This window comes from Haliotis rufescens, unplaced genomic scaffold, assembly GCF_023055435.1.
Source record: "Haliotis rufescens isolate VD_foot unplaced genomic scaffold, xgHalRufe1.0.p SCAF_16, whole genome shotgun sequence".
Taxonomy (NCBI): Eukaryota; Metazoa; Mollusca; class Gastropoda; order Lepetellida; family Haliotidae; genus Haliotis; species Haliotis rufescens.
In genome coordinates this window covers 737,397-847,076 of record NW_025963846.1, presented here as the reverse complement: position 1 = coordinate 847,076, position 109,680 = coordinate 737,397, and the positions used below count along the sequence as shown (strand labels likewise).

At 40.1% G+C, this 109,680-nt stretch overlaps 3 protein-coding genes across 6 annotated transcripts; 2 read left to right on the top strand and 1 right to left on the bottom strand.

The window, feature by feature from the left end:
• Nucleotides 1-4,077: 4,077 nt before the first annotated feature.
• On the top strand, nucleotides 4,078-35,703 carry LOC124146148 (pre-rRNA-processing protein TSR1 homolog). 2 transcript variants are annotated; one of them, XM_046516287.2, is made up of 20 exons: nucleotides 4,078-4,233; nucleotides 4,484-4,554; nucleotides 5,286-5,372; nucleotides 6,368-6,480; nucleotides 7,814-8,009; nucleotides 8,483-8,553; nucleotides 9,949-10,105; nucleotides 11,624-11,794; nucleotides 14,188-14,338; nucleotides 15,794-15,885; nucleotides 16,380-16,505; nucleotides 17,210-17,277; nucleotides 18,089-18,181; nucleotides 19,745-19,889; nucleotides 20,815-20,866; nucleotides 27,557-27,762; nucleotides 30,489-30,591; nucleotides 31,301-31,441; nucleotides 32,432-32,506; nucleotides 34,724-35,703. In XM_046516287.2, exons 1-20 carry the CDS (start codon nucleotides 4,122-4,124, stop codon nucleotides 34,927-34,929), a joined length of 2,436 nt encoding a protein of 811 aa, XP_046372243.2. In that variant the 5' UTR covers nucleotides 4,078-4,121; the 3' UTR covers nucleotides 34,930-35,703. The 2 variants fall into 2 exon arrangements, with proteins under 2 accessions (XP_046372243.2, XP_048252726.1); XM_048396769.1 differs by lacking the exons at nucleotides 27,557-27,762; nucleotides 30,489-30,591; nucleotides 31,301-31,441; nucleotides 32,432-32,506; nucleotides 34,724-35,703 and adding an exon at nucleotides 27,047-27,309.
• A 4,193-nt stretch (nucleotides 35,704-39,896) lies between these two features.
• On the bottom strand, nucleotides 39,897-48,012 carry LOC124146110 (protein lin-37 homolog). The gene is made up of 8 exons (XM_046516198.2): nucleotides 47,867-48,012; nucleotides 46,783-46,852; nucleotides 46,345-46,395; nucleotides 45,750-45,850; nucleotides 43,784-43,965; nucleotides 42,932-43,057; nucleotides 42,074-42,147; nucleotides 39,897-40,156 (listed from the first exon to the last, which is right to left on the bottom strand). Exons 1-8 carry the CDS (start codon nucleotides 47,883-47,885, stop codon nucleotides 40,063-40,065), a joined length of 717 nt encoding a protein of 238 aa, XP_046372154.1. The 5' UTR covers nucleotides 47,886-48,012; the 3' UTR covers nucleotides 39,897-40,062.
• A 38-nt stretch (nucleotides 48,013-48,050) lies between these two features.
• On the top strand, nucleotides 48,051-76,770 carry LOC124146147 (histone deacetylase 11-like). 3 transcript variants are annotated; one of them, XM_046516286.2, is made up of 12 exons: nucleotides 48,051-48,185; nucleotides 52,354-52,655; nucleotides 56,918-57,018; nucleotides 57,977-58,006; nucleotides 65,194-65,310; nucleotides 67,118-67,300; nucleotides 67,494-67,590; nucleotides 68,578-68,647; nucleotides 71,145-71,253; nucleotides 71,834-72,020; nucleotides 74,491-74,544; nucleotides 76,502-76,638. In XM_046516286.2, exons 1-11 carry the CDS (start codon nucleotides 48,157-48,159, stop codon nucleotides 74,523-74,525), a joined length of 1,260 nt encoding a protein of 419 aa, XP_046372242.2. In that variant the 5' UTR covers nucleotides 48,051-48,156; the 3' UTR covers nucleotides 74,526-74,544; nucleotides 76,502-76,638. The 3 variants fall into 3 exon arrangements, with proteins under 3 accessions (XP_046372242.2, XP_046372239.2, XP_046372240.2); XM_046516283.2 differs by lacking the exon at nucleotides 74,491-74,544 and having other exon boundaries at nucleotides 76,502-76,770; XM_046516284.2 differs by lacking the exons at nucleotides 57,977-58,006; nucleotides 74,491-74,544 and having other exon boundaries at nucleotides 76,502-76,770.
• Nucleotides 76,771-109,680: the final 32,910 nt, after the last annotated feature.

Genomic DNA, 109,680 nt, shown 5'->3' with positions numbered 1-109,680 from the left:
GGGGGTTAAGATCATCTTAGCGCTAAGATCGCTTTGTGCAAGTGGGTCCGGGAGCGTCCAGACAATGCCAGGGAGCGTCCGGGAGACTCATACTAAATAATAAAGTGTATTCTATATATTTGTGTTCTTGTATTAATTATACAAAATAACATATAGCTGGGAAAAAATTACATACACCCCTATTCTTCTTAAATGGTGAATCTGCGAAGCAAATACGATTTGATTTTATTCGAACTGGCGAGATATTTGTAACGTAGGCTTTGAAGGATACAATGTAAATTTGCTTATGGAACAAAAATAATGTTCTTTTATAGTGTCATATTCTTTATACTATTCCATAACTAATACTGAAACACAGACGTTTTCAAAAGTTCGTGCGTGTCCCCAGAATGGTTCACTGAGTGTAAAACGTCCGGTACTATAGCGTCCGGGCAACGTCGGGGAGCATCTGGTGGGAGCGTCCGGGAGGTTTCATCAGACGTCTGGAAACGTCCGGGAGGTTTCATCAGACCTCCGGGAGTTTAAAAATACAGTGCAGTCAATAAAACATGTCTTTCGCAGTTTGGTAAGATCGTGAGAATATCAACTGGCCTACGTGTTTGCCACGTGCAGCGGCCAGAGATTTCCGGGTACTGGTACTTCCATTTTCTGGCGTTTTTAACGCCGCTTTTAACAGTATTCCATTTATATCGCGGCGTCTCAGCTTAATCTGGGAGGAAAGCCCGAAATGATGCAGGTCTCAGACGTTTACCACTTCGGTGAAACCCATGAGAACGGGTATAGTGGTGACAAACCTAGAAACATAATTGGGGCGAACCGGGATTCGAACCCACAATCATAGGTTTCTGGCGTGCCAAAGGGAAGCTTAGTCTTTGAAGGATACAATGTAAATTTGCTTATGGAACAAAAATAATGTACATTTATAGTGGCATATTCTGTATACTATACTGAACAACAAAAGTTCCTTTGACATTGAATAAGATTTAATGCAGTTATTTTTTTTCCCAAATCTGAAACAATTTCGGTTTGCAACAGATAAAAGACTCCTGTAAGTGTTCAAATGGTTTAATTTGCCATACTGACTTCAGAAAATGCGTGATTTCATAAAAAACAACAACATGAACTTGCCAAAATGTCTATTTACAAATCAATAGCGTGTGTGTGATGCAAGCAACACATCTTCATCTCATGGAATTGACCAGGCGTCGCACAAAGTCCTGTGGGATATCTGTCCATATCTGCTGGAGCATGTTTCAAAGTTCCTGGAGTGTCTGTGGAACACGTGGTTGACGTCGAAGGCGCCGATCCATCTCATCCCACATGTGCTCGATTGGTGAGAGATCAGGGGAGCGAGCCGACCATGGCATGACATTCACATTGTTTTTGTTGAAGAGAATCCTGAACAAATCGAGCAATATGAGGCCGGGCGTTGTCATGTTGAAAGGTATTGCCTGACGACGCACAAACGGTAGAACAACAGGGCCGATGATCTCGTCGCGGTACCGCTGTCCATTGAGATTTCCCTCTACCACTATCAAATGGATCCTCTGTCTTGCTGTAATCCCACCCCATACCATAACTCTGCCGCCCCCGAACCGATCTTCTTCCATGACACAATGATGTAACGTTCACCTCGACGTCGGTACACTCGAATCCGTCCATCGCTGTGGCTGAGGTGAAAACGAGACTCGTCAGTGAATAGAACTTGTCCCCACTGCATGGCCGTCCAGCGTAGACGCTGTCTGCACCACTGTGGACATGCTTGACGGTGGTTTCCTGTCAAAATGGGACGTCTGGCGGGTCTTCTGGCGACAATCCCTGCACATCTGAGGCGACGACGCACGGTTTGTGAAGATATTCGTCGAAGGCCAGGGATGCTTCTTGCAGTCACTGTTGCTGGCTGGAATCGATTTCGTAGGTGTGTTGTTCGAATCCAGTTGTCTTGTCAATTATTGGTCTCTGACTGCGTTCGTCTGTTGCCAACGTTGCCATAAACACCAAATGGTGTTTCTGTGGACGTTAAATTGTCTTGCAACATCACGTTGACTCGATCCTGCTTCAAGCATACCAATGGCTCGCAGACTCTCATTTTCGGACAGGCGTAATGTTGAATAATTGCGTAGTTTTGTTGTTTTTCTGAGTGGTTGTTGTCAGCATGATGCTAAACAATGCATATGGAATCCTGTTAACGCACATGTTTTTATACCCATTCTTGGGTAGTGAAATGCATGGGGCTTGCATGGAATGCATGCTTTTATGTAGCAGTTGCGTTTTTGTGGGTTTTTTACAATATTGAAAACCAAACTTTACTTGTTTGAAAAATACACTAAAATATTGATGTCACAGGAACTTTTGTTGTTGAGTATATTTCATAAGTAATATTGAAAAACAGACGTTCATGCATGGCCCCAGATGGTTCACTGAGTGTAAAACGTCCGGTACTATAGTGTCCAGGCAACGGATACTAAATAATAAAGTGTATTCTATATAATTGTGTTCTTGTTTTAATTATAAAAAAATAACATATAGCTTGAAAAGAAATTACATACACCACTATTCTTTTTAAATGGTGAATCTGCTTATAACCTTGAAACACAGACACCTGAGCCCCCGTTCGCACAGCGATCATAGCGCAACAGACCCCTGAAGATCCGGGGTAGAATAGGTCTTCAGCAACACATGCTTGACATAGATGGCAACTATGCTTGTAAGGGGCGACTAACAAAATCGGGTGCAAACTTGGTTGATGCATGTCATCGTATCCCAATTGCGTGGATCGATGCTCATGATGTCAATCACTGGATTGTCTGGTCCAAATTTGATTATTTACAGACCGCCGCCATATAGCTGGAATATTGCTGAGTGCAAAATGTCACTGCACAAGGGTAAAATATGGCACCACCATTCACAAAAGTTCACATGTCTCTGGTCCTACATGAATTCACTGGCTATATCCTTAATTTCCCGTTTTACAGTACTTGTTACAAGTGCTGCTCAATAAAAAGTGATGTGAAATATGTAGTTGTTGGTTTTCAGCATATGTCTATGTTGGAATGTTTGCTATCCAAAATGTCTTATTGTTGATATAAATGCAATGTTTAAAAATGCGAGCAAAGACCACTCACATTTTTCGCACTTATTTCACACTCGCGTTACTTTCAAAATTTACAGTACTATTGATCGGAAACTGATTTAACAATTGATTTATTGATTTTAAGTGCTTACCAATAGCAATATGTATCGATATTTCGATTTATCGTGACACCCCTAATGATCAGTAACTCGCAGCAGCTGATGGTGTGCACAAGATGACTGTGGGGAAGAACTTGACTCTCCTCTCAGTAGAATGGGGCCCTGCCATTAATCTACAACACTTAAAAAGAACGTTAAGCCATGACTAAGTTTATTTTGTTTGTTTGTTCGTTGTTTTACGCCGCACTTGGCAATATTCCAGCTATATGACGGCGGTCTGTAAATAATCGAGTCTGGACCAGACAATCCAGTGATTGACATCATGAGCATCGATCCACACAATTGGGATTGATGACATGCATCAACCAAGTCAGCGAGCCTGACCACCTGATCCCGTTAGTCGCCTTTTACGGCAAGCATGGGTTGCTGAAGACCTATTCTACCCTAGATCTTCACGGGTCCCATGACTAAGATGTTTGTGGTAAAATACAAAGTAGAGAAAGAAATAATACATGCAAAATTGTGACATGTTGGAGTTGTGCATAATTACGGCGTGTGTCAAATGGAGGGTCGACTCATAACAGTTTCACCTGTGTTTCACCTGTGTCCTTATTATAATAATATAGGATAATATAAAATGACATTAATAAGAATGAATAATATTTCATAGAAAACCTTTGCATCTACAGCCATAGAATAAATTATGAACTACAATCTTACAACATTTAGTGAATGCTTTGCTGGGAAGAGCACAAGAACACAAGAACGGCTAATCAACGACGTAGCTTTTGTAACTGGGAGTTACCGTTCTTGATTATTCTCCTGTGAAAAAAGACATGTTTTTATAGTACATTCTCGAATGAGTTTCGTCCTGTTTCAGCATTGTATTCTAAAACCGGTTTCTCGGCCATTGCACGTGGTATTGCAACATGGCGGTCGAACCACAGAAGTCACACAGGCCTGGGCCTTTAAAACAGCAAAACAAAGCACACAAACATGGAAAACATAAAAGCAAAGGGCAGCTGGAAAGAGAAACTAAAGGTTATACCCTACGTTGTTCTTAATAATATTTGAATCAAGATTCATTGAAAAACTTTGTTCTACCCGAGATTTCACGTATCAGTGTTGATGTACCAATATTGTTGTATGTTCGACAAGTGTTATCGTCACACTAATGGTATGCTTTTGTAATTAGATGATGTAATTTTATTAATGATGTCTTGATTGTTTGGATACAAGTAATGATTAGAGAAATGACATCTAATTAATTATGACATATTCTACGTTTTAGGTCGAGTAAATGTCAAAGTTCTTTCTAAACGGAGCCGTCAGTCAATGAAGAAAGCAGAAAGAAGAAATCAGGTACATTATTTGTCATGTTTGTGGTAACTTTTTGGGAGTAGTGCACTTTACCGGGTACACTTTTTCAGATCCAATTAGAGCTGTCGGTGCTCGAATGCACTTAGCTTGCTTAGCTAATTAATGCGTGAATTATGTGACGCTCCACCACTGGACCACGAGCGCTATCACATGTTATCAGTGCTTGTTTAATGGGTCATAATGCCGTCATTAGCACCCCCTTAAAGTACATGCGTAATTAAGTAAACAATAAATTGCAAATGCGTGTGACGTCACGCTCCGCCCTCCCATTAATCTTTACTTGAAGCCACACCCACCATTGTTTGTATCAACATGACAAACTAATTGAGCAATAATAAAATATATAATAAAAAAATAGGCATCATAATATATACGTCAGGGGTAGAAACTAACATATTTAGTCCACTAGTCCTTATAATGATAACATAAAGCAAAACCCTTAAACATTGCACATTTCTACTGGTCCTTCTGATACCTTTACTATTGGGCAGTTTGGCAAGGACTACAGGACTAGTGCCAATTTGTAAAGCTGTACATTAAAATAGCAAAACTGGGTTCAGTGGATCACATGTGAATAATACTACATGCTACATACAATCTATTTTCTGAAATCTGTAATTACACATGAGCATTTAAGCAGCTATACAATCTGAGCTGTTGTGAATCCTTTCAAGGAGTGTTAAGTATCTTTTAATGCTTGTTTCTGCTTGAAGGCACTGCAAATGAGAAAACAGAAGAGGGATGAAGTTTTGGAAAAGAAGAGAAACAGAGGTGGAACAAATACGCCGCCACACTTTGTGGTAAGATCATATTGATAATCAGTTCAGGATGGGCATATGTGTGTTTTTCCATGGGTAATGGAATGTTGCAGCACAGTGGTGATGAGGTCATTAAGAGAGGGTCGACCTGAGCTGAGAAATGACAAATGTACCAGTTTTACATCAAGGTGTACCATAAGAAGGTGGATCAATGTTCACATTATCGACCACTTTTTTATGTACAAAAGATCAACAGCAAGTTGGGTTGTGTGGAAATGACATCCCTTGTCCTGACTGACAGTTCTGTCAAAACAGCTAAAAACAGATAATTGAGTTTCTCTTTTGAACCAATCCTTGAAAGATTTGTTCAGAAACAATGGCACTTTATGATACACCTATGTTACAAGAGCACTTGAAATGGTCTACGTTATGAGATATAGAGAGGCACTTATTGAAAACAAGGAGAGTAGGGGTAGACATGTTCTGGGTTCAATCCCCACATGGGTACGTGTGAAGCCCATTCTTATTATCTTTCATAGGGATTGAAAAATGGTAAAATAAGTGTAAACCACACTATAGTAACTCACTCTTAAATGAGTGAATTGGGGTTAACGCCACTTTTAACAGTATTCCAGTTATATCCCGGCGTGTCAGCCTAATGTGGGAGGAAAGCCAGAAGTGATGCAGGTCTCAGACGTTTACCATTTCGGTGAAACCCACGAGCACGGCTATGAAGCTGACAAACCTAGAAACATATTTGGGGCAAACCGGGATTCGAACCCACAATCATAGGTTTCTGGCGTGCCCAAGGGATGCAACTCTGCACAGCGAATCACAGCGCCTTAGATGACTGGGCCACCTGTGCCCCCCTTAAGTCAGTTTGCCAAGAAAAATCTTTAGACTTTTAGAGTTTAGATTTTTTCTGTGAACATGTTAAGATGGATTGGCATTGCATCCAGAAAATGTTTGAGTAGACGTGGTTGGTCCTCATATGATTTTAGACTAAATACAGCTCTAATATCCATTTTCTAAATTAGGTTGTTGTATCTCTGGATCGGAATATAGACACCAAGGTACTTCTGGATCTGCTGAAGATTGCTGATGATTCTGCAGTAGTCAAGCAGAATGAACAAGGAATATTGCATCTGAGGTAGGTGAACATGGGAATAACTGCACCTTTAGTGTGTCCAGAGAGGTAAACAAAGATTTCTGGCGTGCCCAAGGGACGTAACTCTGCACAGTGAACCTCGGCGCCTTAGACAACTGGGCCACCCGTGCCCCCGTACCTTTAGTGAGTCCAGAGAGGTAAACATGGAGTGTAAAGTGGCATATTACTCAGTCTTGAAATGAGTAGAACTCTGTCACCGTTCGTGATGAAACAGTACATATCAGTATTTTTGCATTCATTCAACTAGTTTACATTCCACAACTGTGATATTTAAAACAGTGTCTCGTACTCTAAGCAAATGGGATGATTGACACAATCTATTGTGTAATAAATTAAAAGATACTTTGATCTCACCTCATACAATGTCTATTTCTCCACAAATGCGACCAAATTCTACATTTGGCTCCATGAACTATCACAGTGCCTAGAAACAACATGATGTTAAAAGCCCTTGATGGCTACAATCATTTGAGATCAAAGTTTCTACACTTTGGAGATTATTTTGTATACAATAACATGCCTCAGTCGTATGCAGATGAGTGAGACCTGATCTGAAACCTGATCTTGACTCCCTGTTAATTTGTGTTGGTTCCCAAGCAATTGCTTTGGCTACCAGGAAAGTAACGCTTGGAACCAGGTGGCTTTGGAGAGAGAAAGGCACCTGAGTCTGTCCAGCTAGACTTGTAAACAGAACATGGGGGCCACAGGTGGCCAAGTCATCTAAGGTGCCACAATTTGCTGTTCAGAGTTGCGTCCTCTAGGTGTGCCAGAAACCCATGATTGTGGGTTCGTACCGCAGATTAACCTGATTATGTTTGTGTGTTTGTTACCACCATACCTTTGCTTGTGTGTTTCAACAAGGTGCTATCGTCTAAAACCTGCGTTAGTTCTGATTACCAGTAAAGATCTGCACATCAAGCTGACATGCCATGAAATAAAATTCAAAGCAGCATCGAACCCAATTCTCTCACTATAACTTACACAGTATAGTGAGTGAGTGAGTGAGTGAGTTGGGTTTCACGCCACTTTTAACATTATTCCAGTTATATCACAGCGCGTCAGCTTAATGTGGGAGGAAAGCCTGAAGTGATCCAGGTCACAGACCTTACCACTTCGGTGAAACCTACGAGCACGGGTATGGTGCTGACAAACCTAGAAACATAATCGGGGCGAACTGGTATTCGAACCCACAATCATAGGTTTCTGGCGTGCCCAAGGGATGCAACTCTGCACAGCGAATTGCGGCGCCTTAGACGACTGGGCCACCCGTGCCCCCTTAAACAGGATTGTTAAGTATATAGAACTTCTGTTCCAGCATCCCTCGCTTCAAGCAGAGAGTGTCAATCTTCACACCCGAGTATGGAAACTTGTATGCACTGTTGGATGCAGCAAAGATAGCAGATACCTTGTTATGTGCAGTGTCTACTGACAACGTCATCGACAAATATGGAGAACACTGCCTTAGCTGCCTCTATGGTCAGGGCATGCCGGCAGCTGTCTTTGTCTGTAATGTAAGTAGTAATGTGTTTCAGTCCTCAATTACCCATGGGGCGGTCGGGTAGCCTAGTGGTTAAAGTGTTTGCTCGTCACGCCGAAGACCTGGGTTTGATTCCCGACATGGGTACAATGTGTGAAGCCCATTTCTGGTGTCCCCCGCTGGAATATTGCTAAAAGCGGCGTAAAACCAAACTCACTCACTCACTCACTCAATTACCCAATTACCCATGGTACCTCCATTACAATAAATACCCTGGCCCCATTCACAACTAGAGCTTCGTTTTGAATCCAGTTCCACTGATAAGTTTTAATGTGTATAGCGAGCAAGGTTTGCCTAGATGATGGATGGATGGATGGATGGATGGATGGACTCGATTTATTACAGACCGTTATCTTACAGCTGGTATATTTCTGAGTGTGGCGTTAGACAACAAACAAATATATCAGCTATTATGTCATATTCTTTCACTGGTGTTTTGTGTGACAGGGTTTTAAAAGTCTGCCCATGAAGAAACAAGCTGAAACAAGAAAATTGATGCAACGGAAAATTGAGAAAAGGTGAGTTAATGACATGACAGATGAATTATGTACAAAACAACTTTTATCTCTTGATTTCTGTTAATTTTATGACCTTTTGCTTATGATTAGTGTAGAATGATATAGATTTTTACAGTTTATTGTAAACAATCTGACTGTTCTTGTGGTACAGGATGCCATGTTATCTCTGTCGTGTTTGTGAATGTCAGTACATTGAGGTGGCCCAGTGGTGAAAGAATCCGCTTGTTATGTCGAAGATCTACGTTCGATTCCGCACGTGGGCACAATATATTAAGCCTAATGAAAACTACTGTAAAAACATACCAGTGTTCTCGCTGGCTTTTGAAACTAAAAATTTTGAAACTTAAACTTACCAGTCCCCCCCTTATTTTTGCTAGTCCCAACTTTCAACAAATAAAAAACCGTATGAAAATTATTTGGTTTTAATTCTTTCAACTTCATGTTCAGTGCAAAGATGTCATCTCTGAAGTAACTTAGTTAGATCTATACATCATTCACACAAACTCAGTCACAATTTTCTCTTCTTTTTTAATATTTCGAGACGAAGTCGCTACAACCGGATATTTAACCTAGAAATAGACAAGGGGAAACCCTGATGGTAACAGACAAGCTGACTTTGTTTGAAAAATGTACTTTAATGAATATCACCGATGTTTTGTTCAACAACAAAGATTTATAAGTTCTTTATTTGCCGGTCCACAGAGACTGGCAGTCTCATGAATTACCAGTCCAAGCTTAATTTTACCGGTAAAAAACTGGTAATTACCCGTAAACAGGAACACTGCATACTCACAAAATAAAAGTAGGAATGAACAAAAGATATATTCCAGATTCCAAACTCTCAAAACATATTCACACTGACTGTATTGATCTACAATATCTAGCACCATGTACTTCAGTGCAGTTAAGCAATATTCCTGACAGAGTTTATAATAATTGGAAGAAATACACCCTTAAGACTTATTTCCCCTAGACCAAAATCACAATATTCAGAATGTTATGGTCTAGTGGGAACGTGCCACCTGGAGAGCGGAAGGTCGGGGTTAAATCCTTGACCGTGTCATACCAAAAGATGTTAAAAGATGGTACTTGTTGTTACCCTGTCTGGCGGTTGGCATTAAGGGGCTAAAACAAGGACTGGTCGGCTCAGCGGCAGTATACTGTGTCTGAGTGGGGTATTCATGTTAAACTGTGGCATGGTATCTCAGTGTGCTAGCACTATAAATCAGCATCAGTCCAGACTAGTACAAGCAGCCACACACACACACAGGTGCATGCACGTCCACACAGAAGTGCAACAATCTTGGATGCAAAGTAAGCCCCATTTCACCTCACCAGAATTATTATGTTATTGCTGTTTCTGGGCATAATGATGTTGATAATTTCATTCTCTAGATTTCCAGCAGAGAAGTTTCATTCTTTGGACACAAGTCAGGATGCTCTGCTGGTGGTCAGGCAAATAACCAATCAAAAGTTGCGTAACATCCAATATAGGGATGTCAGGCCACATCTCATTGGAGAAGAGATCAGTTTTGAACTTGATAATACTGAGGTGAGAAAGACATGTACCTGCTAAATGTAGGCAAAGTTCTGTTGATTTGCTTTATAGTAATTTTTTTTCTCTTGGAATAAATGAGAAATGGTTCTCAGGCAGTGACTTTTGAAGAAATCATTCGCACGGGTGGGCAGCCTTTTTATCCATGATTTCATTCAATTTTGTTTACATTAATTTCGGCAAAATTGTATATGAACTGATCAACTCACTATGAACTTGCCTTGAAGGAAACATTAGTGGTTAGAGATACAATGTCTTCGGTCTTCCTATTGAAATTTCTTTTCAGTTATTATATTGGCCATATAAGGTATTTTTTAAACTAAATCACCCATAGATGGGGAGAAAATGTGTGAACAACTGATTAATATTTCTGGCTTATGTTATGAGACAAATATACATGTAATCTTTACCTCTGAAACATTCTCCCGCATACAGTACACAAACCATTGAATTTATAAATCACCAGGTCCAGTGATGTTTTACCGTAAATTTCAAGCACACAAAGCTGTGTGTTCAAGACATGGAATATTTAAAGATTTTAGTTCTGTTTGTGATGAAGCGGCAGTGCCTGAGAACCAAGCAGTGTTTTACGAGACACATCAATGTGTGTCCAGTACGCACAAATGTTGAGATTGGATGCAGAAAGAATATACTTCGTCCCATGGGACGCACAATAATATTCATTGTACCTACAGTGCATCAAGAGAAGTTATGAGTGTCATTTCATCCATCAATCATGACCACTGTCCACATGATAATTCATTCATTCCAGGGCCCCGTTCCACAAAGCGATCGTAACTACAATCAATCTTAGAGACTTACATCGATTCTAAAATTGTCTTAGCTAAAGTTTACAACCGTTCCACAAAGCGATCTTAGGGTGATTGTAACTTTACAAGTTCTTAAGTAGCCGATCTTAACAAAGATCGGAATCTTCAGCCATAAAGATACGAAATTTTCCCTTGGAGTGGCCTCCCTTGGTCATGTTTAGCAGACGACGCATTTCCTTGCACATCATAATAAAAGTCGCCAACTTTGTTGTTATGGTACAATATTTAAGATCGATTTTAGCAATCCTAAGTTGGTCCGGAGCAACTTAGCATTTTGATCTTAACTTACAACTCTCTTAGTTAAGATTGCTTTGTGGAACGGGCGGCTGATCGTAACAAAAATTTAAGATCTCATACTTAGTGAGTTACAATCAACTTAGCCCTAAGATCGCTTTGTGGAACGGGGCCCAGGACCTTAAGTTATTATCCAAACGTACAGTACACTACACCATTTTATTACTTTACAGGACCCTCATATTGTCTGAAAAGACCCTTAGCATTAATTATGAGGGTCCTCTTGACCAGTTTTGTAAGTCAAGGTAAAACCCTTACCAAGACCATTATTTTTTTAGCCTTATGTTCATGACGAGAAATTTCCAAGCAAAAAATATTTTGGTACGTGTATTGAGAAGGTAGATGAAAATGCTGGTTACCTAGGTAACCTGTTGGTTGTTGATGTTGTCAGAGCGACACCGGGACGCTGAAGGTGACAGGGTACCTGCGGGGGAAGACGCTCACCGTGAACAGACTGGTGCACATCCCGGGATGGGGGGACTTTCAGATGCTGCAGATAGACGCACCGGATGACCCCTACCCCCTCAATCTGCACCCTGGGAAACAGAACAGGAAGACTCAGGTGGGTGTGTTCTGTCTCTGCGTTTGTCTCAGGTGATTTTAACACTGTACAGATTGGTTCGGTCAAGTGCCTCATGTTTTCACTTGAAGGACCATACACATATAGTGCTAAGATTAGTTTGGCTGTGTCATCTTCCCGAGGCAAGTGAGTTAACTGACTATAAAAGTCCAGTTTCCACCCTTGCCGAACTAGGCTGGAATTCCTGGGCTCGATCGTAGCGCCACCAGTGGATATTACGAGTTATGTCCTTTCTATGCCTCTCCTATTGACCAATCAGATTCAACCTCTCGTATCACTTGCATTTGCTTCAAACAAAACGGTGGCACCCAGTCAAGACATTCTGATCGATAATCAAGATCTATATTGTGATAAAACGAGTCTTACATCGCACAGTGCATCAAATCACGTGATCACCTTGATTAAAAACAGGAAAAGATGTGGAAAATATCTGTTGACAACGAGTTAGCAGTGCACTTGCTTTGCAAATCCTGCAGTCGACCAAAATCTGCATGACACTTTACAAACCGGATTTCGATTTTGGTGCGCGATTTTGATTGGACTCGTTAGTCCAGCCAAAATGTAACTCCATAATACCAGCCTAGTTCGGCAAGGGTGGAAACTGGACTTCTATAGTCAGTTAACTCTCTTGTCTCGGAAGATGGGCAGTGTGTGAGACAAACTTCTTGTTGGTGACCACAAAGGGTTTTGTTTGTTTGTTGTTTAACGCCGCTCTCAACAATATTCCAGCTATTGTGACGTCGATCTGTAAATAATTGAGTCTGGACCAGACAATCCAGTGATTGACATCATGAGTATCAATCAATGCAACTGGGATCGATGACATGCATCAACCAAGTCAGCGAGTCTGACCACCCTTTCAAGTTAGTCGCCTCTTACGGCAAGCATAGCCGCCTTTTGCGACCAGCATGGGTTGCTGAAGACCTATTCTACCGTGGATCTTCATGGGTCATTGGGATACGATGACATGCATAAACCAAGTCATTGAGCCTGACCACCCAATCTCGTTAGTAGCCTCATATGACAAGCATAGTCGCCTTTTGCGACCAGCATGGGTTGCTGAAGACCTATTCTACCCCAGATCTTCACGGGTCGACTGTAAAGGTTGTGGTGGAAGAATGAGTCATGGTTTAAGCTGCAGTCAACATGAGGCTTGTCATACGTGCCTGGGTGTGGAGTGGGTGGGAGAATGGTGTTAATCTGCAGTCCGCAGTGTCACAGGCATTTAGTTGTAGCCTGGAACACACAGGCTAGTTGGCACAATGACCCCAATCAAGGGGCTGTGACAATCTCTTTAAAATCAGATCTTAGTTTTCGCTACCGCTAAACAAAGATCTGGGGACATCCCATTACGGGTCATGCCAGAATGACCTTTCGCGAATTTTGACCGACCAATGAAATGAGTGACAAAAAATCGTCATTAGCCAATCAGAAGGCAGCTTTCTCGAGATTTACGACACTATTTTCAAACTGGCGACTACGCTTTGAAACATATTTTGACGTATTCTCGATTAAGAAAATTAAAACTGATAAGAAGAACATTCTGGAATGGCTTTTAGATGGCCTTGATTGTATGGATATAATCATAAAACCCGTAACTGTCGTTCGGAATACCCCGTGTTAAATATTTCGTGGTTGCATGATTAGAAAACTCATTCCGACTGTCACTATCATGATCTGGTAAGCGACGCTCTGATTGGTTGGATGAAAGGTCGTTCTGACATGACCCTTAATGGGATGTCCTCAGATCTTTGTTTAGTGATAGCGAGAACTAAGATCAGATTTGAGTGAGTGACCTCTCACTTGTCCCATGAATCCCCAATGGTAAAAGGCGATCAGTGGGCCAACATGGCCGTTAACTGTGGACACCTGAAACGATATGTTGCCTATTTACTTGTTCCTGTGTAAAACCCCATTCATTCCTTTACTTTAGGTAGATGTAATTCCAAGGCAGATTAGATGGTAGGAATGTTTGGGAAGTTAAAGTATACTACTCAACTTTTGATAGGGACATTTCTGTATGTCAAGTAATAGCAGAACTTTTCCCCTCTCAAAAGTTGAGTAGCATTGGTTAATAGACACGGACATCACTCTGTTATCACTAAGAGTAGCAGGAAGATACAATATTAGTTCAGAGATCCAACTTTATCTCAAACATTGACTAGCCTGAAAAGTTATGACATCCTGAAATCCTGTTTCCCATGAGGATACTGAAACATTAGATAAACTGACTTGGGCATGACTCAAGCATGCAGGCTAGTGCGGGCTAGTGCGGGCTCGTCCCTGTTAGTTTTATACTCGTTGGATTAATGCAGTGCTGCAAGGGCACCCTCTGCATGACAACTTGAGTTTCTATTAATGTTGCGATGCTGCAGGATGTGGAGATGGAGTCGGAAGACCCCCGGTCTGAGGTGAATGTGCTGGAGCGGTGCGAGCCGGGCAAGCAGGAGAGTCTGGACAGTGAGGTGCTGCCCGACCCCATGATGGGGGAACAAACATGGCCCACGGAGGAGGAGCTGGCAGAAGGTATGAGGATGTGTGTGAATGTTGCTTGTTGCTGCAGTCAGCTGTATCTCTGCCGCCTATACATCATCAACTCTCTTTGTTTGTTGTCTTACGCCACATTCAGCAGTTCAGCTATATGATTGTGGCCTGTAAATAATCAAGTCTAGACCAGACAATCAAGTGATTGATGTCATGAGCATCGATCTACGTAATTGGTATACGGTGATATCTATCAACCAAGTCAGTGAACCTGACCACCTGATCCCATTATTCGCCTCTTATAACGAGAATGGGTTGTTGAAACTTTACAGGGGTAATGAACACTGGTTCAAGGAAACACATGGTCGACTGTTTGTGCAGCAGTGTAGCCCACAATGTCGTGAGGGGCGGTCGGGTAGCCTAGTGGTTAAAGCGTTCGCTCGTCACGCTGAAGACCCGGGTTCGATTCCCGACATGGGCACAATGTGTGAAGCCCATTTCTGGTGTCCCCCGCCGTGATGTTGCTGGAATATTGCTAAAAGCGGCGTAAAACCATACTCACTCACTCACAATGTCGTGATAATGACAAAAATGGTCAGAGGAACTGGTGGTAGGTTTTGAGATGTATGCAGGAACCGCTTTATCACAACCGCAGTCAGACAACCAATTCTGGCAGTTTGAGCAATGTGTTTTGTCAGGCGTAGAACGTGGTGATGATATACAACACAAACTGTATTGTTTCTTTATTGTCTCCTGCTTGAGCATATGGTAACAAGTACAAATCATATACCAGTATATCAAATGATAATTGTTTGTTTTACTTGGACAGCTGCAGAATAGTCCTGATAAGTGGGTTTGATCTTTCACTTTATCGATGCTTCCAGGTCATGAAATTTTCAAAGTTATAGTTATCGTGATTATTGACATATTTCAGCGATATTATGTTAAGAAGTAAGTAATGTATTGATAATACAAAGTTTGCATGAAAGGAACACCTTTCATGCATCAGTTTTCATCCCTTAACAATGGTAGTTAGTGACAGACCATTTGATATTCAGGGGCGGGATGGGGGTGTTGGGGTGTCGAGATTAGATATTTTTTGAGCTACAGCTATGAATCCAGATGCACTAATGTTTTTTTTATGGCAGGCATTTTCTTTCTTTTTTTCAACGCTCTGAAGCACAATTTTTTTTTCAAGAATTTTGGTGGACAATTATTCTTGGGGGGATAATATCCCAGCCCCAACCCCTAAATATCAAATGGTCTGTCCCTTATCATGGGATACAGTGTGTGAGCCCATTCTTAGTGACCCTGCTGTGACATGGCTGGACTGTTCCTACAAAAACTAAGATCCCTCTTGTTTGTTCTTTGTTAGACTGAGAGTTGACCAAGTTCATGGTTTGCTACAGAGATCTTTTACACATTGACCACTTGCATACTTATTGGGTTTCTATGATTGCTTTGAAATGTCAGTTTTAATCCTGTATTTTGTAACAGCTGAATCTGAGTCAAAGAGAAAAATAGTGAAGAGAGTACCAAAAGGGACATCGGACTACCAAGCTGCCTGGATCATAGATAGTGATGAAGAGGTGGGTTATCTCCCCTTGTGTGTGAATGAGGGCACATGTGGCCAAGTCAACTTAGGTGCAGCAGTTGGCTCTGTACAGTTGCTTCCCTTAGGCCAGCCAGGATCTAAAAACACTGTTAATCCCAGCACACTCACTGAGTGTGAATGAGTTCTAAAATTTAACAAGCAAACACAAGGCAAACTTTAAAAAGTGAAATGCATGAAATATTTTTAAGAGAAGTGTATTTCATTAAAAGCTTTCATGGGAACATCTGATGCTTTACTTTATCATATAGTGAATAACGTTGCCAGAAACCAATCCCTCAAATTTGGTAACACCATTCGATAAATATGCAAATGAGGTCACCTTCCTGGAACCATCTTATGTTAAGGTATGGGGGTTATGATCTCCATCAAACTAAGATCACTTTGTGAAATGGGGCAATGTTTTTTTACATAATAGTTGATGTTTTACAATATCCTGACATTGTGTTTTGAATGTAATTTTATGTTCAGGAAGGTGACGACAGTGAGGAAGAATCGGATGAAGAAATGGATGCTGACATGGAGGCTCAGGAGGAAAATGATTCTAGTGAGGAAGAAGACGTGAATGATGATGACGACAAAAGTGAATATGAGACAGTAAGTTTTGGAAATGTTTACACGTGCAGGATTGCGGGGTGGAATAGGTTACCTCGCTTGTCATAAGAGACTAGGTGGTCGGTCTCAGTGTCTTGGTTAATGCCTACCGAGCTCATTGTATCCTAGGGGGCACGGGTGACCCAGTCGTCTAAGGCGCCGCGATTCACTGTGCAGAGTTACGTCCCTTGGGCACGCCAGAAACCTATGATTGTGGGTTGGAATCCCGGTTCGCCCCGATTATGTTTCTAGGTTTGTCAGCACCATACCCGTGCTCATGGGTTTCACCAAAGCGGTAAACGTCTGAGACCTGCATCACTTGGGGCTTTCCTCCCACATTAAGCTGACACGCCGTGATATAACTTGAATAATGTTAAAAGCTGCGTTTAACCCAACTCACTCACTCACTGATCCTGACTGTGTGGGACGTAATATCCATTTCTGGTTTGTCTGGTCCAGACTTTATTATTTACAGGCCAGTGTGAAATATCCAGTATATTGCTGTATTTGGCAATCAACATCAAAGAAGTGTGTAAAAAGGGAAATATGTTAAAAAAAGTAATTACAGCTGAACCTCACTTATCTGGACACTTATGTTTTCTCAAGTTTTGTCTGGATAAACAAGTTTTCAGATATCTGAGTTACCTGCCCTACCCAAATTCTACTGAGGCATAAAATACATAACTATGTGACTGTTTTCTCCCCAGGTGACTATAGCAGAAGACGACGCCTCAAAGTATGATGCCGCTATGGACCTAGACGAAGACATGCAAATGTAACAATACTTCTTGATCTGATCATATGTATGAACTTACGGACTAGTGGCTGTGTCTTTCCTGTCTTGTAATGAAACAAATTTATTTCTCAGCTGAACTAGGTCATGCTATTAGTTTGGTAAAGTTAAGCAGTGATAACAGAAATAATAATTACAGAATTTAAGTTACAGGGTATGTTCTTTATACATCGAAAAACCATACAACCAACAAAGTTAAAGTACACCCAATTCTTTCATTTGGCATGAAAGATTAAGTTGTCTTTTGAGTTGTATGTACAGAGCTCCAGATAAGCTGCTTATCTGCGTAAAATACGAATCAGAAATGCAGAAATTTGCAGTAAAAAAAACCCCAAGCGTATCAAATATGCAACGAACATTACAGATACGCTACAAAAATAAAACTTGTGTGTAACATCAAAATATTGTGAAGTAACCCTGCGTATTTGATTAGCAAATCAGCAACTTATTTTGAAATTATAAACGGGCATTCCGTCAACCTTGCCAAACTCCACGATGACAGTTACATCATGATCATTTGCCATCACACTTTCTTGTGGAAGTATCTTGGTATTTTTGAGTCCTATAAAGCTCTCGAACCCACACGACACCAGTTTGCAGGGACTAGATGAATAGTGTTTTTAACTATTTAACTTAAATACCCACATGTGTAAAAACTAGTGGGTAACAGAAATTTGAATACCCAGATAGAATTACTGATACCCAATGATTTTAAAATGCATGGGTAAAATACCCACAACACCAAAAGCTTATCTGGAGCTCTGATGTATGACAATCTGATGGGTTTTTTCAGGCTAGCGAAGTTGAAGGAAGAGAAACAGCATGTGATGTTCCCTGACGAAGTCGACACACCAGCTAACGTCACAGCCAGAACAAGATTTGCAAGGTGAGAACTACAAACAATATAGTTGTACATAGTTGTTTGATTAGAACATGTTTTCTTAACATATTTAGCCTGAGGATGGTTAGAAATTTGTGTGTACTTGTGAGTACTTTGCTTCTAATCACTCCCAACTGTACATGATGAAAGGGGTAGGTCAAGTAAGGCCGGAACTGGTTATATTAATGATTGTGGATAGCACATGATAGTAAAAATATCATTCATAAGTCATATGGTGTGTGGCATAATCCTTAACCATTTAAAGTTTTGCTATATATAAACTTATGATGCGCCACTTTTAAATAAGTTCAGATTTAGTGTTGGATGATACAATCAAGGTCCTAACAGCGATAGCCCATTCACAGAGCTCTCTGTACTATCGCTGCCACCAGTCAAAGATCCCCACTGTGATAGGTGGCTACAACCATGCTTGGAGTTTAAGTCGCAACCGACTGACCATTATGTTTACAAACAAGTGATAACAGTTGTGACGCCGAATTCTCTTACCCCAGATAAAATATTTTCTTTTTGTGTCCTTTTGAATTTCTGTTTTATTACAACTGTCATGTAATTGGTATAGTAAGGATGTAAGGGGGAAGTTGGTTGATTTTCCGTTCATCTGCAATCTCAAACCAATCTGATCAAACAAACAAAAAAAGGTAAATTCATCTGGGAAATCTGGTCAGTTGTAAACTTTTTCAAAATTCACTAGGATGACATTCCCAAAGACATAAACAAAAGTATAAATGTTAGTACATTTGGGGTTAGAGGGCAAATTTCAGGATTGATAATGGTTGCTCCCACACTGATGGCAGCCACGTTACCAATGTGTGAAGCCCATGTCTGGGTGGTGCCATGATATGGCTGGAATATTGCTAAAAGTGGGGTAAAAACACTCACTCACTCACTCACTCACTCACTCACTCACTCACTCACTCACTCACTCACTCACTCACTCACTCACTCTGTGTAGAAATTGGGGTGGTGGGGTAGCCTATTGCTTAAAGCAATCACTCGTCACGCTGAAGACCCAGGTTCGATTCCCGACATGGGTACAATGTGTGAGCCCATTTCTGATCTCCCCCGCCGTGATATTGATGGAATATTGCTAAAAAGGGGCGTAAAACCTCACTCACTCACTCACTCGCTCACTCGCTCACTCACTCACTCACTCACTCACTCACTCACTCACTCACTCACTCGGTGACAGATCAGCGTATTGCCAGATACGGATTTGTCTGATGAGAACTGGTACATAATACTAAATGTTGCCATAAGTATTGCTGATTTTGACATACGGATCCAATTACCAGTACTCTATCACTTAACAATGCATTGCGTATCTCCAGTCTAAACCTCATGGTTGTGATTGGTCGTTCACCAGTGCTAGAGTATTATGGCTATTGCGTATTTGGAAGTAGTACTGTCTGTACTTCTGATTTGAGTTTGCCATGACATTAGGATTATTTTTTGCAAGGAACAAGTCTGTAAAATGTGATTATTTCAGGCAGTTATAAGGCTGACGAGGCATTGTAAGCTTATTGCTGTAGTGATCAATTACTGTCTCAGGTTCCGGGGATTGAAGAGCTTTAGAACTTCTCCCTGGGATCCTAAAGAAAACTTGCCATCGGACTTCGCTCGAATATTCCAGTTTGAGAACTTCAAGAGGACCAAGAAGCGGTGTATTGAGGAGGACTTGGATGAAGGAGCCATGGTAAGATGGAGGCTTGGTGTATCTCAGTGGACTTTGTTGATACCATGTTATTGTGCCAGGACTACATGTCTTACTGTCTGGGCCAGGTTTAATTCTTCACAGGTCGGCGGGGGGCACGGGTGGCCCAGTCGTCTAAGGCGCCGCGATTTGCTGTGCAGAATTGCGTCCCTTTGGCACGCCAGAAACCTATGATTGTGGGTTCGAATCCCGGTTCGCCCCGATTATGTTTCTAGGTTTGTCAGCACCATACCCGTGCTCGTTGGTTTCACCGAAGTGGTAAACGTCAGAGACCTGCATCACTTCGGGCTTTCCTCCCACATTAAGGTGACACGCCGCGATATAACTGGAATACTGTTAAAAGCGGCGTTAAACCCAACTCACTCACTCACACAGGTCGGCGTGAAATGGCTGGAATATTGCGGAATATAGCAACAAACAATAGTATACTGTGTGGAGTGGGGTATTTATGTTAAACTGCAGCATGGTATCTGAGGGGCTAGCATTATAAAACCGGTGTATGTCTGGACTTGTACAAGATGTCACACACACATTGATATGTAAGTGGAACAATCTTGAACGCAACGTTAAACCCATTTCACCTCTTGCTGGAACTGGGGCGGTCGGGTAGCCTTGTGGTTAAAGCGCTCGCTCGTCACGCCGAAGACCCGGGTTCCATTCCCGACATGGGTACAATGTGTGAAGCCCATTTCTGGTGTCCCCCGCCGTGATATTGCTGGAATATTGCTAAAAGCGGCGTAAAACCATACTCACTCACTCTTGCTGGGACCAAGCCATGGCTTGATTCGTGTTACCTGGATGTCAGAAGTATATTCTTCTGTAAACAGAAATCAAATGTTTCATTTGTTTGCTGATTATGCCTGAACACTTCAACTAGTTTGTGTACATACAATGCTATTTGTTTCAGCCTGGGTGGTACATCACGGTCCATGTTGCTAATGTACCGAAGGCCTTCATAGGTAAGTTCAGTCTCCTTCCTACATCTGTGGATGAAAACAGAATATTCTGCTGTGTGTTACACGTCATTGTAAGAGTGAATGGGAGGTTTTACCTTACCTGACGCTACACAGTGCTATAGGTGTAGCGTCAGGTAGGTATAAAAACATTGCATTTAATTATTACTTAGATATTGAGTTGAGTTTATAATGGCAATAGCAAGGGTTACGTCATCGAATGTTATGCATTACATGCACCATACCATATGATATTTTTCTATAATTTTTATTGCCCATTACGAAAGTTTAATTCAATAAGCTAACCTGTGCTATACAGATGTGACTGTTAGTCATCAGGTAATATACTCCAATGGGTGTTTATTTGTAGTTAAGTCGGCTTGGGAACCCGAGCAATTCACAATCATATTCCGTTTCTCTCACACGCCCAACTTAATCATGCCTAGCGCATGCGCAGTCAGCTGTCAGCAATTCCTTTGTTCAGCTCACAACACATGGTTCAATCAAGCGCGTTTCCTAATGGTCGGATCTTGACTGAACTTTATGCCATATTTCCGGTTTCTCAACGAAGTACCTACGTAGTAACGAAGTAACCGTCACATACAGTAACGTCTCGTAACAGTACTATGGCCCCTCGTCGAAAACGTATTTCGACTTGCGAAGCTGCCATCGATGTAAACAACCAAGATGGCCGACCGGCCGTATCAACACGACTTCGGTCTAATTCTTCTAACGTCCGCAGGAGATACCAGTCAATTAATCCAGACTCGGCGGCTACCGAACATTCTCACGACCCTTCCAACTGGTACGTTGCAGAACTCCGAGAGCGCATCGCCAGGGACATCGGTATTTTACACCTGCCAAATTCTATGTCACGAGGTCAACTCATTCAGTTCTACTCAAAGAATGTGCCAGCGAACATACGGCCACTACCTGCCTCCCGGACTTCAGCTACAAGCCAAGTCAGACAAGAGTTTCGAAACATTCCTAATTCAGTGGATATTCGCGATGTCGGAGAACCTAACGAAATTCCAAACGAAGCACCGAGAACGACTCCGCCTATGACGTCACCAAGTGTCATGGCTGCGCCCACACAGCCTGACTTGCAGAGTTTAGTCGCGACTGTTCAAGCGCTTCAACAGTCAGTGGAAACTATCACAAGAGTTTTGCTGCCTCACCATACTCAGTCGTCACCTTCCGCCACCGACACAACGACAAGTCCCTCCATTCTGCCGCAGCAATCAACCGCCAGAGAAGAAATTAGAATAAACGGGAAATTCACCCTGTCAACTGCAATTGCCAACCATGCCGCCACCGCTACGCAACCACTGGACCCCAACACACTGCCAAGACTGGAGACAGCGTCTGCACATCTCAGGCAACAGATTCACGAGGGTAGGGACATTAATTTGGCTCTGTTACTAATTCCGGATGATGTTCATTGTGGCCCACGTAGCATTCAGATAGGCGATGGTCAATTACATCTCAAAACTCCCAATGACAAGAGACTTCAGAAAGTGTTGGGTATCAGAGACTTCCTCAAAGCATTTGAAAGGTTCAAAAAGATAATGATGGAGAAATTCCCCAACAGGTCAGCAGAGTTGGACGAATATCAAGGCATTATTATTGGACTAAGTAACGAGACGGACGACAATGCGTTCTACACTTATCACAAGATGTTCTCTGCACAAGCGGCAGCTGCCATTGAACTATTAAATCGACCAGTATACTGGGGCAGACTGGACCGAGAACTCTATATAAAGATTTTTACGTCCAGGAAAGCCAATGCATGCCAGTGGTGCGGCGAATTAAGTCACACATCAGAATTCTGCCCGTTGTCACTTAATGACCAAATGAAATCATCCCTGGTACCCAGGAAGCCGCAGCAGATACGGACGAACAATTTCGACGGTACAGACGCCCATGGACGAGCCATCATCTTCCATCAGGGACAATCCATCTGCAATAATTACAATGACAGAGGATGCAGCCATCAACATTGCAGGTTCATGCACGTGTGCCTAATATGCAAGAGGACTCATCCGAAATTTCAATGTCGCACAGACAAGACGTCCAAGAAGTCGGACAAATGACTTGAAGCCAGACCATCTCCTGTTAATATTGAAACACTTAGAGCTACTTTAGCCAAGCATCCAGACCAAAACATGACAGCATATCTCATCCTCGGCTTCCAAGAAGGTTTCTACACAGGAATTAAGAACCCACCAACCGTCACACGAGTATGTCGAAACTTGCTATCAACCCGAGGACCCCTCAACGTAAATATGGTGACGAAACTGATACATGAAGAGAAGGACAAAGGTTACCTTATGGGTCCATTCCACACAAGTCCCTTTCCTCTGCAGCGAGTTAGTCCCATAGGATTGGTTGAGGGCAAATATTCAAAAAAATTACGACTTATAGTAGATATGTCAGCTCCACATGAAGACCAAGATAATCCAAGTCTCAACTCTTTGATTGATAAAGAAGAATATTCCTTGAAGTACGTTAAAGTCGATGATGCCATATCATGCATTAGACAGCTAGGTAGAGGAACATTCATGTGCAAAACGGATGTTACAGATGCCTTCAAACTTATCCCAATTCACCCCTCATTGTGGCATCTGCACGGTATCAAATGGCAAGGAGAATATTTTTACTACACACGATTGGTGTTTGGCTGCAGATCCAGTCCAAAAATCTTTGATACCCTCGCTGCAGCAGTGTGTTGGATAGCCAAACAGTGTTATCATATCGACTATATATTACACCTGCTAGATGACTTTATCTGCTTCAATAAGACTTTGGAACAAGGACAGAGAACCATGTCGTCTCTTTTGAAAATGTTTGGTGACCTAGGCATCCCTCTCTCTCAACCAAAAACAGTTGGCCCCACGACTTGCTTGGTGTACCTCGGTATCACCCTAGACTCCATCAAGATGGAAGCTAGACTGCCCATGGAGAAGATAGACAGATTGACGACCATCATCCACTCCTTACTACAACAGAGTGAAGTCACCAAACGAGACTTGCTGGTAGTACTGGGACACATGAACTTCGCAATGCAAGTGGTGAAACCAGGACGTACCTTTATCGGCTACCTTCTGCAATTGGCACATTCAGTTCCAGACCTAAAGAACAGGGTACAGTTAAATCAAGAATGTCGACTCGACTTCACCATGTGGATTTGTTTCCTCGAACAATGGAATGGAGTGTCCCTTTTCACAGCTGACAGGATCGATGCTCCAGACTTCCTGCTATACACAGACGCAGCAGGAGCCATAGGTTATGGCGCATATTATCAGCGAAAGTGGTTTGCCTCTAAGTGGCCTGGGCGTCTGTTCACACTGGTAGCAGACGACATGTCTATAGCCCTGATGGAGTTATACCCGATTGTTATGGCAGCAGAGGTCTGGGGAAAAGAATGGGCTAAGAAATCAGTTAGATTTTATTGTGATAACAAAGCCACAGTGGACATCATCAATAAGGGCAGATCCAAATCTCCGGGTATCATGAGGTTCCTGAGGAAGTTAACGCTCACCTCAGCTAAATTCAATTTCATGTGCAGCGCGAGGCATGTCCCAGGGAAACACAACCATATCAGTGATGCTTTGTCTCGATTACAGATAGCCAGATTCAGACGCCTAGCTCCTCAAGCCTGTCGCCACCCAACTGCGTGTCCTCCTATGGAAGAATTGATGTTTCCGAGAACACTACCAACTACAGCATGGCAGACAACGAGTTAGACAACCTGTGGGCATCAGCAGTCTCCCATCGTACATATGAAGTCTACCAAGCAGGGTTCAAGGCCTATGCCCTCTTCATCGCAACATGTAGCAGTATATGGAGTTCATCACTTCCTCCCATATCGGAAGAATTGCTACTCAGATTCGTGGCACACTGTCATAAACATCAAAACCTCAGGTATGCAACAATAAAGACATACCTATGCGGTGTGAGGTTTATGTATCTCAAAGCGGGAGTGCCGAACCCTTGGACTCTGGGCAACCTGACAAGGCTGCATACCATAGTAGGTGCTGTGAAGAGACAGCAAGGCTGTGCAGTATATGTTCGGTTGCCCATAACAAGCTCTATACTTACCAAGTTGTGTCACCTTTTAGACCAAGGTGTCTTCACCTCCTCACTCAATATTATGCTGAAAGCAGTGTGTTGCCTGGCCTTTTTCGCATTCCTCAGATGCGGGGAATTTACGTGTGATAGATTCAGCCCGCATGTCAATTTGTGTTTCAATTCAGTGGTGTTTGCCAGCGATTTGTCATCCCTTATACTCACCTTACAATCTTCGAAAACTGATCCATTTCGCAAAGGTGTGAACATTGTGCTGCATCGGATGAATACTGCCATCTGTCCAGTACACAATATGCTGACCTACATGTATCACAGGAAACAATCTGGAACTTCCCCTCATGACCCTTTGTTTGTGTCACCCAGTGGTAGTGCCTTATCCAGGAAGTTCTTTATTCAGTGCCTCAAAACCTTATTAAGTATGGCTGGATACGATGACAAAGCCTACAACGGACATTCATTCAGAATAGGAGCAGCAACATCAGCTGCAAGTAAAGGCGTGCCCGATCACATGATTCAGACATTGGGTAGATGGACCTCAACGTGTTACACTCGTTATATCAGGACGTCCCAAGTCTCCATACGTGAAGCTCAGATAGCGATGGCACAGAAGTGACCAGCTTCAATAGGATTAAACAAAACTGGAACTCTGTAACTTTTTATCATGTTCTCTTGTTTATGTCTTACGGCCTAATTACTTTTGGGGATTCTCATCAACTCAATTTCACAATTATCATTAATAATAATATGGGCAATCTATCCGCTCTATCAGAGGGCAATTCAGGCGGATACTATTCCCCCTGCAAGTAATTTAACATTCATCTCTTTTTTGTTTTTTCATCATTCGTCTACTCTGCCAGGTACTCCTGGCGCTCGGGAGCAAGTCTTGGGGTGCGCGACTCCTACTTGTATTACTTGGCAGAGGTACAGCCCGCCGATCGGGTATATTTCTTCACCGTCCATTGTTCGTATACACAGCCAAGTCTCAGTACGCTCAAACAGTATGGAGTGCGCTACTCCGATATTAGAGACTTGGCTGAAGTTAGTCTTCCATGTACTATGTTTATGTGTCATGTATATATGTATATACCGAGAATCCCCATATGCCAAAAATTTAATAAATGTTGTTCTTTTATATGTTGTCGTGTTGTTATTGACATTATAAATTATTACTTAGATATTGAGTTGAGTTTATAATGGCAATAGCAAGGGTTACGTCATCGAATGTTATGCATTACATGCACCATACCATATGATATTTTTCTATAATTTTTATTGCCCATTACGAAAGTTTAATTCAATAAGCTAACCTGTGCTATACAGATGTGACTGTTAGTCATCAGGTAATATACTCCAATGGGTGTTTATTTGTAGTTAAGTCGGCTTGGGAACCCGAGCAATTCACAATCATATTCCGTTTCTCTCACACGCCCAACTTAATCATGCCTAGCGCATGCGCAGTCAGCTGTCAGCAATTCCTTTGTTCAGCTCACAACACATGGTTCAATCAAGCGCGTTTCCTAATGGTCGGATCTTGACTGAACCCACCACCTCCCTCACCACCCTATCCGCTCTATCAGAGGGCAATTCAGGCGGATACTATTCCCCCTGCAAGTAATTTAACATTCATCTCTTTTTTGTTTTTTCATCATTCGTCTACTCTGCCAGGTACTCCTGGCGCTCGGGAGCAAGTCTTGGGGTGCGCGACTCCTACTTGTATTACTTGGCAGAGGTACAGCCCGCCGATCGGGTATATTTCTTCACCGTCCATTGTTCGTATACTCAGCCAAGTCTCAGTACGCTCAAACAGTATGGAGTGCGCTACTCCGATATTAGAGACTTGGCTGAAGTTAGTCTTCCATGTACTATGTTTATGTGTCATGTATATATGTATATACCGAGAATCCCCATATGCCAAAAATTTAATAAATGTTGTTCTTTTATATGTTGTCGTGTTGTTATTGACATTATAAATCAGAAATGCTTATGTTTTACCTTACCTGACTCTACACCTATAGCACTGTGAACCATGTTTCAGAGGGGTATCAACCAGGGTTGTGTTGTTTCAGAGGGGTATCAACCAGGGTTGTGTTGTTTCAGAGGGGTATCAGCCAGGGTTGTGTTGTTTCAGAGGGGTATCAACCAGGGTTGTGTTGTTTCAGAGGGGTATCAGCCAGGGTTGTGTTGTTTCAGAGGAGTATCAGCCAGGGTTGTGTTGTTTCAGAGGGGTATCAGCCAGGGTTGTGTTGTTTCAGAGGGGTATCAGCCAGGGTTGTGTTGTTTCAGAGGGGTATCAGCCAGGGTTGTGTTGTTTCAGAGGGGTATCAACCAGGGTTGTGTTGTTTTAGAGAGGTATCAACCAGAGTTGTGCTGTTTCAGAGGGGTATCAGCCAGGGTTGTGTTGTTTCAGAGGGGTATGAGCCAGGGTTGCCTGTTGTGTTGTTTCAGCGGGGTATCAGCCAGGGTTGTGTTGTTTCAGAGGGGTATCAACCAGAGTTGTGTTGTTTCAGAGGGGTATCAGCCAGGGTTGTGTTGTTTCAGAGGGGTATGAGCCAGGGTTGCCTGTTGTGTTGTTTCAGCAGGGTATCAACAAAGGTTGTGTTGTTTCAGAGGGGTATCAGCCAGGGTCGCCTGTTGTGCTGTTTGGGCTGCTGCCACATGAACATAAAGTATCTGTCGTCCATTTTGTTGTGAAGAAGTGTGCTGAAGTGGACCAGCCAATCAGGTCGAAGGACAGGCTCATCTTTCACGTGGGATACCGAAGGTTCTCAGCTAATCCCATCTTCTCTCAGCACACACTTGGCTCAAAACACAAGGTAACAAATACTACTCAATCTTTTCTAGGGATACAGAGCTGCGACATACTGTCATTAAAAGCTGAGACAACAACTTATGGAGACTTCTTGTTCCATGATCGCTATATTGCTGAAATAATGCTGATGTGATGTTAAATTTTAACTAACTCACTTCCACGAAATAACAATTACTATGTGTATGACAAATCTCATAGAAATCAGTCATATTCAGGTTACCACCAGGATACCCGGTACATTCCCATCCAATGTAAAGTGGTATATTAAACAAACTTTTTTCACTTTTAATTTCATGACTTCTATCTTGTACATGTTGAAAAAGAAAAAGGGTTTATCAGTGATATTAAAATGCATCCTGATAGTGGTAGACGGAAAATAGTGATAAATGGTGAAGACCGTCAGATAAGATTCAGGAGAAGCATAAACACTGAGATTAGGGTCCGTCAGAAGCTGTCACCCGGTGATTGTCATAAAGATGACTGCTGATCATGAACGTCCTAGTGTTAGGCATTTAGTCTAATGTGTAATCCTGAGGGGATTCCGGGTTAGAATAGATCCCCAGCAACCTATACTGGTCCACCCTGTGGGGATTCCGGGTAAGAATAGGTCCCCAGCAACCTATACTGGTCCACCCTGTGGGGATTCCGGGTTAGAATAGATCCCCAGCGACCTGTGCTGGTCCACCCTGTGGGGATTCCGGGTTAGAATAGATCCCCAGTGACCTGTGCTGGTCCACCCTGTGGGGATTCTGGGTTAGAATAGGTCCCCAGCGACCTGTGCTGGTCCACCCTGTGGGGATTCCGGGTTAGAATAGGTCCCCAGCGACCTGTGCTGGTCCACCCTGTGGGGATTCCGGGTTAGAATAGGTCCCCAGCGACCTGTGCTGGTCCACCCTGTGGGGATTCCGGGTTAGAATAGATCCCCAGCGACCTATACTGGTCCACCCTGTGGGGATTCCGGGTTAGAATAGGTCCCCAGCGACCTGTGCTGGTCCACCCTGTGGGGATTCCGGGTTAGAATAGGTCCCCAGCAACCTGTGCTGGTCCACCCTGTGGGGATTCCGGGTTAGAATAGATCCCCAGCGACCTATACTGGTCCACCCTGTGGGGATTCCGGGTTAGAATAGATCCCCAGCAACCAGTGCTGGTCCACCCTCTGGGGATTCCGGGTAAGAATAGGTCCCCAGCGACCAGTGCTGGTCCACCCTGTGGGGATTCCGGGTTAGAATAGATCCCCAGCGACCTGTGCTGGTCAACCCTCTGGGGATTCCGGGTTAGAATAGATCCCCAGCAACCTATACTGGTCCACCCTGTGTAGTGGGGATTCCGGGTTAGAATAGGTCCCCAGCAACCTGTGCTGGTCAACCCTCTGGGGATTCCGGGTTAGAATAGATCCCCAGCAACCTATACTGGTCCACCCTGTGTAGTGGGGATTCCGGGTTAGAATAGATCCCCAGCAACCTATGCTGGTTGTAAGAGGCAACCAAGTGGATGGTGATCAGGCTCGGTGATCATACCCCAACAGCTCACAATATCAGTCTCTGGATTAACTGGTCTAGGTGCAATTATTTCCTGGCCGTCGTCATAGCTGGAATATTGCTGAGTGGGGCATTAAGCAACAAACAAACAATACTGTGAACATGTATGAAAGTCCACTGTTGGAGGGGGATGGAATCTATTCTTTTTCAATATACAATTGTATTAATATGTCAGCTTAGTCTGGGAAGAAAGCCAGAGTGACACAGGTCCGAGGCATTCATGGGACATTCTAAATCAATACTTCACAGGTTTTGTGTATACTAGGTTCATAAAACACCTTTGAAGACATTCTGATTTTTTATGTAGTCGCTATTTTTAACCTACAAATCAGACAGGGCCTGGCGCAAGAGCCAAACCACTAATGAACACTCAAATCACATCACAAATAGACCCGTAAAGATCCGGGGTAGAATAGGTCTTCAGCAACCCATGCTTGCCGTAAAAGGTGACTATGCTTGTTGTAAGAGGTGACTAAAGGGATCGGGTGGCCAGGCTAGCTGACTTGGTTGATGCATGTCATTGATCCCAATTGCGTGGATTGATGCACATGATATTAATCACTGGATTGTCTGGTCCAGACTCGATTATTTACAGACCAGAGTCATATAGCTGGAATATTGCTGAGTGCGGCGTTAAACAACAAACCAAACCGAAACATCACAAATACTCCAATATTTCTTGTGCACTGTATGTCATAACCTTGCCGCCATCAGTGCCACACATTGCTTCAGTATCTCTCAATGGTAGGGTTTAAACATTGTTCATGCATGGAGCAGCTTATTGGACATTGGTACCATTAGTAACAAACAGCCTCATTTCTCAGATGGAAATAGCCACACATAGCTACCATACCCAATCTCATTAAAATCAGATCCTAGTTTTCGCTACTGCTAAACAAAGATCTGAAGACATCCCATTAGGGGTCACGTCAGAATGACCTTTCATCCGACCAATCAGTGCGACGCTTACCAGATTATGAAAGTAACTGTCGGAATGTGATTTCTAATCATGCAATCTCGAAAACTTTATCATGGGGTATTCCGAACGATGAGATTGCTACCATACCTCAAAGTGATCAGGTATGTTCCCTACCTGTGATGTACTGACAGTGCTGGGCTTTTGGTAGCTCATGTATTCAATGTTGAGATGAACAGCCGGAGTAACCAAGGTTGGTTGTTGTTTGTGTTTCAGTTTGAGAGGTTCATGCCGACGGGCACGGCAGTGGTGGCTACAGTGTATGCCCCGATCCTGTTCCCGCCGTCTCCTGTACTGGTGTTTCAGGAAGTGGCCTATGGTAAGCTGAGTGTGCTCTGTAGTCAAGGTGTTCAGGCTGAGTCACTGGGTAGCAACGCTGGGTATAGAAATCAGCCATAGAAGATAGTCTGTTTGGCCAGCCTTTTTTAAACTAAGTTTACAAAACCGGTGACTCTAAAAAATTTGAATGTGAAAGAAAGAGGAAAAAGCAGTGGGTGCCGTAAAGTAAAGTAAAGTGATATAAAAACAGCTCATTTACAGTGGGTAGAATAGATCTTCAGCAACCAATGCTTGACGTAAAAGGCGACTATGCTTGTCGTAAAAGGCGACTAACGGGATCGGGTGGTCAGGCTTGCTTACTTGGTTGATGCATGTCATCACTGGATTGTCTGGTCCAGACTCGATTATTTACAGACCACCGTCATATAGCTGGAATATTGCTGCGTGTGACACAAAACAACAAACAAACAAACATTACCCATGTACAATAGTTTTAAAGAAGCTAACTTGAGGTGTAACCTTCTCTTTTTACACAGCAATAAACACATAAACTGCATCAAGCTACCCTGATCTGACCGACAACTGGTTTTGTCTGTATCATCATACTTCCTATTGATTTTCAGTTTTTAAATTTATATGATCAGTTACTTTTTTCTTTGAGTATATAACCAAGCTTTTGTGAAAGCTTGTATGATGTATTGAAATGGGTACACACACTGTTTAACATAGCATACGTCCATGTCCTACAGGAGAGCAGAGCCTCGTGGCCACAGGCACCCTGCTGTCCGTCAACCCCGACCGGATCATAGCAAAGAGGGCCGTACTCAGTGGTTACCCATTCAAGATCAACAAGCGGTCAGCGGTCATCAGATACATGTTCTTCAACAGAGGTGAGTCCATGCAGGACCATTGCTTGGTTTTCATTAGGGGTGTAAAAGCGTGAATTGATTTTGAATTTTCAAAATAGGGTACAGCTTGTTATGCTAGGGACTGGTCATTTATTATGGAAAGATTGGTCTTGGGACTCTGTTTATCGCTGTTTGCTGAAATCTTTTGTGAAGAGAGTAGAAGCTTTTGCACATAATAGACTTGTTGCTTCTTTCAAGTCATCTTATTCAGGGGGCATGGGTGGCCCAGTCGTCCAAGGCACCACAAATTGCTGTACAGAGTTGCATCCCAGGGGCACTTAAGATTTTGGGTTCCAATCCCAGTTCGGCCCGATTATGGTTCTACGTCTGTCAGCACCGTACCGCGATATAGCGTGATTACTGTTGAGAGCAGTGCTAAAGAAAATTTCACTTCCTCATGGTTAAACCTTGATATCTTGATTGCACTTGCATGGGCTGTCTGCACTGGTGCGCATTTCTTTGTTTGTTGTTTAACGCTGCACTCATCAATATTCCAGCCATTTTATGGTGGTCTGTAAATAATCCAGTGATTGACATCATGAGCATCGATCCACACAATTGGGATACGATGACATGCATCAAGTCAGCGAGTCTGATCAATCGATTTTGTTAGTCGCCCCTTACAAGCATAGTTGCCAACTATGTCAAGCATGGTTTGCTGAAGACCTATTCTACCCTGGATCTTCACAGCATTTCTACCCAGATAGCTTGGACCATTGTTCCTACTTTAAAATATTGTTTTCCTGTTTGGGGTTTGTCCAACATTGTTATGTGATTAAGATTTCTGTCACTTCACTTTAATTAGAAGGTTAAGCCGTATTTAATTAGGGGAGAGTTTAAGTAAGAGGAGAGAACATAGGCAGTCAGTGAAATGCTAATACTTGAATAACGGAACATATAACAAAATTAATTGCCATATGGCTGATATATTGTTACATTTTAACTCACATAAAACTGTGGTTTCTATTTTAGAGGACATTATGTGGTTTAAACCCGTAGAGCTGAGAACCAAGTGGGGACGGAGGGGCCACATAAAGGAGCCATTGGGTGAGTCGTCGTTCACTTCATTGCTGAACAGATGTTCAGATGGTGTTGGCTTGTCTGATGGTGATTTAAAGGTGAAAGGTATCCGATCATTTGATGTGACTGGAATACGGTTCAAAGTTCAATAAAGTCCCAACTCATTCACTTAATAAGGAGAATACTTACAGGATCCCTATATCATCTGTTCTACGTGCCTAGAGTAAAACTCTCCAGTTATGGACAGAACTTTCTCCTTTGCTGTTGCTATTGAATTGAACAAACTACCCCCTGATCGCCATGAATGTCTTACCTACACTGTTTTTAGAACATCAATTAAGACCATTCTCTTTCGCCAAGCTTTCGACTCAACTGTCCTCTCTTGTCTGCTACCATGCCATGGTTTATTCTCCCTGCTGTGTTTTATTGTATGATAAACAACTCCCACTCATCGTGTATTTCTTATATGGGATATCAATGTCATGTACAGGATGTTGATAAAATGTGCAAGCTTTAACAATATTTACCCAAATTTAAAGAACAATGACTCCCTGAATAGAATACAACCTTGGAAATGTCAGACAAGTCCATTTTACGAACAGGTGGGTTAAGTTTGGTATTTCCTGCATATTCTTACAATCCTCACATCAGTGATCTGTACGGTTCCCCCTAGTACAGAATGTCATCTCTCACCCACTTTTGGGTGTGATCGTTCGGCCATGGTGTTATCTGCGTAGCCCAGCTACATCCATGGGCACCAACTTACTAGACACTTCCCGCTCAAAAATAACGAATATGACGTCATCAATTTGCGAGTGCATATCCGAATCTCCAAAAATGATGTCATGATAGAACAATGTTTTATCGTGAAATAAACCACGCTTCGTTCATTGTTCTTTGCGATTTATCACGTAGCTATCTTATGCAATGCAATACTCCTCTATCGTATGCTGTATCTTATACTGTACTGTACTATACTATATTATACTGTACTGTACTATCTTATACTGTACTGTACTATCTTATACTGTACTGTACTATCTTATCTTATACTGTACTATACTATATTATACTGTACTGTACTATCTTATACTGTACTGTACTATCTTATACTATACTATCTTATACTGTACTGTACTATCTTATACTATACTATCTTATACTGTACTGTACTATCTTATTCTGTACTGTACTATCTTATACTATACTATCCTATACTGTACTGTACTATACTATCTTATTCTGTACTGTACTATCTTATACTGTACTCTACTATCTTATACTATACTATCTTATACTGTACTGTACTATCTTATACTATACTATCTTATACTGTACTGTACTATCTTATTCTGTACTGTACTATCTTATACTATACTATCCTATACTGTACTGTACTATACTATCTTATTCTGTACTGTACTATCTTATACTGTAATGTAATATCTTATACTGTACTGTACTATCTTATACTGTACTGTAATATCTTATACTGTACTGTAATATCTTATACTGTACTGTACTATCTTATACTGTACTGTAATATCTTATTCTGTACTGTACTATCTTATACTGTACTGTAATATCTTATACTGTACTGTACTATCTTATACTGTACTGTAATATCTTATACTGTACTGTACTATCTTATACTGTACTATACTATCTTTAAACTGTACTGTACTATCTTATACTGTACTGTACTATCGAAATGTTATGATAAGGCTTAGAGCCGGGCTACTAAGACTTAAGGTAAACAAAGGTAGATGGGCTGATATTGATTTACGTTTACAGCTCTGCCCCGTATGTGAAACAAGTATAGAGAACAAATATCATTTTACTTTAGAATGTGAATATTACAACAATATTAGACAACTGTATTTACCAACAACTTTTTGCCATAATCCAAATATGCATAAATTTAAAACGCTGCTGTCATCTTCATGTAAACAATTACATGGAAAACAATGTAAATACCTGTATTACAGCTATGAAAGAAGACGTAATTATGAAAAGCCTGTGAATATGTAAATTTGTACCTGACATTACCTTTTTTTCATGTACCACACTATTTCAAATGTATGTATTGTATATGGGCCAGTGGCCTTAGTACAAATAAAGACTTCTTCTTCTTCTACTATCTTCTACTATACTATCTTATACTGTACTGTACTATCTTATACTGTACTATCTTATACTGTACTGTACTGTACTGTAATATACTTTACCATACTATACTTGCAGGCACCCATGGTCATATGAAGTGTGTGTTTGATGGCAAGATGAAGTCTCAGGACACAATTCTCATGAACTTGTACAAGCGCATGTACCCAAAGTGGACGTACAACCCCCACGTGACGATGCCCGTGGTGGTGAAGGAATATGGCGCTGGTGACATGGAGAGTGATGACAAGGCGGGGGAAGGAGCAGCTTACCAGATGTTTGAGTGATGTGGCTCTCCTCTCACTATTGTCCTCCCTGACCATTGCTGCGTGACCATTGCTGCGTGACCATTGCTCCGTGACCATTGCTCCGTGACCATTGCTTCGTGACCATTGCTTCGTGACCATTATTCAGGGCCCTGTATCACAAACCAATCCTTCTGTGAAGACGATCGAAACTACCGGGGTAGACATATGACAATCTTTGTTTTCACACGACTTTGTGAATCACGGACTAGAAAATCACTATGGAGTTCTTGTTACATTTTCCAGCAGGACCGGGAATTTTATTTTGTTATATTTGGACAAGCCATCTTGTAGATTTCAGAAAAAAAGATGAGGTATGGTCCAGGGGTCTGGAAAATTTAAAATCCCAATCGGACATTTGCATTTAGGCCACGCCCCTTTCAAATAGCGTATTTTAGAACGACTTTTCACACACATTACAAGTTGTTACATATACATAATATGATGAACCGGACATTTGAGATTCCCATTAGGACATGTCCGGCGCATATGACCGTTTCCGGACCCCTGGTATGGTCATTGGGTGTCATTTTGAAATATTCTGAATTTGATGCTGTTTTTGTTTTCTGAACCACAAACTGTCTATTAATTAAAGACATTGTATCTAAAATACTTCCCACAAACACTCTATAACAATGTGGGTGAACGGGTGGCCCAGTCGTCTTAGGCGCCACGATTCGCTGTTTAGAGTTGCGTCCCTTGGGCACGCCAGAAACCTATGATTGTGGGTTCGAATCCCGGTTCGCCCCAATTATGTTTCTAGGTTTGTCAGCACCATACTCGTGCTCTTTGGTTTCACCGAAGTGGTTAACGTCTGAGACCTGCATCACTTCGGGCTTTCCTCCCACATTAAGTTGACACCCCGCTTATAACTGGAATACTGTTAAAAGCGGCGTTAAACCCAACTCACTCACTCATTCACTTTAACAATGTTTAAGTCAAGGCAGGGAAAAATGACAGCCTCTTTAATTTATGAGGCCTCCATAATTGATGTACCCGTCAAAGGATAATAACAGAAGTGCAGAGAATGTCCATCTAAGATCTTACCTGCCAACAGATTATTTCAGTGTTTAATGCATCATAAACTGCATTAGTATTGGCTTACATTTGTACACTTCTGTGTTACAGTAGGAAATAACTAGTTTTCATCCTATCACTTAGGAAACAAGTGTAATTATGTCAACAATTACAACAGACAGGAACCCGTTTTCTTCAGCTGGCGTGAAACGTTTGCGTCAGTGATGTGGGATGTATCATGGTTATTTATAAGTATTTGTTGTGTACATAACTGAAATTGTACAGAATGTGAATACTAAATAAAACTTTCTTATTTTGTATGTTGTTCAGTGTCTCCTATTCAGGGTGAGTGTTTTGAATGGGTTCTTGCCACAGACTGTCATTACCCAACAACTGGCACTCCTTGGGGGACAAGACCGCCTCCATGGTCTAGTGGTAGAACGTCCGCCCGGAGAGGGGAAGGTCCGGGATTCGATCCCCAGCTGCGCCATACCAAAAGACGTTAAAATATGGTACTTGTTGTTACCCTGTCTGGCGCTCGGCATTAAGGGGCTAAAACAAGGGCTGGTCGGCTCGGAGACAGTATACTGCGTCTGAGTGGGGTATTCATGTTAAACTGCAGCATGGTATCTCAGTGAGCTAGCACTATAAATCGGCACCAGTCCTGACTAGTCAAAGCAGCCACACAAACACACACACGTACATGCACGTCGCTATATAAGTGCAATAATCTTGGATGCTATGTTAAACCCCATTTCACCTCACCTCACCTTGTGGGACACCCATCATTATCAGACACAGTGGTCTGCAGCTCATCAGGATCAGATGGTCATGGGTTCAAATCCTAGATACAAGCTATGATCCTCAGTCCAGCAGAACCGTGCTTGTGGGTTTCACCATGGTAAATGTATTCGATCTGTGTCACTTTGGACTTTCTTACTACAGATGACCCACAGAAATGTAACCGAAAGAAGTGTAAACGTGAGGAATGGAGATAAGATGGTCAAAATGGCTTCTGAGTATGAATGGTGGTCTACCAACAGGCAATAGCAAACCTTGGCTGTGTGTCCTAGTACCCGATTCTTGGGATTGTTGCGTTAAATGTTTCAGTGAAACCGCTTCCCCCTGACGTTGGAATAATGAAACAACATTCACTCAGTAAAACAACACAAGTTGCTCCATTTCAGGGGTGAGTGAGTGAATGTGTTGTTTAACCCCGCTTTTAACAGTATTGACATTATATCACGGCGTGTCAGCTTGATGTGGGAGGAAAGCCTGAAGTGATGCAAGTTTTGGACGTTTACCACTTCGGTGGTACCCACGAGCACAGGTATGTTGCTGACAAACCTAGAAACATAATCAAGACGAACCGGGATTCGAACCCATAATCATAGGTACGCAACTCTGCACAGCGAATCGCGGCGCCTCAGATGACTGGGCCACCTGTGCCCCCAATGTCAGGTGTGCCCCACTGTGATATTGCTAAAAGAGGCTTAAAACCATACTTACAAGTTGCTGATTTTGATTACCAAATCCCAACTGCTACCACTTCTAAGAAGCTTTGTGAATTTGGGATATTTTCTGCAGTTAAATCACAAGACACTGGTGAAGAAGACTGCCATCAGATTGTATAGGGGACCCCTGCGATGTGATTTTTTGGCGACAAATGGCATTTGGACATTTCCATGATTTTAGCAACTTGTGATAGTACATTCCTCCATATCAATACCATGCTTGAAAAGATCTTTTGGATGACAATCAATGTCCAAAAAATAAACCGATCTGAAACCCTGCTGTGGGGCGGGAAATAGTTACAATGGTATATAATTTTTCAATTTGAATTTTACACGATATACGGCTTTTCCATTGGACGAGAGGTTGGTCACATGACCACAAAATTGACGTTCATAAGTGTATTAACAACACAATTTGACGTTCATACGTTTTTCACGAGACCGTGTTCTTGAAATGACGCTGAGAGACTACTTCCACATTCCTGAGGAAACCCCTGGGAATTCCCTAGCACAAAAACATACATAAGCGTTCTTTCTCATCATTTAGAACCTATATTCTTGATCTCAGCGTTTCAGTATACATTGAGAAATGTCAGAGAGCCTGACTGCATGATTGTTCACGAATATCCTCGCTACGGCCTATCCTAAAGAACAAACGAGGAAAATGCACAATGTCATATAAACTGTCGTAGTATCGACTCGATTCGTGTCTAGGCTGACACTGACCGTCTCCAGCAATCTATGAATTTACCTAAGTGCCTGTTTGGCGCATCTTTATTAACCTTTCAATGATCGGCCAGTTGATCAGTGATGACTGACACATGTAACCACCACAGGTTCATTAACAACTTCGGAAATCTCTCCTGTCACGTTTATCGTCTTGACGTCTTGTACTTGATGTAAATGTATTACGATGCGCTCTCATTGTGACCGACTTACTGAGGTAGTTCTTTACAGACCTTTCTCATCTATTGAGGATATGATTTGAACACATGTGCTCATCTTTTTGAGGAACTATTTTACTCCGCGATAAAGCTGGTTGTTGTATGGCTGTCAGTGTAAACATGAGGTCACATGTACTAAATAAAATTGTGTTTAGATCTTGGCCTACGAAGTAAGAAATTGTGATAAAAAGATTAGGGCCAAACATTGTCGCTAGCTCCGACGTTCATACAGTTTGGCCCTCACTCTATGAAGGTTCATACTCCAATGAACTCACACAAAGTGAAGGTCAATTCTTAAATGAACATGACACTCGTGCATAACTGTGACTTAAACATCAGTGTGATAAACTCAAAAGATGGTAAGCTCAAGTGTATTGTTGGGCCGACAACCAAATCCAATTCTTGACCTTTGGTGTTGTTGTCAAAGACTGCCCTCAATACGGGGGGGGGGGCGGTAGGGTAGCCAAGTGGTTAAAGCTTTCGCTTGTCATGCCGAAGACCCAGGTTCGATTCCCACAATGTGTGCAATGTGTGAAGCCTATTTCTGGTGTCCCCCACCGTGATATTCTCGAATATTGCTGAAAGCTGCTTAAACCATACTCACTCACTCACTCACTCACTCAATACAGCAACATTGACACCAGCTCAATTCACCAAACAGGTCTTGAAAAGAAACTGAGTATGCCATCACAGTTGCCGGACAAAACAACGTGTGACGACGATTCCCTTCAGGTCTTTCGGGCAGAGTAAATAAAGAAGGAAAACAAACAAGTGTTTTTCTGAAGCAATATTTACAAACAGCATTCTTAAACAAATAACATTTCAGCACTGCCAGGCCTGCTCAGGAAGTTCTGAATATTGAATGAAAGCAACCAACATCTTGATATTTTGAGAGGATATCTCTCTGAACAGGGTTGTTACATAAACATGATAATGTACAGCAATATCATAATGTATCTTGTTAATCGACACTCAAAGTAAATGTACAATATTTGACAATAACATTAAAATCTTCAGACAGATCTCTCCACAAATTGTATGTGATATCTATGACAAAAACATCTGACAAAATTCAGACAGAATAAAGTAAGTTGTATGACATCTGAGTTTTGAAAACTTCAATCTCATTAAAATCAGATCTTAGTTCTCGCTACCGCTAAACAACGATCTGAGGACATCCCATTACGGGTCACGTCAGACCAACCTTGTGCGAACTTTGACCGACCAATGGAATGACCAATCAGAAGTCAGCTTTCTCGTGCTTTACGGCACTAATTTCAAATTAGCGACTATGCTTCGAAACGTATTTCGACAAATTCTCGACTACAAATTTGAAACCTGAACAAAAAGAACATTCTGGAATGGCTAATAGATGGTCTAGATTGTATGGATACAGTCGTTAAACCCGTAACTATCGTTCGGAGTTAAAGTTTTCGAGGCTGCATGATCAGAAATTACATTCCGACTGTCACTTTCATAATCTGGTAAGCGATGCTCTGATTGGTCGGATGAAAGGTCGTTCTGACGTGACCCGTAATGGGATGTCCTCAGATCTTTGTTTAGCGGTAGCGAGAACTGAGGTCTGATTCTAATGAGATTGTGAAAACTTAATGTACTAATCGCAATTTCATATATCGATTTCATCCTTCTTTGCACTGTCTTTCAAACATCTCCTTAAGAATTGTCAGACTGTCGTTGAAGCGCAATTCATTCTTGAATGCTTGTTCCTTCCACCTGAAAAAACAATTTCATGATCATTATAATTAATATTACATGTATTATCAAAAATACTTAACATGAATATCATCAGCAACTGGGAGTATTTGATATGATGAAATATAACAGAGTTGGGCAAACCCGTAAACATCATTCTGGTTATATCACAGAGTCAGCTTCATGTAGGGGGGGGGGGGGGGGCAGCGGGCACGGGTGGCCCAGTTGTCTAAGGCGTAGCGATTTGCTGTGCAGAGTTGCGTTCCTTGGGCACGCCAGAAACCTATGATTGTGGGTTTGAATCCAGGTTCACCCCGATTATGTTTCTAGGTTTGTCAGCACCATACCCGTGCTCATGGGTTTCACCGAAGTGGTAAACGTCAAAGACCTGCATCACTTCAGGCTTTCCTCCCACATCAAGCTGACACGCCGTGATATAACTGTAATACTGTTAAAAAGTGGCGCTAAACACAACTCACTCACTCACTCACTTAATGTAGAGGGAAAGACCAGGTCAAAAACATTTGACGACGTACACGGGTATGTGCCAAGGAAAATATAGACCAAGACAAAACAAGCATGAAATACTCACATCCCCCGCCAATATGATATGTCCGGTTGTGTGCAATGCATTAGCTCCTGTGAACTATGTTCACTGGACCTTTTTGTAAATGGCCTAATTGCAGCACTAAAAAAGTTATTACTGGTATTGTTTTGCCATCTGCAGTTTATGATAGAATATGTAACTGTATTTGTATTGAGTAAGGATGAGACATATGGACGAACAACTTCTTTATTACAATTAGGAGCGATGGTTTCGGTGTAGGTTCTAACACCGTAATCAAGCAAGTGAAGTACAGAGTAGGGTTGACAAGAATATATAGTGTTTATACAGTTGAGTAGGTTTAAGATCAGTTACACTGTTGTATTTGTAATGAGTTGTGTTTCTGCATGAAGTTAGTCAGTGAATGCAACAACTGTGTCCATGACACTTTTGGAGGAACATACACCCAAGCAATCCAGAACTTACCAACAAGAAAAAGAAATGTATTCAATACTGTGAGATGACATTATGTGCCAAGTTTGGTTGCCATTGAAACTCGAAAAAATTATTTTTTTTAAATCCCAAACTATCAAAAGGCACCAGTTCACCACTAGACCTATCTATGTGCCAAGTATGGTGAAGAAATATGATACGGTTTTCAAGATCTGCTCTGGAAACGAGGACTACCGCCACTTTCAGTCTAAATCAAAGTCGTTGCCATGGAAACTCAAAACATTTTTTTTTTTAAAATCCCAAACTATCAAAAGGCACCAGTTCACAACTAGACCTATCTATGTGCGGAGTTTGGTGAAGAAATATGGTACGGTTTTCAAGATCTGCTCCGGAAACGAAATGTGATGGACGGCCGGACAGCACCCATTCCTATATCCCCCTTCCACTTAGTGGCGGGGGATAATAATCATGGGGTTTGAACCTACAACCAGCAGATCCTGGTCTGGCAAAGGGATGCAACTCTGCACAGCTACATTGCTACACAGCACTGCCTTTGACTACATGATACAAATAAGGTCATAGAAGTCACCATCAGGCCCAGATAAGTGGTTGATGGTTAGAGTGAGCGAGTTGGGTTTAACGCCGCTTTTAACAGTATTCCAGTTATATCTCGGCCTGTCAGCTTAATGCTTGTCGTAAGAGGCGACTAACAGGATCGGGTGGTCAGGCTCGCTGACTTGGTTGATGCATGTCATTGATCCCAATTGCATGGATTGATGCTCATGATGTCAATCACTGGATTGTCTGGTCCAGACTCGATTATTTACAGACCGCCATCATATAGCTGGAATATTGCTGAGTGCGGCATTAAACAACAAACAAACAAACAACAAGGATGCTAATGCTTATAATGCTTATTGGGAAAATATCCCCCAACATACCTCATCCTGATGCCCTTCCATCGTGACATGTGATTCAGCAGCAAGTGCTCAGGGGGTGGAGCCTGGTCAGGGTCCTGAAACAGTTTGACAGTGAGTGAGTGAGGGAGTGAGTATGTTTTCTACTCCGTTTTTAGCAATATTCCAGCAATATCACGACAGGGGACACCAAAAATGGGCTTCACCCATTGTACCCATGTTGGGGATCGAACCCGGGTCTTCAGTGTGACGAGCGAACAGTTTGACAGTGAGGTTTGTTGCTTTAATGCACTGTTTACAGCAATAACATGATTCCTCTTTACATTCTGGTCTGGGTGCCGTTGTAACAACCTTAGCGCTACGACTGTCGTAAGTCCATGTTAAGGTATGGGAGTTACGATCACCTTAGCGCTAAGATCGTTTTGTACAACGGCACCCTGGTATGATGTTTTAACAACTCTTGAGTCTGAGAATATAATCTGGGAACATAATGTGGCAGGTTTTAGAAATATAACGCAGGGACTATTATTGCTCAGAAAAGTGAAATTTCTGTTTTCAGGAGTCAATGAGTGAGTTCGTTCAGAATAACACCGCTTTTAACAGTATTCCAGTTACATCTCGGCATGTCAGCTTGATGTGGGAGGAAATCCCGAAGTGATGCAGGTCTGAGACATTTACCACTTTGGTTAAACCCATGAGCAAGGTGGTGCTGACAAAACTAGAAACATAATTGGGGCATACCGGGATTCAAACCCACAATCAGAGATTTCTGGCGTGCCCATGGGACGCAACTCTGCACAGCAAATCACTCCGCCTTAGATGACAGGCCCCTCAGGTTTCAATGACCAGGGGTGTGATGTTTGAACCGTCTGCTACACTTACTGCGTGTATGTCCAGTGGAGCTTCCTCCACCATCAGTTGAAGGGGAATTCTAGGATCTTTAAATTCATCAGTGATTTCCTGTTTAACTGGAACAGGTAGTAAGAAGATGTCCGGGAATCTGTCGGGCTGGAAAATATACATCAATGTCCTGATAGTATTCATGACTAAACACCATTCACACATGAATCAGAGCATATATCAAGGTACATGACAGACAATATATGCCTCATAGGTTTTCTTGATTTACATTCATGACAAACGTTTTCATATCTGCTTTTTCAGATTGTAAAAAATTGAAAATGAAAACTTGGCTTCACCATATGTTTCAACACTTTTAATATGTTTTTACCACTGATATTCACTTTAAACAACAGTGATCTAAAAAAATCTTGCCAGAGTGGGGTTATGGAGAAGAATGTTTTTATTTTACAACATCCATGGATTTACATATTTTCTTTCGGCAGACATCAAAATCTGTTTAATCTGACTAAATTTCAAACATAACATATCAGCAATTTTATTCTCAGTCTTTTAGTCTTAAAGCAACCGCCATCCATTCCAGCAAGCCATTCTTTGGCAGAATAAGTTAATAAATTACAAAATATACCAACCTTTTCAAAACTGTTCTTGATCACAAAATCAATATTTTTTTAAGAAAAAATGAGACAGCTACTATCATACTGAAAAGAGGAAAAAAAACATCTGCTTCCTTCATATCACTATAGTTTATCTGTCATGGCATTAACTGTAGTAATATGAAAGAATCAGGTGGTTCTAAACTTCTTTTGAGTAGTATAATCAATGTATTGTGACCCTACAGAGTTCATTCAGTTCATAAGAAGGAATGCTCACATCATCGTCCTGGGACTGCTGGTCTGCATCTGGTTCTGGGGTGGGTGTCCGCGGTCGAGGACCTAGGTTCCGATTGTTCGGCTGGTTCTTCATCCAGGCTCGACACACAGGATACAGCGGTGTTGCCTCCTCAAACTGGGCCAGGTCCACACTCCGGTCAAACAGCTTCATGATGAAGCTCTCTGAAATACAGAGGTATTGTCATTCTTGAATGTGGAGACAGTGACACCTCGGACCTGATAACTGACTCACATAATCTACATAATACCACAGTGAGCCTAGACAGATATTCATCTAGGGCCCCGTTCCACAAAGAGATCTTAGCACTACGACTATCTTAATACGCTAACTCTCATACTTGAACATAGGCTTATGATAGTCGTAGTGCTGACATCACTTTGTGGAACAGGTCCCAGATGTAAAGGAATTTTTACAATCTCAAATTGTTTTTATTTTCAAATTTGTTGTACACAAACTCTATGCCTGTTTTCTCTGTTGAGGTACGGATAACACTGTTCGTCATTTCATTTATATTTCCAGCCCGACCTTTACCACTTCCCTTTGTATAAAGTCCATGAACTGAAATACTTGTGTATTTCAGAAGAGTGAACAAAATGTCTCTTCCTTGTTAACTCTTCTGATTCCATCACAAAAAGGCTTTAAAAAAATATTCTTGGTTCTCAGACACTGCCGTATCATCACAAAGTCCGCCTCAGTTTCGCTTTTATTTCCATTTTCAAAAAAATACAAATTCTGAAATATTCCATCAATACAACATAAAGGCCATGAACTGAAATACTTGTGTATCTCAGAAGAGTGAACAAAATGTCTTTTCCTTGTTAACTCTTCTGATTCCATCACAAAAGTAACAAAATTTACCCAAACTGCTGATTTGACTGTGGTCAGACTTTCAAGCTGACATTTATCACTACATAGTTGGGGTTATTCTTTCTTTAAGAAATTTATAAATATACTTTGTATCGTGATACAGGTCTGTTTGTATCGCATATCATACCAAAGGTATCCAAGTGCATCAGTGTTTTTCATTTCACCCTTAGTTATTTGGTTGAGTCTGAAATCGTAGGATATCAGGAGTTGATATTAAGGGAAGGGCAATTCACTGATGCATCATGGTATATCAAGTTTTAATACAACTATCATATCATATTTTGATGGATTGATATGAAATAAAGACGCTGGACCGAAAATATTTCCCTCTTTCTGTATCATGATACATATTGTATCAAGACTTTGCATATCATCCCAGTCCCATCTTCCCGAGGCAAGGGAGTTAACTGACTATAAAAGTCCAGTTTCCACCCTTGCCGAACTAGGCTGGAATTTCTGGGCTCGGTCGTAGCGCCTACAGTGGCTATTACGAGTTGTGTCCCTTCTATGTCCTTCTAATGACTAATAAGATTCCATCACTCACATCACTTGCATTTGCTTCACAAAAATTGAGTGACAAAATGGTGGCAGCCAGTTAAAACGATTTGATCGATAATCAAGATCTATATTGTAAAAAAATGGGTCTTACCCTGTGAAGTGCATCAAATCGCTTGAGCACATTGATTGAAAATATGAAAAGATTTGCAAAATATCTGTCGACACCCAGTTGACGGTACCCATGCTTTGCAAATCCTGCAGTCGATCAAAATCTGCTTGTTGAAATCCATGTTGTTTACGAACCGGATGTCTAGTTCGTTTGTTACGCGATTTCGATTGGACTATTTCATTAGTCCAGCCAAAGTGTAGCTCCGGAATCCCTGCCTAGTTCGGCAAGGGTTGAAACAGGACTTTTATAGTCAGTTAACGCCATTGCCTCGGGAAGATGTACCAGCCCTAACTGACAGTACGGTCAGCATCTTAAACACCTCCTGCCAAATGCCATCTGACCCAGTACAACAGTCTCTAACCTTTTAGTCTGAATAGGGAACATCACCAGTGATCATCTAGCATAACTTACGATGTGATGGATCCCCATCCCCTCCGTCTTCATCATCCTTCCTCTTTCTCTTCCGTGCCCGAGCCCCAAGCTTCCTTGGGGATCCAACTGGAGAGGCTGGGCTGAACAAAGGGACGAAACACACAACTTAAATATTCACTCTATTTTCATCACGTGTAAGATTTAAGTTTCACAAGTAAAGACAATTGCACCAATATCCTGTGATACTGTCCTATGTCAGCCTAGTTCAGGTGTTAGTGTTGATTTGTTTGTTTGTTTGTTGTTTAACACGGCACTCCGCAATATTCCAGTCTGTAAATAATCGAGTCTGGACCAAACAATCCAGTGATCAACATCATTAGCATCAATCAAAGCAATTGGGATACGATGACATGCATCAACCAAGTCAGTGAGCCTGACTTGATCCCGTTAGTCGCCTCATACGACAAGCATAGTCGTCTTTTACGGCAAGCATGGGATGCTGAAGACCTATTCAAACCCAGATCTTCACAGGGCTGTTAGTGTTGGTATCCAAGTGGTTCTTAATCGTGATATTGATAGTAAATTAAACATAAAAATCTTTCCTAAGTTAGCACAGTTACCCTTATTTACATACCGGACCAGAACCTCAGGCTGATTGCTTGACCCTTCTCCTTCGCTCAAAGGGCTGAAAGTACACACAACCAGTTCAAGACAATGTCCTGGTGGAATCTTCGATAAGAACTTTATAATAGATCATAAATGTACATTTCTAATGTGCCAATTCCATGCACTGGTACATGCTTATAGTGCTACATAAAACTAAACATTTATGATTAGAATTGAACTGTTAGACTCTGTGCCATGAGTAGAGACAACATAAGAATCAAACAGTTTAAAACCATCTGAAAATGACATAGCAGGGGTAATAAACATCTTTATTACAAACAGCAACATTTCAGTGTAGATTCTAACACCGTTATCAAGCAAGTGAGATATAAAAATTGTAACTGAGCACATATATCCAGGTAAAATTTAACAGTGAAATTAAATGAAATTGATTTGTCAATGTTACCTCTCATCCTTTTTGTCAACCAGATATTGCAGGGTCGCTCCAAGTTTGGATCTAAAGGATGCCACCTCAGCTATAAAAGATGAACACATTACAAAAAGTTTTCCTTGAGAATAATTGAGACTCATAAATCATGATAATCTACAAAACATTTATCAACATGATAAAGAGTAAGAATGTTAACGTAATGAACATTAAATGTGGCACCAGTAAATAAGAGCTCAACAACTATTTATCACTAAACTTATCATAAAACCTGATACTAGCAAGTATGAATGAATTCCGGGCCCTGTTTATTCTCAAAATCGGCAATCATAGTCGGTGGCCAGAAGGAAGAAGTTGAGACTCCAATTGTAAAACATGTGAGATATCGCTTGATATTTTATTTGCATTATTAACCATTTGCTGCTCATAAATAGTGTCGATGTCCTGAAGAGAGATTTTGAAGAGTTTGTTTCTGTCGCACAAAGGCAGGTTTCCGTTCCAGATATTGATGTCAGAATACTTCAAATAAATGTTTTATAAAATATGGACATGATGGTACAGTCAATTTGAAAATGTCTTTGACGATGAAGAAAATACAACCTGTTGAAGATATTATATCTACATGGCTATAAATATGTAGATCTATTGTACATCAAAGAAAATACATGCTTGAACATATTGAAGGGGACAAATTAAAAGGTGGAGCAATTATAGTTTGTGCTGTGTTTGCACTTAACTGATATTGAACCCGCAAAATATAACCAACAGTAAGGTTAGAAAAGAAATCTGCAAAAACTGCATCCTTGAATAAAACAGTAATAGTTCCAATGGGGGAATCGAGGAATCAAGTGCTGAAATTGTAGACGCAAGGGATATCAGTAAAGCAATTAGAGTGTGCCTTGTAAACTGCAATCTACACACATTGAGAGATGTGACTAAATAGCCCCAAATTTCAAGACCTCTGGGGATTTTGACGATGCTGCAACAGTCCCCAACAGTCAAGCGTCATCCGGATCATATTAATTTCAGAGGACATTACGTCCATTTCAGACCATTCTAGGCTTACAGAAAAGTGAATAACTACATCCAAATAGTTACATACCATGTTTGTTTCTTGACATCTCTTGTATTTCTTCTTGAAATATCAACGACAGCTATGGTTATCAAATTCTACGCACGAAAGGATCGGTCGTCTTATTTAACACAAGACTCCACCTGGGCCTTATTTTGCAAAAGCCGCCATTGACATTGCCGTGCACGTTAACAACGTTTCTGATTGGTTAAATAACAGAACAGGTTCCCGTTAGATAGACACATAATGATTGGATGAAAACGCGGAACTCTTCCATATTAATGCATTTAGTGATCACTATTTGCTTCTAATGGAACAACATGGAGGTGTCAAAAGATACCACAGACAGGTAACATGTTATGTATTTATATTCGAAAAATACAAGGGAATATTTCGTTTGGTATTTAACAGGTTGTCTGGAGGATATTCCGTTTTAAGTTCACATTCACAAGACGGTTGGTAATGACGTTCATTTCAGATGGAGTGGCAGTGTCACTGTCAATGAGTCAACTCCTTCTGTGGGTCCATGTTTTGTCGCGGTGAACCTACATGCGTCATGGTCATGTTATATAATTTACGTATGTAGGTGCTTCCAATCATCATCAAATCATTTCCACTGAAAGAATATGACGATCGGGATAAGAAATGTATGATTACATGAGCAACGTTTATACCAAATGTTATAGACATTTATCTGAAACCGAAAGTAGTATGTTTTAAGAACACAACTGTTCCCATAAAAGTGGTGATTTATGCTTGACCCAAAAGTGACATTTTTAACCCTGTCAGGATCATCAAAATGTTATTTTCCACACCGTTGTCATTAGGGCCGGGACGGGTAAATTGTATACTCGGGTAAGGTGGGTACTGAGTAGGACCCATGTACCCACAAGACTACCCAGACCTGTGGTTAGTCACATAATGTATTGTTTAATGACAAAAATTATCTAAAACTCTATGGTTACACTACAAGTCACTAATGTTCCCATTTCTTTCTGACGATGCACCCATTCCTTCTGACTTGTATATGTTTGAAGAAATATAAAACTTCATGCAGTAAACTTCAGTGTATGCATGACCAGATCGATTTATACGTGTAGCTACATACATTTTGCGAGGGCAAACTTTTCCCAATCGGACAGTTTGTACCTATCTCTTGAGACCTATATCGGGTACCTAGGTAGGGTCGGGTAATAACGGGGTGGGTTCCCGGGTAGTAAATTTGGACTCGTCCCAGCCCTAGTTGTCATGCACGTCAGAAAAATTGTCCTATGTTTTCTCTTGGATGTCAGTTGAATCATGCTTAATGAAACCATTATGTCCAGTTTCTATACTGTTGTTACATGACCATTGGTTGGTTGTTTTGTTGTTAAACGCTGCACTCAGCAATATTCCATATGTATGACGGCGGTCTGTAAATAATCAAGTCTGGACCAGACAATCCAGTGATTATATATCATGAGCATAGATCCACGCAATTGGGATCGATGACATGCATCAACCAAGTCAGCGAGCCTGACCACCTGATCCCATTAGTCATCTCTTATGACAAGCATAGTCACCTTTTACGGCAAGCATATGTTGCATTACCAGATCTGGAAGCGTCACCGGATTTCAAGGCGTTGAATGGTTCATAAATTTCAGTGCCACACTCAAATTACTGAGCCTTTGTCATACCGACCACTACTCTCTTGTATCATTACAATTTGCTATAGGCTTTGAACACAATTATCATTTAACACTGTGTATATCTACAAAATACCACAGAGTTTTCTTTACCACTTACAGCACATTTAGTTTACAATTCATTGCAATATGACATCAGAGAGTCCAGATAAATCGATCAAATCATTACCTCACTCATGAATCCAGTCACCGGCTACTGTATTCAATCTTTGAAGTACAATCCATATTTAATTAGAGAAGTTTCAATGCAAGAAATAACATTAGAGATGAATATAGAACACTTTCCATTTTTGCACTTTTAAAACTTATTGCATTTGACAGAGAAAATGTGTCTGAAAATTTTCTAACACTCGAAATATTGCCTTCATTTGGAAAATACACCATGGTTACCTCCCTTGCCTTGTGATTACATTGTGGTCGGTGATTTGAGTGTACCTTGTAATTTGAAGGCATACCTGAAATCTCAAGGCAAAGATACAAATAAAGAATTACGTCCCTTTGAGGAAGAGTTACTGTTGTTTTCACTCATGTCAAATAAACCTGTTAAATACCAAGTAATCTGAGTGTAGCATTGAAATTTGTGTACGCCATGAAATCTGATGTTGCGTCCAGACCTGATTACACACACTGATCCATGTACAGTCAAGATTCCATGAGGACGCGTTTCCTTTCGGTCATACTCTTGTTAGCATGGAATCTTATAATACCTGTCTTCACTTTGGTGGAGTAGCCTAGCTAGTGGTAAAAGAGTATGCTCGTCACACCAAAGTTCTGGGTTTGATTCCAACATGGGTACAATGTGTGGAGCTCGTTTCAGGTGTCCACAACCCTGACATTGCAGGGATATTGCTAAAAGTGGTGTAAAACTCAACTTACTAACCCTCTTTAGTTTCAGCTATTGTATGTAAGTCCTTGTCATGCTTATCAGGACAGTTCATCATCCATTTGAGTGAGTGAGTGAGTATGGGTTTACACCGCTTTTAGCAATATTCCAGCAATATCGAGGCGGGGAACACCAGAAATGGGATTCACACATTGTACCCATGTCGGGAATTGAACCCGGGTCTTCGGCGTGACGAGCTAACGCTTTAACCACTAGGCTACCCAACCGCCCCCATCCATTTGAGACACTTCTTCGTAGGGCTGGGACGAGTCCAAATTTACTACCCGGGTACCCGGCCCCCAATAACCCGACCCTACCCTACCCACTGCAAGTCTCAAGAGCTGGGAATAAAATGTCTGATTGTTAATTGTTTTACCGCAGCCCTGGCCAAAACTATTTAGATACATGCATCAAACGATCAGATCATGCGTGCACAGAAGTTGACTGAAGATTTATCGTTACTCAAACATATACAAGTAAAAAAGAATGAGTGCATCGTCAGTAAGAAATGGGAACATTAGCGACATGTAGTGTAACCATTGAGCTATTGTGTGTTTTTGTTTTGTGAGTTTTGAACCACGGGTCCGGGTAGTCCTGTGGGTACCCGGATCCTACTAAGGACCCACCCGACCAGAGTACCCGAGTTACCCGTCCCACCCCTACTACTTAGGACACTTTCGTTATCTGTGTTATCATGATTATATGATTAAAATATTAACAAGGTAAATACATTTGCATTAATATTTGAGAAAAAGGCCACAAAAAATGTGTTGTTTTGCATCCTGGCGTAATATGACAGCCATGTTTTTGTGTGTCATTGTCTGATAACTAATTGTCGAGATCTAATCAATAGTATCAGCTTTCAATCCATTTTCTTTCTCCAGCTTGTACTTTATCATGATTATGTCATCTAGCATATTTTTACAGAATTATAAGAAAATGGTCACATACAGTAAACTACGGTTATAATGATCTCAAAGGGACCACTAATTTTAGTTTGTTATAATCGTAGTTCATTATAAGGATATGAACAGCATATACCGTATTCGAAGTAATAAGCGCCCCGCTCTAATAAGCGCCCACAGCGATATTTGTTATTATAGCTAAAATGGATAGAATTAGCATTAAACCGCCCGCATGTGATCAAAAATGAGCGAGCCACTGTAACTTGATAATGCCCTCATATTGCTTGACGATAGGCCATTATCACGCCCGTTGTTAGGTGACGTCATAAGATAGGGATAGATGACGTCACGTTCAATAGTGACGTCATCTGGTTTGTTCTATGACGTTTCTATATTTGTAAAAGTGGGTCAGTGACATTCATGTTGATTGCAGTAAATGTTTCAAAACCGATATTGTTGTTTCTTTTTATTTGATAATAAATTCCATCCATTTTAGCTATAATAACGGTAACGCTATTTTTCAGGGTATTATCATTTGCAGAAGCCCTTGGTCTATTCAACTGCCCTCCTTCGTCGGGCAGTTAATGGAAGACCTCGTGCTTCTGCAAATGATAATACCCTGAAAAATAGCGTTACCTTTATAATATATTGGCAAGTGAACAATCCCAATTAGCACCCCTTCCGATTGATCAATGTACACAAGACTTATTTATTTCTGTATAATACGTGTGTTATATGCATTCTTTATTATGGGAAATTAAATTCTGGAAAAATATATCTGTCGTATATAAACATTTCAGGCTGTCAGCATAACCACAAAATTTAGGATCTTTCGACTCTGTTGTTTTTCACCAAAATAATATTCTAATAAGAGCCCCCTATTTCTAATTTTGAGAGCGCCCTGGGCGCTTATTATGTTGAATACGGTATATAACAAATGGTCAGGACCAAACAATATATTTGTTATACCCGTCAGTTCTTTATAAGTTGTTTGTTATAAATGTAGTTTACTGTATACTATAAAAGTGTTTTCTTTTTTTCAGAACTGAAAAACAGGATGAAAATAATGACAATGGACACAATGGAAATGATTCAGAAACTAGTTGTGATATCCAGATAAGCAATGACAGCCCATCAATTGAAAGTAAACCCATAACAAAAAAACTCTCACCTAAAGAAAGGGAAAGAAGAGCAAAAATTCAGAAATCCCAGCTGTACATACAAACTGATGACAAACAATGGCCAATAGTATATGCAGCGGAATACAATATTAGTTTCCTTGGGCTGGAAAAATTACACCCTTTTGATGCTGGGAAATGGGGAAGAATCTTTGAATTCTTGAAAGGTAAGTTAAACAATATTTTATGCAATGAAACTTTACAAATTTCTGATCACTATTTGTTTCCTCGAAAGCACACCAGAGTGCACTGTGCAGAGTTGCATCCCTTGGTCATGCAAGGAGCCACTGATCATGGGTTCTATTGCGATTTGTTCTGTTAAAGGAATCATGTTTTGTCATCACAAAAGTTGTGTTTGTGGGTTTCACATTGGTATAACTGAGCTCTTGAAATACTCAATTAGCCACAGGCATAAAAGCAGCTTATTGAAGGTGTTTGTTTCCTCATTTTTCTGTATGCCTACAACCTACAGTCAAACATAGTTGTGTCAAACATGAAGTTGTCTTGAAGTAAAAGCTCGATTCCTGCATATTCCATCTTTATTTATCACTTTGGGTTGTGTCGAAGCTCAGATAACTCAAAGTATTTACGGAGGTCCCTTCAACTTCGACACAACGATGTTTGACTGTATTCTAATATATAGTAGGGATCTGAGAACACAACTCCTGACTGGTAATAGGGGCGGTTGGGTAGCCCAGTGGTTAAAGTGTTTGCTTGTCACGCCGATGACCTGGGTTTGATTTCCAACATGGGTACAAGATGTGAAGCCCATTTCTGGTGTCCACCGCTGTAATATTGCTGTAATATTGCTAAAAGTGACGTAAAACCATACTCACTCACTCACTCACTCACTCACCGGTAATGACTCTGAAACTGTGTTTATTTTCAGGGGTAGATATTGTCAAAATAATGAAAAAATTGAATGAAAAAATAAGCATCTTTGAAAATGGTTGTAAAATTGTATTTTTCTTATTAAAACAAACAAATTATTCCCCAGATATATAAATAAAGCTATGTTATCTTGATATAGCTTAACCTTTGTTCTTTTGCACTGTTTTTGTGACTCAAAATCATATACAAATCCTGATATTTCATTTCATTTTTCACTTTTATGGAACAAGAAGAAAAATACAAATAAAATATGACAATAATATCAGCATACCATTATATCCAAATAAAGCTCCATAAAACATGCCCCATTTTGCCCAACGACTCTATTGTTTGACTCAGTGTAGGATGTGTAACACCTGTTCAAACTGTCAATTCCATTAGCAGCTATTGTATCCCATGTTGGCCATACTTGTAGGCGTATGTGTGATGCAACCCAAATAATGACCCAAGCAAGCCCAGTTGCCATCTGCCATTTATTGATATCGTTATCTTACCACAGTTTCAGGGTGTGCATATTATTTAGGGTGGGATTTGTAGGGGTGACTTTTGGTCTGGAAATCACTATTGCGATAACTATTGATATTGAAAGAAACTATTGCGATAACTATTGATATTGAAAGAAACTATTGCGATAACTATTGATATTGCAAGTAACTATTGCAAGAAATATCGATAGGTTTCAGTGTTTCCTTTGAATGTGATAACCATAACAACAAATAAAAAGTAAAGTTTGAGATATGACTAATTTGTTATTTCTTTACCCTAATAATTTAATAAAAAGAAACTTCCACATTTTACCATGATCAAAAGAAAAACAAATTTGAACAGCATTGCATGTATTTTATTGATATGGTAAATACAATCGAAACTATTGATATTCCTAACTGAAATCCATACTATTGATCGGAAACTGATTTAACAATCGATTTATTGACTTGAACATGTTGAAGTGCTTACCAATAGCAATATATCGATATTTTGATTTATCGTGACACCCTTTGTAATTTCAGTATTTGGAGTGAGATGTGACCGAGATTGGGTATGTGGGTGGGTGTTATGAGTTGAAATGCATCAAGTATTTTAGCAGAGCTTTTGAAGTAGTGTGGATCAACCCAAAGTGCGACCGCTATTGTTACATGTGCCTGAAACAAACCTGGTTCTCTTTAATAGAATATCGATGAACCTGAGTGATGAGGTCCATTATGAGCCAGTCAAAAAGACCCTCTTTTGCATGGCATATTTCAAAATTCCAAATTTGTTCTCCAAATTAAGTAAGCAGCCCTAAAAGCCCCACCTAGCTTGCCTCACCTTCTCGGACATACACTTTTCTACCAAACACTAAATGGCCTGGCGGGCCCGTGCACGAAATACGCATATGTCGGAAAGCGCGTGTTAAATTCCCAATTTAAGTAAGTAAGTAAGTAAGTAAGTAAGTAAGTAAGTAAGTAAGTAAGTAAGTAAGTAAGTAAGTAAGTAAGTAAGTAAGTAAGTAAGTAAGTAGGACTCTCATTTGTCTGACCTGCAACAGATGTTATAGTCTTTGCACATTCCATGTTTGTTACCATATTCGTCGTAATAAGCGGCTAAGCGCCCCGCTCTAATAAGCGCCCATGGCGATATTTGCTAATATATTGGCTAGTGAACAATCCCAATTAGCACCCTTTCCAATTGATCAATGTACACAAGACTTATTTATTCGTGTATAATACGCACTCGTGTGTTATATGCACCCTTAATTATGGGCAATTAAGTTCTGGAAAATATAGCTGTCGTGTATAATACACAAAGATTCTACTTTTATATCATTTCAGGCTGTCAGCATAAACCACAAAATTTACAATCTTTCAACTCTGTTTTTTTTTTCTCACCAAAATTATATTCTAATAAGAGCCCCCTATTTCTAATTTTGAGAGCGCCCTGGGCGCTCATTACGTCTAATACAGTAATTCATGAACATGTGAAATTATTTGTTGCATCAGTGTCAGTTAGTGTCTAAGGGTTTTACCTGACTTGGAAATGTGCTTCCAATATGCACAAATGTATAGAATACACACAGAAAAGATATATATTGCCTCCCAAGGGACGCACAATAAAACTCATTGTACCAAAATCTTGGCAAGAGTAATAGAGTTCCTGTAATTAAGGTATCAAATCTTACAATACAGTACACTACACCATTTCATTTCTTTACAGGACCCTCATATTCCCAGTAAGGACCCTTGAAATTAGTTCTTGGGGGTCGTCTGGACCCCTAGTTTTGTAGGTTGAGGTTAAACCCCTCTGTCTATGATCATCAATTGATTTTGTGCAATAACTGGTAACCATGGTAATGCCAGTCAGAATTGGATAGCTCAGTGAGCATTGGTGGTTTCGACAGACAAATCTGACAATGACAGGTGTCCAGGAAAAGTCTCTTGATCCAAGCTATCCTCTTGTGTATTATAACACCATTCTCTTATGTTTATTACCGTATATGACCGCAGATAAGCCGACCCTGTAGATAAGCCAAGGTATTAACTTGACCATTGAAATACGAAAGAAAATGATATGACCCAGAGATAAGCCGAACCAGGAAGTGAAAGGCAAAAAACACTGTGAAGTCGGACTGCAAGACATGTGCTGGTACTCGCAGATATTCAATAATATAAGATGAAAAACGATGTAATTATATTTAAAAAGTCGTCAAAATTCGGCTTATCTGCGGACATTTACAGTAGTAAATACTTTGGAATCGTTTCCCACCATAGCTTTATTTGGTGCCCAGGTCTAATGAAACACTAAATACACTAACATTTATCATTCAAATCTGACTTCCACAGGAGATATCGCTTAGGTGAGAAATGAAATTACACAATCCTTTCTTGACCATGATCATTAGTTACGATGACATCACAATCAAATGACATCACTGATATCTCTGCCACTGAAGCTGGTAGCTGTACTTTTTACAAACCTAGAGACATAATCGGGGGGAACCAGGATTTGAACCCACCAGAGCTCCAGATAACATTTCGAGCAATTGAGTTTTTACCCTAGGGTTTCTATTTTAATTGGGTTATTACATTTTTCATTGGGTAACCAATATTTTTTCATCTATTCATCACTCTATTGGATTTTACCCAAAATGAGTGAACATTTTAAGATATAAAAAAAAAATGAAATAATGTTTTACATGTATAAAACTATTCTTAATATATAGGCTTGACTCGGAAAGTAAATTAGCTCGTAATTGTGTTTTGGCAATTAGCTCCTTTGTACGCGTACTGAAAAAGCTTCATTGGGTATTTACGCATGCTGTTTTTATACATTTGAGTTTTTCATTTAATGCATGCATTTATGTACACAAGTTAATTGAAATTAATTGGGTTTTGAATGTTTTAGGGGGGTATTTTACGCATAAACGCTGCTTATCTGTAGCTCTGTCCACACTCATCAGTTCATTGGTTTCTTGGTATGCCGAAGGGAGGCAACTCTGTATCGTTTCAGAGGTCTGAGTGAGACTGCCTGGTGATAATGATTAAATGTATTTGTATTTCAGAATCAAAGATGGTAAGAGAAGAGACAATTGTAAAACCACTAGAGGCAACCGAAGATGACTTACTCCTTGTACACTCCAGAAATTACATAAATTCATTGAAGGTGAGATTTAGAAATAGAACATATATTTTGTATTGATAGTTCTCGGCCTTTTTGATAACCTTCATCCATATTATTCCACACTTGTGGTAATTTTGCAGATGGAAAATTCATCAGTAATTAGTATAAATTATATATTTGCATGTAGGTGACAGTTTTGTGTTATGGTGAAAGAGATTTGTCTGGGTCTGCCTTGAACTGAAAGATTTGCAAGGATAATTGAACAATATGATCATGATGATAATATTAAGCTTTGATCCAAGCATTGTAGACTACTAATGTGATATCGTATTCGACGTAATAAGCGCCCAGGGCGCTCCCAAAATTAGAAATAGGGGGCTCTTATTAGAGTATAAGTTTGGTGAGAAAAAAAGAGAGTTGACAGATCGTAAATTTCGTGGTTTATGCTGACAGCCTGGAATGATACAGAAGAAAAGTCTGTGCGTATTATATACGACAGATTATATTTTCAAGAATTTAATTGCCCATAATTAAGGGTACATATAACACATGAGTGTGTATTATACATGAATAAATAAGTCTTGTGTACAATGATCAATTGGAAGGGATGTTGATTGGGATTGCTCACTAGCCAATATATATGCAAATATCGCCGTAGGCGCTTATAAGGACGGGGTGCTTATTACTTCGAATACGGTACATTTAATTATAGTTTTCCTTATTATAAATAAAACAGTATGTTTTGTTTAGTTTTTATTTTAACTCACATTTCTAATTTTGATCAAATGTAACATTTGAAATTTGCTTTTCTCCTTCATATTTTTATCATGATTAAGAATGACATGGTATGAATATTCATTATATACAGGACCATTCCGTTTTTACTTTTGTTATTCCACTGAATCTTGCTATCTAACTGGTGCTTCTTGCTCTGTGAATTGATTGGTTGGTTACGGGATCTGTCCTTTATACATGGCTTGCATAATTCTTCTGGCTCCAGTTGACAGACATTGTGGAAGGAATCAACGAGGTATATATACCAGATATCACTCATTCAATCTTGTCGATAACAATATCTTGTCAATATGCACTTGACAGGCATTCATGTACTTGTTCTAATACAAGGGCTACATCTTATCGTTCATGTCAATTTCAGAGAAGTTTGTTATGTTTCAGTAGTGTAGACGTTCCTGATATGCTTCGTATTGTTCCAGCTTTTTGTGTTGTTATCGTAGCGTGAAATATTAGTTTGTCATGTACAGAAATGTACTCAGAGTTATTGTTCATGTTTAGTTTATTTTCGTTTTGATATTTTTCATAGTTTTGGAACTCACTGTGTCAACCGATATATGCTACCAACAAAAAATATGGGAACTGATGAAATTATGGTTTACGTGTGATAACAATTAAAGTCTGTAAAATTAATTTTGGCATGTAGATTAATATCTGGTGTGTCCATGTTGGGCGATGCATGCTTTGTTTGTTTGTTGTTTAACGCCGCATTCAGCAATATTCCAGCTATATGACGGTGATCTGTAAAATAATCAAGTCTGGACCAGACAATCCAGTGATTGACATCATCAGCATCGCAATTGAGATCAATGACATGCATCAACCAAGTCAGCAAGCTTGACCACCCGATCCCGTGAGTCGCCTCTTACGACAAACATAGTCGCCTTTTACGACAAGCATGGGTTGCTGAAGACCTATTCTACCCCGGACCTTCACGGGCCAGAGAGATATACACATGTATAACTGTATCAATGGTCACCACCTATTGTCAAAAAGGCCCCATGGATCAAGGAATGAAGTTTCCCCTGAAGTTTGTCGTGTGGAAAGTGGCATGCAGTTTATTAGCTTGCGTATGGCTGCCCTTGGTATTGCGTGCCATTCCGCCTGAAGAACTACCCCAAGGTGGGCTACGTTGACGGGTGCTGAGACTCTGGCATACACTCTCCGCCCGAGAGTCTTCTGGCGACTAGTCAGGGGACTTAGTGGGCCAGTCCAATGTCCATGTGCCTTCTCATCAGAGATAATTTGTAAAGACCTTGGCACGATGTGGTCTGGCATTGTCTTGCCGTTTAAAATATCTGCCAATAATTCTAGTGAATAGAACGGCGACAGGATGCAAAATATTGTTCACATATTGCTAGCCAGTTTGCCTGTCATGTGTGATGCCGCCCCACACCATGACACTACCTACGCCCCATACCGATTGTGGTCAAGTTTTGTTGCCCTAGAGACCTGTGAAGATTCCGGGATAGAATAGGTCTTCAGCAACCCATGCTTGTCGTAAAAGGCGACTAACAGGATTGGGTGGTCAGGGTCACTGACTTGGTTGATACATGTCATCGATCCCAATTGCGTGGATCGATGCTCATGATGTCGATCACTGGATTGTCTGGTCCAGACTTGATTATTTTACAGACCGCCGTCATATAGCTGGAATATTGCTGAGTGCGGCCTTAAACAACAAACAAACAAACAAAACAAACTGTTGCCCTAGAAAACCACTCGCTGCTGCATCGTCAACAAAATTTTCTGACATCTGTGCATTGGAGGCAAAGGCTAAACCTTGATTTGTCTGTAAACTGGTGTAACGCCATTGTCGCACAGCTATCACACCCACAATTCACCATTCATGTCTGTTCATTGAGATACTGCCTAGGAGGCATTTTAAAGCGTGTGCTTAGCTCAATTACATTAGTGATTGTGAGTTTCCCTGTAGGCGCTCTCACTTTGGATTATTGGTGACAATACATCACATGCTAATCATGCTTGATATGAAATTTCAATGTACAGTATTCGACGTAATAAGCACCCTGGGCGCTCTCAAAATTAGAAATAGGGGCTTCTTATTAGAATATAATTTTCATGAGAAAAAAAACAGAGTTGAAAGATTGTAAATTACGTGGTTTATGCTGACAGCCTGAAATGATACAAATGAAAAGTCTGTGCGTATTATACACGACAGCTATATTTTCCAGAATTTAATTGCCCATAATTAAGGGTACATATAACACACAAGTGTGTATTATACACGAATAAATAAGTCTTGTGTACACTGATCAGTCGGAAGGGGTGCTAATTGGGATTGTTCACTAGCCAATATATTAACAAATATCGCCGTGGGCACTTATTAGAGCGGGGCGCTTATTACGTCAAATACGGTAATTAGATGTTGCGTCCAGATTCAATGCCACGGTATTGTAAATAATAGCTACATTCAAATCATTAGTTCCCTTATTTTTGTCAGTAGTACAATTATTATGACTTTTAGTAGATCATATTTAATTTAAAATCTTTTACTTCATTGACACCTGTTTATGTGACTTATCTTTTCTGCTTGAAGTATGTTTCTGTTTGACACTACAGCTTTAATTGTTCCAATATTTAGAATGATTCGGTATATCAATGTTTATGCTGGCATGACTTTACATAAATATCTTAAATATAGAATATGTCAGATATAGCATGATATAGATGCATGTGTTCAGCTTTTGTTTTACTGTAACATTTTGTTAACCCTACATGTCCTTAACTTGGATATTATTATTATTATTATCATTATTATTCCATGTCAAAATGCAATATTGCAATACAATTTATTTATTTATAAAATTAATTTAAAATTTAAAGCCCAGAGCAAGTACAGAATTGCCTTATACTGTTTGTGTATTTACAGGATATTTCCATATTTAAATGTTGGTCATTATTAGATTTTAACGATGTAAAAGTCTTAATGAAGTTTATTTACCAAGTGTTAAATAAATCACTTTAGCACTGATGATTTTCAAATTTACAACAAATGCAGTATACTGTTAAATAATGACATCTTTTATAATTTCTGTAAAAACATTGTTATATTGTTAACAATTAGGAACATTTTCAGTATGGCAGTTTGAAACCTGTCGTATGGGTTCCAAGTCTTGGATTCCAGTTAGTAAACAACTCTGAAATAGCTGTATGACTACTCTGAATTGAAGTATGGAAATATTTTGAAGAGACTGTTTATGATGTTGATAGACAGTGCATGCCGTTGGTGTACGACAGTGTAGTCCCAGCTCTTCCCAAACCTGTTGAATTGTGTGTATTCCCTGCACCAGAACCGGCCATGATTATTTTCATAGTGAATAAGTATGTGATGGACGCAAATGATTTTTGATCTTCCTCAAACTCTTTTTTGTCATGTAGACACACTGGTAAGACCTTTTAAGGATAGGGGTGAAAATGCAAACATGTTCAAAACACAGTGTGACTCACCCCCAAAAATGGGTATCAGAAATTAAAAAGGGTGTTATCAATCTCAGTGAAAAAGAAGAGGACAAACTTTCCAAATTACCACATGGGGCAGTCGGGTAGCCTAGTGGTTAAAGCGTTAGTTCATCACGCCGAAGACCCGGGTTTGATTCCCGACATGGGCACAATGTGTGAGGCCCATTTCTGGTGTCCCCCGCCGTAATATTGCTGGAATATTGCTAAAAGCGGCGTAAAACCATACTCACTCACTCACTCACTCCAAATTACCACTGATTATAAACTAGCCTTGGTGAAAAGGCATTCACAGATTTTGATTGGGGATAAAAAAAATTCTACTTGTTGGCACACTTTAATTACAAATGGCACATCTAACCATCTTTAGAAGTGCCGTGGCACAGTTGAAAAAAAATGAATTTCTATCTCTGACACATGATGTGGTGATTCAAAAGGGCTTGGCTCATATGAAATGTAAATGAAGTGGTCATCATACTGTCCATCATTATGTATTTGTTCTTTGTGAATAAACTTGGCTTGACATTTGAGCATGTCAATATCCCTTGGCACATTTTTTTCAGATATGTTGGAATTCGTAACTTTCATTGTTGTAAATTGTACATGTCTAGTTTACGAGTTGATGAAAGTATTACATCTGTTAGTGTGATCAACCATAGAAGCTTGGGCTTAAATAATGCTGGTGCGACGTTAAATTTTTTACTCACTAGAAGCTTGGGCAGGTTTGACAGTTACATGTTACTTTCTTCAACAGAGAAAACTTAATTGCATAGTCAGTTAAATTATTAGCTCACCTGGTCTGAACATGCTGAAAAGCTATGTGAGTTTACCTCATAACAACTTATCTGTCGGCCACAGAGCAATATTGAAACACCTATTCATATCTTTAACTCAGCAATTTCTTTCTAAATGTAATGAAATTTGTTATGTTGTGTATTTGGTAGTGGGGCCACACATATATGTAAACTTTTTTTTACATTTTTAGATTTTGACATTGCTTTGACCATGTGTTTAAAATCTCTCAAAATGCTTTTTTGGTTCTGTAAACGTCTTCTCTGGAATTACCAGATGGGAAGCAGAACTTTGTCATGTATATTTCTCCTTCATGATTTTATATTTTGTTCAAATCATTTGGTCTACTCAGTATTCATGCAATAAATACTTGAATTTCAATGCTGACAGTTTCAAAACTGTTGACTACTTATCTAGGTTAGCTACAGTAAAATGGCACTATTTATATATGTAAATTTGGGAAATATTCCACAAAGGAAAAGTAACTTGAAACAATAAAAGTCACCAAGGAGTTGTATGAGAAGTACAGGTTTTCAATTCATCAATTATAATCATTGATTGATGGGTTGCAAACAGGGGTCCGGAAAATTTAAAATCCCAATCGGACATTTACATTTAGGCCACGCCCCCTTCAAATAGCGTATTTTAGTACAACTTTTCACACACATTACAAGTTTACGTATTCATAATATGATGAATTATGAATTGTTTCAATTTAAATTGTTTAATTCACCGGACAATTAATAACAAATAATATTATTTTAGATTTACATGGAAAACATCCGTTTGTTTCTGTTATAATAACGATCTGTTAACGTAGTGAACGGTCTAATTAATATTCATGAGTTATATTCATGAGTCTGCTCAAGTGTACGCGTTGTAACATTTGGATCGAGACTATTATCCCATATTTGGTTATCACGTGACCTCATGGGAAAAGGTTTTTTTTAAACTAAAGATTTTTCTAAAAACAAGACAGATAATTTAATCACAAATACTAAAATATCGTTGATAGCAATAGTTATTTGAATACTTTTTTCATCTGTACTTAATTATTGACCATAAAAAAATTGGATATCGATCGTCCGAGAAAGCAAAATGGCGGTCAATCAAGATTCAATATACGACTAGCTACTGAAAACAATAAAATCTGCAAGTCCTCATTGCATGTCAACCAAGTGAAAGTCGTTAGCCACGACTTACAAAATGATCGTCCAGACTTTGAGGGTTTGGCAGATCCGGTCGACTGGCTGTCGTCACGCTTTCGCTTCTTGTCTGAGGTTTCGTATCGTAGCATTGTGAGGATAATGAGGTACATCGATGATGCAAGGTATTAATGTACAGTTGTAAACACCTTTCACTCAAATTAACAAGATGTTCTCAGTAATTAATCCTCGATTAATCAGTGTCAACTCAGTTTATTGCCTATTACAGTGATTGACCGATTGGACTATCATGTAGGTACGATGTATTTACAGCAATCAAAACAAACAAAGCTTGTCAGTGTAGTTAATCTTCATTGTGTTCCAACTGCAGACAGAAACTGCTCAGTCCTAACTGTTGATCATGTCCGGTCAAAATTTAAGAATGTCCGGACAATACTTTTTAAAATGTCCGGTAAGCAATATTTTAAAACGGACATTTGAGATTCCCAATCGGACATGTCCGGCGCATATGACGGTTTCCGGACCCCTGGTTGCAAAGTATGTAATAGCTGATTGGAATTATTCATAATCGTTTGTCAGGAAAATTGTTATTAGATATTAAATATGTCTTTTAAACGTTCAACTGCTCATAAAAAAACTCATCATTAACCTAGGCATTTTCAATTAAGGCACAAAATGCTCAAATAATGTTTAAAATGTGTTCTTTCTCATGTAATTTCTTGCGAATGTAATAAGCATTGGTAACCAGTTATAATTAAGGTAGACAAGTTGCCATTCAAAATCAATGATGAAATACAAGCTTATTATGAGTACTAATGATGACACCCAAGGCTGCAAAATCACTAACTTTGGTTTGTAATCCTCTTATTTCAGGCATAAGTTAAGGAATACTTGTTACCATGGTTACTGTTATCCTCAGAACGCATATTGCAGTAATATTTTCATGTTACCATGGTTACTCATCACATATGCATGATATATATTAATGATTATCTCTGCAAGGTAACAATTATTCACAGAGTTACCAATTATTCATTCAAAGCCATTCCCATAACTAACATTCATAATCTGTAGAGTGAGTGAGTGGGTTTGGCGTAATGTCACTTTGAATGCTATTTCAGTTTCATGGTATGTCAAGTGCAAGTGCAGCTGCTTGTAGGTTAGGATAGAATGCACTGTAAGGGTAGAATGTATCTTAGGATAGAATGCACTGTAAGGGTAGAATGTATCTTAGGATAGAGTGCACTGTAAGGGTAGAATGTATCTTAGGATAGAATGTACTGTAAGGGTAGAATGTATCTCAGGATAGAATGCACTGTAAGGGTAGAATGTATCTTAGGATAGAATGCACTGTAAGGGTAGAATGTATCTTAGGATAGAATGCACTATTAGGGTAGAATGTATCCTAGGATAGAATGCACTGTAAGGGTAGAATGTATCTCAGGATAGAATGCACTATTAGGGTAGAACATACAACAATAGTTCAAATGTAGAAAACAGACATGAAAATATTGAAGAAAGTCATGAGAATGTATAAAGTAAGTCAACAGCAGATGACATCAAGGTTTGGGTTGAGTGTATCTTCAATAAGGTGAGGGGCGGTCGGGTAGCCTAGTGGTTAAAGCATTCGATCGTCACGCCAAATGCCTGGTTCAAATCCTGACATGGGTACAATGTGTGAAGCCCATTTCTGGTGTCCCCCGCCCTGATATTGCTGGAATATTGCTAAAAGTGGCATAACACCAAACACACTCACTCACTCATTCAAAAAGGTGGAGGTAAGCTGCTGTACCTTGGATTGTCTATTTTCCTCAAATTTCTGTTAATCATCTGTTCTGTTTTCATCATTAAATTTGACTGACCATTGTTGATTTATCAACTAACTTTGACAAGTAACGTGAGTTATTGTCACCAGATTGAATGAGTGGTCTCCTCCAGGATGATGGTACCATGTTCTATGTGCTGACTTGGAGTGTACATGTTTCAGTGGAGCATGAATGTGGCTGGAATTACTGAAGTGCCTCCTGTAGCCTTGTTGCCTAATTTCATCGTCCAGAGGAAGGTGCTCCGTCCATTTCGACATCAGACTGGGGGATCCATATTGGTAAGATACTCATATTATTGGCAGGGAGATAGTCAAATCTGTCAAAGAAATAAGTGCCCTATCTCTGCCAAGTGGAAAAATAGTGATATTGTCACTCCTTTGGTGCTTGTGATGGGTTACTGGTGGACTATATTACAAATTATATTCCATTTTAGGATACATCCCAAATTGTAGCCTAACATCTAGTCTCTGAAATGAACATATCGTAAATAAAAAAACAGTTGTTCAGTTATCTTAATAAAAATATAATAAAAAGGAGCCCAGTGACTCTCTTCATTTTCAGATACTGCAGTGATCTAGGCTTGCCAAACATTATAGACTTGCATGGGCTGTATTTGTTATATATTTGTATCAGGTTCTGTAAGACAGACTACCCAAATTGTAAATTATACAGGATAGGGTGGATTAGTGTCTTCTTTACAGTGGATGGTCAGCTTGGCAACTATTGTTGCCCTCCCTCAATATTTGGCAATTGTATTTGCCGGGCAGTGCAAGCTGCATAGCAACATGGGTTGCTTGGCAGTTGTAGTGGGAGGGTAGCTGTCGCTGCACTGGTTAGAAACAGTGGCTGCTTGGCAACGGTTGTTGCAGGACAACGATTGATGCTTTGGGGTTTAACTCAGATTCCGCAGACTACTTGTACCTCCACATGATGATTTTATCCAAATAACATCTCTTGTGTTAATTTCAAGTTCTACTATCACACAGCATAGTCAAACTCTGTCCATGAAATAAATCCCCTTTCCCTACTGAGTGGCCAAAAAGTGATATCAAAGTTCAAGGCCACCTGTCATGGCTCAAGGTCAACATCGCTGACGCGACACTGACACATTGTGGCTTGAAGAAACCCCTTGATAATAGACCTAGACTCTTGGCACCTGATAAATATCAGTTCCCTTGCCTGGTTGTGTGTTCTTTAACCATGTTAACATTAGGAATATGTTTTGTCTTTAGTCTGTATTAGACCCGTGAAGATCTGGGGTAGAATAGGTCTTCAGCAATCCATGCTTGCCGTAAAAGGCGACTATGCTTGTCGTAAGAGGCGACTAACGGGATCAGGTGGTCAGGCTCGCTGACTTGGTTGATGCATGTCATCATATCCCAACTGCGTGGAGCGATGCTTGTGATTTTCTGGTCCAGACTTGATTATTTACAGGCCGCCGTCATGTAGCTGGAATATTGCTGAGTGAGGCGTTAAACAACAAACAAACAAAAACAAAAAAGTCAGGATGAATTTTTGAAACAAATTTTTGCTTCTATTTTCCATTCGTCTCTTAGTTGGAACTTTCGTATGTGAACCCAGAAGGAATCCTTTCGTCCCAAATGGGTTTCGGTTTGAGCACTTAGTTTGAGATATAAAATCATGTAGACAGAATAGTTACCATCGGTTGTCAATCACCATTAAATATCTCCATATTTCAGTGAGATAGACATGTTGGTAAGATATCCATTTTGGTAAGATATCCATATTGTAAGATAGACATATCGGTAAGATGTGCATTTTGGTCAGATAGACAAGGATTTGATATGGATTTTGTCCACTTTAGTGTGACAAAGTTATTATCTTTGTAATCCAGGGATCCATTCCACAAAGCGATAATAGTGCTTAGGTAATCGTAACTCCCATACTTTAACATAGACTTACAACAGCAGTAGCACCAGGATCGCTTAGTGGAACATGGCACTGGACCTCTGCTGAGTGAGTGAGTGTGATTCAACTCCATTTTGAACAGTATTTGTGTCAGCTTAATGTGGTAGGGAAGCCACATTTACCACCTCGGTGTTGCCAACATTGCTTGTATTTCAGGCAGGCAAGCTGGCCATGGATCGTGGCTGGGCCATCAATATTGGCGGAGGATTCCACCATTGTTCTGCAGAGCGTGGGGGCGGCTTCTGTGCGTATGCCGACATCACCTTGTCCATTAAATTCCTGTTTGAGAAGGTGGAGGCTGTGTCAAAGGTCATGATTGTTGACCTTGATGCTCATCAGGTTTGTGAAAATTCATTTCAGGAAATAGTTTAATCGATATTAAAATGTTTTGTTTGGGTAATTTTGTGACATTTTGGGGGTGGCTATATTCAATGAAATTTTGAAATTGCTTTCCGTCAACAATGGAATAATAGAGAACATCTTAGAGGAAGTACGGCTTGTTGCTCCTCCACAGTTCCTGTTCTAATTGCAGGGCAATGGTCACGAGCGAGACTTCATGGACGACGATCGGGTGTACATAATGGACGTGTATAACAGAGGAATATACCCACATGACGGATTTGCCAAGAGTATGTAGTCAGAGTATTGACATTTAACATACGTATCTGTTGTTTGTGGGATACCTAAATCTTATCAGATTTTTGGGGGCTGACGCCCAATCTATTATTTATCAATGTACCTAACTATTAAACATGTAAGGTACATTTCTCATATTCCCTGCTCCGATTGCTGAAATGTTGGCATTACATTTGCAACATAAAAAACACTATATTGGTTAAATAAATAGTTTGTTCAGAAATATGCCCAAAACGAATAGTTTGTGGGCAGCGATGAAAAACGTTAATAGTTTGTTTTGTGGAAAATACCCAAACGTCGACAATTTTATGTTAAGTTGTGAAAATGAATAGATTTTTGGATGTGCTCAGTCAATAAATAGTTTGTTGTATATAGCTGGGGAAAATATAGATTGTTCTGAAAGAAATATGCTGTCAACAGAGCTCCAGATAAGCTTTTGGTGTTGTGGGTATTTGACCCATGCATTTTAAAATCATTGGGTATCAGTAATTCTATCTGGGTATTCAAATTTCTGTTACCCACTAGTTTTTACACATGTGGGTATTTAAGTTAAATATTTAAAAACACTATTCATCTAGTCCCTGCAAACTGGTTTCGTGTGGGTTCGAGAGCTTTATAGGACTAAAAAATACCACGATACTTCCACAAGAAAGTGTGATGGCAAATGATCATGATGTAACTGTCATCATGGAGTTTGGCAAGGTTGACGGAATGCCCGTTTATAATTTCAAAATAAGTTGCTGATTTTCTAATCGAATACGCAGGGTTACTTCACAATATTTTCATGATACGCACAAGTTTTATTTTTGTAGCGTATCTGTAATGTTCGTTGCGTATTTGATACGCTTGGATTTTATTTTACTGTGTATTTCTGCATTTCTGATGCGTATTTTACGCAGATACGCAGCTTATCTGGAGCTCTGTTTCAAGCAGCTAACAAGGCTTATGCTCAGGTTGTATATGGAAACTGGTATTTTCAGGGGCAATCAAGCGGAAAGTGGAGCTGAATCACCTGACTGATGATGTTGACTACCTACATGCTGTTAAATCGTAAGTGGGAACATCTAGAGGGTTCCATCCTGCTGTCAGGCTACATTATAGGCAGTGGTTCAAATGTTTGGGTAGAGTGTATTCAATAGTCAACAGGGGGCATTGGTGGCCCAGTCGTCTAAGGCGCCTCTATTCGCTGTTGCAGAGTTGCGTCCCTTGGGCATGCCAGAAACCTATGATTGTGGGTTCAAATCCCGGTTGGCGCCCCGATTATGTTTCTAAGTTTGTCAGCACAATACCTGTGCTTGTGGGTTTCACCGAAGTGGTAAACGTCTTGAGACCTGCATCACTTCGGGCTTTCCTCCCACATTAAGCTGACGCGCCGTGATATAACTGGAATACTGTTAAAAGCGGCGTTAAACCCAACTCACTCACTCACTCAATGGTCAACTCCAAAGTCCCTGACAAGCCACTAGGGTCAGCACATGACAGCTTGTATTTTTATTTCTCCAGCAACATTTTGTTCATCTGAGACCCATTCCTCATTGCTATTATAGCGCAATGATGTCACGAGTGAATGCTTAAGTACATCTTCCCAAGGCAAGGGAGTTAACTGACTATAAAAGTCCAGTTTCCACCCTTGCCGAACCAGGCTGGTATTATGGAGTTACATTTTGGCTGGACTAACAAGTCTATGCATAGTCCAATCAAAATCGCACACCAAAATCGATATCCGGATCGTAAACTTTCGTGCAGATTTCGGTCGATTGCAGGATTTGCAAAGCATGTGCACCGCCAACTCATTGTCTGCAGATATTTTCCAAATCTTTTCATGTTTTTTATCAAGGTGCTTGCGTGATTTGATGCATTTCGCGATGTAAAACCCATTTTAACACAATATAGATCTTGATAATCGATCACATCGTCTTGACTGGGCGCCACCATTTTGTGTGAAGCAAACGCAAGTGATACGACAGGTGAAATCTGATTGGTCAATAGGAGAGGCATAGAAAGGACATAACTCGTAATATCCACTGGTGGTGCTACAATCGAGCCTAGTAATTCCAGCCAAGTGCGGCAAGGGTGGAAACTGGACTTTTATAGTCATTTAACTCTCTTGCCTCGGGAAGATGGCTAAAGTATGGGAGTACAATTGTCACAGCAACAAGATTGGGATGTCAAACCTCAGTGCTATGGTTAATCAACCACTGGTTTGCCCAACGTGGTACAAAGGGATCTTAGCACTGTGGTGATTGTAACTCCCATACCTTAACATAGACTTACGATTATCATAGCGCTAAGGTTGTTTTGTACAACGGCACCCAGATTCAATCGCTTACACAAGGTTCACAAGGACTTCTTAATGTCTTAAATTTGGAAGTCTGGCCTCGGAAAGGCCTTTAAATTGAATTGCCTTGGAAAGGCCTTAAAATATGATGAAATGCCTTTAGGTATTGAACTTGGCTACTATGGTGAACTCTTCTGTTACATATATACTACTCAAAATAAATTAAGGACCACCCCATTCTTTCATATTACTATAGTAAATAAGTAATATGAAAGAATGGGGTGTTCCTTAACTTAGTTTGAGTAGTATATGTACAATGTACCAGTATATAACGTTATTTGTTCTCTCATAATGTGTGATGGTGTCATTATACTTAGGACCGCCTCCGTGGTCTAGTGGTAGAGCGGAAGGTCCGGGGTTCGATCCCCGGCCGCGTCATACCAAAAGACGTTAAAAGATGGTACTTGTTGTTACCCTGTCTGGTGCTGGGCATTAAAGGGCTAGAACAAGGACTGGTCGGCTCGGCGTCAGTATACTGTGTCTAAGTTGGGTATCATTGTTAAACTGCAGCATGGTATCTCAGTGAGCTAGCACTATAAATCCGCATCAGTCCGGACTAGTACAAGCAGCCAAACACACATACACGTGCATGCGCGTCGCTATATAAGCGCAATAATCTTGGACGTTAAACCCAATTTCACCTCACCTCACATTATACCTAGATTTGTCCATAACTTTATCACTAGATAACTTTGACACACTGGTCGATGGACGTCCATGTATTTGGATGTGCCAATTGAACCATTCTGATTCTGGCAATATGAAAGTAAGAATGTCCTTATAAGTGGGTTTCAAAACACACTTCGATCTTATTTTAAGACTTGGAGAGTGTGATCTTTGACTTTAGAAGGCCTTAAAAATGTCTTTAATCAAGGATCACGTTTTGTATGAACCATGTTACATGCAAGTCGGCCATGGTTTAGCCTCGTGGGGATTCCAGGTTAGAAAAGGTTCCTAGCAACCTACCCTTGTTGTAAGAGGCGAAAACATGGATTGAGTAGTCATGTGACTCAATTCATTGATGTCATTGTACCCCGATGGCGTCAGACATCACTCGTAATATCAATCACTTGATTGTCATATTATTTACAGGCTGCCATCCTAAAGCTGAATATTACCAAGTTCAGCATTAAACAAAAACACAGAACACTTTCCAGAGGTCTTAAAGACTTGAATGTTTGTTTAGTCTTTGAAATATTTACTTCACAGCAATTTGAATGCTTCTCTTGAGGACTTCACGCCAGATATTATTGTGTACAATGCCGGGACGGACATATTGGACGGGGACCCACTCGGAAACCTCTCTGTCACCGCCCAGGTAAGTCATGCAGTTTGTTAACTTGCCTTCTGCTGCTGATTCTTTCATCTTGGAGTGCAGATTGAGGTCTGCTACATGCAAAACATTGCCCATCGAACTGTCGTCAAGCCAGCTACACAATTACAAATTACACAATATAATCCGGTAATTAATAATTTAATAGTTGCTAACTTCTGGAATTTTCCGAAGAGTAGCAAAGTTTACTGAGCTGTTTTGGGCTCTTGAACTTTCTCCACACAAGTATTTCAGGAAATGTTCTTGGGGATGTCCCTGTGGGTTATTGTAAGAGTGAATATTATCCTACCCTATGTTTTATCCTGGGGATGAAATTCTCTAGTGTCAGGATGATTCTCCGTAGTGAATTTGAACCCCTATCAGTGTGTTTAATCCTATCCTATACTATACTCTGGAGTAAAATTTCCCCCGGGTCAATATTTAGGTAGGATATATTCCTTGCTTTCATTATTACTATTGTGACTTGTAAACTTTGTAGGTTCATTTCTGTCCCTGTGTAGGATGGTGAAACTTTTACAATGTTTGAACCCGAGAAAATGTGACTGTATACCTGTTCTTTGTTCAGGGCATCATCGACAGAGATGAGATGGTGTTTGCAATAGCCAGAAAACTGAATATCCCCATCTTCATGTTGACAAGTGGGGGATATACGAGGGGCACTGCCCGAATCATTGCTGACTCCATCCTAAATCTGCGACAAAAGAAACTCATTTCAGGTGAAGAGGCAGGGTCGCCCGTGCTCACTGAAACAGGTACGCATGAAGACAACAATGAATATCATGTACGGAACAGGTTTCCAATGATCACATTTGCGGTCATCAAATTCAATGACCACTGTTAACACAATCTCATTAATATCAGACCTCAGTTCTCGCTACTGCTAAACAAAGATCTGAGGACATCCCATTAGGGGTCACGTCAGAACGATCTTTCATCCGACCAGTGAGAGCGTCTCTTACCAGATCATGAAAGTGACAGTCGGAATGTGATTTCTAATCATACAACCTCGAAAACTTTAACACGGGGTATTCCGAACGATAGTTACGGGTTTAACAACTGAATCCATACAATCTAGACCATCTATTAGCCATTCCAGAATGTTCTTTTGTTCAGGTTTCAAATTTGTAATCGAGAATTCGTCAAAATGTGTTTCGAAGCGTAGTCGCCAATTTGAAATTAGTGCCGTAAAGCATGAAAAAGCTGCCTTCTGACTGGTCATTCCATTTGTTGGTCACAGTTCGCGGCGACTGTCACTTTAATGATCTGGTAAGCGACGCTCACATTGGTCGGATGAAAGGTCGGTCTGACATGACCCGTAATGGGATGTCCTCAGATCTTTGTTTAGCGGTAGCAAGAACTAAGATCTGATTTTAATGAGATTGACTGTCAATATGAAATTTATGCCTATTGATATGAAATTACAAAACGTTATCAGTAAGTTCCAGTAGTATTCTATCCAGTATGTATTCTGAACATGGAGAAATTACGTTGCTTTGAAATGCAGGAGAAGCTTTAGAGAATATGTGATGATGCCATGTTTCCATGACAACCAAATGACCCATTTGTTAGAATAGATGATGATGATGCCATGTTTCCATTACAACCCAACTACCCAATTGTTTGGATAGATGAGCATGTCATGTTTCCATGACAACCCAGCGACCCAGTTGTTAGAATAGATGAGCATATCATGTTTCCATGACAACCCAACGACCCAGTTGTTAGAAAAGATAAGCATGTCATGTTTCCATGACAATTCAACAACCCAGTTGTTAGAATAGATGATGATGCCATATGTTTCCATGACAACCCAACGACCCAGTTGTTAGAATAGATGAGCATTTCATGTTTCCATGACAACCCAGCGACCAAGTAGTAAGAATACATAAGCATGTCATGTTTCCATGACAACTCAAGAACCCAGTTGTTAGAATAGAGGATGATGCCATTAGTTTCCATGACAACCCAACTGCCACAGCTAACGGTCCAATGTGAGTGTGTTATTTGGGTCACGTCTAAAACCATCTTCCCGAGGCCAGAGAGTTCACTGACTTTAAAAGTCCTGTTTCCACCCTTGTCGAACAAGGCTGGAATTCCTGGGCTCGATCGAAGCGCTGCCTGTGGCTATTATGAGTTATGTCCCTTCTTTGTCTCTTCTTTGGACCAATCAGATTCCACCTCTCGTATCACTTGCATTTGCTTTAAACAAGGCAGTGCAGGTACAGCGGCGGCATCTTCTGTACATTTATGGTCTTGAGTGACAGGTGGAAAGTGCCATTTGCGTGAACTGCTCATGCACGGGGGTGTACTATTCGTATGACTCCAAGCTCTGCTCTAAGACAGATGGAGGACATGTGACAGTACATTATCAGGGGGATCAGATCCGCTGTGAGAACAGGGATGATTAAGTACCATCGCTCATCCTCAACTTATCTGTCACATTCTTATCAGATTGAATGTATGATGAATACACTATTCATGTTCAACCTTGTTCATACATTGTGTTATTGTAGTACTTTTATTGATAATCCCTGGGTAGGGATGTGAATGTTGTGGGAAATTATAGATTGTACATTCATGGTAAGTTGTGTTTGAGTTAAGGAGTAGGTATGTATTAGATGGAGGAAATCTTTTGTTTCTTGTTTTAGTTCAGTTCAGTTTTGTTTGGAGTACAAAGAAGTTGTGTTCTTTGTATAAGAAAGAGGTAGCCATTTGGAAGCTGAATGTTTTTTTTTTATGACATCAGTTTGAACAAAAGTTTGAATTCTGTGTCCCATACCTTGAAACGGCACACCATATCGGTCATCACAGTGATTTAGCTGAAACCTAAAAACAATGGGTGGAATTTTGTTGTAAGTGGAAACGGTAAATTGTCATGTGTCGAAAAATTACAGGAACAGAAGGTTTGTACATTGAAAGTTTCAAGCAATTAGCCTTCTTTGAAAAATAATTCCAAGACTTCAGGTGGGTAAATGAAAAAAGGGAAAATAAACGATTTGTTTGTATTTTGTATAGACAGGTAAATTCACTTATGATATTGACCAATTTGAATTAATTTTCATGACTGAAAATTCTTAACAAACTTGATGGAAAAGAGAAAAAGACTACCCATTGTAGTTTTATTCCATATTAGAGAAATTTTGTGTCTGAGGATCCATGAACAAAGTAATTAGGAGACAAAGGTTTTGATGCATGGTAACCTTTCTTTTATGTTGGCCACAGATTCCCCTCTTCAGCCCAACTCAGCACAGTTGTAGGGTAGAGCCGGCACATAAGGTGATCTTTGACATGTTATCTGCTTACATGTATCTGCTTGCACATATCTAAAGGACTTTTCTTCTCTAAGTTTTGGTGATGGGTAGGTGCAGTGGACAATGTTTGCTTGTCCTGCTTGCTGACAGGTTCTATTCCCATGGGTGATTTGAGTGTACTGTACATTTTGGATATGGGTGCATGGTGGTTAAGGGTGTCAGCAGATTTCCTCCTCTCCCTGTTATTAAAATAAAGTTTTTCTCAGGATGGAAGTTTTTCCATTAGAGTTATAACATGATTGTTCAGTTGTACAGGGTTAATGGTAAATAATATTAATATCATCTGAGATGCCCCGTGAAGATCCCGGGTAGAATAGGTCTTCAGCAACCCATACTTGCCGTAACAGGCGACTATGCTTGTCGTAAGAGGCCACTAAGGGGATCAGGTGGTCAGGCTCGCTGACTTGGTTGATGCATGTCATCTATCCTAGTTGAATGGATCGATGCTCATGATGTTAATCACTGGATTGTGTCTGATCCAGACTTGATTATTTACAGACCACCGTCATATAGCTGGAATATTGCAGAGTGCGGCGTTAAACAACAAACAAACAAACAAACAATTTATTGTGCAGTTTGGCATGCCTTAAACCTATGATTGTGAGTGTGAATACTGGATCCACTGATTATTTTTCTGGGTTTGTTAGCACCGCGCTCGTGTGCTTTATGGAAGTTGTAAACGTCTTAGATCTGCATCACTTTGGGCTTTCCTCCCACATCAAACTGACAGGCCGTGATATAACTGAAATACTGTTCCAAGCGGCTTAACACAAACTCACACTCTTGTCATGACACCGACATCACCATTGACGACATATTCCGACCAGGAATCCCTATGTGGGTGAATTAAGTGAGCAGCTCACCAATCTCATTAAAATCAGATCTTAGTTTTCGCTTCCGCTAAACAAAGATCTGAGGACATCCATTAGGGTCACGTCAGAACTACCTTTCGCGAATTTTGACTGACCAATGAAATGACTGACAAGAAATCGACAATAGCCAATCAGAAGGCGGCTTTCTCGAGCTTTACAACACTAGTTTCAAACTGGCGACTACACTTCAAAACATATTTTGACGTATTCTCGTTTAAAAATTTAAATCTGATAAGAAGAACATTCTGGAATGGCTTATAGATTGTATGGATATAATCATAAAACCTGTAACTGTCGTTCGGAATACCCCGATTTAAATATTTCGTGGTTGCATGATTAGAAAACACATTCCGACTGTCACTTTCATGATTGGTAAGCGGCGCTCTGATTGGTTGGATGAAAGGTCGTTCTGACGTGACCCGTAAATGGAAAGCGAGAACTAAGATCTGATTTTAATGAGATTGGCAGCTCACAGATTTGATGTTGGAAACATACCCGCATATACCCCTGGAACTAAATAGTGAAAATGTTGACATCATCAAAGAGATTTTCAGGAAGAAAAACACAGCGATCATAGACCAATGCATAAATGTTGTCAAGATTTAACACAACAGGCGTTCTTGGGCAACACACAAAGGAGGGTATTAAACTGGCACTTATGTTCTCATATCTTGTCCTGTTTTTCCTACAATGGGGATGCTGTTAATTTTCAGAATAAACATATTATGATTAAGAGCTGTTATTTATTTCCGCAAGCTTTAAACCCCACAAAAGTTGATTTTGTCGGATGGAAAACTTCCTGAACTGTTAACCCTTAACCTGCTTGTATATCATGATTTTTGGAAGTTTATTTTTTAGGGATTACATTTTTTAGAAAAAGGACAGTTATCATTGCAATAAAGGAAACATGCTGTTAGAGAACAATGTTGTATAATTTTTGAAGGATAATTCATAATATCTACTGCAAATATATTATTCTATTAATTATGATATTTGTTGTTTTTCTTTGCTGTAAACAGAAAATATGTCATCTTGTTTTCCTACTTTTAGAGCTGTTGGACGGAGTGATGTCACGCAGTCAGAGCGAAGGGAGCTTGTTCTCCAGATGTAAGAATGCCTGCGTGTCCTTCATATCTCGGTCATCAACACAGGAGTTCGATCAAGTAGGGAAAGAAGATGGACAGAGTGACAAGGGATGAATACAGACGATGGACGAGTAAATCTGGGAGTGGATGTATTGTCATCTGTACATACGTTTCATGGAATGAAAGAACTGAGTGAACTCGTACATTTGTGTAAATAAAGCCGACTTTACGTGAGATTCTTTTGCTCTTTTACAGGGTGTCACAATAATCCAGAATGACTTGATATACTATTCGACGTAATAAGCGCCCAGGGCGCTCTCAAAATTAGAAATAAGGGTCTCTTATTAGAATATTATTTTGGTGAAAAATACCAGAGTTGAAAGATAAATTTCGTGGTTTCGTGACTGCCTGAAATGTTTATATATGACACATATATTTTTCCAGAATTTAAATGCCCATAATTATGGGTGCATATAACACACAAGTGTGTATTATATGCGAATAAATAAGTCTCTTGTAAATTGACCAATCGGAAGGGGTGCTAATTGGAATTGTTCACTAGCCAATATATTAGCAAATATGAGAGTGGGGCGCTTATTATGTCGATTACAGTAACATTTTTCTGTTGTTTGGGGTGAAATTCATATTCCATGTGGCCCAACTAACAAGAGGTTGTTGTTATCAATTTGTTTATGATGAACTTTCATGAATGGTAAATGTAGGCTTGTTGCTATAGAATAATGCAGTCAAATTTAGCATTTTGTTTCATGAAGGGTTAAGATAGCGGTAGCCCAATTAGTTATCAAGCCGGGTTATTGCCAAACTTAAATATTGCCTTTTGAAGGTCAATACAGAATTCGTGTATGTTGTCATCCGTGTAAATGTGCGATGTATGGATGCATCAGTAGAACGTGACACACCTTCTCTTTAGTGTTGGGCTTCAGCTGGTACAATAATTTAATGCTCAAGGTTCCAAGGTAGAAATTAGTTTACAGCATTGTTTTTCTGTTTGAGAAAGAAATTAAATCCTCACACCTAGGTACATTTTTTCAGAGTGAGTGAGTATGATTTTACACCGTTTTAGCAATATTCCAGCAATATCACGGCAGGGACACCAGAAATGGGGCATTTTTTTCAGAAAAATTAATATATTAGCTACCCATTTTTTACTTGAGAAAGAATTTATTATTCTGATTTGATGCCACAATAGATCGCAACCGTTAAAAGTTTGAAACAATTTTGATTTCTTCAGCATGAATTTTGTTCCAGAATGAAAATTAATTGTAATGTCCCCATCGACAGATGTTAGTATCAACTTACCTGATGTAAGTGATGTTAAATTTCTGTTTCCAGTTTTATTCGACCTTTGCTGTATTTAAAAGGGAGTATTTTCTCTAAATACTAAGTAGTAGGCCTGTGGTCCATGCATTTGCCACAGTCAATGAGGACTGGGTTTGAATCCTACTGTGGTAGAATGTAGCCTGTTTTTGTTGGTGGTGTTCCCTATGATGTTGCTATTGTTTGTTATAATGTGCTACACTTTGCTCAAGATGACATGTCTGTATCTGATTTGCATATAATGTGATGATGAGACTCCACCAGATTTAACCATCATCAGCAGCCTGATGGGCCTACATCTGGATGATGTTATGAAGACATGTGACTAACATGTAACACAATTTTCTAACTACAAAAAGTCACACATATTTTCACAAAAAATTCCAAAAATTGTAAACCTTTTTATATCCTTTCATAACTTTTTTTAAAACCAGAATTGTGTCATGTATGTAGAATGTGTATTGGTGAGGTTAGGAGCAACAAGCTGGAGCTTCATTCCATATAAAGCCATCTTTGTGCTACGTACCGTATTCACTGTAATAAGTGCCCCAGGCACTTAGAAGATTGACAAGATCTGTAAGTAATCTATAAACAACCCTTATTTAAAATGAAAATTACATGACATATTTCCTTGTGTATATTAGAATTGTTTTAATATACAGAAAACAGCAGTGTATACTTACAATAGTCTATTGTAAGTACTGTATTCACTGTAATAAGTGCCCCAGGCACTTACAAATGGGTCTGCTTATTAAAATCAATTTGTTGTCAGAGATTGAGCAGCAGCGAACAAACTTATTTGAAACGTCGATGAAACTGAACCTTTTCCGATAATAGTTGCCAAGCTATTCTATACCCCTTCTACACTGCTGTTTTCTGTATATTAAAACAACTTTAATATACACAAGAAAATATATCATGTAATTTTCATTTTAAATAAGGGTTGTTTATAGATTACAGACTGTTCTAGCAGATGGTCATGGTCACTTATTTGGGCAGGGGGCTTAATACGATGATTACGGTATGTTAAGATATTGGAGTTGTCATTAGAAATGATCTTGTACTTCGAAAATGGCACACGGTCAATTGTGATATGGAGGTTTCTGAAAGCCGATCATTGATGTACATATCTCCTGGCATGTGCAGTATGAAGCTGAGGCTGTGATGGACGCTGATACTGGATGGAGCTGTGACACGTTGTGTGATTAGGAAGACTACTTAAGCCTTGAATAGTAAATTACTTGAGAGATGTTAAACACAGGCACACAGAGTGCCATTAGTATTGTTTGGGTTGTAATGTCTCATCAAAGCTCTGCTTCATCAGGACACATTGTGTTTACGAGCCAAACTTTCTCGAATGTGGGATAAGTGTAGAAGTTGCTTAATTTGTGCTGGGTGTGTGAAATAATTTATGAAAAGAAATGAAATGTCCAGAGAAGTCAATTTTGGAAGCATTGTACCAGTAACTGTTTGATTTGTCATTTTAAAAACAATTTATTTGTTTTTTAATGTATACTACTCAAAAGAAGTTAAAGAACACCCAATTTTTTTATATGACTATAGTTAATCTGTCATGGCTGGTTGGTCTTGCAACACACAGCCTTCCAATTGTGGGTGTTCCTTAACTTGTTTTGAGTAGTATATTCCCCCCCAGCAATTATCTTTAAAAATCCCCTAAAAACATGAAAACATAAAAAACATAGCTTACGGTTTGGTAATACAGAATCATAAACCAAATGATCCCAAAAGTGATGCCTAAATGTGTTACAAGTCAGTCCCCTTAATTATTGAATGTAGCTACTTAATAACAAGTGTCAAGTGTTCATATATTGATGGCAATCTTAGGGACTGGTCATTTACTGTAGAGGAGGGTCACAGTTCTTTTTCTTCAAATATATACGACTGCCTCCATAGTCTAGTGGTAGAGCGTCGGCGTTAAGGGGCTAAAACAAGGACTGGTCAGCTTGGAGTAGGGCTGGGATGGGTAACTCGGGTACTCGAGTCGGGTGGGTACTGAGTAGGACCCGGGTACCCACAGGACTACCAGGACCTGTGGTTAGTCACGTGATATCTTGGTTTCATGACAAAAATTCACTATATAACTTCATGGTTACATGACAATTTTAAGTCTCTAATGTTCGCATTTCTTCATGACTATGAAGACGTTCCTTCTGAATTATGTATGTTTGAACAAAGCTGGAACTTTAGTCTACTTCAGTGTATGCAAGACTACATCATTGTATATGTATATCTAAAAACATTTTACGGGGCTACTGTCAAACTATTACCAATCGGACATTTTGTACCTATCTCTTGACACCAACAGCGGGTACCCGGGTAGGGTCGGGTGATAGGGGTGTGGGTACCCAGGTAGTAGATTCGGACTCGTCCCAGTCCTAGGTTGGAGTCAGTATACCGAGTGGGGTATTCATGTTAAACTGCAGCATGGTTTCTCACTGGGCTAGCACTATAAACTTGGCTTTAGTCCGGACTAGTACAAGCACCCACATACACATGCATGCACGTCGCTCTATAATCTTGGACCTTGGACACAACGTTAAACCCCATTTTTCACCTCACCTCACCTCACCTCACCTCACCTCACCTCACCTCACCTCACCTCAAATATATAATGTTATAGCTTTTGAACATTATTTAGGGACTGGTTTTTAGGGGGGGGTTGCATGAAAAAGTCTTACATAACATGGTGGGAGGACCTAACCTAAGACGAGTCTCAATGGCCTTCCCGACCCCCTATCATATATGACCAGTCCTTGCCATCTCATTATCTCCTATGTCTACAAGTATCATTGCAGCCATATTATTGTCATTAGAGTCAATCCTGTTGGTCTGCTAGAGTGAAATGGTTTCTGTAACAGAGACCACTCATCTCTCTATTGTAGTGTGTGACATGTAGATATTCAATCTCAAATGTAGGCAATAATTAGAGTTGACATTCGGATGAACAGTCAGGGTGTTTATTCTGGGCAGGACAGAGAGAAATTCAGCTCGTCTACAAAAACATGACTAGTTCCTTTTAGATGAGTCGCCTTATTAGATACAGCCGCTAGTTCTGAAACTAATGAAAGTCATGTTCTATAAATGACTAGTCCAATTTTGAACTGTGGACTAGTTGTATCTGGCATATGGTGTCTCACCAGGATAGTGCAAGGTAGAGGTCACTAGCCCTCCTAGCTAGTTTAGTCCCAAAGGAAAATATGTGTCAATTCGGTAATGAAATGTGCTTATTTGTGAATCACAAACAGTATTATTCAGTACTTATCACAAACAAGAGTAGCTGACTCGCCTTCCCAATGGCCAGTAAACAATAATGTGAGGGTTATTGTAGTACAATCATGATCATAAGGCCACTAAACATTTATTATTAGATGTCATCCCTCCCACCGTTCACTACCAAACACCATGCTTGAGGGCTGCTGCAAGTCAGGAGATTGTCCCCAAGTGCCTGCAGATGAAGGAAATCGCTGTAATATATTTAATAAGTTACAGAACACCCGATTCTTTCATATTACTGTAGGGGGCACGGGTGGCCCAGTTGTCTAAGGCGCCGCGATTCGCTGTGCAGAGTTGCATCCCTTGGGCACGCCAGAAACCTATGATTGTGGGTTCGAATCCCGGTTCGCCCCGATTATGTTTCTAGGTTTGTCAGCACCATACCCGTGCTCGTGGGTTTCACCGAAGTGGTAAACGTCTGAGGCCTGCATCACTTCGGGCTTTCCTCCCACATTAAGCTGACACGCCGTGATATAACTGGAATACTGTTAAAAGCGGCGTAAAACCCAACTCACTCACTCACTCATATTACTGTAGTTTAGTTCATCTGTTATAGATTAGGGGCAGTCAGGTAGCCTAGTGGTTAAAGCGTTGGCTCGTCATGCCAAAGACCTGGGTTCGATTCCCCACATGGGTACAATGTGTGAAGCCCATTTCTGGTGTCCCCTGCCGTGATATTGCTGGAATATTGCTAAAAGCGGCATAAAACCAAACTCACTCGCCCACTCATTAGATTAACTATAGTGATATGAAAGAATTGGTTGTCTGTAACTTCTTTTGAGTAGTATACATGGTCCTACCAAACACCCCAGCTTCCATTACATCGGTAGACAGTTAAAGTACGGTCTGGAACAGTTTAAGAACAAAAATATAATGCCTCTTGCTTAGATATTTAAAAAAAAACAGGATGGAAATCTAATAATTAATGTATTGCCGCCTAATGGCTACTAATGTTTCTGATACTAGCCCACATGGCTATTATATAAATGAAACATGTTAATTTTTCAAACTGCTCATCCAGCCACTACCAACCATCTATATATATATATATATATATGTTGGTATGGTGTTTTACAATGCGTTCAGTGAGATCAGTCTAGTTGGTTTATGTAACAGTTGTTTTTGGTGGTTTAGAGTTTGTGCATCATGGACAGTGCTTTTTTAATAATTTGATTTCCAGAAGTGCTGTCCAAAAATATCAAAACATGGAATAAAATTGCAGAAAAAAAAAATGCATGGCTTGAACTATGTGTAATTAATTTGGGTAACTGATGCAATCAACAGGCTGTTTATCTTCTTTCATAAGAGAAGTGATTTTTCTCTTCTTAATTATTTCATTAATGACATAGGGTCTGTAAAGTACTGTAGAACATGGATATAACGAACTACAAGAGACTTGAGGAATCAGTTTGTAATATATGTTGTTGGTTATATAGGATTTCGCTCCGAAATGTCCGCCATCTTGGATAAAACAGAACACAATACACGTAACTGCAGCATTGATTTGTATTAGCAGTGATCACTTCATAGTATTCAATTGTCATGATAGCATGTTCAAGTGAACTGACACTTTGACACAATCTTGTGAAAAATATATGTTTAATGTTTGTTATACAGACAAGATAAGTCCAATTACATGGACAGGTAAGATTAAGATAATGCACGTTCAACAAGGTTGAATCATCACCAGTGATTGTGTTGATTTGCCGCTGCATGATTGCATATAGTCAACTGTCAGTGACACTTGCCACTGAGATTTCTCAGTCCGCTATATATACACGTCACTAATAAGTGATATTTGGGCTTGTCGGGGGATCAGTTATCAGTTTGCTATATACGTTAGTTCACTGTAGAGAGTTTGTTATGTACATCAGAGTGTTCTACTGTATGTCAACATTGAGAGTAAATTAACCCTTTTGTAATACAAGAAATGCTTTGTCGGATTATCCCATGTCTGATATTTTTTATGAAAATAGATATATTTTCTATGCTGCAAAATGCAGTTACATGTAGTAAATATTTATAACAAGACTTTCCTAATTTTACTTTCAAACCATATGCCCTACTTAAAAATATTCATTCCATTAGCTGCGTTGAATTGACAAACACGTATACAGCAGTATTTTTATCAGTCTATTCCTTGTGTTGGACATGAACATTGCTATTATCTTTCATTTTTATATATTCCCTGTATACTTGCCAAATTATTGTTAAGATTCCTAACTGTTATGTAAAAGTTATTTAACATTTTTTTGGGGTGTGTTTTGCTATTATCATTTGTTCACAGAAAGTATCACCATGTTATGGGTTTTCGGATGCTTAAGAAACTGTCATAGTTTTGTCTCTGATCACATGAACAACTGTAAAACATCTCATTCACTTATAAAAGACAAATTTCTCTTAAAAACAAGCCATCATCTGAATATTTACAATGTCTGTGTGATGCTACACTCCCCTTGATAGCATGAATAATTGCAATAACCATGGCTGTCAGAAAACATATGATGTCAGAAAACTTATGATCCGACGATATAAAAAATGGATTTGTACTTGTACAAACAAATTAAAATACAAAATTTAAAATAATTTGTGTTAGCAAGTGAAGTCATTGATGTTCCTTGTGATTATGGTCCCCAGCATATTGTGAAGCAAATGCATTCAGAATTGTCAAGTCAGCTGTTTTTCAAAACAGCTTTAAACATTGGTCAATACCGTATTCGACATAATAAGTACCCAGGGTGCTCTCAAAGTTAGCTATAGGGGGCTCTTATTAGAATATTATTTTGGTGAAAAACAACAGAGTTGAAAGATCGTAAATTTCGTGGTTTAGGATGACAGCCTGAAATGTTTATATATGACAGATCTATTTTTTCCAGAATTCAATTTCCCATAATTAAGAATGCATATAACACACGTATTGTACACGAATAAATAAGTCCTGTGTACATTGATCAAACGGAAGGGGTGCTAATTAGGATTGTTCAATTGGCAATATATTAAAAAATATCGCCGTGGGCACTAATAAGAACGGACCGCTTATTACGTCGACTACGGTAATTGAAATTAAATGTAAATGATGAAAATGTCACCATTATGTTTTGTTTGTTTTTATTAAGAATCTGCATTAAGAAGATGGGGCACATATTATCATCATCACAGAGGCTGGTTGCAATAGTTAAGACAGATTGTACTGTTTGAATTGCATATAATGTAATTTTTGTAAAGGTGCAGTGTGATGTGCTTTTTCACTGCAGTTACTGCACTTCAGAAAATCTTTGTCACTAGATTTTCATTGTTATTTTGTCATGTTATTTTTTGTTTGTCTCTGTTCCTAAGACATCTATGCAACTTTTGTTAACATGTAGTAAGAGCTGTGTGTTATGAATAAATGCCATGTACACCTTTGTCATCTGGTTTATATTCCTCAAAGAAGGGGACACTTTGTTTTATTTTTCAGTTCACAGATTTGGCCTACTGCAGCCAAAAGCAGCAATAGAATACGAATAGTTTTACTGGACAAAAGGATTACAGAAAAAGAGAGATAAAATCAATATAATCAATTCCTGAATGTCAAATGGCACCAGTGAGTGAGTGAGTGAGTATGGTTTTACGCCGCTTTTAGCAATATTCCAGCAATATCACGGCGGGGGACACCAGAAATGGGCTTCACACATTGTACCCATGTCGGGAAGCGAACCCGGGTCTTCGGCGTGACGAGCTAACGCTTTAACCACTAGGCTACCCGACCGCCCCAAATGGCACCAGTACAGCACTTGCTTGATGTGTATACAGCATCCTGAAGACATATTGAATGGCTTGTGAGTTATGCTTTGGAATCCAATTGTACCCCCATTATGCAGACCCATGTAAATGAGGGTTTATGGATATGCCTGAATTCAAACGCCAATGCCAACGCCAACGCACTTTGTTTTAAAACAGGCCTCAAGTTAAGGAACTTGAAATAACTTGCACAAAGTGTATGTTGACTTGAAAAGCTTGTTACACCTGACACAACCAGGTTGCACTGTGGGGCGGTCGGGTAGCCTAGTGGTTAAAGTGTTCGCTGGTCACGCCCAAGACCCGGGTTCGATTCCAGACATGGGTGCAATGTGTGAAGCCCATTTCTGGTGTCCCCCGCCGTGATATTGATGGAATATTGCTAAAAGTGGCGTAAAACCATACTCACTCACCCACCCAGGTCGCACTGTGGTCCCATGAACAATCTCATTAAAATCAGACCTTAGTTCTTGCTACCGCTAAACAAAGATCTGAAGACATCCAATTAGGGGTCACGTCAGAACGACCTTTCATCCCACCAATGAGAGCGTCGCTTACCAGATCATGAAAATGACAGTCGGAATGTGATTTCTAATCATACAACATCGAAAACTTTAGCACGGGGTATTCCGAACGATAGTTACAGGTTTAACGACTGAGTCCATACAATCTAGACCATCTATCAGCCATTACAGAATGTTTTTTTGTTTAGGTTTCGAATTTGTAATCGAGAATTTGTCAAAATATGTTTCGAAGCGTAGTCGCCAATTTGAAATTAGTGTCGTAAAACACCAGAAAACTGCCTTCTGATTGGTCATTCTACTGGTCGGTCAAAGTTCGCGCAAGGTCGGTCTGACGTGACCCGTAATGAGATGTCCTCAGATCTTTGTTTAGCGGTAGCGATAACTAGGGTCTGATTTTAATGAGATTGTCCCATGAATCATATCAAAGTTGAAACATGCATAGACAAGTCTAAATAAGTAAGATCTCAGATCTGTGATCAATTGTGTCATGAATTACACATAACACAGGGATTAGTGATGTAATGTGGTAAATAAAGCTTACAGGTACTGAGCGTCTTCAAGACCTGTGAAGATTCCGGGGTGGAATAGGTCTTCAGCAACCCATGCTTGCCGTAAAAAGCGTCTATGCTTGTCGTAAAAGGCGAATAACGGGATCGGGTGGTCAGACCCGCTGACTTGGTTGATGCATGTCATGGATCCCAATTACATGGATCGATGCTCATGATGTCAATCACTGGATTGTCTGGTCCAGACTCGATTATTTACAGACCGCCGTCATATAGCTGTAATATTGCTGAGTGCGGCGTTAAACAACAAACAAACCAATCAAGATCGTTGTGTGGACAACAACGGGTTAGTCAGATCAAAAGTAGAAATGTATTGACATGAACTTGGTGCATGTAGACATAAATGTTAGGTTGCAATATTCAATAACACTGGTGCATGTTTCGTTGGAGACGTTATCTACAGCAGGCAACACTTATGAATGCCACGGGCTGGTCGTCCACTTGAGACAAGACAACCACATTCGGTTGGTGCCTCTATGGAATCGATACCAAACTGCAACATTAGCAGCTCAGACAATTCCAGGGTTGAGGCTTATTAGAGGCAGAACCGTACATCGGTGAGGAACAACATCTGGCTCTGACGTCCAGTGAAATGCCAGATTTTGCTTCCCCGTCACTGTCAGGTATGTTTCGCATCTGAGGTTCAAAAGTGAGTGAGTGAGTATGGTTTTATGCCGCCTTTAGCAATATTCCAGCAATATCAGAGCAGAGACTCCAGAAATGGGCTTCACACATTGTGCCCATGTGGGGAATCGAACTTGGGTCTTCAGTGTGATGATCCAACGCTTTAACCACAAGACTACCCCACCACCCTATTTTATATGAACACTTGAAATAAAGTTTAGAAAAATTATAATATGATTTGCTTTCATCAGTTTATTTTATTATGCATTTGAAGATCTATCTTGCACAACAAACAAATCTGACAATTTAAATAAATCTCCAGTACCATAAAAGTTTATTTTCGATACAGTTATGAAAATATATGTAACTTGTAAGTGTTTTAAATTACATCAGTGATATTGAAACATGTCATAATATTTCAAGAAGTATTCAAACCAATCGTAATAAACACATCATGTCAACATGATAGAAAACTATAAACTGTTTTAGCTATTATGCATACATCATTAATATAAGTTGCTTCTTCTATAGGCTTCCCTCCAGATTGTATGACAAAAATATATATTTAAACGGTATGATATTTTTGTAATGTTTCATACTGTGCGACTAACAAAAGACACTTTTTCATTTCAGAATCTATGTACACCTCATAAACAAGATGTTCACTTTTGGGATTTGCAGAAATAGTTGAAGAATCAAAGTTATTCAATCTTGTGTTGTCGAGGTGATTCGTGAACAATTTCCATCTGATGTATGTACTGTTTTTCTCTGTGCTCACTAAAAAAAACTTTTTTCATTGAAATCTTGTTTTATGGTCTCTGACAACAATCGGCCTTTGCTGTTACTTTTTTTTGTAATACAGGGTGGCTGATGCTGGATGAGGTAGTTTTGGGCAAGGGGCAAAGGCAAGGGTAAAAGACTGAAGAAAACAGCACAAGCACTGGCTAAATGCTTTGTGGCAACTTGTTAGTGCATTGGTTGACTATTTCAAAAGCACAGTTCTCTTGTTGTCTGAAGTACTATACCTCACAAGACACACTAATATTTTATGTCTTGTAGCTCTGCATGAGAATAAACACAATTTGCACACAATGAAAATGGATCTCTACACCAGGAATTTCTTCTGACACCGGTGGGGCAGGATACTCTAACCTTTCTCAAACACCTGGGGCCACTTGCACAAAGCTATCTTAGCGCTACGACTATTGTAAGCCTATGTTAAAGTATGGGAGTTACGATCATCTTAGCGCTAAGATCGCTTTGTGCAAGTGGCCCCTGGTATCATCAGTATTTGATAGCGATTCATTAACACATGCTCATGATTTAGTCAGAATCGTACAATCGACTCTTTTTTTTACAGAGATTTCTTATGAATATGGAAAGGGTTTTGTGTTTTTTTGTGTTTTATATTTTCTTCCATATTATCATTGAGGGACCTGAAAAATAAAACAATTTTTTAAGATAAATTTGTCAAAATAATATGCACACTGACCAAGTAATTGTAAAAGCAGGTGGTAATAGTCATCAGCTGTGTAAGGGATGTCATGCTTACTTTCGGCCTCACTGGGTTAAATCACCTAAGCCCCCAGTGACTATTTCCTGTTCCGGCAAATGAAATCTGCCCTATGTGGAGGACGCTTGCAGGATGGCGAGGACATAAAGGCTGCCACAGAGGCGTGGTTAGAGGGCCAATCTGCGGATTTCTATAAAAGTAGTATTAAATGCTTGAAGGACAAATGGAATAAGTGTATTGAGGTGAATGGAGATTATATTGAAAAATAAAAGTGCAAAAGATATTCTGCGACTTGGTCTTATATTGAAGTTGCAAAACTTATGGAAAGCTCCTGGTATATACACTATACGAATCTGTACGAATTAATACACTATATAACTATGTCATCGACCCCAATTGCCTGGATCGATGCTCATGATATTAATCACTGGATTGTCTGGTCCAGACTCAATTATTTCCAGACCGCCGTCATATAGCTGGAATATTGTGCGGCGTTAAACAACCAACCAACCACCCCGAAGTGGCATAACATTTTTAAGAAATATTAATCAGAGAATAATTTGATTTCCTTTATTTCTTGCTTCTTTAAAGAAGATTTACTATATTATTTCATATACCACTGTGTCCAGAAATGGCCAAGATTGCTATTTTTAAGAGAAAAGTTTCAATATTATTTACACATATTACATCCTCAGAGATCGCATGTCGGTGAGCGTAGGAGCATGTGTATCGAAATCCGAGCGCTGGAGATATCGAGATACTACCACCTCGTGCATTTTTGACAAGTCTTCAAGAATATCTTGTAACGCGTTTATAGTTAAATAAAAAACTGTTGCCATATGCTGCTATATATTGTATATCATTCACATCATATATATTTTCTTCTTATATTTCAGGGGGCACGGGTGGCCCAGTCGTCTAAGGCGCCGCGATTCGCTGTGCAGAGTTGCGTCATTTGGGCACGCCAGAAACCTATGATTGTGGGTTCGAACCCCGGTTCGCCCCAATTATGTTTCTAGGTTTGTCAGCACCATACCCGTGCTCGTAGGTTTCACCGAAGTGGTAAACGTCCGAGACCTGCATCACTTCGGGCTTTCCTCCAACATTAAGCTGACACGCCGTGATATAACTGGAATACTGTTAAAAGCGGCGTTAAACCCAACTCACTCACTCACTCTTCTATTTCATGAGAGGGCATGTGTAGCCCAGTCGTCAAAGACGCCGCAATTCGCTGAGCAAAGTAGCGTCCCTTTGGCACGCCAGGACTCAGACTCACTTTGGTGAAACCCTCGAGTATGGAGCTGACAAACCAAGAAACATAACCGAGATTTGAACCCACGATCATAGGTGCTCATAGGTGGCGTGCCCAATGGACGCAACTCTGCACAGCGAATTGCGGCGCCTAAGATTTGTTTGTTTGTTTGTTTTTTGTTTAACGCCGCACTCAGCAATATTCCAGCTATATGACCGCGGTCTGTAAATAATCGTGTCTGGACTAGACAATCCAGTTATTGACATCATGAGCATCGATCCACGCCATTGAGATACGATGACATGCGTCAACCAAGTCAGCAAGCCTGACTGACCACCTGATCCCGTTAGTCGCCTCTTACAACAAGCATAGTCGTCTTTTACGGCAAGCATCGGTTGCTGAAGACCTATTCTACCCCGGATCTTCACGGGTCGCGGCGCCTAAGACGCCTGGGTCCCCCGTGCCCCCCGTGCCCCCCGTCGTTGTCGGATCTTGTAGAGGACAAATTTTAGGCTTTTGTCGACCTGCTCTGATGAGGACCTTAAAATATTCTAATACTTTCCCCCCGAAAACCTGGGAAAAGGGTTTTCCAAAAGTTTTAACTCCATTAGTAAATATTTCAAGGGATGTCCTATATAAACTTTGTCGTGTATAGTGTTTAGTTATCCTTTTGAAAGTAGGACATTTTATGTTTTGAAGCATTCTGAGAAAAATATCCTGTCTCTAACAAACTCAAAGAGAATTCCAATCTGATTCAAACATGGTCGTAATGACAGCCATGTTGAATTTGTGATCTGCATCAACAATCAGTCACCAAACATACCCTGTTATCTATACACCCTTACTTTAAAAATAATCACCATGCACAGATGTTGCGTCTGTGTGAACTCTTTGCAAAAACCTCTTGTGAAGACTTTCACTCCGACAACAAACAGATAAATGACGTCAACAGTATTCATACATATACATATCTGTCCACCAAAACACCCAATCATTTTTGCAATATGGCATTGCTTCCCCATAACTGTCATACACCTGAAGCTGTTTCGCCCCCTTTCACCCTACCACTCTCAACGCCCCGTGGGCTTCCGGGTTAGAAAAGGTCCCCAGGTACCTATGGTGGTCGTACAGTCGACTTAGTGGATTGGTTGGTCAGACTCGAATACTTGGTTCATTGCGTGTCATTGTACTTCGACGGCGTGATCACAACATCGATCACTGGATTGTCTGGTCGAGACTCGATTATGTACAGGCCGCCGCCATACAACTTGAATATTACTGAGTGTGGCCTTAAACGACAAACAATCAGTCAGCAATCAAAAAAAATCTCAACGGAAGGCCAACATCACCTAACAATCTATCTGTAAACGTCTTTTAGCCTTTACGTATCAATAATAGACACAAGCGACAAAACCCTTTCCATATTCAATAGAATTCTCTGCTAACAGCAGATGTACGATTCCGACTATATCATGATCATGTGTTCATGAATCATTATCAAATAGTAATGATACCAGGTGTTCGTGAAAAGGTGATAGAATCCTGCCCCACCGGTAGCACCCGTAACAAACACACGCAAAGGCAAGTTAATTGTTCACCTGGGAAACACACGGGAACGAACATCCATATGAAGCAAAACTCTAACGTGATGAACGTTTACTGCATGAAGACAGTGACTTTGATTGATCGTCCCAGCAATGGTGTCGCAGGGACGTACCGAAGCCTGTGTTATTGCGTGTCCTGGGGACTCGGTAATGAATTTTGGGGGTCCCGGGAATATATTCGGGTACCAGCTAAGGGACCACTGTACCAACAGCAAACAAACATACAAAATATGTGTGAGGCCTTTTGCTTCTTTCAGAAAGGGATTTTCTTGTTTGAAACGGAATTTAATGACTGAGTAAAGAAATCTGACATCGAATGTCCGAACATTGATACAGAAATATCATACAAATCTAACTTATAGTTTCAATTTAATCATCCCAGCATCCATATTCATGTGTGTTCAAAGGATATTATTTGCGTCCATTCGTAATTGTTATGCGTACAGGGCGCTAAATTTTGCTCCCGGTAAAACCCTGGTGTCTCAACAAATTTGGATACCAGAATTCTCATCCGATTCTGAACATCGTTGCCATGTAAACCATACAGAACATGACATTATTTACTACTACTTAATTAAGATTTTTGAGTACTTATTTTTTAATAGGCTTGGCAGTATATTTGCATATATCATTATAAAGCTGATTATTAATCCTAGCTCTTTTTCTTAACTCCAGCTTGTTTCCCCTTTTCGCCATATCTTCTGAGTGAGTTTGGTTTTACGCCGCTTTAATCAATATTCCAACAATATCACCTCGCCCGACGGCAGAAATGGGCTTCACACATTATACCCATGTGGGTTTGTTTGTTGTTTAACGCTGTACTCAGCAATATTCAGGTCGACTGACAACATTGCGTATGTCAGTTGAGTGAAGGAGTTGGTTTTAACGCCGCTTGAACAGTATTACGGTTATATCACGGCGGATCAGCTCGGTGGGGCATGAAAACCCAAAGTGGTGCAGGTCTTATACATTTAACACATTGGTAAAACCCACGAGCAGGGCGTTGAGAAACATCGAAACATAATCGGTGCGAACCGGGATTCGAACTAACGACCATAGATTTCTGGCATGCTTAAGGAACTCTGCACAGCTAATTGCGGCGCCTTAGAGATTGGGCCATTCATGCCCCTGTATGTGCACAGAGCACGTATGCACAGTGAATGCTGCGCTATACAAATGCATATATCATTATTGGTGTTATTTTATTTTATTTTTTTTAACGCCGCACTCAGCAATATTCCAGCTATATGACGGCGGTCTGTAAATTATCGAGTCTGGACCAGAGATTCCAGTGATTGACATCATGAACATCGACCTACGCAAATGGGATACGATTACATGCATCAGTCAAGTCAGCGAGCCTGAGCACCAGATCCCGTTATTTACCTCTTGCGACAATCATGGGTTGCTGAAGACCTATTCTAACCCGGCTTCCAACTATATGACGGCGGTCTATCAATAATCGAATCTGGACCAGACAATCCAGTGATTAACATCAAGAGCATCGATCCACACAATTGGTTGGTTGGTTGGAAGGTTGGTTTGTTGTTTAACGCCGAACTCAGCAATATTCCAGCCATATGGCGGCGGTCTATCAATTATCGAAATTTGACCAGACAATCCAGTGATTGACATCATGAGCATCGATCCACTCATTTGGGTTTGATGACATTCATCAACCAAGTCAGCGAACCTGAACAAACGATCGCGTTAGTCGCCTCTTACAACAAGCACAGTCGGCAAACATTAGTTGCTAAAGATCTATCCTACCCCGGATCTTCACGGGTCCACCCAATTAGGATACGATGACATGCATCAGTCAAGTCAGCAAGCCTGACCACCTGATCCCGTTTGTCGCCTCTTACGACAAGGGGGGCACGGGTGGCCAAGTCGTCTAAGGCGCCGCGATTCGCTGTGCAGAGTTGCGTCCCTTGGGCACGCCAGAAACCTATGATTGTGGGTTCGAATCCCGGTTCACCCCAATTATGTTTCTAGGTTTGTCAGCACCATACCCGTGCTCGTGGGTTTCACCGAAGTGGTAAACGTCTGAGACCTGCATCACTTCGGGCTTTCCTCCCACATTAAGCTGACACGCCGTGATATAACTGGAATACTGTTAAAAGCGGCGTTAAACCCAATTCACTCACTCACTCACTCTTACGACAAGCATAGCCGCCTTTCACGGATTGTCGAACCCGGGCATTCGGCGTGACGACGACCAAACGCTTTAACCACCACAAAGCTACCCCCTCCTCCCCCATTATATTCTCAAACATTGGATACTTGAAACTGATGTAGTGATGAACCAAACAATTTGGTCTCTTTAGAAACGGCTCACAAGGTATACATTCTAAGGGACCGACTATATTAATTTCGTTGATTGGTATCTTTGATATCTATTCTTGAAAATCAACAAATTTGCTCTTTTCGGCATGAATTAATAACATTTCGAATATGTTAAGGGTCATGTGGTTGCAAGTTCTTTTCCTACCCTTCATGGAACCAATATATTTTTACACAAAAATATCCAGCCACAGACTACTTTTCAGAAACTGTTGCAGGAATGAGTGATGGTTAAATAGACATAATCAAATTAAACAACAATTCTTTCAATAATTTTCCATTACATGAAAAGACAAACCCGGTATACTCTACTTTGACACTCAGCTAATACGTTTTTGCTCGTGTGGTACTTTATAGATTTTGTTCATAATTCTTTGATAATTTCTTTTTCATAATCATCATTATGATTAAAATGCATCAAAATGTTAAGGCGCTTGATAACTCTTGGTCGTCCATCCACTGTATTACATCTCCATTCTTTTATGATGGATACCGATAAAAAATTCCATTTATTATTACAAAATCATTTGCGAAATTTGGAACAAAGTCAAAGCCATTTTACTGAGAGGGGCGTCAAAATCGGCACTACATGGTGTACCCATGTGGTGAATTGGTGTGACGGAGTCGACGCTTTAACCTTGCTTGACAAACCCCACCGCCAAAGGCTTTGTCGGTTAAGATTATTTGTATAAACAAATGTCAAATCAGGCTAGAAGTGTTGTTCATTTCATGCAGGTGTTCACCAGAATAGTCACGTGATGCCATGGTTACGAGTTTAGCCAATCGGGAAACACTTCCGGTGCACGAGTTTTTCCTGCGCGTATTCCAGACTCAATGGATCGAAGCAGACGACGCTTACTTTATCAAATGCACCGGTGCATGTTAAATTAATTTCAACAAGCTGTCTAGAATTCATTTAAAATCGAGATTACAATGGGCTTGTGCACCTATTTCTCATGTTTATATTATTCACGCGCTACTTTGAACGCTGCGTTTAAAACTTTAGTATGTCATGTGCATTATGAAGACTTTTCACAAGAAACATTTTTCAACGTGATTTCCTGCCCAGCCGTATGTTTTCACTCTGGAGAGGACGTTGAACAAAACGACATGGTAAGTGCAGCAATATGTAGTTAAACAACTGTTGGTGAACATATAATTATGTAAACGAATACTCGCTGTGGCTGTAACGATTCTCAGATGATGTGATGTTATTATTTTCCATACGAAACAGCACCAGGGCACTATGCTGATAAGAGCGTTTCTCTGCATATTATTTAAAGTAAGAATACAGCATGTACATGAAACATATTGATTCTAAATTCTGTTTCGCAGCAAATTCTCTGTATGTATGCATATATTTTTGGCCAATGTGTGGAGGCATTGGACAAAATTCTCATTGTGAAATTTTATTGAAAACAAAAATTCGGTGTTTGTATAGTGTGCACGCGCGGGTTCGAATCCCGACATGGGTACAATGTGTGAAGTCCATTTCTGGTGTCCCCCGCCGTGATATTGCTGGAACATTGCTAAAAGCGGCGTAAAAACCATACTCATTCATTCATTCATTATCTTTAAAAAATGATAGATGATATATAACTTGTTCGTACGGGTGGAGTTTAGAAATGGCATATTAACACTGCCTAATTGTGTTGAGGAAGCCGTTATGACGACAACGAAACTGTTTTCTTTTGTTTACATGACTGGTGTTGTATGGAGAAACCATGTAAAAACGTTCGCTCCTGTGACGAAAATCCGGGTCATGTATCGAAATTGGGTAAAATGTGTGAAACCAAAACCCATGGTCTTCCCGTCGTAATGCGGTTGAAATATAATTATAATGGTGTTATTGGTTAAGTTGAAAACACCAACGACATAGGTGTAAGAACATAAATGACCGTTTTAACCATTCACTGCAGCTCTGTCTTGTCCGCTATGAAAGGTGAAGTAACATCAATACATGCTGTTTTCTTTGTGAAACCTGCAAACTGTTGGTTTAATATCAATAAAACGTAGTATTAATTGCAATAAAAACGAGTTTAGCTCCGTCGATTCAGCAGTCTTACTCCGACGAGGGTAGTTGTTTGGTCCGCTGTAAGCAACCGCAAACTTAGTACCAGTGTCTAAATAGGGAGGGGTGGGATTAGGTGTCACTTTTTCCTTCGCAATTTTTAGCAACAAATCTTCACAAAGTGAGACTTTGCTAAACCCCTGCACGCATTGACCGACATCTAGATGCATACAAAGATTAAAAACGAACGATTAACAAATTTAGATTCAATATATGTGGCGTTTGGTTTGTTTGGAATTTGTTTTGTCAAAGATTAATCTAAAGTATTTGCTGTATATTATAATGAAATTTGAAATTGCCGAGAATACTGTCGATGCATTAAATGGCCTGAAGAGTAAAGCGAGATTGTTTTTATATTTTGATGTATAGAGCTCGAACAGAAGTTAGTTACTGATCGTGATATAAAGATCAGTTGTCAAGGTCATCGGTAGTTATGCAGTTTGTACATTGATCATTGTGGTGTTTATTTGCAGTTTAGATCTGCAATGGCTCTTTGAATTCTTGAATTTATTTTGTCTAAATGGGTCGAGTTAGAAAACATTGTGCCATTTAGTAATACTTTTAGTGTGAAGGGATTTATGCCCATATTGATTTACAATTTGGAATATAAATTTTGAAATTTTGAAATTAGATGCTATTTTATATTAATGTTTTGATCCTCTTGCTAAGTTTAAGAGTTTTCGAGTTGGCGGGGGTAGAAAATAGGTCAGATAAAATAAGTAACGTGTTGAGGGATTTTACGGATTACATGTACTTAAGAATGGACTTTCACTTTGTGTGAGTTCATTGAAGTATGAAACTTCATAGAGTGTGGTCCAAACTGAATGAACGTCGGGGCATGACTGCATGGCGCCAGCAATGGCGGCGGGTATGGTGGCTGCATGGGGTATTTTCCCGTGTTGTTTCAGGTGAACAATTAACTTGCCTTAACATGTGTTTGTGACGGGTGCCACCGGTGGTGCAGGATATGCTCACCTTTTCGCGAAAACGTGGCATCATCACTCGAACGTTGTGCTGATGTTGATGCCGGGATGTTGCTGTCGCTGACGCTGATAGTACGGCCGTTTATACCATGAAATAATGTAAATGAATGAATCACACTGAGTGCGTCTTTCTAATGGTTTGGCTCCAGCTCAGATGCGTGAAACCCTATCATGACCAGTTCGTCTGGTATGTTTTAGCTTCAGTTGTGACATCCCACTTCCTATACAATAACAAGTTAGTCTTTTAATGTATTCCATTTACGACGCGCCACTTCCTATTAAAATGAGCTGTACTTTTAATGTCTTAGCTCAAGTTGAGATCTATCTAGATCTCTGAGACGATACAGACATTATCGTTTTCAATGTTATAGTTACTGAAGTGAATTGGTCTTTTAATGTGTCAGTATCAGTTGAGGCGCCCCTTGTCTTTTATTAAGATGAGTGCATCTTTTTTACCTCCAGCTAAGACGCATCACTTCTATCATAATGTTTGTTTGTTGTTTAACGCCGCACTCAGCAATATTCGAGCTATATGATGACAGTCCAGTGATTGACACCATGAGCATCGTTCCAACCAATTGGGATGCGATGACATGCATCAACCAAGTCAGCGAGCCTGACCACCCGATCGTTTTAGTGGCCTCTTACAACAAGCATTGTCGCCTTTTACGGCAAAAGTGGGTTGCTGAAGATCTATTCTATCCCGATCTTCACGAGTCTTCTATAATAATGAGCTAGATTTTTAGCCCTAAAATGATTGTAAAATTATCGTAAGGAAATCGTAGGCTATCGTTGCCTATTTTCGAAACTATCGTAGCCCTAAGATATCGTTAGATTGTCATAAATCTAAGATAGCCCCATACCTGTCGTAAGTTTATGTTATCTTCATCCAAGATGGCGGCTTACTTTGCCATAGATATCTTTCAAACAAATAATTTGCTTTACGTTCAAAGATTGACATTTCATTTTGTTAAACTGTGTGATTCAAACTGACGCTTCGAAAAAACCACGAAGAACGCATAGAACATTTCACGTCAGAAATGTTCTTAATCGCGACAGCGATCCACATAACTATGGAGTCGAATAGCTTACAATATATTTCTATCCCTTCATGCCGAAGAAGAGTGAAACAACGTACCTTTTCGATAATGTGGGAATGATTAAAACGGAAGATGTCGACAGGCTCTATAGTAATGACCGTCACCTTATTGATAACTCAGGGGCAGCTATTTAACAAGGAAATACATGCGTATAGTATATTTCTTTAAAGAGTATATTAAATGTTTTTCTAGCAAAAGTAATCGTGTTTGATTTCGTTTTCAAAACAACACCTAGGTTATCTATATTACTGAAAGACAAATATTTGACAAGTGATTAAGTATTGTCTATTGAATAATTGCATTCTTTAAAAACAGGTGATTAACGACATGGATGGATTCCATTAAATATAGCAATTTATTGATATTTTGAGAGCAAATGTTAAGCACATATTTTCGTATCGTATTTTCGAGAATGGCGATTTGAAAAATCAAGTACAAATGGGTTCCTCTGCTCATTTGGGTTTAAAATGCGGTAAAGAAGTAACATATTTTGAAATTGTCCAAAATTTACTTTCCAATATATTTTAGCAGAACATGTTTATTGAATGAAATTTACTGATCAATATAAAATAGACATTTTCACCATAAATTTTGCGTTTAATGGACCGATTTTAAAATAATGATTGAAGTTGGTCTATTTAGAATTTAAGTGTACATTTACCCGTTTTATGTCAATAAAATATAGATATTTGAGACCGTTCAAACAATAATATCATTGTAAAGGACAGGGTCACCAGACAATACTATTAATTGACCCTTAGCAAAGCTGTCAGATAAGCTAAGCGTCATCGAACTACGTTCTGGAATAGATTTTACACATTGACAATGTAGATATGTCGCTCCTCAGCCAGATTTAAATCAAATCAGAAAAATCAGTTATTAGCTCTACTTCATTTGAATGGATAGAACAGGACTACATTATATGTATGTCCACGTTAACTTGTAGCGTGTTCCAAGAGACAACATAACTTGAAATTCCTCAATTATCTCCCTTTGTTAACAAAAGTGTCACTTTAAAATTTTGATAAGGATTATGGATCTAGATAGGTTAAAAAAAAAAAATCATCCAGATACAAATAGCTTGATATTGTACTTGAGTCCTTTTTTTATTCGTGAAATATATTGGATATGTAAATAACGAAAGAAACTTACATTGTGAGTATAACTCGCTCGTGGGTGCGCTGCTTCCTGAACAGTTTTTGTTTTGAGTGTTTCCAGGTATAATGTTAGTGATTTCTCTATAAACTTGACTTTTGACATAAACACTAAAAACAAGCAGTATTGTAAAACTGACCCAGCATACATCACGTAGCATCACACCTGAACACGCATCTTAAATGCTGAACGCCTGCTGTTCGATCACAGGTCTCGTCATTGTCATTTAGAATAACGTCCCTTAATTGCTTTCGTCCTTGACTTTGTACGCGATGTGTTTACATGAAGCTCTGATCAATTCTAACAACTATAATGTGGTAACACTACACTTATTGTATATAACATTTATCAGGTTCGAAAAATGCCTTTGCATACCACAGCGTTCGCTCGTCACGCCGAAGACACGCGTTCGATTCCCGACATGGGTACAATGTGTGAAGCCCATTTCTGGTGGCCCCCTCTGTGATATTGCTGGAATATTGCTAAAAGCGGCGTAAAACAATGTTCATTCACTCACTCACTTTGCATGGCACACGAATGCTATTTGTGTTCGATTAGTCATGGTAGCATTTATCATAAGAACAAAACGTCTATATATTTGACATATGTGGCATTGAACGGACTGTCACTCAAAAAGTTGCGTGTTAAACAGTGTGTCACTTCTCCATGTTGTTATTGTCAGCAGCTTGTACATACCCGTCACATCACCGGAAAACACCCCGCTTTTTCAATCTCTTAACACAAATGAGTGCTCTCATAGGGATCGAGACTTTATACGATCTGTGACATATTTAAGATATTTTCGAAACAATCTTATCTTTGAACGTAAGTTGTTAAGACTAATCGTATCTAAGATCGCTTCGAAAATCTAGACCGTGATCTCTAATGTTTCAGCCCCTGTTGTGACGCGCCAATTCATAATATGAGTTAGTCTCTCATGTTTCAGCTCCTGTTGTGACGCCTCACTTCATATAATGAGTTCATCTTTAACGTTTCAGCTACAGGTGTGACGCGCCACTTCCTATAATGAGTTGGTCTCTGATATTTCAGCTCCAGTTGAGACATCTGTTATTATGTGATGTTCTCTCATGTTTTAGCTCAAGATGTCTCCTGTCATAATGGGCTGGTCTCTAATACCTGAGCTCCAGGTGTGTGGCACCAGTTCATATAATGGGCTGGTCTCTTATACTTTAGCTCCAGGTGTGTGGCACCAGTTCATATAATGGACTGGTCTTATATACTTTAGCTCCAGATGTGTGACACCAGTTCATATAATGGGCTGGTCTTATATACTTTAGCTCCAGATGTGTGACACCAGTTCATATAATAGGCTGGTCTCTCATACCTTAGCTCCAGATGTGTGGCACCAGTTCATATAATGGACTGGTCTCTTATACTTTAGCTCCAGATGTGTGGCACCAGTTCATATAATGGACTGGTCTCTTATACTTTAGCTCCAGGTGTGTGGCACCAGTTCATATAATGGGCTGGTCTCTAATACTTTAGCTCCAGATGTGTGACACCAGTTCATATAATGGACTGGTCTCTTATACTTTAGCTCCAGATGTGTGACACCAGTTCATATAATAGGATGGTCTCTCATACCTTAGCTCCAGATGTGTGGCACCAGTTCATATAATGGACTGGTCTCTTATACTTTAGCTCCAGATGTGTGGCACCAGTTCATATAATGGACTGGTCTCTTATACTTTAGCTCCAGGTGTGTGGCACCAGTTCATATAATGGGCTGGTCTCTAATACTTTAGCTCCAGATGTGTGACACCAGTTCATATAATGGACTGGTCTCTTATACTTTAGCTCCAGATGTGTGACACCAGTTCATATAATGGACTGGTCTCTTATACTTTAGCTCCAGGTGTGTGGCACTAGTTCATATAATGGACTGGTCTCTAATACTTTAGCTCCAGATGTGTGACACCAGTTCATATAATGGACTGGTCTCTTATACTTTAGCTCCAGTTGAGATGCGCCACTTCATAGTATAATGTGATATTCGCTAATGTTTTAGCTCCAGTTGAGAAGCGCCACTTCCTAGTTTAATGTTGTGCCCTCTAATGTTTCAGATCCAGTTGAGATGGGCCAAATCCTTATTATTATTATTATTATTATTATTATATTATGTGTTGGTCATTTAATGTTTGAGCTTGGGGTGTGTGGTAGCAGTCGCTTCAACAAGTCACAACTCGGAGCTACTCAATACGGGTATGTTGTCGCAAGGAGCAGGTGTAGATGCAACAGTAAATATTAATTACCACTAGAAACATACATCCTCGTCTCAGCATGTGTTTCGAACCTATCTGCCTCACTTTGGCCTTTGCTCAAAATATACTTGTATGGTCAGCCCTTGAAATGCAACTTTATATTTCATATTGTTTTATAAAAGCGACTTTAGAAGTGTATTTTACACTTAGGTATGTACATGCACATTCAAAGACATTCGTGATAGTATATTTCCAGTACAATTTTCCTTTTCATCCCCATCGTATCCCAATTGCGTGGATCGATGATCATGATGTTAATCACTGGATTGTCTGGTCCGACTCGATTATTTACAGACCGCCGTCATATAGTTGGAAATTACTGAGTGCGGCGTTAAACAATAAACCAAGCAAAAAACACATTTCATCCCATTCTACAAAAGGAAAAGTTTGAAATAGATAATGGTCGTTGGTGAATGAAAGAAATGGAATTGTTTACCATATATTCTTCGTATTGAACTCCGAAAATATAACAAACACAATCTTTACTATTGATGGTTTGTAGTTATTATGCCTTTCTTTTTTGTCTTTTGGCCTAGCTAAACTACAGCTTGGAGGGAACATACACAATTTAAAATTGTAAAAAAAGAACCACAAGAACGCATTCATTTTGGCTTAGGCAAGATTTTACCAATACATTTCTTACTTAGGATCCAAACCAAGTGATTATTACTAAATACTATTGCCACTGATCGAAGTATTTGATAATTTATATAAGACACGGTGAAAAAACCAAAATGAAAACTATTTCAAACATCAAAACGAAATCACAGTTAGTCTACACTGAAATCATTTTGTCAGTCAGAAATCGATTATGTTCGATTTATCTATATATTGCGTGTAGATCAAATTATATTTACTGTAGTTATAAATTGAAACATGCGAGATTCTAATATATGAGGCTAAAAAATTAAAAAGGTTGTTTAATATTGGGTCCATTTTGACAGCTTTTTCACTGTAAAACATTCCATTCCCTTACTCAACTAAATGCACATTATTGTCTTGGAATATCAACCCTTTAAACAGATATGCAAAGCACATTCGTCAACATACCACAATTAGAAAACGGCCCCAAATATTCTAACAGTGTTAGTCTAGCGATAAACGGTCTCATTCACTCGTCGGTCGCCGTGGTAATCTTCCCATTCGTGATGTACTCGTCTACTTCCTAGTTCTGTCAAAGAGAATATGTCATTATTTGGAAACTGAAACCACGTGTATCCATTACACGATCACAACATTAGATCAGCTGTTTGACGTGACGTCATCCACGTCACAACACACGAGGTCAAATCACGCGCACCTGTTTAGACGACAAAATCACATCGGCGGGAAATCACCGACCGTCTTAGCCTACACAAATAAAATTTTGATTGATAAAATTGTAACGACACTGCACGAAAAAAAAGCTTTTACTCACTGCTGACTTTTCAGATAACGTATCAAAAGAGAGTTGAAGACTTGCAATTGATTATCATACGTTCATCGACAGTACAATCTACATCAATAATTTGTAAATTTAATAGTAATTGGATCTAATATCCATGGCAGAATTTTAGAAATACGAGCAGTCGTCCTGTGATAATATACTTTATTTTCTGAGGAGATTTATAATGTGTATTTGATGATGTATATACATACATAATTGATTATCAATCAACTTGTACAATCACAGCATGTACCATGACTCACGGAAAATACTATATCAGCAAACCAATCATAGCGCCATTACAACAGGTTCAATGAAATGAAAAACAAGTCGAAATCGAACTTTACAGCACATCGTATCCATTAGAGGTTAACCCAAATGCAAAAAAAAGGTATTGCAGTCATTATTTTGGAGCCCGTGAAGATCCGGGGCAGAAAAGGTTTTCAGCAACCCATGCTTGTCGTAAAAGGGAACTTTGCTTGTCGTAAGAGGCGACTGACGGGATCGGGTGGTCAGGCTCGCCGACTGCGTTGATGCATGTCATCGTATCCCAAATGTGTGGATCGATACTCCACGTGTGGATGCTCATGATGTCAATCACTGGATTGCCTGGTCCAGGCTCGATTATTTCCAGACCGCCGTCATATAGAGGGAAAATTAAAATGATATCAAAAAGCTCTAAGCTTCAGGTTAAAATGAAGAGATACGCTGTCTCCGTTTGACCATTAATTTAGCACAATAGTCAGTGCAACGATTTGGAGTTATGGACCCCTGTGGTGTGTAGCCGTTCCGGCAAGTAACATTGTAGAGGTTTATAACGATTAACGTATCACTACCAAAGGATCATTGTGAAAACAAAATCAAGACTATATTGAAATGTACCACCTCCAGTAACCTCTAGTTACGATGACTTAGTCTTTCAATGTTTCAGATCAATTTGAGAAGCGCCACTTCCTGGTATCATGAGTAGGTCTCTTTATGTTTAAGCTCCGGTTGTGACACGCCACTTCATATATAGACTTGTTCTCATATGTTTCAGCTCCAGTTGTGATGCACCACTTCATTTAATTAGTTGGTCTCTAATGTTTCAGCTCCGGTTGTGACACGCCGCTTCATACATAGACTTGTTCTCTTATGTTTCAGCTCCGGCTGTGGTGCAACACTTCATTTGATTAATTGGTCTCAAATGTTTCAGCTCCGGTTGTGATGCAACACTTCATTTAATTAGTTGGTCTCAAATGTTTCAGCTCCGGTTGTGATGCAACACTTCATTTAATTAGTTGGTCTCTAATGTTTCAGCTCCGGTTGTGACACGCCACTTCATATATTAACTTGTTCTCTTATGTTTCAGCTCCGGTTGTGATGCAACACTTCATTTAATTAGTTGGTCTCTAATGTTTCAGCTCCAGTTGTGACACGCCACTTCATATATAGACTTGTTCTCTTATGTTTCAGCTCCAGTTGTGATGCAACACTTCATTTAATTAGTTGGTCTCTAATGTTTCAGCTCCGGTTGTGACACGCCGCTTCATATATAGACTTGTTCTCTTATGTTTCAGCTCCGGCTGTGGTGCAACACTTCATTTGATTAGTTGGTCTCAAATGTTTCAGCTCCGGTTGTGATGCAACACTTCATTTAATTAGTTGGTCTCAAATGTTTCAGCTCCGGTTGTGATGCACCACTTCATTTAATTAGTTGGTCTCAAATGTTTCAGCTCCAGTTGTGATGCACCACTTCATTTAATTAGTTGGCCTCATATGTTTCAGCTCCAGTTGTGACGTGCCACTTCCTACTAGTTTGAGCTTTGTTTTCTCTATGATTAATGTCAAGTTGAGACGCATCGCTTAGACGCAGCAGATTGTTTTTCCCCCACAGAATTTTTTTGTCAATATTGTGGTGTAATTTGGTTGCTACTATAACTCCCCGAAGTTTCTGTAGTCACAGTGACTTTGACTGAATGTAAGCATGTCCTTCTACAATTGTACGTTATACCTAGACGACCAAGGTGCCTGGACATGGGTTACACATTGCAACTGTCCGTGGTCATGTGGGCTCCATTCTGAGAAAGCCATGCTATGCTGGACTTTCTCTGTGAAGAATGTGGTCAGTAGATATAGGGGTGTATTTTGCTGGTCCGAATGTTCCGAGTAGTGGAGAAAGTATAACCTTCCGCATTCATGGTGAAGTGTAAGAATGAGTTGCGGGTGCTGTCCACACCCAATGATACCCCAGTTACCGTAGAAAGGCAGTTGTAGTGTCAGCTGAGGTCGTCTGGAAGTCTGTCTGATCTCTAGAGCACATATACTGATAGATATTAAAAAGCTCTAAGCTTCAGGTTAAAATGAAGAGATACGCTGTCTTCGTTTGACCATTAATTTAGCACAATAGTCAGTGCATGCAATGATTTGGAGTTATGGACCTCTGTGGTGTGTAGCCGTTCCGGCAAGTAACATTGTAGAGGTTTATAACGATTTGCTTATCACTACCAAAGGATCATGGTGAAAACAAAATCAAGACTCTGTGGTCTATATTGAAATGTACCACCTCTAGTAACGATGATTTAGTCTTTTAATGTTTTAGATCCAGTTCAGACGTGCAAAATCCTTTTTTAATGAGTTGGTCTTTCAATGTTTCAGATAAATTTGAGAAGCGCCACTCCCTGGTATAATGAGTAGGTCTCTTTATGTTTCAGCTCCGGCTGTGACACGCTATTTCATATATAGACTTGTTCTCTAATGTTTCAGCTCCGGTTGTGATGCACCACTTCATTCAATTAGTTGGTCTCTAATGTTTCAGCTCCAGTTATGATGCAATACTTCATTTAATTAGTTGGTCTCTAATATTTCAGCTCCAGTTGTGATGCACCACTTCATACTATGAGTTGGTCTCATCTGTTTCAGCTCCAGTTGCGAAGCACCACTTCATATTATGATTTAGTCTCATATGTTTCAGCTCCGGTTGTGATGCACCACTTCATTCAATTAGTTGGTCTCTAATGTTTCAGCTCCGGTTGTGATGCAATACTTCATTTGATTAGTTGGTCTCTAATGGTTAGCTCCAGTTGTGACATGCCACTTCATACTATGAGTTAGTCTCATCTGTTTCAGCTCCAGTTGCGATGCACCACTTCATATTATGATTCAGTCTCATATGTTTCAGCTCCAGTTGTGATGCACCACTTCATTTAATTAGTTGGTCTCTAATGTTTCAGCTCCAGTTGTGACACGCCACTTCATATATAGACTTGTTCTCATATTTTTCAGCTCCGGTTGTGATGCACCACTTCATTGAATTAGTTGTTCTCTAATGTTTCAGCTCCAGTTGTAATGCACCACTTCATTTGATTAGTTGGTCTCAAATGTTTCAGCTCCAGTTGTGACACGCAACTTCATATATTAACTTGTTCTCATATGTTTCAGCTCCAGTTGTAATGCAACACTTCATTTAATTAGTTGGCCTCTATTGTTTCAGCTCCAGTTGTGATGCACCACTTCATTTAATTATTTGGTCTCTAATGTTTCAGCTCCAGTTGTAATGCACCACTTCATTTGATTAGTTGGTCTCAAATGTTTCAGCTCCAGTTGTGACACGCCACTTCATATATTAACTTGTTCTCATATGTTTCAGCTCCAGTTGTGATGCAACACTTCATTTAATTAGTTGGCCTCTAATGTTTCAGCTCCAGTTGTGATGCACCACTTCATTTAAATATTTGGCCTCTAATGTTTCAGCTCCAGTTGTGATGCACCACTTCATTTAAATAGTTGGCCTCATATGTTTCAGCTCCAGTTGTGACGTGCCACTTCCTACTAGTATGAGCTTTGTTTTCTCTATGATTAATGTCAAGTTGAGACGCATCGCTTAGACGCAGCAGATTGTTTTTCCCTACAGAATAATTTTTGTCAATATTATGGTGTAATTTGGGTGCTACTATAACTCCGCAAAGTTTCTGTAGTCACAGTGACTTTGACTGAATGTAAGCATGTCCTTCTACAATTGTACGTTATACCTAGACGACCAAGGTGCCTGGACATGGGTTACACATTGCAACTGTCCGTGGTCATGTGGGCTCCATTCTGAGAAAGCCATGCTATGCTGGACTTTCTCTGTGAAGAATGTGGTCAGTAGATATAGGGGTGTATTTTGCTGGTCCGAATGTTCCGAGTAGTGGAGAAAGTATAACCTTCCGCATTCATGGTGAAGTGTAAGAATGAGTTGCGGGTGCTGTCCACACCCAATGATACCCCAGTTACCGTAGAAAGGCAGTTGTAGTGTCAGCTGAGGTCGTCTGGAAGTCTGTCTGATCTCTAGAGCACATATACTGATAGATATTAAAAAGCTCTAAGCTTCAGGTTAAAATGAAGAGATATGTTTCAGCTCCGGCTGTGATGCACCACTTCATTTAATTAGTTGGTCTCTAATGTTTCAGCTCCGGTTGTGACATGCGACTTCATGTATAGACTTCTTCACGTATGTTTCAGCTCCGGTTGTGACACGCCACTTCATGTATAGACTAGTTCTCATATGTTTCAGCTCCGGTTGTGATGCACCACTTCATTTAATTAGTTGGTCTCTAATGTTTCAGCTCCGGTTGTGACATGCCACTTCATGTATAGACTTCTTCACTTATGTTTCAGCTCCGGTTGTGATGCGCCACTTCATGTATAGACTAGTTCTCATATGTTTCAGCTCCGGTTGTGACATGCCACTTCATGTATAGACTTCTTCACATATGTTTCAGCTCCGGTTGTGACACGCCACTTCATGTATAGACTAGTTCTCATATGTTTCAGCTCCGGCTGTGACATGCCACTTCATGTATAGACTTCTTCACATATGTTTCAGCTCCGCTTGTGATGCACCACTTCATTTAATTAGTTGATCTCTAATGTTTCAGCTCCAGTTGTGATGCAATACTTCATAACACCCGTCAGGATCCGGGGTAGAATAGGTCTTCAGCAACTCTAATTGCCATAAAAGGCGACTATGCTTGTCGTAAGAGGCGATTAACAGGATGAAGTGGTCAGGCTTGCTGACATGGTTGATAATTGTCATCGATCCCAATTGCGTTGATCGATGTTCGTGGTGTCAATCACTGGGTTGTCTGGTCCAGACTTTATTATTTACAGACCGCCGTCATATAGATGGAATATTTCTGAGTGTGGCGTTTAACAACAACAACAACAACGACACAAAAAAGAAGAAGAAGAAAACCCCAAAACACTTGACTCTGTGGTGTATACCCGTCCCGGCAAGTAACTTTTGAAGAGGTTTATAATGATCTGTAAATCATTAACAAAGGATAATTGAGAAAACAAAATCACTCTAATAAGGATTGAATTGCTATGCATCCATGGGCTTATCATTCTGTACAACCTTTATATTTAAGGGGGAAATTCTCTACAACTTGCATGGTATACTCAAGAAGTCCTAGTCAAAAGGGTCTGTTGGAGAGGGGTAGAGAAAGCTCCTACGTGCTGTGTGCAGGGAGTCACAAGAAAGTGCCAGTCAGCGAACCCAGGGGAGAGTTGGGTTACATAGACTGGCGGCAAGTCTCATATAACTAGAATACTGCTGAGTGCGGCGTTAAACAACAAACAAACACATATTGATCATTAATCATCATTTGTCGCCATGCATTTGGTTTCGTCGCTAGCCCCGTCTGACGTAAGGGCCAGCGCAGAACCATTAACTGGGATGCTGAGACCACCACAATCCATGTGCAAAAAGCTTTGAAATTCCTCCAACGTATGATAGAATTATCCCGTCGCATCCGTATCATGCATTCAGGCAAGGGGTTTTTGACATTCTATGTGTACAGTGTAGTACCGTGGAATATCTGCTTTGGACTTCACTGCGTCATTATTTTGACATCTGCAAATGCTGATTAGTCAAAGTCCTGTCTCGACAGATTCCACTGTGCACAGTAATATTTTATGGTGAAGGAAATATGTCCATAATAGCAGTAAGGTACCCCAGTGTCTCAATCAATTCTTGGCACGTCACGCCGAAACGGCCGAGTTCGATTCCTTACATCTGGCTAATGTTTCGTATGAAGCCCATTCCTACAGTCCTCCGCCGCGAAGCGTATAACACCATACCCATGCATCTAGTGCACACACACAACTCAAACTTGGGGTACATAATAACAAAGACATTTGTTTGATAACAGAATAATAAACACATATAATATATCCATTGTTATTAAAAAGGTGTTTAGGGTACACCTGCATCAAGTAACCACGGCACCAGCAAATATTAACGCACTCGGGGTACTGTGACGCGCAATCAACCAAGTCACCGAGTCCGACCACCCAATCCAAGTAAGTCGCCTCTTACGACAAGCACAGGTTACTTGAGGCAACGCCTACTTCAGACTCCCCATAGGGTGACACCAATATTTAAGGCCATTGAAACATTTTTGTTTGTTTTTCAACGCCGCAATATTCCAGCTTAATGACCACGGGTCTGTAAATAATCGAGTCTGCACCAGACATTTCTGTGATTGACATCGTGAGCATCAATCAAATGGGATACGATGACATGCATCCCGTTAGTCGACTGACTACAAGCATGATTACTGAAGGCCAGTACTAAATTTACATGAATGGATCACTGGAAAACAACAGAGATAAACATGCCATTGTAAAAGTTGGGCAGGCTCGCTGACAAGGATGATGCATGTCATCGTATCCCAACTGCGTGGATCGATGCCCATGATGCCAATCACTTGATTGTCTGGTCCACACTCGATTACTAGCTCACCGGGTACGAGGGACCAAGGTGAGCTTATGCCATACCCTGTCGTCCGTACGTCTATAATTTATTCAAACAACTTCTTCTTCTGAACCACTGACTGGAAATTAGCAAAATATGACTGGAAGCATCCCTAGGTGTTGTGGATTCAAAATTGTACAAATGGTGGGGCTGACCCCCAAGGTGCTAAGGGGCAGGGCCAAATAGGAGTAATTTGGCTATATTGCTTTAAGCGACTTCATCTCTGGAACTAAGAGATAGATATCAACCATATTTGGTTGTAATGATTATCTGTGGTGAGGATTCAAAATTGTGCAAATGGAGGGGCTGAGGGGCGGGGCCAAATAGGAGTAATTTGGCATTATTACTGATTAGAAACACATTCCGACAGTCACTTTCATGATCTGGTAAGCGACGCTGTGATTGGTTGGATGAAAGGTCGTTCTGACGTGACCCTTAATGGGATGTCCTCAGATCTTTGTTGAGCCTTAGCGAGAACTAAGATCTGATTTTAATGAGATTGGTGAATTCCGTG

Coding starts and splice junctions, on each gene's coding strand:
- LOC124146147 (XM_046516283.2), top strand. CDS start 48,157: ATGGAGGTGTCAAAAGATACCACAGACAG. Junction 48,186..52,353: donor TCAAAAGATACCACAGACAG/GTAACATGTTAT, acceptor TCTTTTTTTCAG/AACTGAAAAACAGGATGAAA. Junction 67,591..68,577: donor ACATGACGGATTTGCCAAGA/GTATGTAGTCAG, acceptor TGGTATTTTCAG/GGGCAATCAAGCGGAAAGTG.
- LOC124146148 (XM_046516287.2), top strand. CDS start 4,122: ATGGCGGTCGAACCACAGAAGTCACACAGGCCTGGGCCTTTAAAACAG. Junction 4,234..4,483: donor GCTGGAAAGAGAAACTAAAG/GTTATACCCTAC, acceptor TCTACGTTTTAG/GTCGAGTAAATGTCAAAGTT. Junction 18,182..19,744: donor GCCAGAACAAGATTTGCAAG/GTGAGAACTACA, acceptor TTACTGTCTCAG/GTTCCGGGGATTGAAGAGCT.
- LOC124146110 (XM_046516198.2), bottom strand. Junction 46,396..46,782: donor GTTGACAAAAAGGATGAGAG/GTAACATTGACA, acceptor GTGTACTTTCAG/CCCTTTGAGCGAAGGAGAAG. Junction 43,058..43,783: donor AGCAGTCCCAGGACGATGAT/GTGAGCATTCCT, acceptor TATATTTTCCAG/CCCGACAGATTCCCGGACAT.